The 144,179-nt window shown below is 40.7% G+C and overlaps 5 protein-coding genes across 5 annotated transcripts; 3 read left to right on the top strand and 2 right to left on the bottom strand.

Moving 5' to 3' along the window:
* The first annotated feature begins 78,014 nt into the window (after positions 1 to 78,014).
* On the top strand, positions 78,015 to 95,751 carry kpna6 (karyopherin alpha 6 (importin alpha 7)). The gene is made up of 14 exons (XM_084919335.1): positions 78,015 to 78,148; positions 84,661 to 84,794; positions 84,924 to 85,016; positions 85,207 to 85,306; positions 85,452 to 85,546; positions 86,172 to 86,303; positions 86,395 to 86,483; positions 86,596 to 86,695; positions 87,641 to 87,804; positions 87,896 to 87,974; positions 88,198 to 88,323; positions 89,129 to 89,256; positions 89,698 to 89,882; positions 90,642 to 95,751. Exons 1-14 carry the CDS (start codon positions 78,145 to 78,147, stop codon positions 90,827 to 90,829), a joined length of 1,617 nt encoding a protein of 538 aa, XP_084775461.1. The 5' UTR covers positions 78,015 to 78,144; the 3' UTR covers positions 90,830 to 95,751.
* Positions 95,752 to 101,459: 5,708 nt separating this feature from the next.
* Positions 101,460 to 114,090, top strand: txlna (taxilin alpha). Its single transcript, XM_084919646.1, has 11 exons — positions 101,460 to 101,548; positions 102,158 to 102,357; positions 105,385 to 105,642; positions 108,078 to 108,169; positions 108,480 to 108,650; positions 108,822 to 109,016; positions 109,118 to 109,237; positions 109,344 to 109,418; positions 109,506 to 109,598; positions 109,691 to 109,786; positions 110,826 to 114,090. The coding sequence occupies exons 2-11, from the start codon at positions 102,168 to 102,170 to the stop codon at positions 111,159 to 111,161; spliced, it is 1,626 nt and encodes a 541-aa protein (XP_084775772.1). The 5' UTR covers positions 101,460 to 101,548; positions 102,158 to 102,167; the 3' UTR covers positions 111,162 to 114,090.
* A 978-nt stretch (positions 114,091 to 115,068) lies between these two features.
* On the top strand, positions 115,069 to 119,022 carry eif3i (eukaryotic translation initiation factor 3, subunit I). Its single transcript, XM_084919404.1, has 11 exons — positions 115,069 to 115,202; positions 115,586 to 115,678; positions 115,765 to 115,852; positions 116,130 to 116,195; positions 116,701 to 116,850; positions 117,112 to 117,239; positions 117,770 to 117,880; positions 118,000 to 118,089; positions 118,178 to 118,251; positions 118,359 to 118,451; positions 118,553 to 119,022. Exons 1-11 carry the CDS (start codon positions 115,200 to 115,202, stop codon positions 118,632 to 118,634), a joined length of 978 nt encoding a protein of 325 aa, XP_084775530.1. The 5' UTR covers positions 115,069 to 115,199; the 3' UTR covers positions 118,635 to 119,022.
* A 1,759-nt stretch (positions 119,023 to 120,781) lies between these two features.
* Positions 120,782 to 127,439, bottom strand: hdac1 (histone deacetylase 1). Its single transcript, XM_084919403.1, has 12 exons — positions 127,327 to 127,439; positions 126,216 to 126,328; positions 124,722 to 124,839; positions 124,564 to 124,638; positions 124,166 to 124,304; positions 123,740 to 123,881; positions 123,557 to 123,649; positions 123,359 to 123,467; positions 122,892 to 123,272; positions 122,638 to 122,793; positions 122,509 to 122,554; positions 120,782 to 121,617 (listed from the first exon to the last, which is right to left on the bottom strand). The coding sequence occupies exons 1-12, from the start codon at positions 127,373 to 127,375 to the stop codon at positions 121,590 to 121,592; spliced, it is 1,449 nt and encodes a 482-aa protein (XP_084775529.1). The 5' UTR covers positions 127,376 to 127,439; the 3' UTR covers positions 120,782 to 121,589.
* An 8,287-nt stretch (positions 127,440 to 135,726) lies between these two features.
* Positions 135,727 to 138,455, bottom strand: marcksl1b (MARCKS-like 1b). The gene is made up of 2 exons (XM_084919752.1): positions 138,140 to 138,455; positions 135,727 to 137,150 (listed from the first exon to the last, which is right to left on the bottom strand). Exons 1-2 carry the CDS (start codon positions 138,224 to 138,226, stop codon positions 136,593 to 136,595), a joined length of 645 nt encoding a protein of 214 aa, XP_084775878.1. The 5' UTR covers positions 138,227 to 138,455; the 3' UTR covers positions 135,727 to 136,592.
* Between the last annotated feature and the right edge of the window lie 5,724 nt (positions 138,456 to 144,179).

Below are 144,179 nucleotides of genomic sequence, written 5' to 3'. Positions count from 1 at the left end.
TTGTTGGACATAAACCGGTCCGTGGCGCAAAAGAGGTTGGAGACCGCTGGTCTAATGCAATATAAGTTTGCATCAGTGCAGCTTTAACGTGCTGGTATCTTAGCTATGGAGTTTGCATTAACGTTGTGACTAGTTTATGAATTTCATATTGTCACCCAGTCCTACACTTTGTAAATACTATAAATTAATGTTGAGGAAACTGCTGGGCAACCTGGAAAAATGTTAATTTCAGAAAATCCATCAGGACAGGCATTTTTTTTTTTTTTTTTCTTTTTTGTGTCCCGTTTGGATCTTTATCCATCAGAATTGTTGTCTTAAGGCCAAGAAAGATGCCAAGCGGATTTATTTTACCAAGTGGATCATCATGGCCTTGCCATATTGGTCCATTTGATTGACCTTTATTATAATTATGTATTTATTTTATTTTCGGTTGCTACAAACGGGACAGACGTGACTGGGGGATAGGACAGGGAGAAAGAATGAAAGAAAGAGAGGGAGAGAAAGAAAACCAAAGGGGAGAAGAGATGGTGAGAAGGGGGGGGAAGAAAGGAAAAAACAAACAAACAAACAAACAAAACGCCTGGATCACCTGTATGGAGAAAAAAAAACAGAAGAGAAAGCAAACAACAAAGAGCAACATAATAAAAACAGCACCATCACAATAAACTAGCTAGCAGTAGATAACAGTAGATACTAAATAATAAACGATATTGTGCAGCACGCAAGATAGACAGCGCACAATGTGCTTTGAGGCAGCAGCCAAGAAAGGTGTAGTCCGCGTCTGTGAACACCCGTGTGGATCAGCATGCTTGTATTCCAAAGGTTTCTCCATGTAACGATCTGCTAGGGAGTGTGGGGAGCCATAGCCCCGTCCACCAGGGTATGAAGCAGGTATGGAGGAGATCCAGGCCCCAGATATCCAGAGGCCCCAGAGTACAAGGACCCGAGGAGGACCACCAAAGGGGGGGGGAACCGTGCCACCCTCCTGGGAAGAGCTGAGTAGAGCCCCAAACGAGAGGTCACCCCGCAGCTACGGAGCAGAGGCCAGAGGGGGTTGCAGTGGCGTGCCCGCGGGCTCCGCCGGCAGCCAGCTGTGCCAGAGAGGACCAAGCTTCAGGCCCAGAGGCCAGAGGCCTGAGGGCATCCCACCCCCTGGAAGGAGCCCAGCCGGGCCACAGGCGCCCGGCCCCGCCAATCGGCCACCAGGAGTGAGCCGGTACATGCATGAGCGCCCAGCCCCAGATGACAAGGACCACCAACACACCAACGTCTAAGGGCATCAGCCACCGGCAGGGAGTGTGGTGAGGGGAGATAGGCCTCCGTACTTTAGAGGGCCTGAGATGTACCCAGAGAGGTTGAGTCTAAGACCCAACCTGACATATAGACACAGACAAACAGGCACACACGGACACAAACGTGCATTCCCACCCCATATGCACAACCAAATACTCGGCACTCACCCAACGTGTAGACAGACACAAATAGACACTGCACAGACAGTCGCACTCCCCAAACATACTCTATATCCCAGGTCCAGGTACCCCCGCCCCCAGAGGGGCAAGCCGCACCTAGACCCAGGAGATGTAACCCTTCTCTCTGGGGTGGAGGCAAGCGGACCACCTCCTTATCTGCAGTAGCAGGGAGGCCCCGCATCCCAGACCCCAGTCTGACGGCCAGCACCTCCTCCCAGCCCCCCAGCCCTGACGGCTAACAGAACCGGGGTGAGTGAAGACCTCAAACCTCCCTACGCCCGCTCATATGTAATGTTGTTGTGTGCTGTTCTAAAGTGCATTTAAAACTCAGGAGAGCATGGTACTAGCTTCCTCTCAGAGAGCAGCACAGCTCCTCCCGAAAACCCTCAGTGTCTAAATGCATTTAAAATTGAGGGTAGGGCACCAGCGCCAGAGGTGGGTTGGAGTACAACGACCATCCTCTGGATGCTGTAAAACGTGCCCACCCCCAAGGCCCTATATGTATGTGTTATGTGAGAGTGTGAGTAATGTGGATGTCTAGGTTGCAGAATAAAATTGAGGCACAGGCGGCCAGAAGGGGACAGAGGGGGAGTGCCTCCCCTGCACCCTGGTGACATACCTGCACCCCAAGCCCTGCGTGTGTGGGTGGGTGTGGTAGAGCGGGAATAGGGAGGCAGCTGAGGATGGGGAGGGAAGAAAGGGAGGGGCAAGCGGCCCCTCCCTGGGGCCAGCTCCCCCGCTGACCCCAGTAGGCACCCCCACGCTCTGGAACCCACCAGGGCAAGGAGGCCCAGGCCCATCCGGACCGGGGCCCGGACAGGCATTTAAGCACCCCAGGCATCAGAGTGATGCCGAATTCACAGTGGTGCTATTTTCTGTCTGTCTAATGGTGTGAATAACACTGTGAGGAATGCTAACATAATGTAACTGAGGCTGATCGATATACCGTCAGCTGGAAAAACATGCACAGCTGCACTCTATATCTAAACGCTTGCATCTCCACTCAAACATTACTGATGTTCAGATCGAAGAACATTTAAGTGTGCACATCATGAACTTATTCCAAGAAGCGCGCTTCCACATGTTTGGCAAACTCTGTTGTGTTGAAGGTTAACGCCTACATTTTGCTCAGATTCACACTTCATACTTAAGCAGCTCGGTTTCAAGTTTCAGAGAGAAAAGTTTCACGCCTCCATCGTTGCTACAGGCTTTTTGAGGCAGCAGCGCGACACCCTCCTCTGTGATTAATGACTCTCTATGAATAGAACACACGGAGTTAAAACATTTGATTGATGCTTTGACGATTGCCGAGCATCCCTGCATACATCACTCCAGCTTTTCATTCTCTTCTTCAGACAGGTCGAACTGTGAAAGAGAAAAGCCACTGAGCAAAAATTACTTGAGGAGAGACTGTGCTGTTCTGATGGAAACAAAGGCTTTAAAACTGACAGCCAAGCATTGTTTTCAACCTCTGCAACCAACTGTTTTCCCAACTCCTCCCCCAAAGAGGAAATGTCTAATTCTAGCATAATGACGCATAAGAATTATGCCTTGGCTGTAAGCAGATTTCTTTCTACACGAGCAGTCAAAATGCTTTATGTAACATGCCTCATTCACCCAGCATTCATGGACATTTACACTCCGATGAACACATCACAGAGCATCGTGGGGTTCGGTGTCTTGCCCAAGGATACTTTGGCATGCAGAATGGAGCAGTCAGGGATTGAATCACCAATCTTTCAATTAGTAGATGACCTGCTCAACACCTCCTTAGCTTTACCCACGCAACTTGCCAGAATACTGAAAGTAAAAATGTTCCAGAAGACGCCAACACCACAAAAAAGTTCAATAGATCCATTTGAGTGTCTAAAATAAACAGATGTGAAGCCTGGAAGACAATAACAGCCTGTGTCTGCATCCACCTGAGAGATGGATCAGGTGAGAGGGTTCAGGGAGTGGGGGAGATGGCTGCCCCTCCCTGAGCCTGGTTCTGCCAGAGGTTTTTTCCTGCTAAAAGGGAGTTTTTCCTTCCTACTGTCGCCATGTGCTTGCTCATAGGGGATGATCTGATTGTTGGGGTTTTCTCCGTATTATTGTAAGAGCTTTACCAGTATAAAGCAGCAGCAAAGCAGCAAATTTAATTGAAATTTAATTGAATTGAATTCCAGTATAGGTTTTGTAAATGGTTAAATTTGCTATAGAGACTAAAAACCGTTTTTGTGCCAGGCTATGAAAATGTTATTTGCATTTTAGCACTGTCTTTAGTCTATGTAGACTTATCCATTTTTAGCTCTAGGATAAACTGGCCAATAGAGGAAGTGCAATGTTTAGCCCCAGACATTGCAACTTGGTTCCAGTTCATGTAAAAAAAAAAAATGCCCAGTTTAGAAGACATGCTAATCCATACTTTAAGATTTCTCCAGTGTTTGAAAGCTCATAGATGTTCCTGGTAAACGTAAATAAAATAAGAATCGAATCTGCTTTTTGTATGCCATTAACTGATAAAAATTATTTTGTTTCATTTGAATTTTCTTTTTCTGTTTGCAGTTTACCATTTGAAAACAGAATTTATGTGAAGATTGAAAATCACAAGTTTCAGCAAAAGAAAAAAACAAGTTACTTTTTATTCTTTCTAAATAAAATTAAAGCAGAAAAATAACAATAATCTGACTTAACATTATTACACTTTCAGCACACTATAATCTAACTCCCCATTTAACAACATTCTCATGTGAATACAGTTCAAATCGGATCCTTAAACCCTCATTCATAAAATCTAATTTAGGCCGGCAAAATCAATGGTTCCCAGCTAAAAGCCAGCAGACTGCATTTGTGTATCTAATGCAGCAGTCAATCCAGGGAAACAGCGGTTGGAGAATGTAGCACAACCACAATTATGTGCAGTGAACTTGGGATCTTGGTGACTTTGATATGGTTGCTTTGAAGTTAGGAACCAGATCTGGGACGATTTGCAGTCAGTTGCCATCCTTAAGGTGACTTTGAATTCAACTTTATTGTCATTGCACATGCACAGGTACAGGGCAACTTTACTTGGTTGCTGCAGGGTACTTTGGTGCAGCAACATGGCAACAAATCTGTTGACGACTACATACACAGAATACATCCAGGTCATTCTTAGACTACAATGACCTGGATGACTGAGAACCTTCACAGACATATAGGAATAGAACATCGGGTTACTTCATGTAATCCCTGGTTTTTAATAGCAGTGTCAGCGTCACAGGGTCAGTTCCCCTAATGCCACAAGATACAGCACAGATGAGTTCAGTGCAGAGTGATTCAGACTGATTGCAGTGTGCTAGCAATCTGAGTTTGAGTTTATAAATCAGAATTATCTGCAAACCTTTGTCATTGTGTGTGAGAGTGATGGCAATCAGTTCGACAGACCGTGGTCGTTTGTAGACCAGTTGCCCCCCTGTTGGGCGACCTGTGCACTCTTGTGATCGAAAGCAGTCACCCAGAGACTCAGATTGTTGTAGGCTCAACCCTCTGGATGACCAATTGGTTGCCCAGTAAGTCACTGAATATCAAAAAATTCCAGTGCAATGACTGGGCAGCCACTGAGATGTCAGTCACAAAGAGGCTGTTGTCTTATTTTTTAGTACAACTGAGCCGAAAACAGACAAGAAATTATTTCAAAAATGTGAATGTTTTTATAGTAAACTGGTGAGCTTTGTTGTAAACTGTCTGTGCTGTATGAGAAATGAAAGCTTGCCAGGTATTATTTACGGTGGGTGAGGCTTAGTGAGCTGTCATCCAGTTTGATTTGTTATCACCCAAAACTTCTTAAATATGTCCTCAGATAAGCTGACACGTTTCCTTTGTGCTTTGTTTTGTTTATTCAAGCATGTTTGTTTTCACCATGTGTGTGTGTGTGTGTGTGTGTGTGTGTGTGTGTGTGTGTGTGTGTGTGTGTGTGTGTGTGTTTAGAGTATCTGCTCTCTGGCACCTGGTTCCATCTATAATTGATGGGTAGGGCCAGAGGACATGTCGGAGCTACTCCACACCGTCAGAGTGTGACAAGGCCACACAGAGTGACAGGGCAACACTCGGCTTCTTCACTCCATCTACATTCGACACACACCTCACACACTCCCGCACGTCTGGGGGTGCGCAGTCATTGTGGGAGATGGAGGGAAAAATGAAGGAAGAGAGAAGAAGCAGAAAAAGTTGGGGAGGAAATTTATTGTCTTTCATATCCAGGCTCCTAATTAGAGGTGGGAATCACCATACATCCCACGATACGATATTATCACAATACTTAACGCACGATACGATATTATTGCAATTTTTTAAAATATTTTGCGATATTCAGATTCTGTACATAAAGGCAAACTTTATCAATATTCATTTTATCTAATATCAAAGTCTCACACTCAGTCTTTCTCTCATTTCAGTCAGTTTTATTGTTGACAAACTTGAACGGTTTGTATTACAGTCTAGTCCAACTTAACTGAACGCAACCATCTGGTACAATTATAGCTATTCTGAACTATGCAATTTATGAAAACTATGCAGCCCATTCAGCAACTGAAGAATTTGAAAGTAAATTAAAACAAAATATAATTTTACATTAAATAAAAAAGTTTTAAACTTAATTAAAATAAAACATGTCTTAAATGAAAATAAGTAAACAGTTATGTTTATTGCTGCCAAAAAAAAAGTTAAACACATTTGGACAGTGAAGGAATGTCAGGATTCTTGCTCAGAAAAAGGATCAACATGCTCTGAAGTCAGAGCACTAAAACCTTTTTTGTAACAAAATATCGATTTCTGCTGTCCCTGTATCGATACATTATTAGCAAACAAAGTATCACGATACTACACAGTATCGATTTTTTCCCCCACCCCTACTCCTAATATAACATGCATTATCATTGTGGTATTGTGTGTGTGTGTGTGTGTGTGTGTGTGTGTGTGTGTGTGTGTGTGTGTGTGTGTGTGTGTGTGTGTGTGTGTGTGTGTGTGTGTGTGTGTGTGTGTGAGAGAGAGGGAGAGAGAAAAGTGAAATGCAATAAAAAAAAATAATGTAGCGTTGAAATTGCTTTCATGCCAGGTGCACACACAAACACACACAGAATGTATGTGAATGAGAATGTATTGAAACACAAGCATACATATATACACACACACACATATAGTTGGGCTCTTAATAGACACACACTGACACTCACAAAATCACAAGCATCAGAGTGATCCTGATGATGGGGCTGTTTTCCAGCATCTCCCAGCTGTTATGTGTGTCATAATGACAACATGGCACCTGTTAGACATTAAGAAGCACATCACTCTGTCTGCCCTGTCTCCTGTTTACCTTCTCACAACGATTTGGATGATGCTTCATGATGGAGCCAAAGGACAGCGTCATTTAAGCTCACTGTTACTGACTGTTGCCTCACATCCTAAACGTGCTTGAGAGCAGTTAAGCACTTAGAGCCCTGGTCTTTAAAGCATAAGAAACATTATATAGAGAGTGAGTCTTCTATTTTTAAGGGATTTGGAGCACTGCTGGCATCCTCTCATCCATGTAAGGTGAAATCCCACAGCTTGCAGTCTTCCTACAGAAATATCTGCTGCATAGTAGACATTAACCAACAGAATTACCCCAGTCATAGTGGTATTGTTCTTTTTATTATCATTGATCACTATAGTAATCCTCCTTTTCTCACTTTCCTTATATTTCCAAATGTTTTATTTCTCCATTCTGTGCCTCTTTTCTTCATCTTACTATTTCTCATCAGCTTGTTATTTGCCCATCTTTCAGTTTAGTTACTTCTGCCACACAGCAGCTATTTTAGCTGAAAAATCAACAAAGAAATGTTAAGACTGCAGTTCCTCTGATGGCCAGCCACATTGGTCCACTGTCTAGGACTGATTGCAAATAGTTGCAGCAACTAAATGTAACCAGTTATTTGAAAGTGGTGCACACTCAACCACTTTTGGTCACAAGGTTGTCTGGTGAGAGACAGCCTGAGTTTGACTTGCACGGACAGCAGTCATCCTCAAATAGATCTCCCAAGGTTTGCAATTAATTGTACTCTAATTTAGTTCAACTGAATTTGTGGCAGGCAATTTACAGTAAATTGTGCTAAATTTAGCTCAAAAAAAGCATCTCTTATTTTTTGCCTAATATGTTTGTCAATCCTTGTTGTGGCAACTTATTTGGACTTAGAGGGAATGTTACCAGTGCAAGAGTGTAATTGGTATGGCTGGATGGCTCAGTGGTCTGTGCCAAAACCTTAGCTCTGCCTTGTTGCCCTTTACTCAGTCCTCACTCCGAGTGTTTAGAGCTGAAACCCACATATTCCTGCTCCACAGTAAAACTGGGATTTTACTGACACAAAACTAAACTGAACTTAGTGGAACATCGGAGGCATTGGGAGAATCCTGATACAAAACGCATACAAGGATGCATGTGGTTTTACTTTTTACAGAGTGTGTTCCAGTGTTTCATGCTTTCATTTCTACACAGAGATTTTTCTCAGCAGTGCAAATGCAAAAAACAGCATGTTACTGTCATATGTCTGTCAAAATGGTGATAGAAATGAGACAGTATTACTGTGTTATATTAACATCTGAATGTTAGGGTTAATTAAATTAGCGTACCAATATGCTTTCCTCTTCAGACACTTGCAATCAAAGGCAGCAATAGAAATGGTTTAACATGCCAGAATTAAATGAAACAACACAAAAGTCAGTTTACCAAACTTTTTATATTGAAATTTGTGAAAATGATTTTGCTCTGTAACATGTCTGTGAAGGTTCTCAGTCATCCAGGTCATCGTAGTCAAAGGAGCTTGCAAAGAAAAGCGTCTGGACTTCTTTAAGTTACTTGAAGACGTTTCACCTCTCATCCGAGAAGCTTCTTCAGTTCTAAGGTCAAATGGTGGAGAGTCCCAGATATAAACCTAGTGGGAGTATCCCCCCACAGAGGGACAAAAGGACCCCCTGATGATCCTCTAATCGCCTGAGCCAAGGTGTGAAAGCGGGTGTGGGTCCCAATCAGCCAGAGTTTCGGGTGTGTTCATTGTGAAACCTGGCCCCACCTTATCATGCGAATTCCTGAGGTCAGATGGCCCAGGATGTGAGTGGGCGTTAAGGCGTCTGGGAAGGGATCTCAAAACTGGATTATAGATGGCAGAGAGTTGGTGTCGTAAACCCCCGCCTCTGTTCAAAGATGGTCGCTCACAGTGGACATAGATGGCTTCTTTCACTCCTCTTTCAAACCATCTGTCCTCTCTGTCCAAAATGTGAACATTGGCATCCTCGAAAGAGTGTCCTTTATCCTTAAGATGCAGATGGACTGCTGAGTCTTGTCCTGTGGAGGTGGCTCTTCTGTGTTGTGCCATGCGCTTGTGAAGTGGCTGTTTGGTCTCTCCAATGTAGAGGTCTGGGCATTTCTCGCTGCACTGTACAGCATACACCACATTGTTAAGTCTGTGTTTTGGCGTTTTGTCTTTCGGGTGAACCAGTTTTTGTCTGAGCGTGTTGCTGGGTCTGAAATGCACCGGGATGTCATGCTTGGAGAAAACTCTCCTAAGTTTTTCTGATACACCGGCTACATAGGGGATGACAATGTTGTTGCGTCTGTCCTTCTTAACCTCCCTCGCTGGTGTCTGGTCTTCTTTTCTGTGCCTCTTTGCTGACTTTAAGAACGCCCATTTAGGATAGCCGCACGTTTTGAGTGCTTCCTTTACATGTGTGTGTTCCTTCTTTTTTCCTTCAGGCTTAGAGGGAACATGTTCTGCCCGGTGGTGTAGGGTCCTAATTACTCCAAGTTTGTGTTCCAAAGGGTGATGGGAGTCAAAGAGGAGGTACTGGTCCGTGTGTGTGGGCTTCCGGTAAACTTCGATGTTGAGTTTGCCGTTCTCTTCAATGTGCACAGCGCAGTCCAGGAAAGGCAAACAGTTGTCCTTTGTGTCTTCCCTGGTGAACTTGATGTTTTTATCCACAGCGTTAATGTGCGCAGTGAAGGATTCCACTTCTTGTGTCTTGATTTTGACCCAGGTGTCGTCCACATATCTGTACCAGTGGCTGGGTACTCTTCCTTTGAAAGAGCCAAGAGCCTTCCTTTCCACTTCCTCCATGTAAAGGTTGGCTACAATAGGTGACACGGGGGAGCCCATGGCACAGCCATGTTTTTGTCTGTAAAAGCCTTCGTTGTATTTGAAATATGTAGTGGTGGAGTGAAAGAAGCCATCTATGTCCACTGTGAGCGACCATCTTTGAACAGAGGCGGGGGTTTACGACACCAACTCTCTGCCATCTATAATCCAGTTTTGAGATCCCTTCCCAGACGCCTTAACGCCCACTCACATCCTGGGCCATCTGACCTCAGGAATTCGCATGATAAGGTGGGGCCAGGTTTCACAATGAACACACCCGAAACTCTGGCTGATTGGGACCCACACCCGCTTTCACACCTTGGCTCAGGCGATTAGAGGATCATCAGGGGGTCCTTTTGTCCCTCTGTGGGGGGATACTCCCACTAGGTTTATATCTGGGACTCTCCACCATTTGACCTTAGAACTGAAGAAGCTTCTCGGATGAGAGGTGAAACGTCTTCAAGTAACTTAAAGAAGTCCAGACGCTTTGCTCTGTAACGTTTTTACAGCAAGTTATAAACGTCTGTTAATGATTCAGTGAATGAAGATCAGGTTAGGGTTGATCTTTTCAGGAGTGTTCACATCACAGCAGATACACCATCAGCTACAAAGCCGACAAATCCTACACGTAACATTTCTTCAGAGATGCCCCTTTAACAAGGTACTCTAACTGGATGTATTGAAGGAGACCATGCAGAAGGTGTGTGTTACAGAGGAGGATGCTGAGACAGAGTGGGACGGATGCAAATTATCTGCTGTGGTGACCCCTAAAGGTAGCAGCACAAAGAAGAAGACACAAACTTTTATGTACGTAGAAGCTGATGACAGGATGGTGGTTTTAATAAGATCGCAGGTAATGTGACTGGTAGGGCAAAAGAGCCAAACCACAGTAAGAAAAATTACATGTACTGTAAACATGTTGGAATTAAATCATTCGTGTTTGGTCTGGGTTGGCATTCACAATATGAAAACACTAAAATAACAGATTAGTTACATTGCACACTCGAATATCTCAAATCCATGACAAGGGACTAGAAGTAACGGCAGACCTGTTTTTTGCTAAACCACTGTCAGCGGCGTCTGGTATTTTCTTTGCTGTGAAAGTGTGTGGTATTTTATGCCTATGACTAATAAATCATTCATTGCACTTGCTTTGATTTCCTACAACTGCCAATTAGACCAGAACTGACTAAATTCAGTCTCACAGCCGAGCATTTGATGAAAAAAGAAGTCTCCAAGAACAATCAAAGTTTCATCATAGCATAGGCAGGTAATGACTTCCAAGTGTCTTAGACTGCAGAAAGATACGCAAAATTCATCAGTGTGACACAGGATTGCTAGCTAGCAGAACTAATGTGCTTTGAGCAGATGAATTATAGATACAGATGTTTGACAATGAATGTGTTTGGTGCAGACAAAAACCAGCGTGTCAGTAGGAGAATTTTGCATAAAATGTGAGGTAAGGTGGTGGGAATGTTATGGTTTGGGGTTGTTTTGCTGCATTAGATACTGGGCAGCTTACAGCTATTGATTCAGGTAGTCATTTCTGCCAAAGGGAGAAATGCAGCTTTCTAAGAAGCCTATACTTGCTTTTTCCAAGAATACTATATATATTGTTTTGTTTATGATAAAGTGTCAGCCACTTTTTAAGATGATCAAATGTTTAGTTGTTTAAATATACTGAAAAAATGAATGATTTACAGCAAAGTGGTTACATTTTCAAGAGAAGCTTCATGTTTGAGGAGAAGGCACTGATTGTCTTTGGAGGACTGGAGAGTAAGCAGTGAGACTCCTGATGCAATAGCAATGCTGCTTTGCCATCATCTGCCTTCAGTTTTAGTTCAGTCAAGTTTTTATCTTCATTTGCCCTGATGAGCAATTATTTTCACGGCTTGAATGAAAAGCATGATTATTCACACAGGAAACAGCAGATAGTCAGCGTGTGATGCAAGGTGTCAATACATCATTTCTCTTAGGAAGCTTAATGCAAATCATCACCTTTACAAGTATCACAAACACGTTGTGTTGTTGACATGTTGTCATGACTGACAACCGATCAGAGTCTTACTTTTCCATTGGCAAACATTTCAAATGCCCAGAGGAGTAGAGGTAAAGATCTCATCTGACCTGTTTTTCTCAGCTCCTAAAAGGCAGAGGAGCAGATGGGAGAACTTTAAATACAGAATGCGAAGAAGGGCAGGCTCAGGGATGATGGCATTTGCTTTGTTTGCCACCTGTTTGTTGTGTAGGTCCAAATCACACAGCCTACAGAACTGAGAGCTGAAACTTGTTAGAATAGCTATAAATATATCTGATATATAGAAAAGTATTAAAACAGTGAAAAACTGAATTCACAGTATAAAAAGTGTTTTTGAAAAAACAGTAATAAAGTGCTAGCATTTTAACTTGTACAGCCTATTATCATTCTTGTTCAAGAAACCCAATTTGACATTATCTGGTTTTGGGTAAACTGTGGTGGGATGAGGGATGGACTTGGTCAGCAACAATACTGCTGTGGTGTTAAAACAATGCTCAGTTGGTACTTTGGAGCCAAACATCAGACAAGAAAAAATCCCCCACACGGTTGAACTACTACAACCATCTGAATGTTGCCACAGAAATTGAGACTCATCATTCAAGACAGCACTTTTACAATTTTCTGTTGCCCAGTTTTGGTGCATCAATTTGTAGCTTCAGTTTCCTGTTCCTATTGACAGGAGTGGCACCCAGTGTGGTCTGTTCAGGTATGCTCTTATGCACACCTTGATTATACTGGATCACTGTTCACTTCCTACAAGCTAAAAACACTCCTTATCTATCCTCTGACATCAATAAAACATTTTTCCCTAAAAGACTTGATATTTTCTCTGTTTTGGACCATTCTCTGTGAAGTCTACTAGAAAATCTAGAAGATCAGGGGTTTCTGAAATATTCAGACTAGTCCATCCGGTACCAACAGCCACATTCATAGTCACTTAAATCCTTTGCAGTCACTCAGGCTCTGCTAGCTGCTGCTAGATAATTAGTAAATCTCTCGATGTGTCTTCTGTGTTTTGTGTAAGCATCTTCTTGTGTAAAACAAGCTTTGCGTGTTAAATTTGACATTTCTAAAGGAATCTGAAGCACTGAATAATGTAATTTAATTATAATTTTTATTATATTATGTATGTCAATAACTGAGAACAATGCATAACCAACTGCTAACTTGGCTAACACTGGTCTGGATGGTGTTGTTCTTTTTACAATTTTAAAATGTTACAAAAAAACACATAACATCATGCACTGTGTCAGGCTATTCTGTTAACTAACTTTTCATTTTACCCTTGCAGAGACTGTGCTTTTCACATTATTTCATGCCATGTATTTTCTGTTGTTTTTGTTTCTTTTTATCCTTAACCCTTTAAAGCTGGTTGGAGCAGGCATGCTCCGTTTTGCCTAACTATTTTTAAATCCCTGTAGAACCTGAACGTGTAAGCTAGCGCAATAATTTTTTTTGCATATGAAACCAGAGCAGTTGTACTTACATCTTATGCCATCAGCTTGTCCTAGGTCACGGTTTGCTTCCACATATAGCTTTGCAAAAGCTGCATAAAAAGCGCTTGCAGGAACAAAAACATAATATTCCAGAAACATGCTTTGCCGATCCGATCAGCTGTTCCTAACACTTCCCACATTGAAACAGACATCAGCGCAAACGATAGCATGTCCGCCATGACCTGCCCAAAACCGGAAGTGACGTCATTTTCGTGGAAAAATGTAGTTTTTTACTTGTAGGCCTTAAAAGACTATACTGGTATTTTTATAAGTCATGTTTGACTTTATGCTTTTCTGAATAGTTTCTGGGATGCTTAGAACTCGAATTGCACTGCTGGAAATAGTTTAATTTGATGCACATGCTGTTTTTTTGCAAATTTGCATCATAGGATTGTTTTTCGTTTTTCCTACAGTATATAAAAATTGCTGTATCTCAAAAATAAAACTATGAAGACGCTCAAAATAAATTTCCTGTTGTTGTAAACTATTTTTTGCAACTTTTTTGTATTTAGCATGTAAAAGTATAATGTGAGCTCTGGCGGACTTGGTTCTATGGTAGGTCTTAAAGGATTAAAAAGAAAAAAAGACTCCCAAAATTGCTTTTATAAACATTATTGTTTTCCAGGAATTTCTCTTATCCCTTTCAATAGTGTTAAATGACAAATCCAGCATGACTGTCATTAGCAACAATTTCTAACATTAATACTAACTGTAGCAATTATGCTAATGCTAAAATTAAGAGAGAGACTTTAAGACAAGAACTTATGTCGCAACATGTTAATGTGCATATGTTAATTTTGTGTTTACCTATTAAGTAATAATAATCTTTTACCTTTTCATCTTAGGCACATAGATTAAAAATATCATTTAAATTAAACTTTATGGATACAGTATATATAATGCAACAAGAAAAAGGAGTTTTGACTCTATTGTTTCAAAGTGTTGCTAATTCTGCATAGAGGCTGCAAATATAAAGGATGCACAACACTTCTGGGAACCGGTGCTTAAGGCTTCTTTTCACCCTTAATGTTTCTCAACTGGTGTGCTTCTTCAAGTGTGTTTACAGGAGTCTAAAGAGTAATATGTTTAGCTGCTATGGTGGATAGCTCCTGTCAGCGAGAAGACGGGGAAGACTCGAAAAGTCAACAGTCTGAGAAAATGGTAAGTGCCAAAGAAAATCATTCAGACCACTTCCACAGCATGACAGGAGAGTGTGTGAATATCTGACTGATAAACAGAATTAATTAGCTGCACTTCAAAGAGTAGTTGGACAAGCTAAACAAGTATTGTATTTACCTTCTGCTTCAATGGATATTTTATTTTTTTTAGAGAAAAAAGCTTTTAGGCAGCGACGAGTTTAAGAAAATGTTGGTGTTGGGAGCAGAATCTCTTAGCTTTTCCTGAAAATGCCAATGAAAAACTGACTGGATGAAATTACAGTACAATGAAGTGACAGTAGAGGCCAATTGTCCTGACTCACATGGCACAATATACTGCTCCCCGTTTGTCTGTGAAATGTTTACATAATTTACTGTTGGAAAACTGTTTTACAAAATGTAAAAATATAGAATTAGAACATCGTACTGTGTCTCTGAGCCAGTGTTTTCAGTGATAGGTCTTTCAAGTTCTGCTCATTGTTAGTGTTGAGTTTGCTGTCTAGTAGATATTTGGTTGGTTTCATCCTTAGGTATTTTTAGTTTTGCTATCTTCTCTGTGTTAGGTGTTTTCATGTATTGCTTTTCCTGTTTTATTTTGAAAGTTATTCATTCCTTGTGCCTCACTGTTAGTTTTACTTCCTTTTTGTGGTGAGGTTTTCAAATGCCATTTTGCAAATCAAACCTAAGCTGTGCTGCCAAGTAAAAGGCTTTCTCCTGGCAACCTTTCCAAACAAGCCATACATTTTCAGTCTTTTTCAGTCTTTAAATTTCACATTTAACATGGTAACTAAGAAAGTCTGAGACTGACCTGTTGGCTCTTTTGCAGTCTCTCTGGGCATTGAACAGTCTGAATTAGGGATAAATTTGCTGTGACATCCGATTACTAAGGACTACACAGAGTGAAAACTTTGTCACATGACTGTATGTGTCTAAACAGTATTAACTATTGACAGAAAAATGCTAATCTACGTACATCTGCAGAAGCATTTCCTTGTCAGTTTCTCAGTGAAGCAATTATACAAGCCCGGCAAAACCAAAGAACGTGACTTTTTTACTCACTCGTTTTAGAAATTAGAACAAGGAAGTAGTTCTTCCTCATGTTTGTTGCTGGATTTACTGAACTAGACTGAGAGCTACAGTATTTCTGCTGTCTGAATAGTAATTCACTCAAATACTCAAAATGAAATATTGCAATCACTTGATATACTGGGTGTTAGTGGTGTCCTATAACAGTGCCACATTTAAGTTCAGTGAGCTTGTTAGAACAAATGTTGTTAAATGCAGACTGCATGGCTAGATGCTTGATTTTATACACCTGTGGAAATGAGACTGAAAACAACTTAATTCAAAAATTAACAGATGTAACTCAGTACTTATAGTCCATATAGTGTAGTGTATGCAGTGAACTACATGCAAATGCAGCTTTTTAAATTTAATACATTATTATTATTATTATTATTATTATTATTATTCATTATTATTATTATTATTAATATTAAATGCATTTTTAATTAAATGAACTTGTTCAGAATATCCTAAATGTTTGAGGTGACACAAGTTTTAAAGTTTGTAATTTGGTGCCAAATAATGTGCAGATGTGCAACATAATGTGTTTGTTTTTTGCTTTTTGGTCTAAAGTTTTAATTTCTTAATTTTTTTTCTTTTTTTCCCCTTTTTTGCTACATTGTGTCCCCACTTATCCCTATACTATATTAATATTAAACGAATAGGGCTCAAGAGCGACTATGCAGCGTAAAGTTGGATGCTTTTAGTGTATAACAGCAGAACAGAAGGAGTGACTTCCTCCAAACATAGCTGGCAACATCTGTGGGGAATGAAAGAGACAGCTAAAGTGTGACAAGTTGCTGCTAAAGGGAATTTACAGGACTCGTTCTTCAAACTTTTTTGCATATAGACATAAAGTCTTTTAGACACACATATTTTCTCAAGTGCTAAATGTGTGTTGTTATAGAAGTGTAAAGAGTGAAGTGTCTGTCTTTATTCTTGGAGCCCCAATAGACTTGTGATTTCCAGTGAATTTAAACAGAGCAAAGCAGTGGAATGACTTTTGTGCCAGAGGTGAGGCCGTACTCCGTTTTTTTGATTGGGAATGGAAATCTCCGAAACTGTAAGGATTTAGAGTATCATTGTGCCTTAGCACATCTAGGGAAATCAGAAGCATCAGCACACCTCACATTGTGCCTTGGCCTCAATCTACCACCTCTGGATAAAGCAGGAGTATTAAATCAGCAGGGGGGGCAGAAAACAGGCTTACGCAGCAGAACAACTCCCCCCATCGGCTAACAAGAGATCCCACAAAGCAATTAGGAAGTCACACTGTGAAAAATGAAGAGAGTGGAGGTTGTTTCCATGGAGAGGAAGACAGTTTGAAATAGGGGACACCACATGTTGATGTGTCTCAGCTTAGACACTGGAAAGGTGGCATCAGACTGAGACAGCAAGAGCCGGGCCCCATATTGAGCCACCTGAATACGTGTTCAGTGTAACAAGCTTAAAGATGTTGAATGAGCTTAAGCCAGAAACCAAGAGCAAATAAAGACAACAGGAGTCCATAAGTAGATAGATTTTCAAACAGTCCACCTGTACAGACAGCCTTTGCACTTCAAACAGCGCTGATGTGTGCTTCTTTTTTTTTTATCTCTGCATGATGCAAAGTGAAAGAAAAATGTGCATCACATCACACAATATAGCTGTTAAACCCCATACCAGGAGCTTCTTACGCAACAAGCGTGCAATGATATCAAGCCAGCCATGTAAACACAATAGGCCAAGAGAGGACAGAGGGTAGGGCTGTATAGTACGTGGACAGCCACAGCACCATGCTGTGCGGCAAACTCAGAGAACACAATCAGTCAGCGGGGGGCTTAATTACAAGAGTGGTGTGGCCCATAAATCCACTCCCACCTCGCTCACTTATTCTCTTCAGAAGTCCTCTCACCGGGGCTCTTATCTACTCAGAGGTAGCTGCTGACGGATTCTCTCGAGGAGATCGATCCTGTCATTTTAATATTTCAGTGTGATACAGTATGTTTGTGCAACATTTTTCAGTCTGCACAGTTACTGTTGAGAAGAGGCTAATTTTCTCCAAACCACTTTTTTTCCTTTACTAAACCTAAAGAAGTCATTTTTTTAGTGCATAAACCTCACCAGGGAGTGAAAGAAAACAAAGAATAGACCAATCAGCAAGTGAAAAAGTGCTAAACAAAAAGGTGAAAAAGAGTTTGCACCATGTTTGATCAACCTCCACACACAGACTGTGTCTCTGAAACACAGTTTCAGTCCTTTGCTAGAGAAGGTGCATTAACATCATACACAACAGAAGATGAAGAAGACATCTCAAAATAGCTATATAATATGCACAGTATGAAATGCCCTGAACATATTAAAGACATATACTGAAACTTCTGAGCTGTTTTTATACCTTGCAGTTATTTAGCACCAAGTTGACCTTCATACTTGCAGTTTACTGTATCATACCGTGAAAATATGGTGGCTCTGAGATGTGAAATGCACACCAAGTTAAGAAAGCGCAATCAAATGCACCATCTCTTAAAATATTTAATTGAAATTAAATATATTAATAGAAAAATGTGGCAAAAGGACACAAAACACAGTGGAAGCTGAATAAAACAGCACAATACAAAGCACAACAGAAGTGCTTTGGGGACACAATAACATGAAGGAACAGCTGAAAAACTGACAGAAACCCATCGCACCAGGACACGCTTAAAAGAAGCAAAGGATTCATCTGCGTTGGGACGGAGAAAAAGATGCAGGTAATGTTTGTTTTAATCACATGAGTCATAAATGCTGTAGATTCATATTTACTAACAGCCATTTACTGTTAGCTTGTCATTTCAAGCAGTTGTTCTGTCGTGTTTTTGACTCCCCAATTTTTCTTTTTTTTTGAACATTTTTCGATTTGTTGTTTTTTCAGGGCCGCTTAAAGCCAAGTTCTCAATGTATGCACGTATTTCGTATAAGTTTAGTTTGATTTTACTTCAGTCATCTGAACTGAGTCTGTCACGTTCACAGCATCTTCTGGCTGTTCAACACGTTCAAAAATCCCCTTCTAGGGAACATAGGAAACATGGAGCATGACAAACACAGCTATGAAGGCAGGACATGACAATGAACAGAGCCTAACATAGACAATAAATACTCAAAAAGGAAGGGAAACAGGGGGAAACACAGCTAACAACTATCAAGGGAGACAAAAAGACAAAAGAAGCAAAACTAAACAGCACACATGGGATGAAGACTAGCAAAATAAAACAGGAAGTTACAAAACATGGAAAACACACAGAAAAACTAGAAAAGGCAAGGGAATAAAGGGGAACATGTAACTAAAATGAAGGACAGTTGCAAACAACCTTAACAGAACAGAACCCAGATAAGTAAAGCTAAGGTGGCCTAAACTAGAAGCACTGATGCAGAGAAAACTAAGGCTAACAAGAACAAAGGGCTAAACAATGAGGATCTACAACTAACTTGATGAGGGGATGCAAGACAAACACAGACACTAGATCAGAGATGGGAACACAAGAGAGGCAAGACTACAACACAGACTCAAGGGATACTTGATAAGGGCATACTAAACTAAAACCCAAAACTGTCACATTCACTGGTGGGACTCAAGCATAGATCAGAGTTCAATACAAGGAATGATATTTATTTGCACAATCACCAAGTGCAGATATATACAGTGGGGGAATTGCGGGGTTCCAAGGGTCCATGGGAAAAAATCTGGGAAGGGAATCTCATTCACACTTGCTCTCCTCTTCACACACGTTCACACGGTGGGTAGGTCACGGGTCCAGGAAAACTATACACAGGGAAAGGTCGGTTACTCAGAGGCAAAAACACACAGGAGGTTCACAAAGCTAGAGATTCACAGAGCTACAGGTTCACTCTCGCACAATCATCCAGTGATGAGGCTGTCTGCGACACGGTCTTAAATGTCCAACACATAATTGCAGCCTGATGAAGAGCAGGTGTGTGAGCCAAGGGCAGGAGCCGCAATGAGCTTCGCCCCGGCGGGGAGGCGAGAGGAGAAAGTAAACAGAAACACATGTGGCCTTGTGGGGTTGGCCTGGCAGACACGGGGACCATGACAAAAACAGAACTAGATGTAAAACAAAACCTTAGACTCAATATACAGAGAAACCAGGAAATGCAGAAGTTAAATAAAACTCAAAAACAATGGGTCTTAAACCCAGCAATCATAAGGCTTTCTAGTAATTTCTTCTATTTATTTTCCATCCATCCATTCACTTCCGCTTATCCTTTTCAGGGTCGCGGGGGGCGCTGGAGCCTATCCCAGCTGTCATAGGGCGAGAGGCGGGGTACACCCTGGACAGGTCGCCAGTCTGTCGCAGGGCCAACACACAGAGACAGACAACCATTCGCACTCACATTCACACCTAGTGGCAATTTGGATTATCCAATTAACCTATCCCCACAAGCTGCATGTCTTTGGATGGTGGGAGGAAGCCGGAATACCCGGAGGGAACCCACGCAAACACGGGGAGAACATGCAAACTCCACACAGAAAGACCCCGGCCTGATGGTGGAATTGAACTCAGGGCCTTCTTGCTGTGTGGCAACAGTGCTAACCACCGTGCCACCGTGCTGCCCTATTTGTTTTATTTTTTTCAAATGTTTTTTTTAGCCTTTTGCTGGCTGATGTTGTGTTTCATTATATATTCTGATTTTGAAGTTCTCTGCTTTCCGTGTCATGCCTTGTCCTATGTACAAATCCAGAGGAAACACAAGCTACTACAATTTCTACAGTGTGCTATTACTTTAGTCTGGACATGAAGATTATTGAATTTTAACAGCAAAACATGCAGCTATGTTTATCAGTGATAACCACATAGAGTCTAAGTAAAATCTATCTCAGTATCTCAAACCCAAAATAGCCTTTCACTATGTCCCTTTTTGATGTTCCAAATGTCGATATATTTTTCATCTGTTCTTTTTGTTCTAGATTTTAAGATGAACTAAAATCAAATTTTAAAGTTTGATTGTTCGTTTGGATTAAGTGAAAAGCATTTAATACATTCTGACAAGTTTTGTTTTGTATCACTCATATGTATCAACAGCATGGAGGTGGTAGTGCAGAAGTTAACTGTTGCCTCATAGAAAGAAGGGCCTTTGTTCCTGTGCCTGGTGGGCTTCTTCTTCACAGTCTAAAGAGATCAGTGCTAGGTTGATTGGTGACTCGCAGGTGACAGTATGGACAGATGTGAGTTGAAGTTTCAAGTCGTCGGTATCTAGAATCTAGAATAGTATCTATCTCTTTGAAAGATCACATTTTGTACTGTTAGATTAAGGTACAGAATTATCACCAAAGGTCCATGACTGGTCCACATGAGACCATAAGGATAAAAATACGTACCCTTGGTCAAGCATACAATGGTGGTACCTTTAAAGCAAGCACCCCAGGTACTTTTCAGGTATAATAATGAAATAACTGGATCATTTAATTTCCTAAGTATTAAATACAGCCTACTGTCATGACTTGGCCCAAAAGACCCACTAGCAAGATGCACCGGGAAAAGTCCAACAACAGGTCAAGATTTTGCTAAATGACTTACAAAGAATAAATCACTGATCTCTCTCCTGTTTCTCTTTCTTAGGGTCATTTGAGTCCAGTTTTCCACAGGTCCATAAGCAGGCAAGTTTACCACACCTTTTCCTGAATATTGCAAGAGAAATGGAAAGGTTGTTGAAATATTAACACTGGTGATACTGTGAGCTCTCAGACAGTTGTCCTAATGTGTGGTGAGTTCACTGATCCACTTCTGCACTTTTTTTTGTGTCAGCTGGCTTGACAAAACTTAAAATCCCAGTCGGAAATAACATCCCAGTTGGAAACAGGTATCGCGACTGAAGTCAGATTTCTCTGTTAAGACCATCTGATCACCCTCAGATAAACGTGGATATTTTGCAAGTCATGAGTCTTTTTACACACAAAATGATCCCTATGAGTGCCACCTACTGTAATCAGAGATATTATCAGATAAAATAATAAAATGTTGATTAAAATTCTTTAAGGAATATAAAAAATATGCCAGTGAAATGCAGCATTTTTACAAGTAAGACAACAGATCAGTCCTGATGAAAACCATCACTCTTGGGATTTAGCGCTCAGAGCATTAACATAAACATTTTAACAGTGCATTAGAGCTGTGAAAATTTAAACCTGATACATTTAAATATCAAATTTGAGTGTCCCACAGTCTAATAAAAGGAAAAAAGGGAATATCTTCAGTTTGCCAGTGAAAAGTAAAAAAGATTTATTGATTGAACAGACATTCTTGGTGTTGTAATAGCTACAATTCTGCATCACAAAATTAATACATGGACAATCCTGTGACAATGCAATGCACAATTTGTTCATTTTCAATAGTTTTAGTAACACACAGGTTAACAACTTGAACACATAAAATGTATTTCTCCAGCATATAATCTATAATGCAGTTCAAACATGTTGTAGCTTCCAGCTAATTTTAAATCAAAACACTGACCACAACCTGACCAGATGTATTTGGCATCTGTTACCATGGTGATTTAAGCCAGGTAAAGGAGAGGAGTAAGAAAATGGCCAGTTTAACTCGCTTTATCTATCAGTGGTTTTAACTTTTAGGGTGATTGGGTGATGGCAAAATGAAATCCGCCATATATTATGTTAATTTTTGAATGAAAACAACCGTGATGACAACAATCTGTTGGCATCACATCCTTTAGTGTGTACAGAATGTTGTGGGAGCAACCTGGAGAATTGTTTTTGTTCAGTCAGTTGTGTGCTGAAGAAAGAGAGGGACAAGAAGCAGACAGTTGTCAAACCAAAGATAAGCGATATGCAGCGTCGTGAGAATCCAGCAATGACCGGCAGACCAAGGCCAAACAACATGCAACCTGCAGGGACTCATGGCAGGCCCAGTTTTCCACCAAGAGTAAGGCACAATCTGAAGCAGGATAATGCTGGACTCAGAGCCCAACTGGAAGAGACTCAGTGGCAGCTACACATGTGTAAATCCAGTCTTAGAGAAGCAAACACGAAGGCCTTGTATTTTGAGAGTCAGGTGGATGAGTATCGCAGAAAGTTCTACTATTTGGATATAGAAACTGAGAAGACAATCAACGATCTGAAAAAGCAGCTGGACCAAGCGCTCAGTAATGAAACCAAGTCTTACCTGCAGGACATTCACACGCTCAAATTTGAGCTTCGTGAAGCTAAAATTGAACGAATCAACAATGCAAATAGGTTGATTCTAGCAGATAAGATCATGCATAAGCTTACTTCTAACCTGAGCGATGCCAACAAGAAGCTGCAGCAGCCGAACAGAAACTCTATAGACACCCAAACGACGATCAGTGACGCTCCTTCAAAGAACCAGTGCTGCGAGATGCAACAGATGTGCATTGACCAACTCCAGCAGCAGCTTCAAAACGCTAAGGAAGAACTGAAGAAGCAAGCTGAGGAACATGAGGATGAGAAAGAGGCTTTACGCTCTGAAATTAAGCAACTTAAAGGCCTCAAAGAACAAAATGAGGAGAAGCTGATGAGTTTAGAGAAAGAGCTAAACGACACGAAAGCTTCCTACATCGCACTCCTGGAGGAGCAAAAGAAGGAGAATGCTAACTTCACACAGGCACTGCAAAAAGAAGAGGAGGAGAAGGCCTCACTTCTAAAGACTCTGAAGGAGCAAGAGGACATGGAGAAGAGATTGGAGGAACTCACGTCTATAATCAATGAGTTAGAACAAGAGTCGGAAGAGAGGAAGAGGAGTTGCTGGCCTTTTAGGTTCTTTTCTTAACTGGCATCTGTCAGTCTGTATTAAAAAATGAATAAATAAATGTATTTTATGAAATAGCCTTTCAGTCTTGTGCTTTTGTTTAGGTGACAACATGACTGCACAGTTTTGGGCAACATTTTGAATACGTTAGGGCAATAAAATGACTGGGTAACACCTTAAAATAAAAAAATTCAAATGAAACTTTACACAACTTAAAATTCACAACCATTGTTTGAATTTACTTACAGTACAATAAAACAAAATGAGAAACCTGACTTTCCCCCTCATTCTTATGTTCTTAGGTATTTGTAGGTAAATATAATTACATTTTAATTCAAATAAGATACACTGAAATTACATTTAATTACAAGGGAATTACATCCTTAGATGTGGGCTGTATTATAAAGTGTTACCAAGGACTTTAGTTAAGGTTAGCAGAAGATCACATTTTCCTTGATACATTTGAAGTTTGCATGAAATACTTCACATTATAAGTATAATTTTTTTCAAAGAAACAATGGAAATGACTATTTGAAAAGCTGTCAGAGCTGTTGCATTTAAATGTAGCCAATAGGGAGAAAATATTGTTTATATGTTAATATTGTTTCTTGCAGATACAGTATCAGGTAAAATATTATATATATATATATATATATATATATATATATATATATATATATATATATATATATATATATATATAAATAAAATACAGCCTGCGACTAAGGGCATAATTAAAGAGAATGTAAGTGTATTTTATTTAAAAGTAAATTGTTATTATACTTAGCTACAAATATTGGGTTAACAACTCAGGTTTTCAAGGGAAATAGTAGTAGTAGTAATTTTGCAGAAAAACAAAAAAATGTGTGGGTTGAGTGGGTTTTCTCCGGGTACTCCGGCTTCCTCCCACATAGAAAGATGTGCAGTTAGTGAGGATAGGTTAATTGGAAATTTCCCATAGGTGTGAATGCAGGAGTGAATGGTTGTCTGTGTCTATGTGTTAGCCCTGCGACAGACTGGCGACCTGTCCAGGTTGAACCCTGCCTCCCGCCCTAAGACAGCTGGGATAGGCTCCAGCCCCACCATGACCCTGAAAAAGGAGAAGTGGAAATGAATGGATGGATGGATGGAACAAAAGATAGATAGATGCATAGGAATAAGGGGGTAACAAGTGAAGTGGAGTGGCTTAACCTTGCCTAACTTCCAGGTCTTTTATGTTTTAAGTGAAAGAAATTAAATTAGACTTGGCTCCATCAGTTTAAGGTCACATAGGCCTGCACATTTATTTTATTCTGATAAGTTGGCAAGGGAATTTTAATGTTGATAAATAATAGAATATCCATCATAGAGATATATAGGGACATATAATGAATATTAAATAAACCTGTAAAAAAAGACGTAAAAAGGCAAGGCAGTTAATATGAATGTCAGTGAATGTGACATCTGTTATAGAGCGCTTTGAGTACTCTGAGAGAGTAGAAAAGCGCTATATAAGAATCAGTCCATTTACCATTTATATATTAATATTGTTTCTTGCAGATACAGTAAAATACAATTTTCCACATTTCACACTGTGTATTTCTGAAAAGTTTTTCTCACAGTTTTCTGTTATAAGTTTGGTTTGAGAAACAAAGTGAATATTTGATCACTGTACTAGCTGTTAGATTCAACATTTAAAATGCAGAAAGGACTCTTTATTGTTCGTCTGCTGTTAGGAGACTCCAGGCCATCTGTGCATGAGCAACCGTTTTCCCTTTTAACAATCAACATAATTAAAATGGTGCACTGAAATAAGGACATAATTTAGTGATATAGGGGGGGTGAGGCCAGCCCCTCCCACGTCACTATACTCAGGTCAGATTTAGGTCAGTATTATCAAGGGCCAACCCAAAATGGTATAATAGTATTTGTGCTTTTTACTCACTCTGTAAATTTTCATCCTTCTACTAATTTCACTGGACTCTACAGCAGCACCGAAAATCAGACGGTCAGTTATTTTTACATTTTCCACCCTACATGAAGACAGTCCCCTGATTCTTTTCATAAAGACTCATCTGTGCTATAGTCTAAGCCTCACCAAATCAGTCAATGTTGAAAGTGTGCTGATGCACCTTATTATGTTCCCAAAGGGGGAAGACTTTCAGGCTTTGTCCGTGCCACGTGCTTGCTCATAAGATAAGATAAGATAAGATAAGATAAGATAAGATAAGATAAGATAACCTTTATTAGTCCCACACGTGGGAAATTTGTTTTGTCACAGCAGGAAGTGGACAGTGCAAAAGTTATGAGGCAAAAATTAGGATACAATAAGAATAAATACAGTACACAACTGTACAGAATAGAATAAAATAAAATACTATATACAGTAGAATAAAATAAAATAGATATACAATAAGATAAAAATAGAGTACAAATGCTATATACAACTGAGTAAAAATACAACGATGACAGAAAAGATTATTGCACTTAGTGTTATTGCACATGTGTGGATGTGTGTGTTTGATCAGTTAAAGTCTTTATTGTGGAGTCTGACAGCAGTGGGGAGGAAAGACCTGCGAAATCTCTCCGTCCCACACCGTGGGTGCCGCAGTCTCCCACTGAAGGAGCTGCTCAGTGCTGTCACAGTCTGCTGCATGGGGTGGGAGATGTTGTCCAACAGTGATGACAGCTTAGCCACCATTCTCCTGTCACTCACCACCTCCACTGGGTCCAGAGGGCATCCTAGAACAGAGCTGGCCCTTCGGATCAGCCTGTTCAGTCTCTTCCTGTCCCCGGCAGAGATGCTGCCGCCCCAGCAGACCACACCATAAAAGATAGCAGAAGCCACCACAGAGTCATAGAAGGTCTTCAGGAGTGGGCCCTCCACTCCAAACGACCTGAGTCTCCGCAGCAGGTACAGCCTGTTCTGCCCTTTCCTGTAGAGGGCGTCTGAGTTATGAGTCCAGTCCAGTCATAGGGGGGTTGTGGATTTTCTGGTTGTCAGCCTACAATATAAAGTGCCTTGAGGTGACTGATGTTGTGTGTCAATGTCATATAAACAGAATTGAATTGAACTAAATTGTAAATACAACACAATCAAAAGAGCAACAGACAGGAGATAATAGAGGGAGACAACCAGCTAGGCTAAATGGAAGGCTTTGGGTGGGCCAAAGGAACCCCTTTGTTTCCAAAGGTGACCACTTGGCTTAGCAACCCTCCCTCTCTCCTTGTCAAATTTCCGCAGCTAGATACCTGATTACAGTCTTCCCACAAGCAGAGCATACATCATGCTTTTGATGACAACCAGAAAGACTAAATTGAGTTTGTTTAACTCATTGTGCTTTAGCTAGGTTGGCAAATTCCATCTTTTGGTAAAGCTGAAAGTAGTGCCTTTGGTCTTGCTACAGTATCACTTTCTATGAGATGGTTTAGTTTCGTTCACCTCTTTGTCCCCATGAATCACTTTCTCTTTTCACTTTGTCTTCTCAAAGGCAGATTCACCTTTCCTCCTCTGTCTACCTCTCCCCGTTCTTTCTTTCCTCTACTTTTCTTGTCTTGCGTTCCCTGCTTCTGTCTCTCCATTGCACCGCCATAATCTTCCCCCAGAAACCATTGCAGGCCTCTTTTGTAAAAGCAGCACAGTACATGAATTTTACATTGGCTGCACACAGTATTCTGTTAATACTCCCACTGACCACAGTGGGTTCACTCTTCCCATTCTGCCCAACACACACGCACATGCACACAGTCAGCCACATGGGTGCAAACACATACAACCCAGCATGACCCCAGAAGTCCATGAGAGCGCAAACACAGACTCTCACAATTCTCCTCACAGACAAATATCGAAGCATGCGGCGCATTCAGAACACAGATGAAATGCCTCAGATCAAAGACGTTCTGATGTCTGCCTGATGTTTTATTTAAGTATTTTCAAGGGGGGATATTAGCAGAAAATATTATTTATTTCTGGTGGAATTTGGAGTGTTTTTTTGCAGCACTGGTTCTGACAGCACACATGATGCTCCTAATGTGACACATTAAAAGGAAAAACTAACCCCAAAGCAGAACTCATACATGTTACTCTTATAATATTGGACAGTTGGATCTACATTTTGAGGGCGTAAACAAGTCTCCGTGAAAGGCACTAACAAGGAAGGCAAGAGAGTGGGAAACAAATGTGAGACCCTTTTACACTGCCTGTGAATAGGAGTGTGACAATTGTGACAGAATCCCGGCTGATTAAAATTTCAAGCACATTTTCTGCTTCATAACTGCTAACTTTGCTCCATAAATCGGAGTTAGATGTAAGAGTTTGGATGCATATTATGTGCTGCAGAAAGTCAGGCTTCCTACTGGGTCATTTCCGTGTGTTTAACATCACCATCTGCTACCTTGGGTTTCTGATTTCCAGCTGTACGAGAGAGCTGCTTAAAAACATTGAACTCTATGAGACCAGCGGCGAATCATACAACTAAAGCATGATGTTCAGTTCAGTTCAGGCAGGCCACAAAGTCAAGCTCAGCTGATGTTTATATAGCTCAGCCATGCCATCCAGTGCTTCTAATTAACTCACTATTTGAGGTCCTTTAGCAAGCCTACAGTCACGACATATCTGCGAGCTCCTTTGGAACACACAACAACACCAGCACCTCCTTTCATACCAAATCTCGCCACCTCTAACATTCCACATATGCACAAAGAAAGGGCGCGGAGGTCCCAGAACAAAGTCATGCTTGCGTAGCATAAATTAGAGCAGATGGAAATATCATTCTTTCTCCGACTATAGCTGTCCTGACTGAATAAGGGTTTGTGATTTAGCCCTAATATGGCAAACAAATAAGATTTGTCTAGCAGGATGGACTATTTTGCACCTGTTTGATCACACTAATGACAAACCAGCACAACATAAAGAGACACTTGGAAAGAATAGGAATGCACAATATGAGTTTCTGTTTCATATCAGCATGTCAATTAAAACACTGAGGGAAAAATAACTGAATAAAAAACGTAAATTAGAGAGGTGCCTGCCTTCTTGCTGAGGAGGAAGAAGCAATGACTCGAGCATGGAGAGGTCAGTATTGCTGACCTGGAAATTGTTACAGATTCATATTGTCTCGAGCCCTGCTAATGCCCCACAAATCCCAACCCTTCTCTTTTCCCACATTGACATATTCCATGGTGCAGCTAAAATGAAGACAAGTTCTTGGAGAATTAGGGCCCTCGGGAGATCGCCTGGAAATGCAGCGTGTCCAAAATGTGAAACACATCATTCGGAAAGGGATTCAGTAGCTAAAAAGTTACTGAAGCAAAAATATTCTCTGCCTAAAAACTGAACAGGGTTTAAGAAGGAGTTTCAATCCTTTGATCATTCTGCCGGAGTCAATACAGTTAATGAATGTTACTGTAAAGAACAGATGATGTTCATTTTCACAAAACAGATCAGGTGACCTATATTTGCTTATGTGTCAGGGTACAAATACACAGCTTCTCCAAAGCTTTTGTGCTTTATTGCATAATTTTTGTGACTTTCCACCTTTAAGCTGTTTTTAGCATCCACAGTGTGCACTGCACAGTCAATCCACTGCATTTCTCTCTCTGTTAAAGCAGCTGATGCTGTTTGAGGGAAAAAATAAGCTCTACACTCCAAAACAAAAAAAATCGCTCCATTCCATAAAGTAAATATATGAAATAAATATTTGCTTTCATCACTATAAGAAAACTCCCTTGAGTGCCAATACCAGAATGGGTGGTTTAAGAGCTTCCTCTTAAATAAAACTGTGCGACTGGTCTGTCGTTTAATTTAAAACTGAAGGGGTTTTTTTTCCCACAAAATGGTGTGTTTGAGGTTGTGACTAGGGAATCTGTTGCTAGTAACTTTAGCCAACACTTAGGGATCTTCTTAGATTTTAGTCAATTTTTCAGTTAACTAATGTGGCTCATCTAGTGCTTTAAATACAGATTTGAGAACCTTTTATTGTGAGTATATCCAGTTTAAAGACCCAATGTTTGAATTCATACTCTGGGTAAAAACAAATTTTCACACAAATTTGGGGGAAAGTGATGACACGATTTTATATTTGAAAGAGAAAGAGAGTGAAAGAGATGGTGATAATTACTTATAAATGTTTCAATACTTATACAGAGGGCAGGAGCCTCACATATGCACACATGCTCACACCTACAACAGAGAGAGACAGAACAACAAGAAGGAGAGAAAGATAAAATGTGGTGATGTTTTACAGATTTGCTGTAGGCATTGTACCTCTCCCCTGACCTCCTACATAATGTTATTATTACTGTTGTTATATAAGTGTATTTGGATCTTGTTGGAGCAAAAATCTTAGCAAAAATTTATTTTTGCTAAAAATGTACACACACTGATGCATTCTCAAAAAGTTATCATTAATTCATTCAAATGCATAGGTAGGAAACCCACCATGTTCCTCCACCATATTTGAATAAAGTGGCAGGAAAGGACACCCGACTAATCACATTTGACAAGTGTCCAAAGATAATCACACCTTCCATTTGATAACCCCTTTGATTATGTTCTCACATTGTATGACAGTTTATTCACAAAGTTTCAGTGTCCAATAAAATCCAATTCAATGACAGTTTTGTTAACAGCAGCTAACAATGGCTAACAGCAGCTAACAATGGCTAACAGGTGCTAACAATGGCTAACAGCAGCTAACAATGGCTAACAGGAGCTAACAATGGCTAACAGCAGCTAACAATGGCTAACAGCAGCTAACACCTCCAAAAAAGCAATCCTTCTGACTGAAAGGTTCAGCGTAACAACTCACCTCAGCATTGTTGTCACTGGTCGTAAGTGAGATGCTCTGCTCACTGACCCAAGTTGGACTCCTTTCACAAAGTTTTATAAACTCTTCCAGAATTAATAGATGTGGATACTTTTCACCTAGCATTGACTGCTGAGGTAAACTGTGGACTAGCGGCCTTGAATGGATAATGAAAAACTCCAGGGCAGATCTGGTCCAAACAGTAGCAAAAACACACCAGCCAACTACTGTTTTAATGTTTTTTATGTCCCTTGGCTAACTAAAACATCGGCCACCACAGCTAGGATTATTCACTTGAAATGCGAGGGGTAAGAAAGCAAAATCAGTTGACAGCATTCTTATATCCACTAATATCAAGCAGTGAAAACGCCACTGCAACTTTAAGATGAAAGCTCAGCTGATGTCCTAAATGGACATTTACCCATTCAACACGCATTTTGTGTGTAATACTGAACATAAGTGTAGTTCTGATTTTCAGAAACCGTTTTTCCTTACATAGCCAAAAATGTTGATTTAAAACTTTCCCCACAAAGTCAGGAATAAAGCTGTGGTAGGAGAACACTGTATTTACTGCTTTTTAAAATTCTACTCAGGACATAAGCATCCTTAATGTGTAGCTCGGTGACAGATTCAATATAAAAGTATTCTTGTTATGTTGATTTAAAAATGCATTACCTCGTTTTTTCTGAGACAGCTCGGCTTATTCACGGGCAATGGAAAAGGGTACTGGAATTAATTTGTCTCTCCTCTGTGACCAAAAGAGACTGTAGTAGCATAATTGATACAGTTTTCCCAGCACAGAAAGTGAAGGCCTGCAGCTAAAGTTGAAGAAAACATATGACACTGACAAAGCAACTGCCAGAGAACAGACTTTAAGCATTTTATCCTCTTTATTGTACAGATTCACCTTCTTCTTGAATTTGATTCAGTACAGCAGGAATTACCTTGACAGCTAGCCTCAATGGTTGTACTATTTTATGTGTCAATGTGAAGAAATCTGCTGACAATAAATAGGAGTCGCATTTCATCCTATACTTCTTCACTTCCTTTGGCTCTGAAGGATCCTGTGACATCCGCAGAGAGCAACCATGAGCCAGATGATCGTGTAAAAGCAACCGGCTTTCTCTGTTCATCGCTCATTATCTCAGCTTTTTCACTGCTTCCTTTCCTTCACTTCTGCCTCCCTGATTCTCCTTTTTAGAGAATTCCACAGCCTTTCCAAAAGATAGCAGCGATATTTATGAGAATAAATAGCTGTCCAGAACCATATCTCTACCTTTCATTCTCTGTCATTTCCTCAGATCGTCCTCCTTCATTTCTAACGCTCCCCCCATCCCTCTCCGCGTTGCTTCCTCCCACCCTGCATTCTCTTCTTCCTCCTCTATATTGCACCTGTCTCTCAAATGCTTCAGTTATCTCCGGAGTCCTCTTTATCCTCCACCCACACCCCAACACACACTACCCCCCCCCCCCCCCCCCCCCCCCAACTGTCTATCGCTATCTTGCCTCAGTCTCTTTTTTTTTCTTCTTTTTTTATGCCTGTCTTCTCTTGACAGAGGTGTATCACAGCAGAGGTGGCTCTCAATCTTGGAGAAGTCACTTTATCATTTGGAAGTCAGCTGGTGTGGCCTGGCATGGCAGGGGATTGCATTGTCTGATGCATACACACTCACACAGTCGCACACACAGGGGGAGACACGCCAAAAGTCCGTTAATGCCCAAACATGTGTCACCCCCCGCCTCCGAATCTCATCTCTCACCTTCCCCATCTCGCATCTTCCTACGTCGTGAAGACAGTGAGTGAGATTGCTGTACACACACAGCCCAGCACTACATCCCAAAGCTATTAGTTCCTGACAGCGTCCTCCATTCAGCCCTGTCTGCCCCCACCCGCTCACCTCTCTTCACGTGCGCGCACACACACACACACACACACACACACACATACACAGACCTCTCAGGGGTTGTCTCTTCGCATGCCGCACCGCACCCCTTTAATAGCTTTCCACGTTGCAATCTAGCCGCCCGCCCGTCGAGTCAATTGGGTGTATTATATTCGTAATTGGAGGTTATTGATTGACAGACTCTGAATGTGTTGCAGGACAAAGCGTGGGAGCTTCCAAACTATGTGTACAAAAAGCAAAGCACAAAGGATTTCTTTTCTTTTTTCTTTCTTTAAAAAAAAAAAAGAATCACAACAAGTTAGCTCACACAGACACCTACACCCAGATGCTGACAGTTGCCAAAATGAAGCTTAAAAAATAGCAGACTCCTCAGGTCAAGGTCATTCCATCAAGTTAGGATCAGAAATTGAGTGTGAGACAGGAGGGAGATGTGTCCCAGCGCACAGGACTCTACAGGAAAAATGGCTTAGTGGCTTATCTGTATTCTTGGTTTGTAGCCTATGTGCTGTGTAAAGGAATTTGTTGTTGAGCCAGATATGCCTGCATTTGTGTGTGTGAGAGAGTGAGAGAGTGAGAGAGAGAGAGTTTGTGTACTGTATTTGCCAATTTTCAAAGCAAGTCTCATAAAAATGTCATAACTTTACGTTAAACAAGTCTGACGTGTCGTCTTCCGCTCCCCACACTCCCTTCTTCCCCACACTTAATCAAGATCCATCGTTCCCAGGAGTCTCACTGCGTCTACGCCTGTGTGACACCGTCTGACTGCGTGTGTTTGCGAGAATTTCAGTTTGAATTAGTGCTCGTCACCTCATTAATACAGCAGCTTCTCTTTTCATCAGCGCTCAGTGGCACTTTTCTGTAATTCTTTTCACAAGGTCAGTGCCAGACTACAGGTCATGCAGATAGATGACTTGAGTCTGGGAAAGAGGAGGAAATATGACTCGCTGAATGCAAAATTGTTGCAGAAATAATCACCTTGGATTCGCAGAGCAGAAGGAAAAAAAGTGTAGGTCTGTTATTAATACACAGAATCAGATGTTCTGCTTTACAGCTTTACCTTGCACTGCTGACCTGAGGGACAGACAGTGCAGATGAGTCTAGACTGAAGGTAATTTTCAGAAATGGTTTAATTGCCCGCAAAGTTGACGGAAAGACATGAGAGAAAGTGAACAGACCTAAAATAACAGACAGAAATAATTTATTAAATAACAAAAATATGATGCTTTTCCAATAATGACCCGTTTAAAGATTTTTATTTTGAAATCTATCTATCTATCTATCTATATACACATATATATATTGCTCCATTCTGTATTACTGGTAGTTTCCCTCTTGATACTATCTATACATTGGTGGTAATTTGAAAAGAACTGTATGGCCCATATTTTCTGTGGTTTGACATTCACTGTGTCGTATGTCTCCAGTGAGTGGAAACCTGCCCATTTTACAAGCCATTTTCACACATGAATTGCAGACAATGTGCTCACAATTGTCAATGCATAACAGGAGAATCGGGAGGGGAGACTGTCTACCATTCCTCACACATGAGATGCAGCACTAGGTACTCTTTTTCACACACACTTCCCACTACTTGAAGTAGGCTTTTAGTTTAGGCAAGCACATGGGCTGGCATCATGACTTTATACTAGTAAGCTGCCAGGTAATCTCCTATGGCTAATATCTAGAAAGTTAGGTGCATCTTGACAATTCCACTACTTTGCACTGGCTAACCACATGTATTTTTGCTTAGCAGGATAACATCAAATTGTTAGAATAACACTAATTAAAAAAAAATAAAACTGAAATCAATATGTGACATCAGTGGTGCTTCATCAGGGCAAGCAAGGCAAGCAGTGCATGTCCAGTGAAATCTAAAGAACTGGACATCATTTAAAGCTGTTAGGGTGCCTGGGTCGTTGACCCAGAGTTTTGAGTTTATTATATTATTGAACTTGATATTGAAATTGATTTTGATATTATTTATTATTTCTAGTCTTTGGTTTCTTTGTTAGAGTTCTGTCTTATGGTTATGTCTCTGTGTTCTCTAGTTGCTCTGTCTCCCCTGTCAGCTGTATCCCCTTGTCAAGTCCACATCTCTGTGTGACTCTCTGCCTGCCTGCCTGCCTGCCTGCCTGCCTGCAGTTTGTTACTTTGAGTTCAGCATTAAAGCTGTTTTTTGAGTTCACGTCTGTTTCCGGAGTCTGCACTTTGGGTCCTTTTCCTGCCTGCACACAACCCTTTCATAACAGAAGATTGCGACCATACTATGGACCCAGCAGACATTGAACTTCAGGAACTCCGCTGGAAGCCATGGCTCACCCCTGACGTTGGGCGCATTTTCCACGGTACTCGGCTGGCTCTCAGCAGTCCCCGTAGCTGCCAAAAGTCTCCACCTGTTGCTCCGCTGGCACTCAAGATGCAGCTGCTTCAGTTGGGAGTCCTCCGTGTGGCTTCAGGCGCTCACGCTCCAGCCTCAGCGTCAGTTGCTCGCGCCTCCAGCTTCCTCTGCCCAAAGGAAGCAGCGCACATTCTGCCATAAACTGGACATTGCTGAGCAACTCACGGTGGTGAGCGACAATGACTTTTATTCTCACGTCCGATCTGACGTTAAGAGTAATAAACTCACCTCTGATCCGTGGGGAACTTCCCTTTTGGATGATGACGTAGACTGGGAAAAGTTTTTTCATTTTGCTCCCTCTGAGCAGGGAGGAATCAAGGACAATAATCCTCATGTTAACACTATGAACCCTGTTAAAACTGTGAGCAATGTTACTAGTACTAAGACATTCAGTTCGGGTTCTGTCAGTTCAGGTTTTGTCAAGTCTGGTTCAGTCATCCCCAAGTCAGCTCACTCTAAGACTGTTAAACCTAGGATTTTGAAAACTGTTAATCATGGTGAAAAGGGGTTAAAACCTATTTTTGCTGAGCCTGCTCCTCTGCCTTCCTGTGCTCCTCTGCCCAGGGCAGCTGCAGTCCAGCCATCTCCTGCACCCATATCAGGGTGAGGGTATGGGTGCATGAGGGGGGCTAGGGCCCAGTTTGTCCCTGCTCCAGTTTCCAGGCCAGCTGAGGCTCCGCTAGTCTCGACACCCATACCTACTCCGCAGGTGGGAGTGGCTACTGCCCAGCAGGCCCCTGCACCTGTTTCTGACCTCGCTGGAGGCTCAGGTGAGCCCGTCCAGTGGTTTTCTTCAGGTTCTAGAGGCTCAGGGGAACTAGCTCAGCTTACTACTAATGTACCATCCAACCCACCTTTGCTACCATCTTTAAAACAGTCGATACATATTAAACTTCTCTCCATAGCTCAGACTTTAGCTCACCTATCGGCTCAGTCACCTGCTCAGTTCTCACCTCAGTCATTTACTCTGCCGCCTGTTCCTGCTGGAGGGTCCGAGGGGCCCGTTCAGCCTTCGTCGCTTGCAGCGCCGCCGCCACCGATTCGGTCGCCTGCGGTTGCAATCTGGTCCCGCTTCGTCTCTGCCTGAGGCCTCGGCACCATCTGGTCCTGCCTCACCCCGTCTTGCTTCGTCTGCGCCTGAGGTCTCCACGCCATCTGGTTCTGCCTCACCTCGTCCTGTCCAGCCTGCATGTCCGGTCCGGCCACTTTCCAGGCCATTAGCTGGACATCATCACTGTTGCCGCCGGCCTCCAGATCTGCTCCGTCACGGTCGACCTCCTGAACTGTTTTTTGGACCCCTGAACCTTTTGGGAGTGTTTGTTTGGTTTTTTTCTGGGCTCCTGTGTTCCCTGTTTTGATCTCCGGCTCCATGTGTTTAGTTTGTTTCGGTATTTCAGATATTGAAATAGATTTTGATATTATTTCTAGTCTTTGGTTTCTTTGTTGGAGTTCTGTCTTATGGTTATGTCTCAAGTCAAGTCTGCACTTTGGGTCCTTTTCCTGCCTGCACATAGCCATTTCATAACAAAAGCATACCAAAGTAAAGCAAGCTCTCTCCTTTTATCTCAAACAACTTTGTGGCCACAGTCTGCTGTTGTCTCTGGAGGCACAATTAACACTTCCAGATAACAGTACCACTGCAATCTGTATGGGGTAGGCATTGTCATAAGCATGTCCCTGAGTGTGCCCAAACAAGAAGTTTGCAGCTGGATGTTTGCGCATGTGCACTGTAGATAAACCTCTAGTCTTTGATGGATGACTGATGGCAGATTAGCGTGCTAGATAAGCTGTCACTAGCTCCGCTTTCCCTGCTCCAACATCAGTTAAGAGTTGTGCTTGCTGTGGAAATCGTGCTTTAGAAAATAAATAAGCACTTGTATTTGTCATCATAAATACAACACATTAACCGCTTTGGCCAACGTGTGTGACGTAAGAAACTTTTAATAAAACTCGTTTAGCATGTAAGCAATGAAAGCTTTAATAATGGAGAGAGGAACTCCTGCCATGTCTGATTTAGTAAAATGAACAGGTGCAGATTCCACCAGCACTTTCAGATTAGCTTCTTTGAGGAACAATTTGGTTGACCAACTGTAAAAGCTCTAACCAGGTATTTTGCTAATACACCACATTCTTCTTTTGTCATTATTATTTAATTCAGTTGTAGCTTTTTTTTAGAAATAAATATATTTATTTAAACCAAAAATATAGGCCTAAGTTTGTGAGCTGATTAAAAGCTGTTGTGATCCTCACAGGACAGTTGTAACAAGATATGATTTTACAGAATACGATACATTATTATGAATTAAACAGATAGTAATTTTTTTATTTTTTTTTTAAACGCCTCCACCACCTGTAGATAACTATAGTAGTAATAAAACTTTAGAGTTATCCAGCCAGGAAGGAGTACACATAAGTGATGGCATCTAAGGAGAATGCAGGTAGCTTTATTTTTATTTTATTTTTATAATTTTTGTGTTTGTTTCTTTTTGAAGGGTGTGGGAGGGGTGTATTCTCCGCTTGCCCTTCTGTTAAAGTAACTTAACCCACTGTGACATAATATATAAAGGTCACAATCCTCCTGCCTGAAAAAGGGGGGGAAAGAAAGAAAGAAAACTGTACTGAAGAAAAAGACAGTCCAGGTAGGTAAAATGAAAAAAATTGCTGCCAACTGTCAACACAGCAACAGGGTTGGGGAGAGGTCAAGGGTGAAAAGGAGGAGCTGTGGGGTGTCTTTAGTGGTGGGGCCAAATTAGCGAGAGGTCCCTGAGCCTCACAGTTGTGGCATGGCTCCCTCTGGCCCCAATTGATCCCAGTCCCTCCTGGGCTTACACCTTGCCAGAAATTGCCTGTGTGAGCAATGCAGCCTCTGGGAAATGACTGCTAGTTAGCTGCTGCAGGTTAGCAAGAGGAAAACAAAAAGAGAGGCAAGCAAGTGGATCTGTTTACACAGCACACAACAGGATGAAATCTAAGTGAGAGCTTATTATATAGTAATTGCAAAATCTTATGAATGCCATAAAAGAGTACACAGAGTAATTCAGAAGACATCTACAGACTTTCCAAACTATTGAGCTATTTTAGCTTTAATTCTTAGTACATGCTGATGCTGACTGCTTTCCACAGTTTGGGTTAAGCATAGTTTTAGCTTATAGATATTAATATCTAAAACTCCATCTCACTAGCGGCAGTGAGACTTTGATCATATTATTTTACTAATACAGGATGGTTTTGAAGTTAAATATTTAAGATTAAACGCTGTCTTTGGTTGGATTTTTTCATTACACCTGTGTAGCAAGCCACACCAGTACACCAAGATGGTGTCATTGTTCTGAACTACACGATGAGGAATTCCTTTGGGAATGCCATGTTGAGACAGACTACATATAGCAGCTTTTAAACAAACAGATTTTTGGAGTCTGGCTTTGCTATTGCTTCAAACACAAATTCTTCCATCAGTGCTGCAATGCAAGAATGCACTTTAAATCAAGATCATGAGAGGCCAATCCTTTAATGTCCTCCACCACTTTATTCTTTTTCCATTTCCTTTTGTCTCGGCTCCATTTTCTTTTGTCTTGAAAATTGCTGACATCAGTTTAAAGCAAAAAGAAATTTTGAAGTGAAGAGTGAAGATCGTGGGTACAGTGGATCATTTACTTTACACGTCAAGGTATTTTTCACAATCACAGAAAGATTGGCTTCTAAATCGGCAGCAACATTCAGGTCGACAATGAAAAGGTAATTATGTACTTAAACGCTTCTGCGAACACTTTTAGACTACAGTGACATTTGTTGAATGGCAGTTAACTGGTGCTTGTTTAAGGCAATTATAATGTCTTTCAGTCACTGTCCAGTAGGAAAGCTGCCATCAGTGCATTATGTCATCAAGCTTTAGATGACACTGTGTGGAAAAAGTAAACTGAAAACGGTTAAATGTAGGCCTTACACTGATTTATAACCAAGGATGCTAGATCACTATCATTATCATTTTGGACTGATAATATATAATACAATCTGATAATATACACTTCCCTCTCTCCACCTCCAACAGCTTATCTGGGTAAACGTGAAGGCATTCGCAAGCTGACTGATCTTCTCTCCAGGGTCTACTCCAGCGACTCCTCCCGGTAGGACATGCCTAGTCGAAACACCTTCCACAGGAGGCTCCCGACTCAGCTTGCTCCTTTCGATGTGAAGGAGCACCGGTGTTGTGGCCTTCTCACCAATGATGCTCCATCTGGTGGCAGATGGCTGTATAACATTAGGACGCATTACAATATAAAACAATTAAATATAAATGATTAGTACATTTGATGCTGACAAGTGACTAGTAATGATTGTTTGACTAGTTCGACTAGGCGCGCACATCCTGTGTGAATACCATTGTCAAAATGATCAATGACTTAAAAGTCAGGTTTTGTGGTGGTTATTGATCCTGAAACACACCCAAAACCAGCCAACAATGCAGATATTTAGTACAACAAGTAAAAGAATATGATTTAGGTAATGTGTAGCTCCAATGCCAATTTTAATATATATATTTTTGTGACAGAAAATGCAAAGAATCACTTAACTGTGAGCGTGTAAGTTTGAGATGTCAAGTTAGTAGTGTTGTTATTATTATTGCTAAGATATGCATCGAGATTTCCCATGGTGTTTAGACAAAGCAATGAAAGTTCTTTAAACTTTCATGATTCCTGGCTTTTCTTCCAGTGCTTCCATGAACTTAATATTTGTGGAGTTTAATCTGTACGCATATATTGGCTGGATTGCCCGCGATCCCATGCCTCTTTACCTTGTACAACAATATCCCCTCCAGCCTCAGCTGCGCTTTATGTTTAACACTAATTAGCAAAGGTGAGCTTGCATCCATTAGTCCATTGATCCATCTGCCCGTCCACCCATTTTATTAGCCACTTATCCAATTTACGGTTGCTGGGCGGGAGAGTATAGGGCAAGCTGTGATGTACAGCCTGGTAAACTTACCTTACAATGCAGAAGAAGAGCTATATCAAATTCTATAACTTTCTTTTACTATAAAAAGCTCATGTATAGAAACAGCACTAGTTTCCTGACTTCTTCTTTTACTATAATCTTTCCTGAACAGAATTCTCCCACAAACTTCAAATCAGAATTCAGTGAGATCTTTCTTTCTCTCTCTTATCTGCCTTTATTCATTAATTAGCATCCTTGCTTTATTAATGTGAATATATTAGCACGCAAATGTTAGCATATTTTGCTAATTGCTCATCTAATGCTTATAACACCAGTAGAAGTAAAGAGTAAAGTACCTCGTTGATGAAATAAATTCTTATTCTCTCTCATTTTAACTTATTTTTCAGATTTAAAGTTTTAAGTTTGATACAATACCAGTAGTATATATTCTTAAAACCACATTCATCTATTACCTGTTTAACTGTTGTGAACTCATTTATTATTATTTTGACTTATTTTGATTATTATAAGCTGCGCTTGCACTTTCAAATAACCACTAAATTTTTATTTGCATATACCATGTCATTACAGACGTGATCCAAGGAAGTCTCTGTCCCCTTAATCCTAAATTCAGGCAGCATTCCAATGATGTGTCTTGCTATGGCCATTTGTGAAGCCAAGAACGTTTTTGGAATTACTAAAACATAATTCACAGGCCAAATTAATGTAATTGTCCTGTACCCAGCGCATGATGGAAAGACAGGCGAAAGACAGTCTGTTTCATCAACCTTTCACATGAAAGCTGTGGATGTAATGAGATGACAGCTGCTCTTTGAAACCTCCCAGCAGCAGATCTGCTTTGATCTGCTCTGGGCCGTCTGCAGGAGTGATGTATTTCATCGGTGATCGCTCACCGCACACTTCACCCGTTCCTATGAGCTCATCGAAAGAGGAAAAGAACCTGAAGAGTCTCACCTTTCCTCCTCTACCTATTCACCACTTAAGGAATGCATTACTCAAGCTACTCAAGCACCCTTCTTAAGAGCAGTTTAGCCAACTAATGCATACTGTACAAGTCAATTGCTATTACCCTAAACCAGCTTTTGAATATAAGTGATATGCTAGCATATCTTTTTACTGAAAGTGCATGTGGGTGGCACAGGAAATACTCAGCTGTATCACTCAGCCACTAAATGAGCACTCCTGGGGAAATCAAATCCCTTAACTTGAACAGTGTACTATCCATTAAGCAAGCAATACTCTGGAGTGTTTCCTGAACTCTGTGTTGAGCCGCTGGGATGTTAAATAACAAGGAGGTTAAGTTAGGAAAAGGTTTTCTGGCGCACTAACTTATCCTACATAATCTTTGTCTGTGTCCTTTCGGGTTCATCTTGGATAAGCCACACTCTGAATCTCATTGCTATTCGTGATTCAGACTTGACATTTCTACCTTTCGTTCCAATGTGACCGTATCTGATTCAACCGATCCGGTGAAGCTGTGGCTGTAATTTCCCGGGCAGGTTGGTCGTTCGTTGATGAAAAATCTCCCTTTCTCATCACAGCCAGGTGAAAAACTATTTGGTACATAAATGCATCCACTTTTTCATATAAAAAGGTCACACGAATCACTCGATAACCTTCAGTCTAGATCAGATCTGCGTCTAGCCTAAATCTATGAACATGGAAACAAGTTTAAGCAGCAGTTTTAAAGTGCAAGTTACCCTTTCTCTGCTCTGTGGTTCGGATTACAGAAAGCCTGATAGATCATCATGACCTTTAGATCTAGTTGAAATGACAACTAACACGAGATTGTCCAGATTGCTGGGCATGTGTTGGCATTTTAATAAACAAAAACACTATGTCAGAGACAAGACGCATACAACGCATACAGTGTCCAATCGAGGCTTAATCTATTGATTAGAAATTAACCAAAGTCTTCTGTTTCATACTTACTTATTGGATGATGAGCTAAATATTATAACAATACTTTGAATATTTGTCAGCAACAAGAAATTTGACTGTAAAAGAGAGGGATGCTGCACACTCATTATCTAACTACTTGTGTATCACAGGATACCCACCAGTGACTGAGGTCACAGGGTAGCAGGTAAGGGAAGGTATAGTTCCCCGTAGACTCATATGTAGCTGGATTTCATTTTGAAACCAGAGGAGTCACCTTCTACTGGCCATTAAAAATATATATTTGATCTACTTATATATTGCTGTCACCCCGCAGCTTCATGTATACCCTTTGATTGCACTGTACGTTATTTAAAAAACATTGGGATAGAATGTGTGTGTGCGTTGCTCTTCTTCTCTCCAGACATTGTTGGTGTATCATTTTTTATTTTTGCATCTTGACCAACACAAATTAAAAATAGAATCCTAGTGCTACCTCATGCCAAAGCTTCAAATTTTGCAGAAGCAACCAGTTTTGCAGAGATAAGAGGAAGGTGTTATTTGGTGTCTGTGGCATAACACACCTGGCACAAAAATATGTAAAATGTCAGTATTAGGATGATGGAATTATGGTGATGCTGGAGACCTAAATCGCAGAGATCAAGGCTCTTGTCCTGTTTGCAGCCTTTGTTTTAATGATTTTCATTTGCTTGGTTAATTTTTGTTAGTTAGGTTGGATATCATACCTCAAGAAGGTAGATGGGGTCAATAGAAAGATCTGTAGACTCATAATGCAACGTAAATGTGTGAAACGTAATCATATGTTGGGTGTCAGGTCTCTCATTGATGAGCCTACTTCTTAATAATTGTTAAAGGGTCATATGAGGTCAGTTTGTTCAATTCAATCATGATTCAGTAGCAGTACGCAATTGCTAGCATCAGAGCTAGCTTAGCATGAGCAAAGGGTCAGCAGTTTGGAGCTGTTTCAAAGCCTAATTGTGGTCTAGTAAGTTGATGTGCCTGACAAGCAACAAATCTTTTAGCATCACCCTCACATGTCCCCCGGAGGCTTTAAAATGATGTAACAGTGGCTACTTCCATCTTTTATATACAGTTTATGGTTATTGTTGTTTTTTAGGTAATTATGTGTCAGTACACAAGCCAATAGTACAAAGAAACAAATGATAACTAATGATTTGTAAAAAAAATATATATATATATTGATAATAATATTGATTAGTGATAGTGGTAGTTATAAAGTGTTATTTTTTCTTAATTCATGTGAAACTATTTGGACTGATCCAGAGCAAAATGTTAAAACAACAACAACAAAAGCAAAATGTGAAATGAACATCACTCTTTGCCTGTTTCACAGTATTACTGGGAGTGATTTGGTCCTTGCTGTTGGAGCTTCCAAAGCTCACACCACAAAGCACCCCAGGCTACATATACACCAAGCCGAGCACAGAATCTCCACAATCTCCACTGAAGCCCTACATTTCCTTTTAGTGAGCCAAGGAAATAGGAGAGAAGTTTCACAAAGCCATGTCATTGTTCAGTGAAAAAAACAATCTATCTTTTCTGGTCTTAGAAAAAAAAAGTTTATAGAAACAGCATCAGTTTTCTGGACTTTTTTTCTTGGAGCGGGAGGTTACACACGGTGTACAACATACACCGGAAAAGGTATTGGTTTTGAAAGGGAACACACGCATGAGGAGACTTTAATTTATTTTTCGCTCAGAGCGCGTGATGTGCTTTTGATTGACCATCAGTCTGGACGATTACTGCCAATTCACGATCAGGGTAAATTGATGTCTACTTGCAGGGCAAAATGCTGCGTTTGTTTTGTTTTTGTTGCTGCACAGACAGCCTGGATGTATGTTCATCTCAGAGCAGTGAGGGTGACTTTAACGGCTTACCAGAGGGAGGGAATAAATGAGAAAATGTGATGGAATTAAAAGAGAGGAAAGGCCAGAGATGTGGTAGAGGCCAAGAAATGCAGGGAAGTCTTTGAATAGCAAAAAATAAATAAATAAATAACTGTACGGCAGAGTAAATATATAAAAGCTTTCCTCTGAGGCACTTCATGCAATCGTTCCTGTCATATTCTGCAAAGTTTCCTCGCCTGTCACAAAAACAAGGTTAGCTGTTTTCCAGACTTAGCCCCACACACCCCACCCCACCCTTTTCTGTGACAGATACAGAATGTTTTATTGAAACCTGACTGTTTGGAAAATGTCACGCCTCGCTGCAAAAAAGAGGAACTAAAGATAGATGAAAAAATAACACCGGGGGCTGACAAGCCATGAGTGATGTGACGTTCCGGCAACAGGTTCCCACAGAAATGACCCGCGCTCATGTGACCGATCAGTCACCTCAATATTTTATACGATGAATGCACCGTGCTAAATTTCCCAGCGAGGTCTTGTCGGGTTTAGATCCAATCTGCCTGTCTGTTTATAGAAGAAAGCACCCGAGTTCCACAGAAGTCTAGTAATGATGTCAGGGAGAGCCAGGATCTTATAGCAGATAGGGAGAATGGTAGATGAAAAAGTGCAAAAGTCTCATTTGTCAAATGTCTTGTTTGGAGAGGCTTCTGGATTTGCTTGTTTTTTATAGCAGCAGTTGCTCACACACCAATTCTACAGGAATTTAATCCTCTCAATATATAAATTTGAATTCTGCGAGCACTTCGGATTGACCCAGTTAGGCACCAGAGTATGGATTCGACACCTGATGTCCCACTTTTCGAGAGTGCCAGATGTTTGGATGTTTTGCACCCAGGGGCATTTAGAGCAAGATGAAACTGAGAGGCTGTAAATTATTTGCACATAAGTCCTTTTTTCTTTTTCTTTTTTGAGAAAATAATCCATCTGTCAAGAATAAAAGTTTGCTTCTGGAATATAAAATGCATTTATGTAAGAAAATATTTAACATTTCAAAGTATCTGTTTCCCCGAGGCTATATTCCTGTAATAATTGCAATCCAGACCTCCTCTGGGGCCAAGAAATGACACATGCATATGTATGTGAAGGCCTCTTTGGTGCACACCCACCAGACCATCCACCGACACACACTGAAGAATCTCTCCAGAGAGAAGCAGCAGAGTGCACCCGAACGCCCACAGAGTTTGATCTAGCCGAGGCGCTGTCTATTTAGCCAGACGGAGCAGAAAGCTGAGACTTCCTCCAGCAGAGTCAACCTTGTTATCCAGTGGCCGAAAAAGTAAGATCCACTGCACGGCAACAGCAGCAGGCGTGTAACATTTAGTTATCCCCGAGAGAAATCGGACGCGCGCGCACACACACAATACAAAGGAGGCAGCACACAGGACCTAAGCTTCATCTCATTCACTGGGTCAATATATTGGGGACGAATATAACTCAGACAGACAGCCCAGGGAAAGCTGAGGACCAAAACGAAAAGCATGTGCCAGAGCTGGCGGTCCTGGTGCGAGGAAAAGTGGCTCAATATACACAAATTCACACACACACACACACACACTGCAGCAAAGGCTCACAAGCTGTGTAGAAGAATGACAGGCATGAGAGACAGAGGGAGCATATTATGAAAGCTTTGTGGAGTAATATCAGGAAAGGGCGACCTATTCAATCACAGAGATCCAGAGGCTAAGTCTGTCATGTAATTAGATGCTCTTTCATTCCTGCTTCCCCCGGTCTCATCTTTTTTTACCCTGCTCTTGCATACTCAATGAAACGCGCTCTGGGTGCGAAGCTGCAAATAAAGCGTTGTACATTAATGAGAGCCCCCCTCACCATTTGTACGAGCATTAGGCTCAGACATTAATGGGGCCCCTCACTTTCCTGGGTTGTGCATCGGAGGGCAGCGCCCCCCTTCTGCGTGACGTGACAGGCGTGACTGCGGAAATGTCACCCAGATCACAGAAGGGACGTGTGCAGACGTGGAGGGATGGGAAGAGATTTAGTGAAATCTGATGAGATGTTAAAGATACAGAGGGGAACCGTCGAGGGTCGTACTGAAAGGACGGGAAAGGCTGAGGAAGACGGAGAAAGGGTGTAAAGGGTCAGACAGTTGGATTACAAAGTGAGAGAAGGCGACGTGGAGGGGTGAGGCAGCTTTCTGTCAGGGAAGGCCAAAGGTCTGGAAGTAAGCGTGGTTGATATAATGATATGAGGAGAGGGATGGAAAAATGGCAAAGGGTGGATGCCGAACAGGAAAGGTAACACTTACTAATCCACATGCACAATAATTGCCCACGTAAGTCAATAAATTCACTGACTAATAGAAGCATGTCTTTATCTTATTGTGAGAAATGGTGGGGATATCTAAGCTCTGGGTGTAAAAAGGCTGACCTCCACTGGGGTGATAAAAGCTAGAAAACTGATCATTTCCCTCTGGGAAATAGCCAGCATTCTTTTACTGTAAGAGGTGAGAAAGAAACTGTGTGCTTCCCGGCTGCGTTCATGCATGGAGGCATTCACCAGCACTCTATTTCTGTGTGTGTGTGTGTGTGTGTGTGTGTGTGTGTGTGTGTGTGTGTGTGTGTGTGTGTGTGTGTGTCATAGGCAGAGAGTGTGGCCTCTGCAGTTGTCTGATTTACCATGGCAGACTTTTTAGGGGTTGGCTCCTCCATCCTCCCTGCGTGATCCTCCCCCACAGAAATGGACGTCTATTTCTGTGAAGATGCTGAGATGATAACGTCGAGTTTCTAGGGAAATTGCTTTGGGTTGTCTTTTTTTCTCATTTGTCTAAGTGCTTTCCAGCAAGAAGGGTTCCTGGAGGCTAGTAAGGCTTCTTTGTGTGCCACTCGGTAAACTCAGTGGTCGAGTTTACCCTGTTGCTCAAAGATCTACTGCTACTGGACATGTGTGAGGGGTTGTACAAGACTCTACTGGCAGTGTTGAGCATGCCTGAAAGCACAGTCAAGTACTATCAGGTCGCAATCAATTTACTAAGCAAACAGTTATTTACTCAAGATGTTACTTATTTGGTCTACTCTAATAATCAATAACTGTATGCCCCACATAGCATGTGACTCTGGCAAGAGCCCACCTGTAAGTTGGTTATCACTTACCATCAACAGCGAGCTTGACCTCAGCCTTATAGGATGAGACACTGTAAAAGACTGTATTAAAAAGATGGTTGCTGGAACTATTTTTTTTCCACAGTTTTTCTGTTTCCTTCTTTTTGTTTGATGTCTTCTTTACTAAAAGACAAAATTTGTAGATTGAACAAGGTCCTTAAGTATCTCTGCTTGGTGTTTGAGCTTTCCTGCATGATGTCACCATGGCTGTATCCCAATTCAGGATCTGCAGCCTTAAAGTACGCAGCCTCAACGATCCTCAAGGGCCGCGTACTTATAGACCGCTAAGGCCGGAAGTGCGAGGCTTGTGAAATGGGACGGTCTAGCCTCCGTTGCGCTGCCCAGGTTGCCTAGCAACCATGATACTAACAGCTGGAAACGTTTCATACAGCTTTGTTTGACAGAAATGAAGGAGAAAACCTTTTGTTCATTTGTTTGTTTGTTTCTACATGAGCTTTGATCATTCTCTGTAAGATTAAGGTCAGGTCAGCTATTGAACGGCGTGTATTTTAAAGTAAAGGCTTTAAAACCAAGTTAGTACAAACGTCACTAATGTCACATAACTTTGCCGACATGTGGCCAACAGTAATGTTTTAATGTTCTTCGTTATTAAACATTTGCACATAAATAAGTGACATAATATTCAGTACTTACTTAAAGTTTACTCTTCGGGCGCCCCTCATCCGCCGTTTTTTTTTTCCGGCAATATTATCCACACCCACCGCCACGCTATGCATTCTGGGATATGTTGGGCTACGAAGTCTACACCGCCACGTCCTTGAAATTCAGGGAAATGAAGGACGCATTTGAGGGCCGCATTTCGAGCAGCCTTCGAATTGGGACAGCCTTCGTCGCGTCGCTGTGACGTAATCGGCCTTAAAATGCAGCCTTTAAGGCTGCAGACCCTGAATTGGGATACAGCCCATGTCACACACCAGACAGGGCTGAGTCACATGACCCCACTCTTAGTGCGACGTTTCAAAGCAGTGTTTCCCAACCTTTTGGAGCCATGGCACTTTACACCCTTATACATTTTTTGTTTTCTTCTGATCACTGCTCATGCTAGGGCCTTCATCTGGCTCAGAATTTTCTTCAGGACCCAGGTCAGATTGACTATGTTGTCTTTTCAAATATTTATCTATTGCTGTTACGTGCTTTGTTGTGTCATTCACGGCATGACTATTACGTAAATTCTTTTTCATCTTCTTCGGTTTTACTGGCAGTTGGCAACTCATTTAATTAGAGCAGGTAGTTGTACTGCCCTCTAGTGGAAGAGAATGTAATTGTTCTGCCCGTTATTCATGCAGGTGGAACCAGATAACCTTTCACGTCACACCTGATCATATTTTGAGAAACACTGTTTTAAAGGGTAGAGTGTATACTGAAGGGAGTATTAACAGGATTTAAAACAGCAAAAAAAACCAACATAACCAACACAGGCATGATTACGAGTTTCTGAATGTCAGTTTGGATACATTTTTGACAAATTGTCCAGCCCTAGGTGTAACCATAATTTGACAGGAGGGTAGAGCTGGAGAGTTAACAGCTTATCAGGTAGTACTCACTAATTAGCCCATTTGGAAAGGTGTATCCCTAGCATCACCTTGATATAAAACTGTATTAAACCAATGTTAGCCTTTCCAATCAAAAAACTGGGGTAAAACAAAATGAGAAAAACCTGAGAACTTAAAGAGCCAATTACTCTGAGTGACAGCTGGATTGTGTTTCATCGTCATTGTCATTCAGCAAAAAGACACCAGCGAGAGAGACCGTTTACTGAGATTAGCAGAAACAGAAAAATGACACCAACACTAAATTACCAAAGCACTTTCTGTGACGTCCACTCAGAGACTTTTTTGCCCATCTTCAGCTATAAAATCAAAATGTTTCCGGTGTGGTAGAAAAAATGTTTTTGGTCATTATAAGTAATTCTTCCCTTTAAAAACACTTTTTCCCCCATTTGGATTTTCTGTGCTTAAAGTCCAAAGGAGACAAGAGATATTTCTGCTCAGCCTCACATTCACTAATTCAGGTCACTGAAATGGATCTTTCTACTATGTTTGCACTGGTGGAGGCTTTGGAGCAGTTTTAAAGTAAGCTTGTCCTGTACAAGAAGATTGTGTTTCAGTGTTACTGAGTGGAATTATTGGCCTCCTTACACTGGCTTGCAGTTTATTTCAGAATCCAGTTAAAATGGTTTTTTTTATATTTTTAAGAGTCACAATGGTTTGGCTCAAACTTACATAACTGAACTTTAGCAATCCTGCACTGCTATCAGAGCGCTGAGGTCTATGAACCAACTACTCTTGAATAGTCCTAGACCCACACGTAAAAGCAGAGGTAATACAGGGTTTTCAGTGGCGGCTCCTAATTTTTGGAATTACCTATCTTTCCATATAAGAGCCACACAGTCTCTCAATCGTTTTAAAACACTGTTAAAAACCTGCTTATTGTTGCTTCCTTTCAGTTCTACTTGCACAAACACAGTCTTGTGTATTTTTGTTGTTTTTAAATGATTTTAGTGTATATTTATTGCTGATTTAGATCTTTTCAGTACTCTGGTTAACTGAGCTTGCTTAAAATGTGCCATATGAATAAACATTGACTTGACTAGGGATGGGAATTAATAAGAATTTAGGGATTACGATTACAGTACCGATATCACTTATCGGGTCAATTTACCACTGTTGCTAAGCAGCATAACAAAGACATTACATTCGTGGAAATTAATTGCATACTTTGTGGTCAAATGTTTGTGCATGTTGGAGGTATCTCCCTTCTTTTTTGTGATCAGTGTTGGGTTGCTCAAAAAAAGTAATTATTACACATATTACCCAGAACACTTTTCTAAAGTAATGTGGTTCATTAGTTACTCCCAGGATAAAGTAATTCGTAATAATACTCATTACATTACTTTCCTGTTTCTCTACAAAATGGCCTGAAACACATTGTCTCTAAATTACCATTTAACAATATAAACCTACAGGCTACAGTACCACAACACAAATTCTAATGAGGACAAACACAGTGTTGTCAGCTTAGCAATTTTATCGCTATACTTAGCGAGTTTTCAGACCCCCTTAGTGACTTTTTTCCTAAAAAGCAACTAGCAACAAATCTGGCGACTTTTGCTGGTGTTATTGGAGACTTATGATGACTTTCTGATGTGAAAGCACACGTCAAAGCTTACTCTCAACAGGCAGCGGGTGCTGTCGTGGGCACCTCGCCCATGCCAAAGCGCTCACAGGCGGTGGATAGCCCCCACACAGCAGTCGCCCCCAGCTGCTGTTAGGAGTTGTTCACCCCTACGCATCAAAACTGCAACTGAATCGCGCATAATTGAAGTTGCTGCTCCCGCCCTGACTTCTTCTTTTACTGTTACTTTTTGTGGATCACAAGGTTTAAAACTACTTAAAAACACAAACATACAAAAAAGTAACTCCACCACAGTGCCTATTTCAGGTCACTTTTGCTGATCCCAAGCCCAGACAAAGGAGGAGAGTTGGAATTGTGACATTAAAAAAACGATAATTGCTAAAAGAAAATTTATTTGTAGTTATAAATACATTCTAAATGCATTTAAGGTGTTTTTTTTTACTCAATTTATGTCTCTTCCACAATGTTATTTCTCTCTGCTAAAGGGTAGGTTACAATTACATAAGCATGAACAATTATGCAAATTAGGTGATGATGTCTTTTAGCGACTTCTAGCGACTTTTTGGACAGCCAATAGCGATTTTGCTTACTGAGGCATTGGCAATGTATGATCTTTCTCTGGGAGTTTAGGCATGAACACAAAGTCAGTGGTTCAAAGAAAAGATAAAAACCACCTATTCAAGTTTAGGGTCTGGTTGTTGGGCTAGGGTCAGCTTTACTCAGCTTTCACTCAGCTTTAGCAACATTCTTGGTTCTTGGCTAGTTTAGCATTAGCATGCTAGCTGTGTAGGTGCTAATAAAAAGCTAAAGTTGTGTTAGCAGCATAGTGCAGTGGTCCTGGATCCAGTTTGGATTTTGCCATCACACTCTCGTTTTTGTGTACAATAAAATATAAATAAAATGCTCATATCTCCACTGTAGACTGTGCCGCTATTTTTGTCCTCCAGCACACAAACTGAAATTAGCTGATTGTAGCAGAAGTGCAAGTAGCGCCAATAAGCAGAATCGAGAGACAAGCTGGCTAACAATTCCAAGGAATTGGACTACTGGGAACCAGCTCTTGGCAAGAACTGCTGAAATAAGTACAACAACCCAGAGAAGAACCTTACCCAGCCGTCGCCTTAAGTAGTGGCGGGAGCAATCAAGAGCGATGAGTAGCAGGTGAGTAATCACGACAAGGTATGTAGGCCAAGGCAGGAACCCAGAACCGAATACCGTCCAGGCAGGGAGGTGTGAGGATGAGAGAGAACAAACAAAACCAAACAGTGAATCGGAGAGGACTGGAGGGCCATGACAGTGTTATCTGTAATGGATGTATACATGCTCATCATATATTACATCTTGTTTAAGCATCAACCTAATTTTTTCCTGAAAATTACTCCTGCCTGTTACATGTTTTTTTGTGCACGCACAAACAAGAACCACTGACACGCTGAGCGATTATGTTATTTGTTAACTGCGAAGCAGCACTAACAATTGCTCTCCATCACTTGGCTGCTAGACTCTGTCTTGCTCAGACTAACTAGAGGTGAGACCTCTTTGTGCACTGGTTTATCCAGGTTGTGGTCTGGGTCTGACAATCTCACTAATACTGCCACAGCACTGCTGGGGGAACCACAGAGGGCAAAGAAGCAGACACGCCTACGCTACATGCACACATACACATAAACAAAAGGCCTCACGGTAAAAAACTTTATCTCAACTTCCCTTGTTAAGGATTAGTATGATTCTGTCTCTCATCCTTCTTTTCTCTTTCTTTCCTTTTACTCCACTCTCACAGGGGGGAGCAGCATAGCTCTGAGGCAGCCTCTGCAGATAGTAAATTTTTTTTAAGTCTCTGTGGAGAGAAGTAAGAGAATTTTTCTAATACCTTGCTACCTTTCTCTGTGCTTTAAAACATGCCGAGTCAGCAGTTTTACAAATGTGCTGGGGAAGGCCTTGACGACGCTTGCCTGGAATAAGAACACTCCAGTGTTGAGGGATAGACTCAGACCTTGAGTTTTAAAAGGCAACACTAGTACCAAAATAAAAGAACAGGTTGCCTTGGAGAACGATGATGCTTTTGTGAAAATTTACGATATTAATGGCGATTTTTTTGCACTAAGTAGCTGATTTAAAATCTGCTCAAGGCAATAAATATCAAATCCCCAACCTGCGACTCCCAGAGAGCACATTACACATATTGAGCTTGGTTAAAAACCCACATAGATGAATTTTGTTAATTAAAATTGTATCATGGCAAGAATCGTAAGAATGTCTACAGAAGACACACCGGCTTGATTTCATTCAAAAATGTATTTTTAATGATGCTGAATGGAAAAGCAGACTTCCATTTGAAAGAATACATGAAATCAATGAAACATGGAAACAATCAGACAGAAAATAGATGGTGCCAAGTGGGAAAAGCTACTGAAGGAAAAATTGAAGACGCACACTGAGAACATTCGAGTTCAATTGGTTCAAGAGAACACAGTGAACCACGGGATTTATCCAGTTCAGTTCAATTTGATTGAGCCAGTTTGGGACTTTGTCATTTACTTCTTTTTGTCCAGTTGTGTCTCCACTTTTATATTTCTTTTTTTACTTGTTCTGGTTATCTTTGAGAAACAAGAAAACTGATATCAAACTGTAATAGAAGCTACTATTATAGCCACACAAACAAATCTTAGAAAGAAAAAACAACAGAATAAGTGTAACAGCTTTCAGCCTTTGATACTTTCTGCTGTGGAGGATCATCCATCCACCTAGACTGAGTCATACAAATGTATTAGTGATGTGTCGGTTGCGAACGAAATGGCTCTTAGAGGCGGATCTTTGACGTAAACGTTTTTTCCCTTCTCTCACCCTCTCTCTCGCACTTTTTTTCCGCTTCACTCCGCACATGAGCCTTGTGCTTTGCGCTGGGCAGAGGGGGGAGGGGCGGTAGTTACACTCGCAGTAGCACAGGAACAGAGCAGGAGGGAGAGACAGAGAAAGAAAGCCAGGGACAACAACGTCACATTAGAAAGGTATAGTAATCATCCACAACTATTTTCAGTTGCCGACGATAAAGGATTCAAAAGGTTTATTCATGCAGGCCCATATGACAGAGAATGTGCATCTTCTTTTTGTTTTCATATTTTAATTTATATTTAATTGTGTTGTGGTTTGTAGTGTTTTGTGTTGTTTCACTTTAAATTTGTTTAAAAGGACAAAGCTCAAAATTTAAATAGTTAAAAGTTGAACTGTGACTAGTTGGTTTTTGTATTATATGATTTATTTATTAAATTTTATGTGGAGTGAATAAATGAAAGTATATTTACGGTGGCCCCTACAGACAAAGCACGTACAAACTTCAAAACACGTAAAAACTCCAAAACACGTACAAAACACAACAGAAGTGCTCCAGGATGCTAGGCACAGTGTTGAGCTTTTGTTACCTAGAGGCTACACAAGCCAGCAAGTACCAACGACCGGATTTGGTATGTGGTAGTAACAGGTAAATGAACATTTTTTTAAAATTATTTGAATATATATGAGTGCTTGTGTATAAATACACAAACAATACACATATGCTTTCAATTGTGTAATTTAAGTGATCTAGGTAGCTCTGTTTTGAAGTTCAGTTAACGCTAGAAATTTGTTTTGGAGTTTGTACGTGTTTTGTCTCTAGGGGCCACTGTATATATTTATATATAAACATATATAAATAAAACCACTTTTTTTTACATTAGTAATTCCTTTTGTGCATAATTTTATATTATTGTTAATAAGAAATTAATTAACCCTCTGGGGTCCAGGGTATAATTGGCCGTTTTTGACTACTTTTGATTTTACCTCTATATTTCACCTTTAATATATGTTTTTCTTGCCTTGTTTGGCATCATTATTTTCAGCACAACCTCAAATATCTGAAATTTGAGCTATTTTTTCATTTTGGTATACTATATTAGCACAGTTGATCTAAATTCAGACAAAAAATTCAAAATCCGAGTAGAAAAAAGTTATATTTTTTACTGTAAAACCCACAAACATGTTTAATGAATCATTTTCATAACTTGAAATGCAAATAGAAATTGTACATTTCTAAAAATTATGCACAAGTTTTGCAAACAACAAAGTTATATGGTACTATTTACCTAAAAATGCAGCCAAGGCCTCAGTTGTTTTTTATATAACCATTTAAATCTATTTACAGAACAATCAAATAAGAAGGCACACAAATTATTTGTGCCAGTCCAAAAAATGTAGTTTGTGTTCAGTATAAGGCAGAGGAGAACACCACAGGCCTAAACCCTGCAGGTCTGACAGCAGGAGGTGTATCAGTCCAGTTTTCCATGTGGGAACAGCGTTTACACTGGAATCTGCCTTTGACAGCGTGTTTTTTTGGAGAAAATATGAAATTCAACAGTATAACTGACACACAATACAAAACAATAACTACACAACAAACTTATTATAGCCTCCAAACACGCTAAACGTCACTAATGTTTCACATATGAATACTCGCTCGCCCGCTTTCTGTCGCGGGTGTCACTCCTAAAAACTTACCCTTCTCCCTAAACAACCAAGCAGTGTTGCCAACTCCTCAGTAAGGAAAATCGCTATTGGCTGTCCTAAAAGTCGCTAGAAGTCGCCAAATGACGTCATCGCCTAATTTGCATAATTCGTCATGCTAATGTAATTGTAACCTACGCTGATGGAGAGAGAAATAACATCGTGGAAGAGACATAAAGTGAGTAAAAAACATCCTAAATGCAGTTAGGATTTATTTAGAACTACAAATTAAATTTCTTTTAGCAATTATTGTTTTTTAATGTCACAATTCCAACCCTGCTCCTTTACCCGGGCCTGGACCGGCAAAAGTGACCTGAAATTGGCACTCTGGTGGAGTTACTTTGTGTGTGAGAGTGTGTGTTTATAAGTAGTTTTAAACCTTGTGATCCACAAAACAGCATAACAGTAAAAGAAGAATTGACTGCGTTACAGTCAGTGCGGGAGCAGCGGCTTCGCTCATGCGCGATTCATTTGCCGTTTGGACGCACAGGTGTGAACGTCTCCTGCTCTGATAGCAGCTGGGGAGAGGACTATCCTCCGCCTGTGAGCGCTTTGGCACGGGTGAGGTGCCCAAGGCAGCACCGCTACTTGTTGAGAGTAAGAGCGATACGCGCTTTCACGTCAAAAAGTCGTCATAAATAAGTCTCCAATAATACCAGAAAAAGTCGCCAGATTTGTCGCTAGTCGCTTTTTAGAAAAAAAGTCGCTAAGGGGGTCTGAAAACTCGCTAAATATAGCGACAAAGTCACTAAGTTGGCAACACTGCAACCAAGTGCCACATGTTGCCATATCATTTTTTTTGATTGGCTGACATGGTAAAATCTAACACCAATAGGGAAGGGGTGTTTTTTCTTTTACTTTTTTCACCCACAAGCGGAGAGTGTTTGCTAGCGCTGTCTGTAGAAAACGCTGTTTTTACCGTTCTTCCCGCTGTAAACACCACTGCTTTGTTCAGAAAAAGACATCGCGTGTATTTTTTATCATAACTTACATGGCCCATCGACACAATTCAAAAACTGGTATATAGTTTGAATTCCGCACTTTCGACCCAAGTTGAAATGGAGACTAACTTGCTGCACCTTGTAGCTGTGTCGTCTTAAATTAGTCATGTGATATTGACGCGCCGGCGACCCCAAAGGGTTAAAGCAACAAAACAACCTGAAGAGCCGGTTCGGAGCCGAAAGAGACGGCTCTCTTTAGTGAGCCAAGCCGAAAGAGCCGGTTCTCTAAAAAGAGCCGGAAATCCCATCACTAAAATGTATTAAGCTGTCTGTAAGACAGAATGACTGCAACATTAATGGGACACAATGGATAGAGACTAACGGTAAACAAAGTAAACATTGATATTTGTTGTCGTATCCCTAAACAGAACTCTTTTTGCAGTCCGTTTGTGTTAAAGCAGGGGTGGACTATTCAATTTCCCAAAGAGCAACATAAGAAACTGGGACTGTTGTGGAGGGCCGCAGCAGTAAGTTTGAAAACAGATGTAATTAATACTGAACAGAACTGAGTTCAGCTTATTGGCACGAACCTTCACAACAGTCCCAGTTTCTCAACAACTAATACACTCAAGCATTCCCACTCTCTGGACTTTGGTTTCATTGGCATTGCTCGAGATATAGTGCAGAATGAATGTGGTTCTACGGGGCTTTAGCCCCCAAATTTTATGGGGTATGTTTTTTTTTGTCTGGCAACAGGTTTTTGATTGTAATGAAATACCTTTTTTGTAAATATTAGGGATGCCACAGGACCATGAGCCACTTTAGGGCATCCACCTTAGTAGTCCCTTTTAGTCACCATAACCAGCTGCTTCTTATTCACATAAGAGAGTTTCTGTTGTGATTTCACTGTATTTCCTACATTTAGTTACAATCTCACTAAACTGCAAATTAAGCTGTGTCCACAGGAAGCATTTTGGAGGGACATGCCGACCAGTGACCTAATTGACGTTTGACAACTTCAAGTTCAACTATGGGTAGAAAAAAAAACCCCACTGGTACAGCAGGTCTCAAAATAAATCTTTCTCAGCTTCAAGACAAGTGAAGTGACTACCAATGAGAACAGATATGAAAGGGTAGTTAATACATTAGACCAGTGGTTCCCAAACTTTTTTTGCTAAGCCCCCCTTTGTTTTACAAGAAAAATGTTCGCGCCCCCCCTCCCCGCACGCACACACACACACACACACACACACACAAACACATCCTCCAACCACACACACCATATTTTGCTCCATTGTGGTTTATTTCACACCTCAAACATTTAGTAAACAATTAAGCAAATACAAGTAAACTGCAATAAATTACAGGTAGTAATAAAATAAACTACTAACTCTGTTACGCAAGTCCACACCTACACGGGTATTTTTTCCTCGTCCACACGTAAACGCAAAAACTGAGTTTTCAAAAATCTCCACCCTGGCAGGAGTTTTTAAAAATCTCAGTTTTCAGTGACCGAAAACGCCATTTATGTGTGGACGGAAGGTGCAAATGCATAGAAAAATCTGCATTTTCAAAAATACCCGGGTACGTGTGGACGTAGCCTTAATCTGACTATCTTCAGTTTTTAAACGCTTACATACACGTAGTTACTGTCCCTCCATTTAGAAATGCAGAGGTCATGGTGTAATTATTTTATGTGTAGTTTTTTTTCTTCTGTGTAATAATATTCAACATTGCTATCAAAAAATGCCTCTCTGTGCAAAATGGGTTCAAAAACATAAACAGCTGTGGGATACTGTTTGTCCCTGATTTGAACAAATTGTGGCAGGATCAGCCTGATATTATTTGTATCCCACTGCAACTTTACTGTATAAAGAGCTAACATCTCCAAAATGTCAGGAGTAGTTAGTCATTACAACAAGTGTTTGTGAACTAAAAATCAAGAATGTGGGATACTGTTTGTCTGTGATTTGAACAGCCCAGCGTGGTGCAGGTGAAACCAAAGGGAAGATATGCTTCACCATATTTTCTAGTCTTTGGCTTAGAATGAAGTTGGTTTGGAAACATATTCAGCTATACTTCATCTCCTGCTTTGCGTTTGTGTGGGCGCCCTGTGCTAGCAGTGTCCAAGCATTTTTTTCCCCCCTTTTCAAATCGCGCCTCCCCTGCACTTTGGGAAGGTCTGATCTAGGATGACCTGTCTTGACTTACTTTGCACGGCAACCAATCAAATGTTAGAGAAGCTGCAGTGGCAGCGTTAACCCCGCCCCCTTAGTTTGATGGGTGAGGCTGACAGATAAAATGATTTCAAGGTGAGACATGAAGGGGACAATAGTGCCAAAATGAATTAAATAAATACATCACTAAATAATTAATTAAAACTGTCAATAATTATTTAAATGTGTTATTAATTAATTATGTAAATAATTAAATGCGTCAATAATTAATTTATTAAATGTGTTGTAAATATTTATTTAATTCATTATTTCCAATTTTATTTAATTATTGCCACATTTAATTAATTATTTAATGGTGTATTTAATTAATTCATTATGTCAGTCCTGACGTTCCATATGTAGCTAGCCGCCACGTAGCACATCCTAATATACACTCTAAGAAATGACACACTGATGTTGGTAGCATTATGTAAATGTTTTATGTTAAAACTAATGCCACCAATTGATTTTTAACTTTAAACACAAGTATGTTGTTTTTGAATTTAATTAACAACATAATATTTCAATACAACAAAATGCAGTAAATTAAATCCAACGTAAAAAGTTCATTTAAAATGAAGAGCACTTTAATTTAAAGAGGATTGTCCTAATAGGCTCTCCGTACTTCTGAGTTTGCACATGTGCAGTGTGGAAGTTTAATCATCGCCATTTTCAACTGAGACTTGCATATGCTTAGTATCCTGGATAGAATCCATTGCCATCTGAGGATTAGTAGGTAAGTACAACAATTTAAGGATGACAAATTTGATTAATGTATACTAACTGATAAACATCTGACACTTTCGGGAATACTTTTGCATTTTTTTTTAAACAAATGATGCCTGGTAAATTTTTTAACACTCTAGCTTGTATACCTCTCTCACGTGTTAGAAGTATGAAGACATTTAACAAATATTGTTGAACCTGCTTCGGTGTAATTTTCCAGAATCTTTTGCGATTCCTGTTAAGGTGAGACTTGCCTACTAAGACCAACAGTTTTAAAATTACTCCCAACATCTACCGCACCTGCTCCCTGACATCAATAATGACCACCGGGAGCGCCAGCGATCCTGTAGTTTGAAGAATGAAATGAATGTATAGTGTATTTTAGAAATGTGCCTCAATTAAGTTGCTACATTGTTTGAAAGAATTCGACTCCATGTTGATTTCTGGTTTAGTGTCAAATGCTGGGATTTAAGCGATTAACAGTTTGATTTGTAAAGTATAAGACATGCGTTCATCTGTTGTCATTGAAGTGCAGAATAATGTGTAATACTGTTATATATAATGCATTTAACTCCTTGTATCAGTTTCCATTGGCTATCATCGCTACCGAAGACAGGAAATCATCAAAGACATGCCATTCATTGCAGGGGTCAAAAACAGATGGCCTGCCCTGTTTTCAGAGACTGAGGTAATTCTTACTGACTTTGTTATTGCAAGTCATTTTCATAAGAACTTGTATTTAAAGAAGAACAAAGTACTGTAAATCATTAATTTTAAAAGATACAAAATGTTTGACTGAAAGTTGTAACATTCTTGCATGTGGCCTCTAATAAAATTAATAGAGAATACTCTCTAGTTGTAATTTTTAATATGTTTCAGGTTGTTGCAGAGTTCGCCCGCATCACCATGGTCCCTTTGTTGTCGACTTTCATGGCCAAGCTGGACCACTACGCTGACCACCTTCTTAGAGTGTTCAAAAAGAAGGGGGAACAGCTAAACGCAATATCAACTTAATCATGGCAGCCATGGATGGGGTATGTATTTTAGTTGACCTTGATTGAGCTCTGAAATTATTTGAATGCTTCTTCAACTTCTGTGTCTGTCATTAATCAGATTTTTTTTTCAACTGAATATGTGTATATTTGAATATTTTGTAGATACATGTGAATCAGTGACATGCAGTCAAGTGAGGCACCTTAATGAGAAGTAAAATACTAACAAAAGAGAAATTCAATTTGTACACTAGATTTAAAATTTGCTTTCTGTGTGATTTCAATATTTTTATGGTCAAAATTGCTGTCATTGCGGATTTTCTGTTCAAATGCAAGGTAAAATGCTGAGAGGAGGCAATGATGATGCTGTGTGTCACCGCGGACACACACATGCGCAATCCCATTGCTGTTTCTCTAAATCGCCAACGTACATGTTTGATTACACATATAATACAGATGATGACTTGATGCAGACTACCTAATTTATTTGACGAATGTGTGTTACATGTTTAATGTTATTGGTCATAAATGTGCTGCAAAAATGCATGGAGTGAGGCTGATGGAGGGCAGTGCTGAACCCTAAAGGCAACATGTATAAAAGGTACACGTATATGGATTCACAGTGTAATCACATTACACTGAGAGCGCCATTGACACAGTGGATAAAGCAGCGCACTTGGGGAACATCAGTAAATTTCACAAAGGACAACTTGACACCAAATCAGTCCTAAGCAATGAGACGCACCAATTTTATTTCATTGCATCTCCTATTTATAAATTAATAAATTGATGTAAAATGAATGATTTTTCTATAATTGTTTCCAGGTCATTTGACCAATTTATTTACTACACACAAAAAATGAGACACACCAAACCTAAATAAATTTTAATGCATCTTCTGTAGGGCTGGGCACTTATTGCATCGCTTATCAATATTGTGATAACACACGTCCTATGTGATTAAAATGATAGACTGCTTTCAAACCTCTAAAAAAATATATGATAATTTAGTTGAGACTATTACTTCCATTAATGTCAAACTTATCATCAATTCAACAAGATAAATAACTGCTGGTTTGTCTAAATAGCACATTTGCTAAATTTAATTTGCAGTATTTTATTTGTGAGGCTGCATTGATAGATTTATAGGCAAAAATACTATTATGATCTTTTATTGTAACTCTTATTGTTAAGAAGCTTGGAAAGAAAAGCGTCTGGACTTCTTTAAGTTGCTTGAAGACGTTTCATCTCTCATCTGAGAAGCTTCTTCACTGAAGAAGCTTCACTTTTCTTTCCAAGCGCCTTAGACTACGATGACCTGGATGACTGAGAACCTTCACAGACTTATTGTTATCGCAAAAAATACCACAAAATGTCATGATAGGATTTTAAGTCCATATTGCCCAGTTCTAATCTTCTATTTAATTTTAATATTTTTAGGGGCACAATTATTAAATGTATTGTTGAACAATCTAGAATTGATTAAAGCAAAAATGAAAGCTTTCACATAATGTCAAAATTGAAAAGCTTCGATTTTTGAGTTCATATATTTGTTTATCTGACTCAGAGGAGTCAGTGCCTTACCAATCATGAACCTCACTGCACGTCACTGATGTGAGTTATGAAACATTGCTTAATCACTTATCTGGATTATGTGTTAATATTTTTGACTTTGTTTTGTAAAGAGGTTGAAAGGAACCAAAATAGGAAACTTCTCTCATATTGAGTTCTTATCTCCACCAGAATCCCAGCGTTGACGTTCGACGGGAATGCGTTCTAAAAACTATCTGTGTCTACTTAAATGAAAAGCCAGATGACCTGTTCAAGGAATTCTTAGTAAGTTAAAAAAGGAAAACGATCAGTTATTTTCCTTTTTTTAATTTGGGATTGGAAATGGAAGGTGGACTTACTTGTCCATATGTATATGTATGCAATTATCTTATCTTTTTCTTTTATTTTTATTTAAAGGATGTGGATCTTGGAGCAAGCAGAGAAACGGAGCAGCTGACTTTGGGAGTCTATGTTGTCAGACATGAAGGAGACAACTCTGCAGATACACCTGAGGACATTGGTGTCATCATAGAAGGATGCACTGTGCTGCAATCTCTTAGTGATGTGGCAAAGGGTTGTGCCCTCCTGCTTGGACTAATCTACAGTCTAAATCTGAGCTACCCAAAGCAGCTGAAATACACATTTGAATTTCTTCAGAAGGTGCTGATGGAGTTGGATGGGAACAACCTATCCATGAAGGTGCAGGTTCTGAAAAACAAACTGCTTGAGTGAAACAGCCTGCAGTGAACTATAGAGAACACTGAACTTTAAGGTTCTCGAACCCTTCTCCTTGCACTTCATAAACTGTTCAGTTTGAATTGCCACAATTTCTGCAAGGCCTTTCACTTTTCTGCGTTCTTTGTTCTTGAACCTTTACCAACATCCAACTACACTGAAAAAGACTGCTCCTAACTTTGGACTTCAGTTTAAGTTTTGAAGCAAAGGTTATTTTTCTAAATATGGACAAAAATGACACTAAAGTAATTTCTACCTGCTGTTTGCAGGGCTGTATTGTAGGCTTTTCATTGTAGCCCAATCAAGTTTAAATTAAGTCATGTTAATGTTAAAAATGTTGGAATCACAACACTTTCCAGTTTTAATCATTTCAGTTTAACATGACATTCTGTATCTTGTCTTCCTGCACTTAAAATGCACTTGAATATATGTAAAGATTGTTTAGGAAAAAAGATCTAGAAGCATTTGAATTGCTCAAAGTGTGCTTCAACAAGTTTTACACAAAGTGTTATTAAAGTTAGGTTAACTGAATAAACTTGTGTTCGATTTTTTTTTTAATTTATAAACTTAAATAGAGTAAGTTGCAATTCTGTTAAAGTGATTTAATCCTATAGTTTCAGTAGAGCGTGTTTTGGGTGAGTAGATTTATCAGATTTACTTAAAATTTGTTGTTCAAATTAAATATATCATACATTTTATATTTCACTAACCCAGTTGTGTGGAACCGGTTGACATAACTGGGTGGAGTAAATACAACATTTTATTTCTTAGAGTGTACCAGCTAGCCCAACTTCAGTACCCTACAAACGTCAGTGCTGTTTGGTTTTCTGTCTTCATTTTTGTCTGAAGACTGGATAGTGCCTGTGGTGACTAACCGTCATGTTCAAAGAGATGTGCAATTTGCAAATCGCTCACTGTGTTAACTGACTAATTGGCATACATTAATTCAGTTTAGTTTTTTTTTGTATAACACCAAATCACAACAAGAAACAGTCCAAGGCTTTTTATTAAGACCCTATAGTAACAGAGAGAAAACCCCAACAATCACATGACCAATTATGAAAGGCACTTAGTGACAGTGGGAAGAAAAAACTTTCTTTTAACAGAAGGAAGCAGAATTAGGATCAGGGAAGAGCAGCCATCTGCTCCGGCCAGTTTCTATACAAATATAGGTTGATATTTAGTGGACTGGCTCACCTAAAGTACATGGAGTCTGCACAGAATATAGATAAGATGTTACTTTCTTGTCAGTCGGGTCATTTGGATAGTGCATTATGTTGTTAGTTTAGATTACCATAAGTTTTGTAAGTAGAAGGACAAATAAGATCAATGCTCAGCCTTTAAAACCAGATTTATTTTGTGGTTCTGGGAGATCTGAAAATTTGTTATTGGAGGACAATAACACATTACACTGGAAATCCTGCATTAGAAATTGGGGCCAAGATGTTTTGAAAACCTGGTCAGAAGTTTTCCAACCTTCAAATGCAATGAAAAAACGCTGAGGTATTCCTGTAAACAAAAGGAGAATAGCTTTAAGAAAAACAGACTTGCTCTTTTAAGAAAATACTTGTGGCAGGAAAAAAAATGTTCACGCAGAATGACAGTAATTGCTATTTGTTATTTTCGTCTCTGCTGACAGTGAAACACGTAAACATGTCTTGTCTCTTTCCTGCAATAAGTAAAATATTGTTTTTTGAATTTCCTCTCACCAGCACTTCATAAAAAATAGACCATGTAAAATTGGCGTCTGTTGAGTTACTTCATTGTTCTGACAGTGACAGATAGACAGGGAGTCATTTTTTTAAAGAGATGTTTGAAAGTGATTTTTTAAAGAATGCATATTTTAAATATCCATGTTCTTCTGTTGTAAATGTGTCTTTTGGCTGTCAGGAATTACTTTCATAGCTCTCTTATTTACGCTGAAATTTTAACTGACAAGCTTTTTTTTTTTTTTTTGTTCAGCTGTGGATACATCTTGTGAAACAAAGCAGACATTATTCTGGGCATTTTTATGAAATCATATCTCATTTTCTTTCCTTTAACACGCTTTGTTTGAAGTCCCTGACACCTGCAGGAGCAAATAAGTCAAAGACTGCCTTACTGATTATGTTCACATTGAACTGAGATAGTTTGTGGAGGATTTCGTTAGTTTTTTTCCTGGGGCAGATATAAAGCCTTTTTCATTTATCCCCAGGCAAGTTCAGGAGGAAAAGGACAATAGATCTTGCATTTTCTTTGTTTTTCCCTGAGTGTCCTGATAACACACTGCACCAGTACATCCTCTTAGGTGACAGTGTTATCACTGTGTTAGCCGAAGCAATATATAGTAGCAAATAAGAAGAAGAAGAGAAATACTTTCTTTATCCTATTGTTCTAATTATTTAATTAACCTAAAATTCATCCTAATTAATCAACAATTATTTTATTAGTGAATGTTCAGTTGTTTTTATAATAGATGTATATTGATGTTCATGGACAAACCTATTCATAGTCTGACTGTTGACTCTCAAATGGACTGATTAATAGTACTTTGTTTATGCACGAACATCCATCCAGCCGTTTTTTTGTTTTGTTTTTCAGTTATTAACTTCAGTGTCGCTGGTGGACCAAGACTAACATTTCATGTTGTACCGATTTGTACCACAAGATGGTGAAGAGAGTCAATGTAACCCTCACAGGGTTTTTTTTGTTCGCTGTCGCCCCCTGGTGTTGCATGATCATTTTGTGGCTTCGTTCCTGCACCTCTCAGTTTTTGTAACCTGGTGCATTACGATGCGGCCGCTCTTGCTTGAAGACGAGTGTTTTTACCGCCATTTTAATCATCATCCGCTACAGAAGCTTGGATATATCTTTGCTTCCACTTTTGACTTCTTCTAAATCAACGCTTATGTGGTGGTATTGTCTGAGTAGCGACACCTGACATGTGTATTTATTGTGTGAGTGTCACCTTCTCGTGTTTTTCAGGTTTCATGTATTTAGTTCTGCATAGTTTAGGTTTTATGTTCGTTTTCGTTTTGTTAGTTTTGTTTGTCACAAGCCACACCTCGCTTTCTGTTAAGGTCAGACCCACCTCTCGTTTGTCTGTATTTGGGTCCGCACAAAAACTATACTTGAAGTAGTAGTTACAAAAAGTACCTTAAAGGATGTGGCAGCTCTCTGGTGCAGGGGTTGGCATCTTTTGCCATCTTCTGTGGTAAACCCCGGAAAGTAAAGGAGCAGCAGAAAGCACCTTCCTTAAAGTGTGTCCCATCCGTCCATCGCCTTCAGCTCTCAAGTCAGGTCTTGGTGGGAAGTGGGTTAAATTTGCACTATAAAAAACATTAACAAATCCATCAGAAAACCTCTGATTCCTAAATAGAAAGTAAGTTTGTGTAAAAACTTCAAGGTAAAATCTGCCCAAATCCACCCTGTATTTCCTTGAGAAGCATCCTATCCGAAGCTTCAAACTCTTAAATTCTGGGTCAGTCCTTGATTAATTCAGCTCCTGTGATGTTATTGCTAGTGCATTAAATACAAAGCAATATGAATTTTCTACCACTCACTTACTGAACCTTGGATATTGTGGTATGTTTGAGCTGCCCAGCCAAAATGAAACAAAGTTATGGCTGTGATTACACTGACTATAAAATCTTTATATAATCTCGACAAGCTTTGTGTTTCTATATAATTTAACTTTGAGGATTGTTGGTTGCATGGAGGTTGTTAGGTTGTCATATTTAACAACCTAACAACTCTGGATTTAGACTCAAGACACTGTTGATGATTTTAAAAGAGTTATTAAAAGGAGCAAGTGTGAGTCTTGAGACTTTGTTGTGACAGCGGCAACACAACAAGGAGCTTTGGAGGTTTGAGTGACTGAGTCAAGTTTCAGGTAAGTCCTTCTTTACAGGTCGAAATTCCAGAGATGAGTGGTGGAGGAGCAGAACAGAACAGGTTAATGTGGCTTGGATGAGGCTGGCAACTCCATTAGTGGACAGAGTAACAGTGATAGTAAATGATTAGCAGAAGGATAAGTAGCAAATAAAAAGGGTCTGATTACCACAATCACAGCAAATATAGGCTGGAGGAGACCTGCTACACCAGCGGTCCCCAACCCCCGGGCCTCGGACCGGTACCGGTCCGTGAGTCGTTTGGTACCGGGCCGCGAGAGTAGAGGCTCAGGTGTGAAATGTATGGTTTTCAGGGTTTTTATTGGTTTTCAGCGTTATTTTGTTATCGTTTTTATCGTTAACTCGGTTTTCCTGGGTCTTTTCACGTGTGTTATGAATAAATCTTCTTTTTTTCGGTACCGGTACTAGTTTTATTTTGTTGTATTTATCCGCGACACCTTAAAGGCCGGTCCGTGAAAATATTGTCGGGCATAAACCGGTCCGTGGCGCAAAAAAGGTTGGGGACCGCTGTGCTACACCACCGAAATTCTCAGGTGTGCAAAGGACAATCCAAGCAGAGCATCTCCGCCCATAGGTGGACCCACAGAGCCCCCTATTCCAACAATAAAAGTCATCAAAGATACTTTTTCTAAATTAAGAGAGGAACAAAAAGTAAACATAAGCCCTGGAACCTGCAAGGATCATGACATGTAAGATGCTACACTCATAGAAACTAAAGTAATTAAGTAATTAATGTAAATATACAATTAAAATCTTTGTACCTTAGCAGTAAACACACAGAGAAAACCCACTATGTACAGGGAAAACAAATATTCAAGCTGAGAACATTGCCATGAGGAGATAGTGCTAACGCTGCACGTTTATCTACTCTACTTGAGCACTTAAAGTGCTTTATACAACATGCCTAGCTCACCCATTCACACTCATATTCATAAGAGCACTTTTGTCTATGTTTAAGTGCTTTCTTTCTAACATCCACACTCCAGTGAACACATCTGGAGCAACTCAGCGTTCAGTATCTTGCCCAAGGATACCACAGTCACCCCAAATAGGGAATTAATAAACTACTAATTTGACCATAGCTTTATAAATTAGGCACATTCATTTTTTATGTTCGAGATAGGGTGAGAAGTTCGGCCATTCGGGAGGGGCTCAGAGTAGAGCCGCTGCTGCTCCACATCGAAAGGAGCCAGCTGAGGTGGTTCGGGCATTTGACAAGGATGCCTCCTGGGTGAGGTGTTCCGGGCATGTCCCACCGGCAGACCCAGGACACGCTGGAGAGATTATATCTCTCGGCTGGCCTGGGAATGCCTTGGTGTTCCCCCGGATAAGCTGGAGGAGGTGGCTGGGGAGAGGGAGGTCTGGGCCTCTCTGCTTAGGCTGCTGCCCCCGCGACCCGGCCTCGGATAAAGTGGATGAAGATGGATGGATGGATGGATTTTTTATGTTCTTTTTTATACCAGCTGAAAACCCTGCTCCTTGGGGACATATATGTACCTTTGTGGTGCTTGAGAAAGTTATAATTATAATAGTTATAGTTATAATAATTGTCGAGACAGAAACAGGCTTTTTCTGTACTCTTATTTCAGAGACTGTGGGAATGCAAAGCAAAGAGCTTTGATTGCAGTCGATAACTGTGGTTACGGTTGGGCAGCAAAAGCTCTTAGCACTTTGCGTGTAGTGTTTCAAGCCATTACAGTCTTTTTCTGTTATCATATTAAAAAAAAAAACAGAATGCCATAATCACTGTGAGGTGACGTGCGACACTGAGTGGAAAGCAGATGAAAAATGTTATATTTTCTCCATATATTAATCAGCTATGCAAGAATTAAATGTCAAAATATGTTGGTGGTACACCATGTCAGGGTTTGGCAGGGCTATAGAATGAGGTATGAGATCTCTGGTATTTTCTGGCATTTGGTAAGATCCCCGTTCACATCCACTATCCTGCAGAGGTCGATCCGTAACCAGGCCGGCTTCGGCTAATCCCAGTGTCAGAGTGTTCCACCACTCAAACTCTTTATCTACAGGCTTTGATTACACACACTCTCCATACGCGTGTGATGCAATCTGTGCAGTCTCATGCAGCTATAATAATTGCTGACTCCAAGGTCAAACCAGTGTTGACTTCCTCACTATTTTAAAACCACACATTTCCAACTAATTTTGCAAATAATGTCGAAAGCCACCGCCCTGTCATGTATTTTTTTTTTAATTATTATTCATTTGTACCATGGGATGTATGCCATTTGAATTAGTTTTGCATGATTTGACCTTGAAGACATCATCAGAGCACATGCATATACATACACACACACACGCGCACATCATCATCATCTTGATCCAAGCCTCACAATGCCATATGGCTGTGAATGATCAAAGATCCTATATTTGACTTTGAGATTTCTCCAGAGGAAAGCAGTGCTGCATTTGAGAGAAATTCACATTAAAATGTCTCCAGCTGAATCTAATTGCTCCCCAGCTCCCCTCATTTCTTTAAGATGGAGCTCCTGCCATGCTGCTCGTGTGTGGGTATGTGAGTGTGGAAAAAAGAGAAAGAAGAAGATGGGGAAAGAGGAGCCCTGAGGAAAATTGGCCCTATGGTATGGCGGATATTACATTCCTTAATAAAAGGCTGATGCCAAAGGCACACAAGGACTGGGCAGAAGAAATGGAGGGAGAGGAAACAGAAGGAGAAAGAAAAAAATATCCTTCTTTTTTTTTTTAAGATGACCGCCTGCTATCATCTGGAAGATAGAAAAGTCTAATAAAATAATTAAATATAATCTGGTGCCAGCATCAGACACTGAACTAAAGTCTCTGATGGTGGAATGATTAATTAATTGATTACAGAGCAAACTGCTGCAAAGGAAAGTCAGTGTCTAATGAAAAGGAATGCAGTTATTTATCACACAAGGGGCATCTCAAAGATAATTTTCATCTTCAGAATCATGACAGGGACTGAGAAATGAAGATAATGCATTCAGCGATTTTGCAAATTAAATAATGCCTGCACCTACTTACTGCAAACTTTGGACCAAGTGATGGGGTCCTTTTATAAACCGGGGCACAGGAAAGTCTGAGGCAAAATGTTTTTATGTTGGGATGTGACGCTTTTCAATTTTAGAGGAGCAAAAAACTTCTTCGAAGCTGGTGTTACAGAAGTCTGATCAGTTTTTCGAATCAAATGTTTCGCATCTGTTTTTCACTTTAAACAATGAGACAGCGCAGGTTGTTTTATTTGTTTATTTTTTGCAGGGTTAGTTTAGCTGGAAAAGTCACAGGAGTGTTAAAAAAAAAGTTGCAGTATACGATCAATGCGTGTTTGATTATCTTCTACATTCAGTGCTCATAATTGTCTCTAGAAGGAGTGCACAAGCAAAAACATCTATGGCTCAATCAGTCATCAAACCGAGCAAGTCGATATTTTTAATGACTCCTGTATTACATTACTATGCAGCTACATTTAGCTCGAGATTTAGATCACTTTATGATCAGTTTTGTCTTTAACTGAATGCTTTAAGCACTGGTCGACAAATTTTCATGTTTTTCTAGTTAAGACAACTGTAGTATTTAGCACTCTTAATGTTTCCTCTAGCACCATCAGCAGACCTGAAACTAATAATGAAACCAGCATCAGGTGTTGCCTCTTAATTAGCTGATTTGCACATTGTTAGCTCAACCACGTGGTTAATTAAGTTGCGGACACATGTTAAACATCGCCTGGGCATGTTAGCATGCTGAAGGTATTTATATTTATCTCAACGAACCACTGTTTGCAGTGCTATGTTCACAGAGGCACTGTCAGTGAAAGTCGGTCATGTGAAGCAGTTATAGTTATTTTTTTAATTAATTACAGTGTAATTACATCTTCCATCAAATGGATGCATTGTCATAAACTTAAGAGTTAAAAATTAAAAACACTTGGGAGTGGGCTGGTTTGTGGAAGCCGCCATGTTGCCTGTCATTTTGCATATAGTGGCTGAAATGAGCATCACTGCTTCACCTAATCCTGCTTTATGCATGTGGCTAGAGGCTGACCACATATTTGCTACGTCAAAGGCGGAGGAGAAGAGATTTGCTGTGCCTGCATCTTTAGACTCAAGATATGAAGGATGATACCCTTGTTTTGTCATCTGAGAAGGGGTCTCCTTCACCAATGAAGTGAAAACGTGAAGGACAGGGACAATTCAACCGCATCTGGATCAAACGTCATCCTCTTCCTCCTCTCTGCAAGCCTCATCTCCTGAACTGAAGCCAGGGCTCTAACACATGAAATCATGCATAGATATAACTATTTATTCCTGATATTGTCGCAATTATTTATGGTCACCAGATTAAACATGCAACCCTCTCGTCTCCAGACAGCTGACAACGAGTCAGCTAAGCAACAACATTAGCTGGTTATAAGCTAACATTATGACAGCTAATCTTGAGTGCCCTAAAATTCCCACTTTGCCTCTGATGAACAGTTTTCTGTATGAGAGTTTATTTGCTAAGTTCAATAATGTTAGATCCACTAGTGTGGACGACACACCAACACCAGCTAACAGTGTCAAAAACAGCAGTGCTTATCAACAGAAAAGTTCAGCAATTCCACAACAACTCACCTCAGCATCTGTATTATCAGACGTAAGCTTCATCAAGTCTTATCAGACTCCATTCACAAAGTTTGACAGCCTCTTCCAGAGTAAATAAGCGTGGGCGCTTCTCATCCAGCTTATTAACAGCTGAGTTAAACAGCGGACTGACAGCGTACCCAGATAGAAAAGTGATTCCAGTCTGGAGTCACTTTGTTATCTGGGTACGCTCAGTAAAGATGAAAACCAGAGTTTTAACATAAAATATTTCATTCATATCCATTTTTTATTTCTTATTTATTGCTCTTTGTTTATATTGTTCAAATATGTTAAAATATATTTAACATATTTGAACAACATTAGGAGTACTAAAAAACAATGCTGCCTGGCTGCAACTGCACAGTCAGAATTTAATGTTTTTGATCTCTCTTTGCTGACTAAAGCAGCCACCAAAGCTATGATTATGCACTTGAATTTGGAGGGGTAAGAAAATAGAATTCAGTTAACCACGATCAGCAATTTACTGACATCTAGTGGTGAGATTTTACACACTGTACCTTTAATTAACAGTACAGTATGCTGGTCATCACTCACATATCTTTACAGATTAATGGAACCATACAATGCTAATAAGCACAAACCCCGTTTCATGTTGGTTTTCTGTTACAAAGCCCAACTGTTAGACAAAAAAAGTCTATATGTATATAATTATGTGACAAACAGAAAGTCCAAGAGGTCTGTGTGCCATTGTTGGCAGGTATTGGTGTCTGTGCAGCATTTTTCGACAGCTTTGAAAAGACTATTAAAAAAAAAGATGCACAGAGTTTCTAGATCTGAGTGAAGCCAGTGGTGTTGCTTTAAACATGCATTCTTTTTAATGGCCATCAGGAGTGACTCTGACTACAAAAACAAGTCCAATAGTGGAAAAGTCTGCAGGAAAACAGCACTCGACTCCAGAGACTGGTGTCAATACTGACCTTATTAAGTGAACTGGTTAGTTGCCATGACATGATCTATTGCCATTAAGCTGACAGCTGAGTTCTCACCCAGTGTAATTTGAAATTCAGTGTTTTTGCTCCTATTTACATTCATCAACACTAGCTTGCTACCTCAGAATATACCAATACTAAGTCAAGGTAAAATATCACTTTAAGCTCAACCCCTGGAGACTGAAAACCTGGCCTACTGTTGTCATTTCTAGAAACTACACAGTTTAAAGAGTGGACATAGTTTTTGGTTCTGAAAGTCTGTGGGGAAATGACATTTGGCTTCCTCCAACTATGACCTCAGTGAGCACTTTCCTCTAAATTTATGCTTTCAGTCACTATTTTGAGGCCTTGTTTAGCATAATACGATGTTCATTTTCTAAACTTGGCACAAAATGTAATGAAATTTGTGTTTGGTCAATTATTTCTTATTTGTAACAATACTTATTGGCAGTAAATCTTATACAATTGGAAAGCCTGTTTGTTTTCTCCTAAATGGAGCCAAATTTGTAAAGAACATATATTTGTGGGTTGAGCAGCAAAGCTGAGCATTCAGACTGCTCCCATAAAGAACTTTAAAGAGCAAATCTTTGCTACCAATGCTAACGTTTACTAGTGTCTTCTCTACCTATTGAGTCTTGTTTTGGACTTTTGGTGCCATGACCGCTCTTTTGTTTACATAATGAGCCCTATTTATGATCGGTCTACTTTGTGATTGACACGTCACTAAGGTACGAGGTGCAACATCCCTTGGTGTTGCAGTCAGATCCACACCATGCTTGCATCACCTGACTCAATAGAATCAACACAGCAACAGCCAAAGTTGAGGGTTCAGAACAGCAGTTCACAAACCAGTGGGTCAGATCATGGTGGCTACACGGCTAACTTTCAGTCAAAATTTGCCACCTTCTTTGCAGCACCTCGTTCATTTAAAAACAACCTCTGTCTAGTTTTGTCTGTGTGCCCTCAAAACACAAGGCTGAGCTTCCTTTTTTCATGCATTCGCCCACAGTGTTTAATCATACTCAGCGATGACCTTTTATACTTTAAATACATTTATTTGTAATAACTTAAAACCCCGGGACAAATGGGACTTGGATGTGTGAAGCGATGAATCTTATCCTTAAGCTCATCTACATTTCCACAACTTGAAAGTCTCGAAAGAAAAGCCTGCTCACACATTTCTCTGACGTTCTATAATTATTAGGTAATTAGATTTTGACAAACGATTCCAACCATCTGAAATATGTTACAAGAATGTTTTCCCTCGCTGTAATCAAAACCTATTGTTGGGAATGTAATGAGGCAAAAATGCAGGTAACACACACACACACAGACGTGCCACGGATAAAAGAAATAGCGCACCGATGAGGATCCTGTGTGTCGAGCCTGCCAAGTGTTCACCCATAATTAGGTGGTGATGTAGTGGCTTTTGTTCTCTCTGATTAATTATCAGCAGCTTTCAGAGTATATGGAAACAGCCAATTAACTCTATCCAGGTTTTTCATTCAATTACTCAGATGCAACACGCAAAAGGTCAGCAAAGGTTGGGTTTGGTTTGGTTGGAGTCAAAAGTAAAGAAGAAGAAAGGAACTTTTCAAGCCTCTGAAAGGGCACGGAGGCAATTTTCTAATCCACTTATCATCACTCTGTGCTGTTTTTCCCATTTTCCACTCAATCTGAGTGTTATATCAATAATAGACCGCTTGAAAAACAAGCCGAGGCAGCGCGCCGTTATGCACAGTACAGGAATACATCTAGTTAAGTGACACGCTGTCAAAGAAAATTCAGCCCTTGTTTTTTGACGTTAACTTAAAAGCCATTTGTCCGCCTTGAACTAAATTGTATTCTGCGGCCATCAATTCTACACGTCCAGCACTTTTGAAAACAACAATTAATATTGTGGAAGAAAGCGAGAACGCCACAGTCAAAAGACTTTTAATTTTATTCAGTTAATTTTGTGTCCTGTCAGAAACTGTTATGCCACAGAAACCTCTGATTGACTGGAGGAGAGACTCTTGGGCTTCAGCTGCAGAGTTAATTAGATAGATTTACTGCAGGAAGGTGATTGTGGCAGACCGAGATGATCAGACTGCTGTCAGGGTCAGTGGTGGTGTTATTTACGGAGAAATGTGTGTGCGCTCACAAGTCTGGCGGTGTGGCCAAGTAGTGCGCCAGGCCCCCTCATTACCTCCTCTCTCCAATCACGGGGTGAATTTATTGCCGCCGCAGGGAGGCTGTGAATCCCTGTAGATAGGCACTCCGGCACATCCACGGCCATACACATCAACTTTATGGTCAGTTCTTCCCTTCCCTACTTGTAGAGCCGGCCATAGTGGGAGTCGAAATGCTCAATTAAAGCATCCAAGCAGGACTGGAGACTGAATATTTTCAGAACTGGTTGCAGTAACACTTTAAAATACGACTCTGGGCGTAATTCCCCCATAATTTAATGAAATTATTTGATTTGTATTTATATTTACCTACAAATACTAGGCAGACCAGAATAAGAGGTAACAAGTCAGGTTTTTACAGGACACAATAAACAATTATACTGTAAGTAGTACTGCATAATTTCATGTTAATTTTTCAGAGTAACAAATATTTTCCAATCTTAAATTGTAAGTACAATTGAATTAATGGACTAAGTGGATTAATTTAGCCTTTTTAAATCTTTATTTAATATTCATTATGTAGATGTAAATGATGGATGTTCTATTATTCAGTTGTGCTTTTATTTTACCTGACCCGTTACCTTTTCATTCTAATGTACCCACCTTTAAGCATTTGTAGGTAACTATAATTACATTGTAATTTCAAATACAATGTAGTGAAATTCTATTTAGTTACAGCGGAATAATTAGTCCCTTAGTCGCTTTATTATAAAGCTGTTACATTTCCTGTAGAGGGTGTACAACAGGAAGGTACGTTGGAAGAGTTTGCATTTCAGGGATTATAAATTTAAAGTACTGAAAGTGTTGCATTGATGCAGTGGAATTTCCCTGGATAGTCAAAGTGTTTACAGCACCTCGCAGCAGAAGACCTAAAAATAAAGATAAGTCCTCCGATACCAATGGCAAGGTAAATAAAAGCACTTTGACTTAATAGACCGTATTGAGCCGATTCGATTGGGCTAAAATTGGCTTGTAAGGTTTAAAGAGTAGAAAGGAAGTCCTTCCAAGCCACGTGTTCATCAATTACAGTGAGTGTACAATAATTGTGCCATATTGATCTCGTTCCTTCATCTACTCCGCTGGCATCCCTAAGTCTTGTCCTGATGCAACACTATCTCGGCCCACCCCGCCCCACCACCCGCCTCTGTCTGTGTCTCTCTCTCTCTCTCACTCACTCTTTGGCATCAAGCTTGTATTACATGCAGCCACCTCAGCCCACGCTGTGACATTGCTGCGCCATTTCACAGGATCATTTATCTCTGATGATGAGCCATCCAGCAACCAAGCGCAACACAGTGACTGGGATGCAAATGAGGAAGGATGCAGTGAGGGATTTTGAGTCCCTGAAGAACATTTGTTGGGGTGCACATTAGGGATGCAAACTAATATTTGACTGGTATTTAAGATCAGTATTAATGTCAGTAAGAACCTTATTAAGTTAACTAGGAAGCTGGAGTTGATGTGACCTATTGCCGTTTAGATGAAGTTCTCAGTTCTTAGTCAGTGTCATTTGTCACTTTTTGATCAGTTACCTTCACTGACACTACATCGCTAACTTCAAAAACTGTGTGTAATTCGGAAATTATGCTCTAGTTACGTAGTGACTGCAACATAGACTGTATATTAAAGATGAACGTTGAGTCTCAAAAGTCAAGCCAATGTGGAAGTGCCTTAAACCTGGTTTGCAAAGAAAAGCGTCTGGACTTCTTTAAGTTACTTGAAGACGTTTCACCTCTCATCCGAGAAGCTTCTTCAGTTCTAAGGTCAAATGGTGGAGCGTCCCAGATATAAACCTAGTGGGAGTATCCCCCCACAGAGGGACAAAAGGACCCCCTGATGATCCTCTAATCGCCTGAGCCAAGGTGTGAAACTGGGTGTGGGTCCCAATCAGCCAGAGTTTCGGGTGTGTTCATTGTGAAACCTGGCCCCACCTTATCATGCGAATTCCTGAGGTCAGATGGCCCAGGATGTGAGTGGGCGTTAAGGCGTCTGGGAAGGGATCTCAAAACTGGATTATAGATGGCAGAGAGTTGGTGTCGTAAACCCCCGCCTCTGTTCAAAGATGGTCGCTCACAGTGGACATAGATGGCTTCTTTCACTCCTCTTTCAAACCATCTGTCCTCTCTGTCCAAAATGTGAACATTGGCATCCTCGAAAGAGTGTCCTTTATCCTTAAGATGCAGATGACCTGGATGACTGAGAACCTTCACAGACTTAAACCTGGTTCTTTGTATGTTTTGCGGCCTTTTTTTTTCCTGAGCCCATCTTCTGTGGAACTAGTTTCCTAGTTTGAATTCGAGATACAGACAATGTCCATACTTTTAGGATTATGCTTAAAACTTTACTTTTTGACCAAGCTTATAGTTAGAGCTGAATCTGGTGACCCTGAACCCTCCCTTAGTTACGCTCCAATAGGCAGTTTTTTCTTCGCTCACCTCTTTTCACTCTCTATACACCTCTCTGCATTTAATCATTAGTTATTATTAATCTCTGGCTTTGCTCCACAGTGTGTCTCTTGTCCCGTATTCCTCCTCTCATCCCCGACTGCTCAGAGCAGGTTGGTGCCACAACCTGATCCTGGTTCTGCCAAAGGTTCCTTCCTGTTAAAAGGACGTTTTTCCTTCCCACTGTTGCCAAGTGCTTGTTCAAAGGAGGGTACTGTGATTGTTGAGATTTTCTCTGTATTATTGTAGGGTCTTTACCTTACAATATAAAGCACTTAGAGATGACTGTTGTTGAGATTTGGCGTTACATAAATAAAACTGAATTGACTTGAATTAAACCACCACTGGCATATAATGTCCGTGTCCCTTATTATGCAATCCAGCATACAGAAACCCACAGAAAAACCTCCCCATATGATATGTTGACAGGTCTCATTGGATTGTAGCGTAAAACAATTAGATTAGAGCAGCAGGACATCTCAGGTAGTGACTTAGATGCAACGTGATTTCCCACCTAATCTATTTCTCTTAAATGAAAAATGCCATTGTTAGCTTCAGATGTGTCTCTGTGACTCTTTTATCCAGCGAGGTAAAAATTATATATCAGTGTTGAAATATTTCACACAAATCTCCCTCTCAGACACACGGGGAGTGATCGAATGATCCACAAGAATATTCAAAAATCATATAGTCAGCAACTTACTTATCGGCCCCCCCACCTGGTAGATGTCAGAAAGTGAGCAGAAGACAGGAGGACGGAGAGAGCGAGGGAGAAGGGCCCTTAGTCGTTAGATTAAAAAAAAGTATGGAATGTACGGCACTGAATGGATTTTCAACACTATATTATGAAGATATATCTCCTCTTTTCCATTCAGAGCCCACATGCACTGACACACCGCTCTCTCCGCACACTATCCTCCCCACGGCGTTATCTCTCTCAGCCTTTATTACTCTCGCACAAAGCGTTCAGCACCGAGCCTTGCAGATGCTCTCTTCCGCAGGCGGCCCGACCACATTCTCACATTTCAGCAAACTAGCCTTATTATCATATTTGCCATAATTGAATTAAGGAGCGGTTAAATTGGCCGTATTTGCACAATCAAATAAGCACAATCAAAACTAAACTGCTTTTGACGCCTCATAATTGAGTTTTTGCTCTGCCAACATGCTCCTTGATGTTATTAGCCTATTTGTGTGAGACATATTATTTTTGTCTGAGCGGACTAAATGCACAAAGGCATTTTTTTTCTGCGTGTCTCTTGTTGCAGTATCCACCTGCAGAGATCTGAGTCCTGCTTGATGTTTTATCATGGATAGACTGCCAGGAGCATGATGCAGAACAGAGCAGACATTTTTTTTTGCCTATGAAACCTCTCCACTGGATAAAGTACAATCCGCTCGCAAATGAAAAGGATTTCTGTCAGCATTCAGCATACAAAGAGGTGAAGATCTGTACACAGAGGTCTTTTAACTGTCACCAAAACAGCCTCAGTAAATGAAATGAACCAAACAGGAGAAAAAAAAAACATTTTAATTAAATCTACACTTAATCAACATCTTATTGTCGCACTCATTGAGCTGTTGCCCACATTCCTAATTTTCCTTGTGCATTTTCTCAATGTTGCTGACTCAGTCTGGATAGATAACGACCAATAATGAGGCTTGAAGGACGGGTCCTTCTGTTTGTTCATTTAGATGTTCCCCGCCTCACTTTAATTTAGAACATTTTGAATTTGGATGGGAAAAAAATTGTGTATTGATTACAGTGCTTATTATGTCTCCATTAGGAAGTGATAGTGAGTGGGAGACTCCAGCAAAATGTGACCGTTCCCCATGTACCGCCGTTTAAAATCCTTCAGTTATACGCCTTGCTTTGCTCTCATGATTCCATTACAGAAGCTCTCCTTACGCTGTGGCATTGACTAATGGATAGCCTTTGCTTCTGTGTGAAGTGTAGGCTGCTGTATGATGTGCTTCAGCAGGTCTAGAAATGAGAAAGGTAAAGAACTCATAAAAGAGACCCTGTAAAATCAGACTCGATGAGCCCTGGCTACAGCCCCGCGGACTGGATCTGAGAGCATTTCAGTGCTGACTCTGTAGCACAAATTGGTCCTGTGTGTTTGTGTTATTTGATACCAGTTGAGAGCTGCTATCCAGCCGGCAGTTGTTTCATCTCTGCGCCAGCACACCTGCTGAAGGCTGTGAATTCTCAGTCCTTATGGTTCGGCCGAGCGGAGTTCAATCCGGAGCCCGTGGATACACTGAGAAAGCATGGAATCTATGAACAATATTTGCTCACGGCTGCTAAGAAATTGTAATCATGGGAAAGTATCTCAGTTGTGCTACAGCTGACTTGACCTCCCCCGCCCTTTCTAATAGGGGAAAAGAGCAAGCCTGGCAGCAGCAATTACTTCTTTATTTGTACAACATTGCCCCCTAAAGTCTTTTTCTGGTGTATCTCCGCAGGCCCCCTCGGGGGCCGTGTCAGGAGGACACTGCATCACAATATAGTGCAGTAATTTACCACCACTTGCTCCCAGCAAATTGACCGTGGATGAACCTCACCTGTATTACTCTGTCACATTCAATTTAGGGAAAACACTGGGGAAGCACGGCGGGTCAAATAGCATTTCAAAACTAGAGAGGGATATGCAGATCCAAGAGAAATTGAGCTACCTGAAACATGCCAGTGGGTATGTAAAATAGATACAGATGTGAGTAACTGCTGGCTGGGAAGTAGGATGCACTGTAACCCTAAATCATGTCCTTCCCTACCAACCACGGTGGTGCTTTAATGACTGGCAAATCTACGAATAAACAGATGGTTCTCCATTTTGAAAATTTTAAGAATGAAATTAATCCTGTAGTAAATATTTTTTTTTTAACATTTTGAATATATTTTGGCTATAAGGCATTCGTTACTGAAGGTGCGTGAGTGTGACGTGTTTTGTGGGGCTGGGGCGTCCTCTAGTGGCAGGAAGTCGACGTTATATTTTGACGTTTCCGTCTCCGGCAGACATATTGCTTACCGGAGCAAATTCTGGAAAGCTAGAAGTGGGAAAGGATTTAAAATTGAATCACGTCTTCACAACTTAGCACAATAAACCCGCATAGGACACAATGGGTAAGCTGTTTGGCAAGTTCCTACTATAGGCATGTATTCAAAGTGGTTTTAAGATTCACTTTTGTCGTCGGACTTGACGGTTATGAAATCTTCATCCTGTTACTGTTGTTTAGCCAGTACGCTAACTCGTTAGCTAGGTGGCTAGTCGGCGTTGCTACGTAGTAAGGAAAGATGAGTTGCTATTTTACGTTAAGTCATTTGCTATGTCTCCAAATTATAAGGTCTTTGGACAGTGTTTCCCTTTTTACAGTATATCATGTTAGACACATTAAGGCAATTTTTTACCAGAGATAACAGCTAGTGCCGTTTTTAGCCAACTTGAAGAAACTTGGCTAACAGCTAACCACGTTAGCACCGCGTTGTACTATTTCAGAGAAGACGCTCGTATAGCTTAGAGCTTAAGTTAGTATTAGTCATGGCAATATAACGGCGTTATCGAATAAAATACGACTTTAGAGTTGTCAGTTTCTCTATTTGATTTGTTTTGCAACCGCCTGTAGCTTTACAGTTATCACATTACATAGGCGCTTTAAAGCGCTACTGCTGTTTATTTTATATTATGAACGTTTTCTATCTGTCTGGTCGCTGCTGTTTGGCGGATATGGCGACTGTAACTTGGTGAGAGACTTCCAGCGTCGTAAAAAAAGTTTTAAATCAAAGCCTCTGGGGTGACACATTTAATAGTGGTGTTCGAGAGGCAGTGATTTGACTTTTTCCAGTAGCTGGCGCTTTCATTAGCAAGTGAAGCTGCGTAATTTCACCATTGCTCTTCAAACTCGGTGAATTATATAATAAGGTAAAAATATTTATAATAATTTAATTCCTATGTTCAGTCAGTCGGCAGTGAAGTGGAAATGTGAGCTAACTGATTCCATGCGGCAAGTAGATGACAGACTGCTATCGTCACAGCCGACTGTGAGCTCATGAGACAGAGCGCTCATGTGACAACATGTTTTCCAGACTGTTCTTATACAGTCCTGTGATAAATACACTTTGCAGTGACGTTACTGGAGTATGTCGTGTTCAAAAAGCTATATCTAAAAGGGGTAAGGAGTACAGTTACTGTGCCTGCGCATATAAACTGTATATTAAAAGGTGAATGTAAGTTCTAGGTATGAAAAGCAAAACTGGTGGGGAAGTTCCTTAAATCCTGTCCGCAAGGCATTCTTTGTCTGTGATCTCAGCAAACACCTTGCTGATGAGCTTATCATTTCATTGAGTTGTTTCAGTGCTTATTGAATTAAACATGTAAATTTTGGGTCCTATTAGAGTTAAGCCTGAAAGTGAACGTATTGGAATGACAGGGTGAAGCTGGTGGCTACAGTCTGATTGGAGAAACATTCATCTTTTTAAGCTCTAATACCCACAAAATGGCAGCTATCAGGCAAAAGAGTTTCTATAGGGTGATCTTGTAGAACGGTCCAAGCAGCAGCTATTAAGCCTGTCACGTGGGGTGTAAGTAAGTAAAGTTTATTTATATAGCACCTTTCACAGACATGTCACAAAGTGCTTTACAAGGTAAAAACACAATACAGTCATAAATACCCTGGTCTAATTAAAAGCTTTTTGATATAAAAATGTCTTTAGCTGCTTTTTGAAGGTCTCCACCGAGTCCAAACACCGTAGAAATAGGGGAAGTGCATTCCACAGTCTGGGTGCAACAGCTTGGAAAGATCGGTCTCCTCGAGTTTTAAAACGAGTGTGGGGGACCACTAAAAGGTTTTGGTTTGATGACCTGAGGTTATGAGTGGAGGCATGTGTATGAATCAAATTGGCAAGGTGGTGGTGGTGGTGGTGGTGTGTGTGTGTGTGTGTGTGTGTGTGTGTGTGTGTGTGTGTGTGGTGGGGGGTGGGGGTCCATGTAATGCTCTAAAAGTTAAAACTAGACTTTTAAAATGGAACCTAAATCTGATTGGTAGCCAGTGCAGCGACTTTAACACAGGGGTCACATGAGCTCCCTTGTTCGAGCCGGTTAGTAGCCTTACTGCAGAGTTTTGAACAACCTGTAGTAGAGCTGCCACTAGGGCTGGGCCATATCATACCGTTCACGGTAATACCGGTGTAATTTTGGGCAACGATAGGAAAATGAAATATCGCGATAGAATATGGGTAAAACGCGCATGCGCAGTGCCTTTGTTTACATACGCACATGGCGGCGATGCAGAATGAGAAGGGTGAAAGCGGATCGTTAAATGAAACGGATGAACCAGAATTGGTTTGTAAAAATGCTGCAACTTCAGTGGTGTGGAACTGGTTTGGCTTTCGTCCGTCAAACAAAGCACTATTTTTGGTAGAACATGCTAGCGGGCCGTCGTTATTACCGTGTTTTTTGGAAAATACGGCACACTTAATATCAATCCTTTGATTTTTCTGAAAATCGACAGTGCCCCTTATAATCCCGTGTGCCTTATGTATGAATTCTGGTTGTGTTTACTGACCTCGAAACGATTTTATGTACATGGCGCTCGACAATCTGTCAAATGTTTTAGTACGACTTTGCTAAGCTACGAAGCCGCACCGCTTGATGGATTGTCGGAGCATTACGGCTGTCGTAGTCAGGAGCCTCGCGGAGTGATACGTACTGTGCTTCAACATAATATTACCGTATTGTGTGTGTAACACCTCTTTTTAAGTTTTGTAGATATTATACATGGTTATGCTGAGGGTATGTCCGCCAGTTTCCACTGGAAATGCCTTTTGGTTAAACTGTCAGCAAGGAATTTGCACTGTTACGTTTTTATATAACTTTAATGCACATAAAAAAAACAGCTGCTTGTTTAAGTGAAAATACATTGATGGATTTTTTGCACTAATAAAGTTGTGGAGTTGTAAAGTATTTTGACTAGTGTCAATTATATCGTCAGTTATATCGTTATCGCAAATTTTCAAATGTATATCGTGATAAATATTTTTGGTCATATCGCCCTGCTCTAGCTGCCACAAAGGATTATTTTGATAGTCGACTAGTCACCGATTATTTTTGCGATTAGTCGACTAATCAGATCATGCATTCATTGGACGTAAAACGTACAGCTTATTGCACCAGCATGCATCTGCTCTTATATATCTATCATTAGCTTACAGCTTTAAGTGTTTAAGGTATGTGCTAACTAAAAATAAAGACAAGATGATAGTTTATTAAATTTTAATGAAACTTGCTGATTGTTTCGGTGGAGTTTAATAAACTCAGACATTTGCTCCTTGCTATCTAAAATATAACAGGACACCGGAGTATATTCTCGAGCATCTCACACTTCTGATAATCAGTTGTCTGCTTGACGTTTGTTCAGCTGTGTAAAAACTATAACTTTAATCTCAGCCAAACCGATTTACTCAGGAACAAATAAAATACTGCAAAAAGCCGAACAATAACATTTTTAAGTTATCTAAGTGACTTATTTATCATGTTTAACCTGAGTAGCAAAAGCCGGCAGTGGGTTTGAAAACGATTTCCCCACCGGCTCTAGTGAGCCTTGCCCCCGGCTAGCTATCGAGCTGGTGGGTAACAGACGTCTCCGAAAATGTAGGAGCGCTTTTGAAAATATGTGGTGTCTTGATAAACTGAGCAGATATTTGAAGTTTACACAGTTACATTCTCGCCTGAAAATATGTTAAACGTTTATTTTGTGACCCAGAAAGAATAATAAGAGTAATATTAAAACTAACTAGCTGCCACCATTGTTGGAAACTGAGCAGGGACGCGCTATGAATTGTGGGATAGGTTGGGCCACAAAGTATACACCCGATCCATCCTTCAAATCTGGGGAAATGAAGGGCACATTTGTCGGAGTCTTCAAATTTGGACAGTGTTTGTTGTGTCGCTGTAATGTAATCGGCCTACAAATGCGGGCACAGGAGAATGCGGTTCCTGAATTTGGACACAGCTACGATACCGGACACTGTTTCTTCTTCTTCGGAGTTTAACGGCAGCTGGCATCCTCGTACATGCAGTGCTGCCATCTTCTGTTTCAGTTCGTTATTACACTCTTAAATCCTACTACTTATTCCTGCGTCTTTTGGGATCTTACAAAGCTTCAAACGACGCGTCGACTATTAAATTAGTCGTCAACGATTTTTATAGTCGACATAGTGACTAGTGACTAGTCGACTAATCGTGGCAGCCCTAACCTGTAGACGAGCTAGCCCTTTCTTGTTTAGACAAGTAAACAGGCTGTTACAGTAGTCGAGTCTTGTAGAGACAAAAGCATGTATTATCATCTCGAGTTCACTTGTTGACACGATGGATCTAAGTTTTGAAATGTTCCTCAAGTGAAAAAAAGCAGGTTCTTACTATTTGATTTAAATGTCCCTCCAAAGAAAAAGCTTCATCAAAAATAACACCCAGGTTTCTAAGGTTATGTTTCTGTGAGGAACCTAAGTCACCCAGTCGCTGTTAAATATCAGGTATTGCACTGTCTGGTGCAATAATCAAAGTTTCTGTTTTGGCTGGGTTTAGCTATAAGCAGTTATTGTTCAACCATTGTTTAATGTTGGTTAAACAGTCAATCAGATCGGAGAGCTTATGAGCTTTAGCAGGCTTAAATGAACAATATAGCTGAATATTGTCAGCAAAAAGATAAGACACTTCAGGAAACTGCTGTGTTATCTGGCTAAAAGGAAGAATGTATATTAAAAACAGAATAGGGTCCCAGTACAGAGCCCTGAGGAGCTCCACACAACAACTCTGTAGATTCCGACATGATCTGGTTTGGCAACACACTAGATATTGGAAGTGGGAGAAATTGGAAGTTTAATAGAAATCCAATGCAGCAGACTCGTGGGTTTCAGGACGTTCAGCCAACACCTCAGTCGTGCACCATCAGATGAGACTGGGTGAAAGACCCCGAGAGATCCAGAAACATGGGTAGCTGCAATTGCTGATCCTTCCATAGGTTCACCTACAGAAGCCTTACTCTGACTTTTACTTCTTCTAGATCAGGCGTCTGCAACCTTCAACATCAAAAGAGCCTTTTTAGCTCCTCCTACCAAATAACAGGAGAAAAAAGAGCAGCACATGTGGGTGATGAGGGGGGCAGACAGACAGGTGATGGTTGTAATTGGGAGATGATAAATTAATACATATAGTATATGTATTAATAGTGTTACGGTAACCCATGACTCACGAACCACAGGTGGGTTGCTGACCTCTGCTATAGCTGCGTCTCTCACACCAAAGGCTCACTTTGCGACATCTTCGTTCGAGCTGAGCTAAACTGCGTTTGACTTTTGGCACTGTTGTGACGCAGTTAATCTAACAAACACATTGCAGAAATGAGTGCATCCAGCTGCAACCTGTTCATGTGTGCCATCCATCCCTGTGGCTTTGCCATCTGCACACACGTGCTGAAGCATTTCAGGGGTTTGTGCTAATCCCCTGAAACCATAACATGACCTCAATTTCCGACATTTGTTCTGATATTTAACCTCAGAACCTCCCCACTGTTACAGTGGAGGGCTTTTGGCACACAAGGTTGGCATCGTTCTGTGGTGTCGACAGGTTTCGGTGCTGTCTCCCACCTCTCTTTCACTCCCCAATAGGCTCACATGTGACTCTGGGGTCTGCCTGGTGTCCCGTTCTGGTGGCATGACTGCACAAATGCTGAGAATGGGCAGTTTGGCCTGTGTGGGCACCGATTTACGCTAACTCTGCGATTTAACTGAATAAATAGGTTTGTTCTGGGCTGGCTGACTGGTACATGAATAGGTTGGCTGTGTGGGGGGTTTTGCGTCCGTGCATGTGTATTTTTAGGCTGTGTTGTCCGGTTTTCATGAGCTTGTTTATGCAAGGTCTTTTTATATTGAGGCATGTGTGACAGCTGTTTCATCATCATCATAGCTTATTATTAGTAGGAATGAACGGATCCAGCACCTTCCAGTTCCGATGCTATGTCAATACACTGCCTTCAGGTATCTGATGATACAAAGTACCGATCCAAGCCAGTATAATTTATAAGCCATCTAAAGACCTGTGAAATCAGTCTGTGTAAGGCAACATCAGGTTTGGCCCAGCTTTGTAAAATAAAATTAAATATTTTCAAGAATGCAATTTATATGTCTATTGAAATGGTACTTATGAATAAAATAATACAATTTTAACATCTGACATTTAACATCTCATTTCACCTCAGTGTGAGATTCTTTACTGCATGCTGTGATCATGAATGGTTACCTGGCGCCTTCTTTTCCTGCTCTTAGTGTCATAGACGTTCTCACACACACACAGAGGTCTCATGTGGAGCAGAGCTGGTGTTAGACAGGTGAAATGAAATAATAGTAGTCGTGTTGCTTTTTAAGGGCAATAAAAGGTTCCCAACAAGTGATACAGCGAATGTGACAAGAGTCAGAGTGAGAAGGGAAAGCCTTTCAGCTTTCTTGTTTCTGGTTAAACTAAAACATGTTGTAGACATATAACTAAAAGTTGTTGGTTTCTCAGCGATGGAAAAAAAGAAAAAGCCTCTGTAAGTGCAAACGTTGGTTTTTGATTTCATCGTGATGTGTCTTTGACCCACCAGAGCCGTCAGCCAGTCCGGCCAAGGATAACTACAGGATGAACCGATACAAGAACAAAGCACTCAATGCAGATGAGATGAGGCGCAGGAGAGAGGAGGAGGGCATCCAGCTCAGGAAACAGAAACGAGAACAGCAGGTATGAGACCAAATGTGACAAACTCCCAGTTCATCAGGTTGTTTGTCTCCTGGATGAGATTATGTCACTGTGTAGTCTGTGTTCAGCATGTGAGTGTTTAGGTCTCTTACCAGCTTTTTATAATCCCAGCTTTTCAAACGGAGGAATGTGGACATTCTCAATGAAGAAGAGGTCATGTTAGAGAGCCCACTGGTGGACTCTTACCTCAGCTCTCCAGTAACTGTGAGTAAATGATCATTATTTTTTTAACAAGTCTTGCATAGACAAAAAGATGATCACAGACTAGATGCATTTTTACATCACGTTTGTGTAAAGCAGTTTTTAGCCTGTTGTCCAGCTTGTGGATTGTAAACAAGGGAATCTGTGGTGAGTGGGTGAAGTGTTTAAAGTGCTTGTACATGGCCTCTTGCAGGAAGGAGTTATTACCAGGGACATGGTAGAGATGCTTTTCTCAGAGGACCCAGAGCTTCAGCTTGCTACAACACAGAAGTTCAGAAAATTACTTTCCAAAGGTACCCAGTCATTGTAGTGTACTGAGAGAGTGAAACACATAAGAGTGGTTTCACGAATGGTTTCACATAAGAGTGAAACCATTCGTGCTGTTCCCCATAGACCACAAAAAAGCCTACATGTAGTTTTGCCTCTTTGTTATTCCAGAGCCTAACCCACCAATTGATGAAGTTATAAACACTCCTGGTGTAGTGGAGAGGTTTGTTGAGTTCCTAAAGAAGAGCAGCAACTGCACACTACAGGTCAGTTATTTATTTATTTATTTGTTAAATATACAGTGTTAAACCTCCAGAACACGCAGAGACTTCTGAATTGAGTGCAAAAAATGTGATTTTTACCATGTTTTTGGTAGCAACAATGCTACTTTGCTTTTTAGGATGCCTTTAAAAGAAAATAGTGCTTGTTATGCTCGACCTTACTGCAGAGGTAGCCATTGCAGTGTTCTCCTAAATGATAGGTGTCACCACTCAGACAATATCGCCTCATCAGTGCGGAGGAGGAGAAGAAGTCAAAACTTCCTTAGTCTTATCTTTTCAAACTGTGGAAATATTTCCCTCTGTATAATCTGTGAGTCTCTATCATTGGAATGACTGTAAAAACAGACACAATTGTACACTCATGTCTTCAACCCAGCTGCAGCAGTACAACGTACCCGGTTCAAAATTTTCAAACAATATCAAGAGCAGTTCATCAGTCCTACATGACACTGTGTTAGATTATGTTGATGCAGCCAGCCAGCTGTAAGAAAGTAGAAACTTGAAAAGTGTTTTGAATTGCCATCATTCTTGCACATAGTAAGTGCTGTTATCTACAATTCATGAGAGTCTCACTATATGCTTGTTTCTCTGCTATGTCGTGTTGCTGCAGTTTGAAGCCGCCTGGGCGCTGACCAACATTGCATCAGGAACATCCTTGCAGACAAAGACGGTGATTGAGGCTGGAGCAGTGCCCATCTTCATAGAACTGCTGAACTCTGATTTTGAGGATGTTCAAGAACAAGTAATGCACCGGTTCATAGATTGTTCGCTGTAATAAATATCTTTCCATACTCTGCGATACCCAAGATTTTTATGTCTCACTGTTTCTTCAGGCTGTGTGGGCCCTCGGTAATATTGCAGGGGACAGTGCAGTGTGCAGGGACTATGTGCTGAACTGCAACATCCTTCCACCACTATTAATGTAAGTTCTTTTATTTCTGCTTTTGAGTCAAACCTTCCTACAGCTTTTCTCCCTGCGACAAATTTCTAATATGACTTCCTGTATGGGCTTTTGATTTTCTTTGGTATTTCAGGCTTCTGACAAAGTCCACTAGACTGACTATGACTAGGAATGCAGTATGGGCTCTGTCTAATCTGTGCAGAGGAAAAAACCCACCACCTGCTTTTGACAAGGTACCACTCATCGAGTCAACACAAAGGATGCTTTAGGGTCAGAAAGTTCTAGGAACCCCTCTGAGTGCCTATAGGGGTGTTCCCAGGAGACTCTCATGGCCTTAGGGTCATTCATGTCAATATAGTTTCAATTTGCTGCTTTTTCTATGCAGACAAAGCTGAACATTCAAGTACGGATAAAGGCTCTTTGTTATATCAGCCGATCACTCCGTACTATTACGAGTTTTCTGGCTAAACCATAAAAAAACTTATCTACAAGAAGTTAATTTAATACCAGTGAAATGTATATCAGATTAAATCGAATGTTGAGTGGGAAGAGAATTGTAATTTTCCATTATGCATTGTCTTCCTATGGTCAGTATATGAAAGATGCATTTAACTTCTAATAAGTTCAAAAGTTTCAGAGATTTGGACTTCAGAAAAGCAACATTTCTGTTGAATATGACAGGAAGTTGCTGCTAATATTTACTTGTGATAAAAGTTAAACACATTCTAAAGTAAACAGAAGTCTGTAAAAGCCAGCCTGTGTGAGGAACACATGGCTGTGTCCCACAACCAGTCAGGTTGCCTGTATTTACCAATTCAGATCAACACTAGATGCTGGATTGTCCCAGGTCACAGCTGCAGCATGTGAATGGTTTTGCTCTTGAATCCTTCTACAATAACATTTCTCAGGCGGCACCATTGGTTTCTGCAGCTCTGTGTACTAGCTGACATTTTGTGGGAATTTTTCTTGCAGCATTCTTCTAAAACAGTGACTCTTTTGTTGTTACATTTCTTGCTTTGTGTGACCATTTCAGCCACCTTAAAGAGTCTGGTGGCTCTGCTTCGCTCAAATACCCTTTGTGTGGAAAATTTTGACATGTTGTCTCTCAGTGATTTATGTTTGATGCTGAATTCACATTGTTTGTCATGATACATATGCATTATGTTTGTGTTGTCTAGGTGTCACCCTGCCTGCCAGTGTTGTCCAGGCTATTATTTAGCAGTGACCCAGACTTGCTGGCAGATGCCTGCTGGGCTCTGTCCTACCTCTCAGACGGCCCCAATGATAAGATCCAAGCCGTCATTGACTCTGGTGTCTGCAGGCGCCTTGTAGAACTACTCATGTAAGATCAGGCTTTACTGTGCGTCATTTCTGAACCTGTAAATTTGACCTGTACATTTATTAAAATATTTCCCAACCCCATCTTTCTGCAGGCACACTGACTATAAGGTGGCTTCACCCGCCTTGAGAGCTGTAGGAAACATTGTCACAGGAGATGATATCCAAACACAGGTGAGACGATAATAAACTGAAGTTGGTTTGATGACTCCAAAGCTTGTTGCATGTTGAAGAGGCGTTTGTGTCATCTTAATTTTTCTCTCAGCTTACCAAATGTTTCAAATGCTATTTGCTTTGTTAATAATTGCTGCTACAGCTGCAAAGTGATACAGTTCAAAGATGTGAGGTATGTTATAAAGAGCGTGTGAAGTTTTACCCTCTGCTTTGCTGTTTTTAGGTGGTGTTGAACTGCTCAGCCCTGCCCTGTCTGCTTCACCTCCTCAGCAGTGCTAAAGAGTCCATTCGCAAAGAGGCATGCTGGACCATCTCAAACATTACAGCAGGAAACAGAGCACAAATACAGGTATCACACCCTGAGTTCATTTCTCAGTTTACCTGAGGAAAAGCTCTGTGGAAGCACTTCAGTGTTTGCCAAACTATCTGTGACGTTTGTATTTTGAAACTTTTTATTTTATTCTTTTAGACACAAACTACAACTATTAATCCAAATTAAACAACCTGCAAGAGTCAAAACTGAAACTGATTTTTAAAAAGCACTTGTTTACTGTCAGTAGTTCAGCTAATATTAGTCTACTTAAATCATATAGGTTGGTGTTGTTAGACTCACACTGTGATCATGACTGTCACATTATTCTGGTGCAAATTTAGTTCTCCTGCTGCTTGAATGTTGTAGGATTTAATTGTCAGCATTACACAGTGTTTAATTTTTTGTAATCACAGCTGTAATACAGTGTCAACTGTGTTTTATATATTTAGTAGTAGAAAACAAGTGTCTTGTGTGTCACAGCTTTTCGGCTCCGTTTTAATCTGTGTGTCTGGCTGCACTGGGTGGCTGTTTAGTGGAGATGCTGTACCTTATTTGTAATTCAAACGTATTTTAACTAAACTTGTACTGACTGCAACCTTAGCCAGTAACTGTATTCAAGGTGCAAAGATTGGATTATATTGAAGAATTATTTTTATGTTGGTCAGTTTCTGTATTTTGGTCATATTGTAACATTCATATTAAAGATTCCTAAAACTCTAACGCCCTGTCAAATAACATTAGTTTTTGTTAGTTTTATCTAGTGTATCAAGTTGATGATTGCAAGTCAGTTTTGAATGTCTTTTGCATTTCTCCTGTACTGATCTCTCATCCTCCTCCACAGACGGTAATCGATGCAAACATCTTTCCAGTACTGATTGACATTCTGCAGAAAGCTGAATTCAGGACCAGGAAAGAGGCAGCCTGGGCCATCACCAATGCCACGTCTGGAGGAACACCAGAGCAGATCAGGTTAGCTTCGCAAGATTCATTTAGTTGACAGTCCCTCCATTGTCATTTAATCACATCAGCAGATCAGATGAGTAGCTTAAGTCAATTGCTGGTTTTAATGATAAGACTTTTAGAGATGATTTAAAGTAGGACTTCAGTAGTACTGCATTGATTCAAAAAGTATTCTGCAGCAAAATGTTTTCTCAAGGAACAAAAAAGGTTTCAGCTGGTTGATGAGTCTAATGGGGTTTTCTGTTTGAGGAGAAAATCAATTAACAGCTTGTTAGAAATGAAAATCCCCATGCAGAATTTGGGTGATTAGAAAAATAAGGAGGTATAATAAGTGCATGAAAGTGAGGCGATAATGTGAAAGAGCTGTGAAGAATAACTCAGACTTAATTGTAAAGTAAATAAATGAATCACCTGCATTCATCTGCCTTATCCATGTCTGTTTGCATAAAGATATCTGGTGAACCTGGGCTGTATTAAGCCCCTGTGTGACCTGCTCACTGTGATGGACTCAAAGATTGTTCAGGTTGCTCTTAATGGACTAGAAAACATCCTGAGACTGGGCGAACAGGAAGCCAAACAGGAGAACAACGGCACCGGAGTTAATCCTTACTGCAGCCTCATCGAAGAAGCCTATGGTACGCTGCAGGAAATGCACACAAACATGCATGCTGAAAAAACATTTGATTTGGATTTGATGCAGTTTACATATAATACAGCATTATTGGAACACTTTCAGTGTCACAGACAGAGATGATCAGTGCTGATAGGCTCGTAGCTTTATCACTTTGGCAGACACTGAGGCCATATTTCCCTAAATGAACCTCATAGGCATAAAAGACATAAAGGCATAAAACTAATGATTGAGGCCATAAAGTTAACAGGAAAGTTTCTTGAGGTCACAAAGTACGGAAGCTACCGGTCTTTTTGACGCCATACTAGTTGCCCTCTGCTGGCCATTTGAAGGAATGCATGTTTAAGGCCTGGATTAGCTGCAGCCACGGACGCTACATCTGTCTTCTGTATATGATCTGTAGCTGGTAGTAGTACTCATTCTTTTGTTCTGGAGATCGCCTGTGAGCTGGAGGGCAACAAACCACACAACCTGAAATTGGTTCACATGCAAGACCGAATACTGATTACTGTGGTGAGCTGCAGTCCAGCCCAGAGTTTGATTTTTACCACAGGATTAGACTCTCTGGAGAGGCAGCTACTTAAATTCCTCCATTAGGGCAAATAAAATGTCAAGCTTCTGCTTTTTTCTAAGGCTACCATACATACTACACCACCAGAGGCAGAACGTAGGACAGCTGAATTTAAAAAAAAATCAGTTTGGGGTTTTTTGTTTTTTTTTTAGTTTAACAGCCATTCTGATATTCCATTCCTTGTTTTTTTAGGTCTTGACAAAATAGAGTTCCTCCAGAGTCACGACAACCAGGAGATCTACCAGAAGGCCTTTGACCTAATTGAGCACTACTTTGGTGTGGAGGACGAGGACAGCAGTCTTGCCCCTCAGGTGGACCAGGCCAACCAGCAGTTTCTCTTCCCTCAGCAGGAGGCCCCCATGGAAGGTTTTCAGCTATAAGTCAGCCACCCTTTCCTCTTCATACCTCCTCTCATAGATGGCTCCTTTTTACCACCGTGCCATCCTCCCTGAACCTCCACTAAATCACCATGAGGCCACGCCCCCTACCCTTTGGAGGAATGCTAAAATTGTTCCACTCTCCAGCCTGAAAATGCCTCGCCCCCTTTCATCGTTTCCAACCGGTGTACTGACCTCCTGCAGGGCAGACTCTCATGTTTCCTGGCTGAGGGGAGTTTGTGTGGCGCCCTCCCATTACAGCTAGAAGAGGAAGTAATCACCAGTAATCATCAAAACGCACACCCAGACATCTTCCTGTCATTTGACAGCGCTTAGATTCTCTCATTGGCAGCAGTGGTGATTTGTTAGTGTCTTTAATATACACTTTCATTTCTTTTCCAAACGGAAATCTTTTGTTTTCAGGATTATCCATACAGAGCGTGCAAACTGGGGTGCATGAGCAGAATCTGCCCAACTCTTCGTGTCACTATGACTCAGTGCAATTCAAAAAATACTTAACATGATCCCTTTTCTTTTTTTTTTTCCTCCTCACCCTTTATTTATCTGCCTCCGCCCCTTTCTATTTTTAAATTATTTAAATTTTTTTGTTTTATTTTTAGTGCTTGTGATATTTTCTTTTGCTTTGCCTGCTCCCAGTCAGTAGGCTTAGGCCTGCTCTCTGCATATCTGCTCAAGGTGAGAAGAAAAAATAGTCTTTATGGGGTTTAGAGCCACAGATGTCAACCCCAAAGTTTGTCGCCCTGAGTTGGATGCCCAAGCTAGGAAGCATGATTTGTTTTGGGGGTTTTTTGTTTGTTTTTTTAAGCGGGTGGCAAGAAGGGTGAAACTTTATCAAACAGAAGGGCTGTGAATGTTTTTTCGAAAAGGTTATGTTAAAACGTCTAGAAAAAATATCCAGGTTTTGAGGGTTAAATAGTTAAAGACCCAATGTTCGTAGTGTGCCGTGTTATTAATAACATTTGAATTATGAAGTGATCTAACTATTAAAAAAGGCATAGTTGGGGATTTAGGAGGAGAAGAGCTGTTGGCAGCAAACGCAGCAAGAATTAAGAGCCTGGGGACGATGTCTTGAACCCCAGTGTTAACTGGTTGCTGCTGGCCTGCAAGCCCCCTCCACTTCCCCTGGTGTATGTGGTAGGGTTTTTGCATGGTGTTATATTACCCTGCCTACAGCCCTGAGCATCCCTGGCCAAACACTACGAGGAGTCGTTGCTTCTTTGTAAACAGCATTTGGAGTCGAAAGCAGGAACCGGGCCGGATTCGGTGATGTTAACAGTGATTGTGTATTGACGGTGGTGGTGTCGTGTATAGTGGTAGAGTTTATCTATAATATATGGCATTCTATATCACTATATATTTTTGAGGAATGGCAGTGACATAATGATTTTGCATGGGTTCATTGTAATATGTGTCGATGTAAATTGCCTGTTCTCTGCCTGGCAGGGACGGTCTGCACCGCTTCCTCGTGTGTCTTACGACAAATGGTGTTTAGCCGGGGATGGAGCTCAGAGAAATAACAAGCCTAACTGCAACAGAAATTCAAGTATAAGTGTATATTTGAATTTTGGTGTATTTTCATTATATATATATATATATATATATATATATATATATTTGCGCACACTTCATGCACACTTGCATACACCAGCAGACACACTGTACACACACCTCACACAGATGAGTGGCTAGTAGTAACTAAAATGGTTTCCATAATCTTTGGATTTAAAAAGAACTAAATTTAAAAGGGTTTGTTTTGAAGTTTTGATTCTCCTCAGTGTGAACATATTGGATGTTTTTTGTTTTTTACTTATTATTTTATATTTTTAAAAAAATCCTGCTTTCTGGAGCAGATGAAGGATTATTTCCCAAAATCCTAAGGATTGCTTTGAAACTGTTTTAGTTGTTTCTAGCCTCGTGATTTTTGATGGTTAAAGTGAGTCCTGTAAACTCTGACCTGAGGGCAGTTTGACCTCTAACAGAAGCTGTTCTCAGGTCAGCGCTCAGGTTTTGTGGATGGAGCTGAACTGTGGTTGTGTGATGTTCGACTTACGGGGGCACTCTGTGAGGGAGGGATCGATTGACTGAGTGACTAGGTCCTAATCAGAGTCTGGGAGCCCTCTGTTCTGTGGATTACTGAAGCATCTCCAACTTAAGACCATGAACCTCTACATTAAGTCTTTATCACCGAGATTAGGAATGGATCAGTCTGCTTAATAGCAAATATTTTTTGACAAAGGCAGTTCTTTCTTAATTGGTAAAAAAACACTAAATTCACAGGCATATTTTTCCATTTTGACATGCGTGTTAATCTTCTGTCTCAGTGGATGACACCGTCATGGGAGACTTCTATTGGTTCATAGCTTGGGAGGGGTGTTAGGCACTGTTGGGTGTTGTGAAGTGCAGTGAGAGTTAAAACCTGTCCTCCTATGAGACAGACATTTGCAGTCGGTCATTACTTTTAGGGGAATTAATCCTTGTTGGAAAATTTTTGTTGCAGGCTGACGAGCTGTAATCGACTCCACCTGCGCTGTTATCTCTCTTGCTACTGTGCTACATTTTGTACTCCAGACCTTCACCCTCACGCACGACTACAGACTGAACTCTGGTAACAGAGAAAATCATGAGAGAGAATTTTTCAAGGCAAAAAATGCCACACACACAAAAAATTATTCACGACTTATCGTGATTGGATTCTGAACAAATAAAATCTGTTGTTGTGATGCACAACCTTTCACCAGACCAGCACATTTTAACTGGGTGTCGCTGCACAGGTAGATCGGCGATTTCACGTTCAGGATTGTTCCACTCTTACTTCCAGCGTAGATCAGCAGTAGAGCACGTGATAGTGACAAGATTTTTGTGTTTTCACGTTGGGTTTGCAATGTTGTCCACTGAACGCGTGTCCTCCCAGTAGATGTAAAAGGCTGAATCAAGAGTTATATGAGGATCAAGAACTTGCCTCTACACTCCTCATGTGTAGGGGCAGCATTTATGACTGAAGTCTCTGATTTGATGCCCAAGTCTGTGCTTGGCCAACAGATGATAACAGAATTTGCAGTTTTTAAAAATATTCATAAATAAATCAGTGAATCAACCAGGGGGGGAATAAAGTGTAAAATAAAAATGCACTCCTATTCACAAAAGTGCCAATCCGACCAACAAAGACTTGAGGTTCTTATGTATCTGTCTTTGACTTAAAGATTTGTTTTTCTTTATATCTTTTATTTACTTGAATGTTGCACACGTTTTTTTGTGCAAAAACATTGCTGCTCTATTTTTCTTATCTTTAAAGTTACACGATTTGCCATGGTTTCTGTGGATAAGTGGCATTCTTTACTGTGGGCGCCTATAAAAAGGGAGGAAAAAAAGGAATTTAATTAAAGAAAGCCAATTGTCGGGGGGGGGGGCGTAAAGGACTCAACGAACGAATCAAACTGGTCTTTTCCAGCTGCTGTCCATTGGTGTGATGGTCCCCTCTGTAACAGTCTTCTAATAGTTTTCACTGTGCATAGATGAGCAGTGGGTTCATGTTCATGATGTCACGACCTGCAGCCAGTCGCCCTCTGCAAAAAAAAAAAACGTCTGCACTGATACAAACTTTGTAATCATGTGGCACATAATGCAAATAATGGAAACCTAAGCAGCTGTCAGGGCAGACAGATGCAGGTACTGACCTAACTGTCCACGTTAGTTTACCAAAGTTTTGTCCTCTTGAAGGCTGAAAAATTTCCTTGATGGTTAGTTTGTATGACTTTTATGTGATTGGCTTGTGTCGACCCGGTCAGAATGACTGACAGATCCCTTCAGGCCATTTAAACCTTGCTTCTCTTCATTAGAAGCCGCACTAGATGGCATGCTCACTCCTGAGTTTTCTTTTCTCTTAAATTCAGGCGCTGTTTAAGGAGTTGGAAAAATGTGCAGATTAATCCAGAAGACTGCAATAAAACATTGTCCAAAAGAAAGAAAGAAAATCAGCCACACCCCGAGAGGCAAAGGCCCACCTACAGAAAGAGCCGCTCTCGCAGGTGACACTCCTTCCACTGGGTGGAGCGAACACAGGCTACTACTTGACATTTTTCTAAGATAAAAACAAAAGAAGTTTAAATAAATCTGGGATTCAGAAATAGTACAATGATTTACATTAAAAGTATTATAATTTAAACTATATGTATGTTCTGATACATTGACAGGGATTCAGATGTAATTCTAATCACTTCTAAGAAGTGGAGAAAAAGCCTCATTAGAACATGTCACACGAAAAAAAACAAAAAAAAAATAGGTGGTGAGGATACAAGCTTCTCTTTTTTGTTTTTGCTTTTCTTGATCTTTTTCCTGATCAGGATATTCTGGGCTATATTTTTGGATAAATGTGTTTAAAGTTCCTCGTCAGGCTGCGTGATCAGGAATCTTGTAATCTATCGGGGATTGAACAGAAATCACTAAAAATCACAAATCCGACGTGTCTTCCGTCCTAGGAGCTATTGGTGTCTTTATCCAAATCTAAAGTAACGTCTACGCTACAAATGTTTACAATGCTACGTGTTTGTAAAAATACTTTTCATATGCCATCACTGACCAGTCGTGACGTATCTTCTGCCCTGGTCCTCTCATTTCTTTTACACGTATTTATTTTCTCTATTCTTGTTTATGGTTTTTCATTTGCTCCAAACGACCCATCTTTAAACTGTGACTCGACTTGACTTTTACCGACGGTATGAATGAGCGATGAAAAACTAGTACACTTCAAAACTGAACATGACACACAAACATGAACATGAAGAAAAAGATGCATACAGGAAACGGCAACAATATAAGTGTAAAGAAAGCATATTGAGATTTAAGAAAAAAACTGTTCAGTGGAAATATTGTGCAAATCAAATAAAGTTATGTTGCAACCCCTTTAATGAGTTTTTCTTCCTCAATGTTCTTTCATGTTGGGGTGTTGATGGTGATATTTAATGTGAAAGAAGACAAACAGTACTGTTTAAAAGTCTTGAGCCAACATCATCTGTTTAGATTCATAACGATTTATTGAAATGTGGAAACATTAATGTAAATATGTTGTAGAAGGCAAAAACAGTTGGTATAATTCTTACAAGCCTGATATTCAGTATTTGGTATGACCAGTTTTATTAAACACAGTCTGAACTCTCGTAGGCAAACTTTCTTTCAATGTCTCTAAGGAATTTTTTTTTTTTTTTTTTTTTATCAGGAGTAGTTCTCCAGACTTACTGACGGACATTCAAAGCTATTGTTCTATTACCTGTCAAGCTGATCGCACAATGACAGGCCAGTCATGACTGATCGTGTTCAAAGTGTTTTGACTCTTTTCCTCTCTGCTATGCTCGTATGCCTTTACTGCATTGGTGGTGTGTTTGGCATTATTCTCGTGCTGAGAAATAAAGCTGTTGCCAGTCAGACACTTTCCAGATGGAGACTGCACTGTGGATCAAAATCATATTTTCGGCATTTAGAATTTCACTAGTTTTTCCCTCCTCAACCATGTTTTATAAATGGCTGTAGGCACTTACTGTTGTGCTCTGTTAATATGACATAAATTTAAATTTGGATTAATCGCACCAGCACACCTGTTGCCACTGACTTTACAGTCCAGTTCTTGTGTAATTTGGCATATCTCAGCCTCCTTAAGACTGGTCTTTTGGAAGCCATCCAGCAGATGGATCCCTCAGGTCCTGTGTAAGGTATACATGACTTTCAGACACTCTTCACTTATTGTAGGTGGTTTTTTAGGCCTTAAGATGCTACAACCCATGGGTTGACAGTTTGTCAAATACTAAATATTTGAAGTCTTCAGGAAAGACTCACTCCGAGGCTGTTCTTTATTAACATTCGGTCCATTTTCATCATCCTTTTCCTGCCGTTACATTTGTCTGCCCATCAGGGACTCTCAACCATTAAATGTGCTGTGTTTATATTGCTCTGTTAACCATGGCAGTGGGACTAGAGCTCTGTAGTAGCCACCAGGTAGTCCAGCTTTCATGCAAACATTGCAGCTGTTTAGTTTTTCATCTAAAGTGAAAGCAGAGCTGTATGTTTTAGGTTTTTAGAAATCCTAAAGTCAGAGCATGGTACAACATCTTTAGATGGAAAGTAGCGAGCTAACTTCAAACTCAGTTGAACTCGGTTTGGACACAAAAGTGGCTAACAAGATCATACTAAGGATCCAAATATAGATTTTTTTAATATATATATGCAGTCTGTCTTTCTTTTTATTTGAATAAAAAATACTTGGAATCCTGTAGATCCCAACAACTCATGAAGTAGGAATTTCAGGAAGAAGCTACTGTATCAACGCCACACGTGCTGATGGAGGAAGGAGAAAAGAGAATGAAAATGAACAAGATTGATAGGGCAGTGTGACAGAAAGCAGCAGAAATGGAAACGGATCAGAAACAGATCAAACGCATCATTAGCATTAAAAGGATTTGAACACAGCACGGGCATGAACATACTTTTACCGCAGTTATATATTTATACAAATGATTCAGAGCGTGGTCAGTAAAAAATCCAGAATTTCTCATTGGAGGATTATCGCTTCATACAGGAGAAATGGTGCAATATGACGGGGCTTTCAGTCATTTATGTGTACCAGTCCATTATGATATAAAAAGGAAAAAAAATGTCAGACAAGGTTTTCAAACAGAGAAACAAAAAGCATTTTAATTGATTAACCAATTAGCTGCAGCGGGAGACAGAAACAAGGAGCAAAAACTGAAGGAAAGGCTGCAAAATCAGCAGGAGGAAAAGATGACCATACAGAACTCAAAGCAAGGTGAGATAAATAAATTTAGCAGGATGGAACCAGTTGTGCCAAAAAGTGATTTGTGGTAAAAAATAAATAAATAAATAAATCCATATTTAAACTGCTCTAAAGGAGTTTTTTTTTTTTTTTTTTTCAGAAAAAAGAACATTAATTTAATTCAGTTGTATTTATGTAGCAACAAATCACAACAGTAATCTCAAAGTGAGAGAAAACCCAAACAGTCAGACAACGTGGTGACAGTGGGAAGTAAAAACTCGCTTTTAACAGGAAGAAACCTTCAGCAGATCCAAGCTCAGGGAGGGGAAGCCAGTTTTTGGTGACCGGCTGGGGCAGGGGTCAGCAACCTTTAACACCCAAAGAGCCATTTGGACCTGGTTTCCACGCAAAAGAAAACACTGGGAGCCGCAAATACTTTTTGACATCTAAAATGAAGATAACACTGTATATATTGTTTTTTACCTTTATGCTTTGTGTGAACAACTAAAGTGTGTTGCTTATGAAATTCATGAATTGCTACAGAGAAAATTACATTTTATTTATGCAATTAACACATTTTGAACTCTTAAAGAAATATAACAAAAGGAAAGACACCAACCTGAACTAAAATGATCCATGTAGCAAACAAAAACTGTTGTGAGCCGCCACCCTTCTATCACCTTTGGGCTTTTGGAGCCTTGACCTTGAATTGGAAAAAAAGCACTATGCTGCTAAAAAAATAAAAATAGATATTTGCAAAATTCTGCCTAAATATGTATTTTACCTGGTTAATGCGTGCGGCGGGGCGTGGTCTGCAGCGCAGCTGCAGGGGAGGCGGACGCACCTGAGCGGCACCCGCAATCACGCCTCGCGGCCTTAACGTCTGTGCTGTCTATGCTGTTGTTGGTATGTGTCGGGCTGTGAGCTGAAAAGCTACAGCCGGCTGTATGCATACAGCAACTGTGTGTAAAAAGTGGTCAATAAAGAGATGCTAAAAAGCAGTGGGTCTGCCGTGGTATGTTTACAATGGGACTTCTGCTTGTACATTAACATAAAGCTGTTGTACACACACACACATATGAAGAGAGAGAGAGTATGCATAGTATGCAAACGGCTACCAAACAGCCATCATAATTCGTCATACAATGAGAACAGGACAAATCGACAATTGACAATGACTAATTAATATTAAAATCTGTAACATAATGTATTGTTTGGAGTTTAGTCTGTTACTGTTACTATTTTTACCATTTCTTCTTGGAGCAACTGTAACGCACATAATTTCCTTAGGGATTGATAAAGTATTCTGATTCTGATTCTGATTGTTTCAGGATGACCTGCCATTATCCAATGACACATCTGCTTACCTGTATCTTTTGCTCGTTTCTCTTCCTCTTCTTTTCTCTTTTTTCTAAACTGAGGACCTGATGGCTTTGAACTTTTCTTGTCCATCTTCCATTGGTTTTAATTTTGCACTCCAGTATGAACACCCATCCCTCAACCCGAGGATCACCACAACATAATCTAACACACCTACACCTTAGTTCACAGATTCACTTTGTCTAGGGTGCATTTCTGAGATTCCACACAACCCAGGATTCAAATCATGAACACATAATGGACTTGGATTTACAACATTATAAATGAAATGCGCTCTATTTGGAAGCAGCCCCCCCCCCCCTCCCCTTTCGACGGCTTGTGTGTGAGACTTTAAATCATCAAACTGTAAATTTTAAATTGTTATTGATCCCTTTATCCCTAGTCCTAAAGTGTATATTTATTTTCTTACTCTTCTTATATATATTGTTTGTTTACTTGCACTGCTGTAACTGGAGCCTCGTCGTCTCGTCTCTCTATATACTGGACTGTAGCGGAGATGACAATAAAGTTTACTTTGACTTCAGCAGCGAGCAGGCGCACCGCGGGCTCTCGCGCTCACTTTTCGTGTATAGAATTTCGAAAAAACATCGGTGCAAATTATAAGTCTGTATTATAATGTCTGGTGTTTTCGTGTTTGTTGGTTTGTTTTTGTTTTGTTTTATTTTGCGAGTTGGTTATTAGATGCTGCTCCAGCCGGTCAGAGAATCCCCCGCCGCCCCGCCCTCTCCTCTCTGCGCCGCAAGCAGCAGGCGCACCTCGCAAACGAAGGGCGCCCTTACTCCCAGGAAATGGGCGATAGAAAACCGATCGGTGCCTATGCCATTCCCAATATGCGCTGGCTGACGTCGGGGCAGCATGAATACGAGCATTTTATTTTATTTTTTTTGCCGATGCCCGTGATGCCGCCCCCCACCACGATGCTGCCCCGGTCAACCGCCCGTGTCGCCCGTATCTAAAACCGCTACTGTCTGTGAGGCGTGAGCGGTGTTTGTTTTTAACATAGTTCACGGTGGAGCTGCTGACATAATGTGGATCCGAAGATCCATAATTGGCCTACCTGGGGTTGAGTCTCGATAAATGCACGGCGTTCGGCGGGTACACCGGCTTCCGCGAGTGTGATGCTTATTTTGAGCGATGACAAAAATAATAGAATATAATTTTATTTTTATATTTCAATATCAAAATAATCTTCCAATTTAGAACTACAAGTTAAAAAAGAACTAACATAAATAAAATACACTTCAGCTAAATACTTATAATTTATTTTCCCAAACCACGCGGAGCCGCACTATACGGACTAAAGAGCCGCAGGTTGCCGACCCCAGCCGCTGGGGTTTTATTATAAAAACTGGGTGGGAAATGATTAAACAAATCTATTAATATATGGTGAATTTTGATCTAAGTTCAGTCTGTCTGTTACTCACAAATAGTACACAGTGGTGTTTGATCCCCAAGCAACTTTCAATAAAGTTGGTTTACAATGATATGCTGGCTTATGACATCAAGTCATTTTGAGCCCGATAGGACATTCCTATCGGCAGGTAGAAGCTGCAATTAGTTTTTGGCAAAGTTACATTAAAATGTATTTTCCAAAGAGAGTGGCAAACACTGGGACCAAAAAAGGCTGGATTGGTTATAATGAATTTAAAGATACTTTTAAAACAGTTCATTTCTTTATTTTATATATAAAACTACTATTTAGTGTGTAGTGTTTACTATTTAGTTTTTCTGCAATAAAGAGATGCTACTGTAACCAATCTTTCAGTATGACTCTTTGGGCTTAAATTATAAGAGGTAAATGTATAAAATTACAAAAACATCAGTTGTAGCTCAGATGGTCCAGAAAGTTGGTAATTCACAGAATATTTCCTTTTTTGTGGACCCTTTGTAAAAATAAAATAAAATAATACATTCTATAGTCAATAGTGAGAACAACAACGAACTTTTCTGTTATGTAATTGTTTACCTGTTATTTAACTAATTTGCTGTAGTTGGAATAGCCATGGGGAAGATCTTTATCAGTAAGAAAAGCTGCGAAACATCTTAATTTATATTTATAAGTCCAAAAATTCATGTCTTTTGTCACATTTTCCAAATGCACCCAGTGGGTCTTTGTCTGGCTAATCCTGCACCTTATGTTTGACACCCCTGACGTGCACTGTTTAAAATAGGGAAACATAAAACGGCAAGAGTTACAACTGTGGATAGGAGAAAACAATAGAACACATGCTATGCTATAAGTAATAGGAAGAAATAACTCAATTTATTGAAAAGCTCAAAAAGATACAATTAAAAAGTTATCAGTAAGAGTTTTATCACGCCATATTTAAGCATTAATTTCAGCATTAGTTAATTTGACTGAGGGGCTGCTTTGTAACGTTGTAATTCACCTCCCGATCAGCGTGTGGCGGTAAAGCACCAACAAGTTGTTTGCCAAGCGCCAATAAACCTCAAAGAAGAAGAAGACCCCAAAGTTATTACCGGAAGTGAGTTTTTTTTTCTGTCTCACGCTGTTAAGGAAACCTACAGACACATTAGCAATTTCCTCCTTGACTCTAAAGGTAAACAGTTGTATACTACCTACAAACAACATGTATCATTTATAAGCAAGTAGCCGTGTAGTGTGTCTTTTTGTTTTAGTAGTTTGTGCCCGATATATACGAGCTCACAGCGGCTACCTGGCAGTCGTGTAAGCTAGTTTAGCTGCTTCTGGCGGCTTGTGCTAGCTAACGCAAAGTGAAAGCTAATGGGGACAGGGCACGGTAGAAAAGAAAGCAGCTAGAAAAAGTTACTCCTTAATGTTTGGAGGATAGAAATGTATATGAATTTCCAGGCTAAAGTTCAGGTTTCACCAAACCAATCGTGCGGAGCCTGTCTTAAAACCAAAACTTAAAAACAAGTCCATCAGGAAACGTTACTGCACTGCGAAGGAGCACAGCTAGCAGGAGTAACTATAGGTTTATTTCGCTCGTGGTTCAGCTGCTGCCACTTTGTTTGTGTCCCCATACAGCCGAGGCTTTATTAGGCTAGGGAAGAGAAACTTTATTACGTTTAATGTTCTATGACTCATTTGCGCTGACGGTTAAGTGTTGTTCAATAAATAAGTCTACTTGCTGTTATTATTTCCATCCCTCTGAGCTAACCATGGCAGGTTTTTCTCCTTGTAACAGGTAACGAGAGATGAAAAAACAAGATACCGAAGAGTCCACCACTCAGGCTGCGGAGAATGCTCCACCCACAGCAGCAGCAGCAGGGACAGAGTCACCTGCAGCTGCAAAGGACAGCTTGGAAAGCAACAGCCCCAAAGAGTCTGAACCACAGACACCACAGACGGATACACCTCCACAGGGCGAGGAGGGGGCGGGGGGAGGTAAACTGTGAATTCATGTCAATCCCAGCTGTACTAGATTATATAGTAGGCTAAAACCTTCCTATCATCAGTCTTTGTGACTCAAGTTTATCATCTTGTTTCCCAGTTGTGCATGCGTATGTCTACCAAGCAACCAAGATGTAGGAGTAGAGCTTTTTTCTCTATTTCATTGATTAACCTGCCAACCCGAAGGGTGCATGTACCTGTTTATTTCCTGTGAAAGGAGGAGGCAGGAGGACACACTTTTTTTTTCAGTTGTCCGGTATAGTTTATAAATTCCTGCGCTAAAATCTTTCTCTTTTTGCAAATTACTCATCTGCTGTCTACCTAATTGGCCTGGCAGTTGGCTGTGATGGTTCTTATTCTGATTTGAAGCAAGGAAGCTTGCTAATAGCAACATGTGATCCAGTGCTTTAGTTAGTGTGTCCTTCCCACTACAAGCTGTGGGGGGGTTGCACTCTACAGCCTGCTGTAGACTTCTGTGGGGAAACTTTGTAGAGCCCAAGATGCAACCTATGTAAGTGCATTTATGCTGGTGCTGATGCATCATTTGTTAATTAACATAGGGCCTTGTCCCAGTGTTTCACATGCAGTGCCTCCTGGGTCCTCGCTTGTTGCTGTGGTCAATTTTTTTTTTTTTTCAGGGAAGTTTTCCCTCTTCTTTGTACATTCCTTCATGTCCATTCCAATAGTTTCAGCAGTCTTATATTGTCCTTATATTGATGCTAGGATAATTATTTTTTATACTGAGAGAAAGTTATCCCCTCACTGATAAATTAAAATACTGCTGCGAAAAACAACAGTCTCCTCAAGGTACTTTATATTGTAAAGTAGGGCTGGGCCATATTATACCGTTCACGGTAATACCGGTATAATGTTAGGCAACGATAGGAAAATGAAATATCGCGATAGACTGAGTAAAGCGCGCATGCGCAGTGCCTTTGTTTTCATACGCACATGGCCGATTGTTGAGTGAAACAGATGAACCAGAATTGGTTTGTAAAAATGGTGCAACTTCAGTGATGTGGAACTGGTTTGGTGTTTGTCCGTCAGATACACGACAAAGCACATTTTTTTGCAGAACATGCAAGCGGCCGTCGTTATTGTCGTATTTGTCGGACTAAGATGCTCTGCTGGGTCCTAAACTCTGAAATCTTCAGGTCAAACGAACACTGCAGCATCACTGAGAGTTAAAAACTGTCTCAATTCTTTCATCTTTAATAAAACGATCAGCATTGCTGCTTTACCAGGTGTAACTATGTAGTTTAACTTCCAGGCATCCATGAAAACAATATTTATTACATTTAACGGAGTTAGAAGTTAGCAGGAAGCTAGCGGAAGTTAGCTCGCTAGTTTCGCTAGTTACCTAAGCATGATATTGCATGTTCTGACTGAGAGATTTCTGAAAAAATTCAAACGTACAGCTCTGCTGTCACGTCCAACATAAATGAAGACAGGAAACTAAACAGCAGTGACGTTTGTAGGGTTACTGAAGTTGGGCTAGCTGGTATTTAATGATGTGCTACCTGATCGCTAGCGACACAGCTATGTTAGCATAACATAAACAGTGAAGCTGGAGGACGAACACTAACACTTTTCCACTTATAAAAGTTAACGTTAAGGTTCCTGATAGTTAGAGACAAATGCAATCGCATGGCAGGATGCTGTAAACGGACCAAACTTCAGTCAGGAGAACAACTGAGATAATCCATCCACAATACAAGGTTAGTCATTAATATACTGCAACAACATGGGAATAGAGCAGCTGCCAGAGAATTCAACATTAATGAATCAATGGTACAGAAGTGGAGGAAGCAAGAAGAATGAGTTTAATAAAGTTTGATTTATCTGACTGCTTTGTTTCGCTTAATGTGCCTTATAATCCCGTGCACCTTATGGTCCGAAAAATACGTACTGCACACTGCAGTTTAATGTTGCAAAGCACCTCTTTTTAACTTCAGTGGATATTATACATGGTTATGCTCAGGATATGTCAGCCCATTTCTACTGGAAATGCCTTTTGGTTAAACTTTAAGCAAGGAATTTGCATTTGCACTGTTACATTTTTATAAAGCTTTAATGTACATAAAAAACAGCTTCTTGTTTAAGTGAAAATAAATGGAAGGTTGCCTTTTTGCGCTAGTAATGTTGTGGAGTTGTATTTTGTCTCGCATCAATTATATCGTCAGTTATATCGTTATCGCAAATTTTCAAATATATATCGTGATAAATATTTTTGGCCATATCGCCCTGCTCTATTGTAAAGTACCCTACAATAGACCCTCTGCAGACAAACAGCATTCAGCATTTAACAGCAGTATGATAAAGTATACAATCAAAAAGCTCAGTGCCTCTTTCATTTTCTGCATCTCAGTTGTCAAACTCCAGCTATGAAGTGTCTGCATCAGTTTCAGTGCCATGCAAGCATCATAAGCAGTGTTAGCAGAATTTACTAATAGCAGGTTCCAGCTCCATATTATAATGCTGGCACCATGTTTGACTCTACACTGCTTAGAATAGTTTGCTCTCTGTTGTTGTTTCATTTTTCTTATTCTTAAGCCTTTAATTTGCTAAGTGAGATCCAGCACGGCCAAAGTGACAGTTAGGAAGTAGAAATGCTGACCATGTGATCATCTGTGGTGATGATAACGCCAGTCACAGGCCTTCAGATGTGCATCATGGTTGAGGACGGTGCCTAAAAGCATCTCAAAATCACAAATCAATTAAAGATTCTCATTTATTTTCAAGATATTGTAAATAAAACTTCTAAACTGTTGCTGAGCTGATAATCTGGGTGGGTTTGTTTTTTGTTTTTTTGTTTTTTTTTAAGGAGTATCATTTCCAACACGGTCTTGTAGGGAGTGAGCTTCATATTTCTCTCGCTGTAACTGTTTAATTCTACATTGTATTATTTATTTGTTTTTTTTAATTATTATGAACTGAAAACCCAAAATGCAACATATTTGACTTTAGAAGAAGAAAAGCAGCTAGAGTAATTTTTTTTCCCTCCATTCTGTATAATTGCAGAGGCTCCGTTGTCTCAGTGTGACATGGCAGAGGAGCTGAGCCGGCAGCTGGAGGACATCCTTAGCACCTACTGTCGGGAAAGCATTTCAGACGATGCCAGCGACTTAGCTAACGGCCAGTCACACAGCCCAGAGCTCAATGGCCTGACCAATGAGAGGGAAGATGACAAGCCAGAGGAAAGCAAAGTCAACGGTGGTGACAGCGGTGTGGGAAAGCAGCAGAAGAAAACTCACGAGAAGAAAAAAGTGAAGGGTCTAGGTAAGAGGGGGAAGTGTGTTCAGTGTTTTGGCCAGATTTATAGGAATAAGTGGGAGAAATTAGTGTGAGCGTGCTGCACAAGTGGAAAGATTGTGAGTAATCTACTAAAAATGCAAATTTATGACTGCACACAAAACCATTTTGTTTCGGTAATCACCAGCACAGTCCAGAAATGCAAATCAGGCGATATAAAACGAGTAGATTTTGTGTATCTTTTCAATAACGGCATAGCATTTCAGGTCAAAGAGAAGCAGACTCAACATGATCTGAAATACGGGCCCTTGATCAGAAATCAGTGAGGACTGTGTTGGATGTTACAGGCTGAGGCAGCTGTTCTCTGAGAGCGCTAATGGAGTGCAGCAGTATTCATCCAGAGAAGGGCTGCTGTTGTCTGCTCGACAAACCTGAAGTTTGTATATGGCAGCTCATCTGTGATATGTTTAGAAGGACACAAAACATTAGATACCATATTGTTAATGTCTTGTTGGACTTAATGTAATGTTTGTGTAAACTTGTGCATGACTCTTGTTTGTTTTTCCTGCATTTGTGTCTGCAGGTGTTTATTAAAGATAAAAGAAAATAATGTGACTCTCAGACAGCTGCGAGTAGCAGAATCTCGAGTTGCACTTAGTAGTACCTGAACGACATAACGTGGGAGTCAGACATTCTTGTTTGTCACGTTTGCGTCAGGTCTGTCTGAGTCACATTAAAAGATTAATTTTTAAAGATGCTTCAGTGTGTTAAGTGAAAGATTCTATATCTAAGGAAAGTTAGAAAAATAAGTGGATTTGTGGCACAGAGCTCTGTGTGTGTTCACTGCTGAGCTTGTGCTCTCTGCGGTTTTTTGAAATGTGACTAAAACCATGAAACACCGCAAACTGCTCGGCTCACTGTAAAAGTGCTGCCTGTAATACATCTGTGGCCTTTTATTCCCATCTACTCTTTTAAAATAGCAGTGCTGCAGACTAGGGCTGGGCGATATGGCCTAAAATTCATATCGCGATATAATTTGAAGCACGTGCGGTAACGATATATATCACGATATATTCTTTTCTTCTGTATAACGCATTTTCCACACTATAAGGCACACTTAAAATCTTTTAATTTTCTCAAAAATCGAGAGTGTGCCTTATGTATGAATTCTGGTTGTGCTTACTGACCTCAAACCGATTTCTGCGTGCAGAAATCTGTTAAAAAATGTTTTAGTACAACTTTGGTAAGCCGCACTTGATGGATTGTCAGAGCATTACGGCTGCCGTAGTGAAAAGCTTCGCGGAGTAATCTGGGTCCAAAACTCCGTCCACTTCAGGTCCCAAAGTCAAACGAACACTAAGAGTTAAAAACGGTTTAAATTCTTTCATCTTTAATTAAATCATCAGCGTTGCTGCTTTATCGGGTGTAACAATTAAGTTTTACATCCATGCATCCATGAAAACAGAATTTATTAAATTTAACGGAGTTAGAAGTTAACAGGAAGTTAGCTCACTAGTTTACACCTAAACATTTCATACCATGTTCTGACTGAGAGATTTTTGAAACTAATTAAAACGTACAGCTCTGCTACCACTTCCAACATAAATGAAGACAGAAAACTAAACAGCAGTGGCGTTTGCAGGGTTACTGAAGTTGGACTATCTGGTATATAATGTTGTGCTACGTGATTGCTAGCGACACAGCTATGTTAGCATAACATTAGCACAGTGAAACTGGAGGATGAACACCAACTTTTTTTTCCACTCGATAAAAGTTAACGTGAGGGATTCTGGTGGTTAGGGACGAATGCAATCGCATAGCAGGATGCTATATACGGGCCAAACTTCAGTCAGGAGAACAACTGAGATTATTCATCCACAATACGAGGTTAGTTATTAACATACTGCAACAACATGGGAACAGAACAGCTGCGAGAGAATTCAACATTAATGAATCAATGTTATGGAAGTGGAGGAAGCGCAGTTTTTGGCTTTCCCCATATTTCAAAAGTGCTTCATCTCTTTGCTATGACTGTCGCCCGGCATAATTTGCAGATGATAATGGTTTTAGCCACTGCGATGCTTTCGACCAAAACAGTCGCAGCTTGATGACATCATCAACATGCGCTATCGCGATAGAGCGATATAGTCAAAATCTCTATCGTTGGCCAAATTTATATCGTTTCTATCGTATATCGTTTATCGCCCACCTCTACTGCAGACCAAACGTATGCAGGATTTGCTGCTGCTTCTTCATTCATGCATGTGTGCACATGTGCATTCCGCCTCACTACTGCTACCTCTACAAATAAGTATCTTACACTGCCTTCTGTAAATTGGCCTATCTCTTGAAAATGTCCATCCAAAATCCATCAGTTTGTAGTAGTTTAAAAAGCTGCTAACATTTGTGTGAGGTGGGCGAGGTTCCATCCTGATGTTTTTATTTGCCTTTGTTGTGAGCAGGGAAGGAGATCACACTTCTCATGCAGACTCTAAACACACTGAGCACCCCCGAGGAGAAGCTCGCAGGCCTCTGTAAGAAGTATGCTGAACTGGTGAGTAGTTCTTCTGAAGTTTGTAGCTTTGGCTGTAAACGTCTTTGTTATTATGTTAACGATCACAAATACTTAAAAACATATTAACAGCAACATTTTAACTGCTGTAAAATTTCCAGTCTGCCTCTAAGGACAAAAAAAACAACCCAAGCATCATATTGTTTGCGTGCACTATTCTTACATTTGAAAGTGTGTAAGGCAAGTTTGTCCTGTCGAGTCTTATAGGAAAGCAAGGCAGCATCCTGCATAAAAAGATATAAATGTTAGTTTGGCGGTGTCACACCTGAAAGAGTGTGTGTGTGTTTTACAGTTGGAAGAGCACCGAAACACCCAGAAGCAGATGAGGGCACTGCAGAAGAAGCAGAACCAGCTGGTCCAGGAGAAAGACAACCTGAGGAACGAACACAGCAAGGCCATCCTGGCTCGCAGCAAGCTGGAGAGTCTGTGCAGGGAACTGCAGAGACACAACCGCACACTCAAGGTACAAAAACAGACCCTGTCCTCTATCTGTTACATGTATACACAACGCACATGCACAGACTCCTTAACTTTAGTCTTATTTTACTGATGAAGCGAAAACAGTTTGGAGGGTAAAGCTGACGATCACATAAAAAAAGCACTCGTTGTCATTATCATCATCGTGTCTCCGCAGGACGAAGGAATGCAAAGAACCCGGCTGGAGGAGGAGAAAAGGAAGGAGGTGACTTCTCATTTCCAGGTGACGCTGAACGACATCCAGGCTCAGATGCAGCAGCATGACGAGAGGAACGCCAGCCTTCGACAGGAGAACGCAGAGCTCGCCGAGAAGCTGAAGAAACTGTATGAACAGTACAAACTCCGCGAAGAAGTGAGTAGGCAGTGTTTTCCTTCACCCGCTTGGTTAAAGCGCCACCAGTGAGTCCTCAGTTATTTGAAACTCTCGCCTGTCTGACCTTGTAATCCCAAAAGCACATAGAGAAAGTGGTGAAGCACAAAGACCTGCAGCAGCAGCTGGTGGATGCAAAACTGCACCAGGCCCAGGAGCTGCTCAAGGAGTCTGAGGACCGCCACGAAAGAGAGAAAGACTTTGTAATTATCCTTTTCTTTTTAAAATAAATACACACAGTCCAAGCACAAGACTGAATCTACACATGCAACAATCAATCTCTAACGGCTTTGTTTTCTCCCTCCACAGCTGTTAAAAGAAGCAGTAGAATCCCAGAGGATGTGTGAGCTCATGAAGCAGCAGGAAGTTCACCTCAAGCAGCAGGTTTCCCATCAGCCTTTCAGATTTTCCAGCTGAACTCGGGAATGACTTTAACATTTAAATAATGTTGTTGTTGTTTTCCCTCACTAGTTATCACTGTACACGGAGAAGTTTGAAGAGTTTCAGACCACCTTGTCCAAGAGCAATGAGGTCTTCACCACTTTCAAGCAGGAGATGGAGAAGGTGAGGCGACTCCACTAACTTGAAGGTGTAAGAATGAAACGTCTCCGTGGTTATTGGCTGCGGTGACAGTCTTGTTCGCTTTGTGCTTACAGATGACTAAAAAGATCAAAAAGCTCGAGAAGGAGACGGCCATGTATCGCTCCAGGTGGGAGAGCAGCAACAAGGCCTTGCTGGAGATGGCCGAGGAGGTAAAGCTGGTTTGTGCTTATTGTGTCCACGTCTGCTGTTAAAAAGCTGTGAACCAGTGTTTGAATAGTGTAGCTATTTAAAAATCTGTATATCTTTTCAGCTGTCTTAGAGAACAGCCCCACCTGCAGCTAGTATACAAGTGGACAACATCCTTGCTTTTATTTTGAAGGGTCAGTCGCTGCTAACTGTCTAGCAAGATGAAGGGCAATCCCCAAATTAACCTGCAGCTAGTTTATTTTAGGATGCCACATAAATAGTGGAGTATGTGCCACTATTTTGAGCTGCAGAGCAGAACAAGGATTATTGGCCCTTCTATGCTCAACCTGTTTACCTTTGTGAACAGAGGCGTGTGCTAAAAGTGATGCTACAATAGCTGAGCTGAGCTTTGTTGTCGATTCACCTCCTTTATTTGTATTCTAGTGGGTTTTTTTATACTTTATGATAAGACTGCAGTGAAATTGGCATGAAGCTGCAGTATAAATGGTTACAGGCTGCGATGACATCACATTTGCTTCACAGACTATCACATTTGTAACCTAACCTTAAAATTTCAACCCACGGTTCTAGACAGTAGAATCTTACGTAGACAGTTTATTATGGCTGCAGTGTTTATTTTCATTTATGATTCTATTAATTTTTTTTAAGCAAGTGTGGGTGTAGGAAGTGGATGCATCAAATCTCCAGTCAAACCAAAAGTTTGGTGACTTTGTACATGAACAGTAGAATAACCTGCAAGTCTTGTTTTGCAGCAAGGTTACGACATCACAGTTTCATAGGTGGCTCAGTCCAGAGTCCTAACGATGTCACCGCCTTTGGGTCTCTCTTAGGGTGTTAAACAGATCCATGCTTACTCGTTTTATGGATACAAGAAGCCAAAAACCTCACTAATGGGAATCTTTTCTGTGACAACATGACAATGTTTCAGCTTCCTTACAGCTGAAGTGGAATCTTCTGTTTTTCAATGCACAGATGGCTAAAAAGCTGACAGCACAGTTGCTGTAATTTTGTGTGTGTGTGTGTGTGTGTGTTTATTCACAGAAAGCCGTTCGGGATCGTGAGTTTGAGGCACTTCAGGGAAAAGTCCAGCGGCTGGAGAAGCTCCGGCGGGCGCTCAAAGTCGAACGGAATGAGCTGAACAAGAAGGTCCAGAGCCTCAGCGGCGGCACAGAAGGAGCCCCCACCTCCAACCCAGGGACTGACTCCCCCTCTCCACCACCTACAGACTCTCTGCTGGAGCCTGGCACCTGCCCTGCCCCTGACACCACCACCGCCTCCACCTCTTCTTGCTCCCACTCCTGCCCCTGTGAGCCACAGCTGGACACAGACACCCTGCTGGAAGAGGCAAACACTCAGCCTGTCCAGGCACAGGAATGAAGCAGCACTGCTCACACGTTCTTCAAACCACCCACAGATAAGCCACCAGCCTGCAAGCCACTACTCCTCTGCTGGATGGAGCCCATGTTAAACACTGGGACGGAAGCAAACTGCAAAGTCACACCTTTATGTACGAGGCCAGAATACCAGATCAGCGTTTGACAGAAGGATTTAGTTGTAATCTCCCAGAATCTTCTGCAAAACAGTCTGCTGGTGTAATTACATGCACACTATCACACAGTTACTGTGAATGTATAATGCAATTTTCTGCAATAATTTGGTTTTCATGGTTTTTATTAGCATCTATTGAGTGTGATCATCTACAGGAAGCAACTAATCAGCCACGCAAGTTAATACTATTACAATACTTTCAGAAATAACTATAGTGAAAGGATAGTGATCATATTTACAAGTTATTATCTACATATTAATGTCAACATGTGTAAAAATGATCAAAGAACAGAAACCAAGGATGACATAAAGGACCACCATAACAACATAAACTATGCCATGTAGTCATATTAACACATCTAAATTTGTATATACAAATTATCAAAGCATTTTTAGCAAATTAAAAGTATATATAAAGCTCGTATGAATAAATTTACATTAACTACATCACTTTGTTCATTCTATTTCCTAAGATCCAGAGCCAGTGTTTATTATTCTGACTCTTCATTTCTAACTCTCGAGTTTGTTCCCCTTGTTTTGAGGTTTGCCATATTCTTCCTTTCTGTTTCTGAACTCACACATGTACTCCTGTACTCAATACTCTGAGTAAATTTATTTCCTGCTTTAAATCACACCATGAGAGTTGCAGAAACATCTCTTTTAAAAGCATTATCCATATTTAACATATTGATTATAATAACGTATTTGAAATAACCTCCAGGGCCTTAATATTGCTCTTAGACTGTATGTAAACGGCCACAGTGGCATCACCCTTTGGTTTCTAAGTCACATTTAAAAGCCTCAAATTTAGTGTTTTTGCCACGACTGTGTTGGATTTTCAAAGTCAGAAATGACTTTTCATCTTTGTACAAGCAGGTGGAAATATTAAATTAACAGCTAATGCTAATTAGCTTGGTTAGCGAGACGCATTCATAAATTGTAGGGGTGCGAAGCAAAGGCACACATGCCTGCAACAGAATAAAATAGTAGAATTTCAAGCTAGATTACAAACTAATTTCATTTAATAAAATCTTCCAGAAGGTCCCAGCAGCACAGACATGGTGGAGCTGTCCAGCTCAGTGACTTGAATTAGCTGACCTAGCAAACAGCAATTAACTACTCTAGCATCGGTCAGGTCAGGCATTGATTCACATGGATAACAGGTTATCATGGTGGTGTTATGAAGGGATTTGTTTTCCCGGGCTGGAAACGTTTTTATTAAAGTTTAAGGCTTTGGGGATCGACTTTTGAAGCAGGCCTCAAGTGGCCACTGGAGGAATTGCAGTTTCTGGCACTTTGTGTGTTCACATTTTTCAGGCCCAGAGGTTTTTGTCGCATCATCTTCAGATCTCATCATGTTTTTTTGACAATTAATAAATATTATTTTATTAGCTGACAACCCCAAAATATATGTCCGTATTAACATCATTACTAGTGTGCATGTAATTCCACCGACCACCTCTGTGTTGTGGTGTTTTCCTACCCCTCCGGTCCAATCGGCCCGGCAACAACAGCAACACTGCTGTGTAAGGTGAAGCCAACCTGCTTTATGGTGTAAAGAGTCAGAGGCTGCGTGTGTGTGTCCAGTTAGTCTGCTTCAGTTTGCCCGCTGATTGTCAGTGTTTATCCTAAAGCTCACATTATGTGTTTCTTTCAAGTGAAGTCTTAACAGCAGCATCAGGCACAATATTTTTAGCAGGTTCAATTCATGAAAACAGAAAATCATTTTTAGGCCTGTCCTGAAATTTGAGTCCCACTTATTAAAGCGTCGTACTGATGTTTAAAATGACAATTTTATGGCACTTAAGCATGTTATTTTTGAAAATTAAGGCAGCACCTTACTGATGTGACATCAGATAAATATCAGCCGCTGATCGACCAATCATTTTACTTGTCAATATTCCAATATCTTGCATTCCTGAACTTTTGGTCCGTCTGCATTGTTGGAAGATGAATCTGTCATTGAAATGTGGAAATCTGGCAGAGCACGCTATACTCGCCATTAAGTTAGAGCATTGCTAAAGAGTTTTAGTTTTATGACTTCAGTTTCTTTTTGCTAATTTTGTTCGGGTTTGTCACTCTGCAGTAATGACCTCCTTTAAACTCCATGGTTGTCTGGTGTGTGTATGGTGAGTGTGTGTGATAGAAGTACTTTCAGTTTTTCCCAGTTGAATGTTCAAAGACCTCTATGCAACGCTCGTGTCTTGGTTTTATTCTATGGCAGTCTGATCTGACAAGCACTCAGCTGAGAATGTATTTTTATTATATCCACTGTCCTGCATGGATGTGCTGTACCACACATGACATCTCACAGAGGAACACACACACATATAGATTTGTTTTTCCTTTTGGCCCACACTTGAGCTACACCGGATTGTTTCGATGTTGAGTGTAATGTTGTGAATCTCTTGAAAGATGCACCGACTGAGCCGATGTGAATACAGATGGAAAAGTTAGACCGCCTCTTAATGGACCATTGAACACGTGTCTTCTGACATTCTTGTGTACTACATAATATGTAGCACTGGGAACAGAGTGACGACTCATTTTCATCTGATATCGCAATGACAAACCTAATCTCTTCCATTGTCCCGTAGGACAGATTCATTCCTGTCCCACAGTGGACCGGGAGGTTCACTCACCATAAGAAGGAACCAAAGATCTTTCTGTTTTTGTTGTTTTTTGGTCTTTTGCAGTACTTTTCTCTGGCTCTGTATATTTTGTTTCTTGTTAAATAAAAGAACTGACTTAGCTTTGACCTTCTAGACTCAAGCTTTTATCTGATGCTTCTATAAATATTTGGTCAGTGATGCTTGTGTTTTGAGTATGTGTGTAATTTTGCCTCAGTTACAGCACCACGGTGGATTTTAAGTCGAGGTGTTTTTCCAAAAATGCCGCATTAACTGTTCAGGAATTCCAGACATTTTTCGACACTGTGCTGAATTTTCAGAGTGTCAGAAGTTCCTGGACTTTCAGACCTTTAAGATCAGGGATGTCAAAGATGTTTTACGTCATTGACCATGTATGGCCCAATTTGAGCTTTAAGGGGCCAGCCCAGTAAAGCTCCCCATACTATAAGCGGGAAAAGAAGTTGAATTAAATGTTTAATCCCAGAGTTATCTAATTATAAGGAAATGATGTGCAATTTAAATAGTACATCTCAGGTCTTGCATGATAGACAAATGTTACTGTAGTAAAGTAATCTGTCAACAAAACCACACCTACACTTTTTTGCTAAGTCCCTGATAGGTTTATTTATTTATTTATTTATGTATTATTTTTCACCTAATGATCATTTTCCCCGCCTGCATCTACAAATTATTGGACTTGGTATTGAATTATTATTCAAGATTCTTTATTTGTCACGTGCATGGTTATACAGGTATAACACGCAGTGAAATGTGACCTGATACATATATATGATACTGGTTTTATGTGTTTTTATATTCAACAAAGGCAAAGGGAAAATTATACATGTGGAAATAAGTTAAAATGATATACTGTTATAAATTACAGCTATCTGTAGCAATATATACGCTGTTTATAGTATGGGTGAAAACGAATTTAATCAGACTGGAGCCTCAACAAATATGTTGGAATAATTGGGTTCAAAAAAGATAAACAGACTAGAGATTTTGGGGGATTTTCTTTTTAACTACTATAATAACTATTAAGCGTTACTCTACTCTCCTGATCAGAAGGTGGCGGTAATGCGCTCGAATGCGATTTCCCCACCCGCCAAGAGAAGAAGAACATTTCCTCTTCCGCCGCGGCTCCGGCGCCTGAAACACGAGTGTTCATCATTTCTCTTTCAACTGGAGGAACGGCGACAATACTGGACTTGCTGCCGACACTTAGCTGACAAAAATGGTTAGTGTGCTTCTTGGTAAATGGTTCCTGATGCTAATATTTGTTTTCGAATGAAGCGGTTTGTTGATACCAGGATCGCCTCCAGCTTAGCTAGCGTAACTGCTGGTGCTACCGTTAGCTTAGCTCGAAAATTAGTCAGCGACAGCTTATATTTGAGCTAGTTTTAGCTGGGTGTAGCTAAAAGAGGTTTCGCCGGCCTGTGGTGGTTGCTACAAGTGGAAAGCTGCTTCCCCCTTTTCTTCTTTGCCCTTTTCTCTCGTTCGCTGTTTTGCCAAGCATTTCAACGTTAATAGTTGTTTCGTCATCGTAGAGCCCTGCGCATTGTTTCCCCTTTGAAACAGGGCGACCTGCTGATTTAAAATCAATGCTGGTGTTGTTCACAGAAACCGATCCTGCTCCAGGGCCACGAGAGGTCCATCACTCAGATCAAGTACAACAGAGAAGGAGACTTGCTGTTCTCTGTAGCTAAAGACACGGTAGGTTCATAATAGCCAAGCTCACTCATCCATTGTTTGTTAGTTTGTTTGCAGCTGGCTAACTCGTTGATCATCTCTCTCTACAGGTAACTAACGTATGGTACTCGGTCAATGGCGAGAGGCTTGGTACCTACAACGGACACACAGGAGCTGTGTGGTGTGTGGACTGTGACTGTATCCTTATTTTTCTGGAAAAAATGCTTGGAAATGTTTTTTTGTAGCAAACGGATGTAGTTTGAGATTGTAATGTATCGATCGTGCATGCTCAATCATCCAGGTAAGGAAATTCAACTAAAGTAATTCTGTTCATCGTAAAAACATGAGCTGAGGTGGTCTTAGATATGTGACATCGAGATGAACAGAGCAAACTTTCTGGGATGAGTTTGTAATCCTGTGATAGTGTCTGTGCTGAGGATACGCATGTTTGGATCCTCAACTTGTCTTCTCTCAGGGGACACTAAAAATGTGCTAACAGGATCAGCAGATAACAGCTGTCGGTTGTGGGACTGTGAGACCGGTAGGTTGAAAACAAGTTAATCATTTTTCTTTCACTAGCTTTGCATGATTTCAAACTAATCCTCATGTGTGGTATACTTGGCTTTGCTCTGCTCCCTCAGTTGATCTTCTGTCTCAGACTGGCTGTTTTAGCTCCTTTCATGTTAAGTGTAACTATATTCTGATTGGCTGCTTCTTGTAAACAAAGGATTTGAACAAGGGGTGGGTGGGGCTTCTGTGCTCACAGCCTAAGATGGCCATATTAAAAATTTCTGTTTTCAATGACATAGAGAGTAGGAAAAAAAAACTGAGGATTTTGTGGGGATTACTTGTCATTTTAAATTTTGTCTGAGTTTAATAAAAGCATCGACCATTTTAACAGTGTATAAGAGAAAAAGGAAAAACATAATGTATCCACTTTAATGCCATTTTTGCAGCATCGTCTGAACCACTCAGGTATGAGACAATCTCTAACCGGAAGTAGCTTGTTCTACAGTGTCATAAAGCCCACAGTGTGTCGTCCACAGGTAAACAGCTGGCTCTGCTCAACACCAACTCTGCTGTCCGAACGTGCGGCTTCGACTTCAGCGGCAACATCATCATGTTCTCCACAGACAAGCAGATGGGTTACCAGTGTTTCCTGAACTTCTTTGACCTGCGGGATCCACAGCAGATAGGTGCATATACACAGTGTTAGCAGTCATGTTGATCTTTAAAGAAAAAGGGCTACGAGACTAAAGAGTCACACATCAGAAGAGGTGATTTGAAGCCACCACTGGGCACATTTTCCTCCATAGACCAGTGTGAAGTAACTCATCTTTGTCTCAGTTTTATATGTATTTAGAGAGAGTTTTACTGTATCGGTGGAATTATTGTCATATATGCAGATTATGGCTCATGTCAGTGGTATAAAATTTCTCTCTCTCTTCTCTCTGCAGAGGACAACCAGCCCTACCTGACTGTACCTTGCAGTGACCACAAGATCACCAGTGCTGTGTGGGGACCTCTGGGAGAATTTGTCATTGCCGGCCATGAGAACGGAGAGATCAACCAGTTTAGTGCCAAGGTTTGTCACACACACACTGGGAACATGTGGGAATGTATTAAACAGGCAATATAGAAAGCAACGTGCTATCTACACACAGCTCACAGTGCTACGAAAATGGAGCCTCTTCACCTTTCCCTTGATTTCTGTATATGCTGTTACCATGGTGATTGCTCATATTAAACATGACCAGAATTTCATATGACGCCAGAGTATGTACAAGGAATCATTGTAAGCCAGACTGCTCCAAACAGTTTCACACCATCTTTTTTTTCCTACCCTGGCCCTGTGTGATGTCAGAGAGGGTGTCCTTCTATGGTTATCTCAGACATGCAAGAGGCAGCTTATCGGGACAGAAATGGCTTAAAGGGAGCGGAGCCAAAACGGCTTGTTTCAGTCAGGATGAACTGATGAGGTCCACTGTAACATGAAAGGAACAAGGCTTATTTTGAATTGTTGAGTGCATGAATAAAAATGCGGAGCTTGAAACAAGAAAAAAATGAATCCCGCTTCAAAGCATCATGTTGAAACATGCTTCATGTTTTGGACAGTCTGGAGAGATCCTGAAGAAGGCCAAGGAGCACACCAAGCAGATCAACGACATCCAGACATCTGTGGATCTGACGATGTTCATCTCTGCCTCCAAGGACAACACTGCTAAGGTAAGCCTTTAAACACAACCTCTGAGATCAGGTCACTGATGTACGTTCGCTTTAATGTCACATGCAGATGTCTGTGATGCTGTTACTGAGTGTTGGTCATGTTCCTCATGTTCTTGTAGTTGTTTGACTCGACTTCTCTGGATCACATCAAGACATTTAAGACAGAGAGACCTGTTAACTCTGCTGCCATCTCCCCGATAATGGACCATGTAAGAGAAGCCCCTCACAGGTGCTGCATGTCCTTTGCACAGAGGATCAGTCTGACATTTAATATTTACTCAATGCTGTGTCACTCAGGTGGTGATGGGAGGTGGACAGGAGGCCATGGAGGTCACTACGACCTCCACCAGGATCGGGAAGTTTGAGGCCAGGTAAGCTAACGTGACAGATGTGGATTCCCCTTTTAATGCTTGATTTTAGTCCTTTCAGGAACCTGACATAGTGTTGTGGTGGTAACCACCTTCTTTGCTGTACTCAGGTTCTTCCATGCTGCCTATGAAGAGGAGTTTGGCAGGGTCAAAGGTCACTTCGGCCCAATCAACTGTGTGGCATTCCACCCTGACGGCAAGAGGTAAAAGACGACAGTCTTCCTGACCATCATCTTCAAATATACAGACAGCGTGGTTGAAGCAGTTGTTAACACTTTTCTCCTGCTGTTGTCGTTTTGTGCAGTTACAGCAGTGGAGGAGAAGACGGATACGTAAGGATTCATTACTTTGACCCACAGTACTTTGACTTTGAATTGGAGGCGTAAACTGCCAGCCCGCCTGACCCCACAGCTTCAGCTGACATCAGACTCAGTCCAGTCAGGAAAGAGGAATAACGGACAGTCGGCACTTTGTCTCCTCCCCTTCATCTGAACTGATCTGGAGTCAGGGTACAACAAAGGTCTACGCTGTACACTTCTCCCAGATTACTTCACAATAAAGGAATAGAGCCGACGAGAGTGTGGTGTTTATTGTAAGGCTTTTTATCTAACATCACTTTTGACACTCCTGTGGCATCAGGGGCGTCTGGATCTCTACATATTTTGTGACTGGACTTTAACCCATTCTCCTGAAGTGTATTGAATTTGACTTATCAATCATTTTTCTGTTGTGAAGCCATTCTGCCAAAAATCGCTATAAAATACCTTAAGTTGTTCCAGTTTGTCATCTCTCATTTTGATAGCACTTGATAGTAAAAATAAGCCTGAACAGTGTGGAGTGATACAACTTTATAGTGGTGATTGTGTTTCTTATACTCTCATGTGGGACATACCTCTACTAAGCTCAATGATCTGCTAACGAATTGATCGCTCTTTATAAAACCTTAAACAGTTTTTACCAAGTCAGACATGGTTTGCAGCTCTGACACTTGATCCAAGGAGCAGAGCAGGGTGAGAAAACGTTTACACATTGAAGCACAGTTTATTGGTATTGGTACCTTTATTGTCCCTAACGGGAAATTGATTTGCAGTATGTCCGTACAGACAACCAACACATCACATACACACTCCAAAATAATATAATATAATATAAGCCTGAGAAAACAACCTAGATTTTTCATCAAAAAAGTACAATGTGCAATGGCAACAACACTTATGGTTTAGTGTTATTAACTATGATAATAGCAGCAGGTACAAAAAACAATCTATGTCTCTTTGTTTTCACTGCAGGCACTTTATAACAGTGACCTGATGGAAGCGGTTGAAAATCATTAAAGAGAGGATGATCCGAACACAACAGGACAGAGGTGGCCTTCCTCAGCACCTGCCTGTTATAAAAGTCCACAAGCTGGACCTGAGACCTCCCTGAAATCTTACCAGCCACTTTAACCAGGTTGCTAAGTCTGGTCTTATTATTCAGGGACATATCACCGTACCAAGCAATGATACAGAAAGTTAAAACAGATTCAATAAAACTTTTATAAAAGAGTCATCATTTCAGATGAAACATTGAAACCTCTCAACCTCCTTAAAAAGTAGTCTTTGTTGAACCTTTTTCACTGTAGCAGCAAGATGTGACTCAAAGGACAGAGTCTTATCAAGAACAACCCCCAAATACTTATAACTGTCCACCAGTTCAATGGCTGCACCATTTACCACTGTTAGCGCAGGATGGGGGGATGTCTTCCTGAAGTCAATAACCATGTCCTTGGTTTTCAAGGTGTTAATCATTAAGAAGGACTGATCACACCACGAAACAAACTCATCCACAACAGGCCCATGGGAATCCTCTTCACCATGAAGGAGGCTTACAATGACTGTGTCATCTGCATATTTAATGAAATGCCTGTTGGCCTGTGTACTCAGTGTTTTTGCATTAATGCTTGATTCACATATTGGGTGAGAAAAAATGGGAACTTTTATTAGTAAGTTGCAGTTTTTAGTTTGAAAGATTTATTTTTGTACAATTGCACGATATCCACGAGGTCTGAAATTTTCAAGTGGTTACAAGCAGTTGACCAATACTGTAGGACGGGGATGTCAAACTTTGATCTTAAGTGGGCTGGACCAGAAAAAGTTGATAGTTCAGACCGTCCTGTGATTATACAATAGAAAACCTCACCTCAAGTTCTGCAAGAAGCTGGCTGACACCAAACAACTCCCTACTCTGAGCCCTTAATCTCCACAGGCACCAAGACTGTCTGGGTGTGATAAGGAAATTGTCTCTAATAACTTCATCAGAACTGAATGTACTTGTAGCCATTTTCTTCTCTGAGCATTCAAAGCCACGTGCACGGACAATTTGGCGTTCAGTACACTGCATGTGGAAGTGTGATCGAGCAAACTTGGGGAGCTGGGTCTTCTTAAAACACTCTTGATGACAAGTTAGGTGGCACTGTACTGTAAATTCTGGCTTGCCTTTGTATCTTTAATTTACAGTGTCAGTACGAATAACAAGTCAGGACAATATAAGGTTCTGTTTTATCTTTTATTTATTTTTTTATAACAAAGTTCTGATAATGCACATTTCACAAGGATAGAACTCCAAACAAGCACGTGTAGAGGCTCACTCCACCTTCATGTATAATGGTACAAAATATCTAAAATAAGTCACTCATACCCCAACAGTAACCCCAGAAGAGGTTCACACTCATACTTACATAAACACACAATGGAGGAAGAAAATAAAAAAACAGAGCAGATATTCATAGGAAAATGGGCTGAGGGGACTGTACTCGTGATTTTAAATAAGTTACTGAGCAGAGATCAGGGACTGTTTGGGCAAAGGCAGTAATACGTACATGCTAAAGGCGAGACCAATCTAAACATGCATTCACTAGTGAAGCAACACAGAGGCAAACAGTGCCTCATGCTGGTTATTCAGTATCACAGTATCATAAATAGATGTCTGAAAACTAACGAAGCCTTTTTGCATGTGAGCACTTGGAAATCATCTACATCTCTGCAGGGACTTCCGAGTGAAATACCAGGATAGGAACAGTAACACTCTGGGTGGCTTTCAAATATTATTAGAGCAAACCTGGTTTACACACCAGCTCACAGGGATTCATTTTATTCTACATGGAGCACCAGGCGGGTGCGGTTTATACTGGCGCATCACTGGGCTTGTAAACAGGTGACAGTGTAAATCAGGCTTGCCTCTAAGAGCACATAATAAAAACAGGAATAGAAAAAGGCCCTATCACTGGAGTGGGAGAATACAGGAATCAAGAGGGGCTTGAGGATAACAATAAAACCATCCATTCCTCTGTGTGCCGGTCTTCAGGTCGTCTTCACCTCTTCTTTTGGTCTGAAACAGGTTAGAAGTTGCTACAGTTACTACACTGAGTTTACTCAGAAAACATCATCTAAACAGCTAACACAAAGACAAAGAGGGTTCCCTTTCTTTTAGCAGTTTCAGTAACTTATCTGCTGTTACCAGCCCTTTTCTCAAACACTATGAACGTCATGTAGTGAAGCACAGTATTACACCCACACTGTAGTCTTGTATCTCTTTATCAAAACAACTGTCCAATCAGATGAAGCTTTGGTCATATCACTGATTAACTGATTAGCCAGCAGTGTGCCAGGACACACCAATAACCTCGTGCTTTACAACAACTAACTATAGCAAGTTACCAACAGCACTGAATAATCATTAGTACTTTCATACAGCAACATTACCAGCTGCAGAACAGATTAGGGAGGTGATGGACGGTGATCATTTGCTTGTTCATGCCTCACACCTCTTTCTATAAATGAATGTGTGTGGTACGCAGCTCCTCTGATTGGAGCTTAATACACCTGTCTGTATGCATGAGGCCATTTTTTTAAACACTTAAAAACCGACTGAACGACTTCAACTACAAGTCTAAAGAACAACTAAAAAGTAGGTCAAATCATGCAATGCAACTCCACTATATGCCTCTTGTTGTCTCATTAGCTGCTTTGTTGTTGTGTGTGAGCCACACAGTATGCAGAGAGGTAGACAGCATTGCCTTACTACACACACGGCCTTAACTGAAAACCCTAAATGATAAATGTAAGAAACCACTACACCAACCAGTTACAAACCACAATGTCATGAATCTGAAATTGCTTCAAGCTGGGAACCTGGTGTCAAAATTCTCTACTCCATATCCAGTGAACAACCGAGACAAGTAAAAGTGAACCACTCTGTCCCAGTCTGAATGTTTCTTACCCTGATGTGTCCATTTTCTCCTCCTCCTTCTCTTCCTCTTTGACTTCTAGGAAGCAAAGACACATGGGTAAATACTGTTCCTGTTATCTTTAATCATGTTCTACGATAGGTTTGTCTCACTAGCCTCACCTTTCTTTTCCTCTCCTCCCTTCTCATCCTCCTTCTTCACTCGTTTAGCCTTCTTGTGGTTAGCTGCGTTCCGGCGTCCCCCGCCTTGTCCCTCCGCCTCATCTTCAGAATCAGAAAACTCCTCCTCGCAGGCTATCCTCTTGTCGTGGGCTCGGACTGAAAAACAGAACACACACAAAAAGGCATCAGTACAAATCCTCATGCCACTGTTTCCTTTAATCCTAAAAAAAATAATTCCTCCTGAAGTCCCTTACTAGAGATGCGTTTGTCTGGGTCTTCCTCCTCCTCGTCTCCGCTGTCTGGGTGAGGGGCATCCTCTGGGATCGCTTGCATCTGGACACCGGGGGCGTGAGGCAGCATACGCAGGTTCTCAAACAGGCGCTGTTTGATCTTCTCCAGGTACTCGTTGGTGTTCTGGTTGGTCATGTTGGAGGGGCTGATGTGCAGCTTAAAATCAGGCCCAAAATACTCAAAGTAATCATTATACGGCAGCTCATTGGGGATGGAGCAGTCCAAGGCGACAGCGGTTTCGTAGGTCCAGCAACGGGCCACATTGCGGATGGTGTAGCCTCCGCCGCCCAGCATCAGCAGAGGAAGGTTGAAAGTTTTGATGTACTCGACACACTTGGCGTGACCTGTAGGAGTCAGCACATATTGGCGTGAAATTCCTGATGGTACAAAGGCAGATCTGAGCATTATCTTTTGGACTGTGTGGTTATACCTTTGATGGTGAGGTTAAAGCAGCCCAGTCTGTCTCCAGACAGAGAATCAGCTCCACACTGCAGCACCACAGCACTGGGCTGGTACATCTCCATGACTTTAGCCATGACCTAACACACACACAGTAATAATAAAGTCAGAACATGAACAGTGAACATGCTCTCTGCTGGCTACAGAAACATTATCAAAGAAAACTTACAGGCTTGAAGATGGCTTCATAGGACTCATCATCAATACCGTCTCTGAGGGGGTAGTTCACTGCATAGTACTTGCCCTTTCCTGCTCCAATGTCCTGCACACATTGGGAATATTGTTGAATTCATGGTCACACATGTTCAAGTTGCACTGGTCACGTGTCAGACGTAAGAGTAAGAAAACTAACCCTCAGGTCTCCAGTGCCAGGAAAGTATTCCCCATACTTGTGGAAAGACACGGTCATGACCCTGTCTGTGGTGTAGAAGGCCTCCTCTACTCCATCACCGTGGTGGATGTCAATGTCAATGTATAACACCCTCTGATGGTATCTGAAACATGGCATAGAACTCAGTTAATAAACTTATACAGTTCTACTACTGTATAATAACATAAACAAAACAAAAAAACACTCCAAAAGTGGTCAAAAGTGCACCCAGTGTGTGTTTCTACTTAAAAGCAAATAAATGCTGATGCAAATCAACCACTCAGAAAGACACAGGACAAAGACAGTGAGCCTAACAGAGCATTTCTGGATGCTTTCATAAATGCGCTCTGCTGACAGAGGACAAGGATATACAGTCATGTAAAAACAGAGCACAGCTGTGCTGCTTACTTAAGCAGCTCCAGGATCGCCAGCACGATGTCATTGACATAGCAGAAACCAGAGGCCTCTGACTTCTTGGCGTGATGGAGCCCACCGGCCCAGTTGATGGCGATGTCTGTCTGCTGCTTGTTCAGCTTCACTGCTCCAGCTACAGGAATGAAAAGGAATAATCAACATTAAACAATCTGATGGAGCTTTTAAGGGGAGTTTTAACTGTATTTTGATTCTTGTAAGTTTGCATTTGAACAGTCAAAATATTCCTCATGTATGTTATTCTGGGCCTCTCAGTTCACCCTGTCTGAAACAAGTCATTTTAGCATCCACCTTCCTTTTTAAATTTCTTCTGATTAGCTGCTCTTTGTAAACAAAAGGACTGAGATTATGTGAAGTGTGTTTGGAAAACATACCCACAGAGCCACCTGTTGAGAGCTGACAAAACTCGAACAGACCATCAAAGACTGGACAGTCCTCTCCAACATTGACTGTAAGAAAGAGAAAAACAGTTTTTATACGCCTGAACAGAAGGAAAAGCCGAGGATTAATGAGAAGAAAACAGCGCACTCACATCTCTGCATTTGTTTGCTGTACTCAGACATGTTGTCCGGTCGGATGGACCTCAGGAACTTAATGTAATCATCACTGTGGTACTTTGTCATCTCTTCACCACTGGCTTTGTGTGGTCTCTGAAATAACACATTGTCAATAATTGTTAGTTGCAACTAACATTTTGTGCCGTTTGGTACAGGTGTGTGAATACAGACAGGGCTAACCCATCATTCAAGCCCTATTTACCTGTCTTATATAACTGACAGTCCTATATAACGCAGCTTGAGATATATTTCAAAATTCATTTTTATTTAATTTTCTGAGATAAAACAAATATGGAAACCTTCCATAGTCAAACTATCCATTTATCTATCAATCGTCTATCACTTATTGACGTCAAAGTCACATGACCAGTCTAGAAGGGATATTGAGGGATTCGGCAACAGAGAGCCACGATCTTTCCAGCATGTTCCGAGTCTCCTCTGGGTTCACCATACCTCAAATATGTCATCTAAGTTGCACCCAAGAGGCATCCCAGTAAGACACCTGTACCACCTCAACTGGCTCGTTTTGATGCTGAGGAGTAGCAGCTCTGCTCTGAGCTCTACTGAATGTATCAGAGACCATATTCTTTACATAATTTCCTTAGGGATTATTAAAGGATTCTGGTCACTATTCCAAGTTTGTGGCCTTAAATCAGATTAGGAACAAAAACAAACGACCTTACGACTTCACGCTCACAAACAAGAACCTGATGAGTCTGAACTTCCAGCTAAAACCCATTTGACAGCCCAGTTCCCCCAGTTTGAGCCAGACACTATCACTCAATTAAAACCAGTAGAGGTAGGGGTCAGAAAAAAAAAAGATTCAGCACAGCGTCATGATATTTTGGGTGGCGATATACAGGGACACCAAATACTCTGGGAATACTGCAAACAAGAAGGTTCGTCTCACCTGATAGGTTTTTCCCTCTGGACCACATCATTGGCAAAAAGCAAAGATGTGAAGCTGAGCTCACCAAACCTAGAGCTTTTCACCTGCTGCCTACAAATTCTGTCCATAAAAGTTAGAAAGGGACTCAGTAACAAAGGGGATCCCTGGTTGAGTCCAATGCCAATTTGGAATGAGTTTAACTTACTGCTGGAGACCAAACCCTCACTGTGGCTGCACAGGAACAAGTCACAGACTCATAAACCACAATTACAGCTGCATGGAGCTCTATAAATGTTACTCAACATGGACATCGTTCAAAGCTTAACACAGTTAAAACAGCAACTGATGACCATTATTTTTAATTTTTTTTATAAAACCTCATCGCAGTTCTGCAGTAAACAGCAAATAACTACCCATTTTTATGTGTGTAAAAAAGCGCTATACAAATACAGGCCATTTACCATTTAAAAACTGTTGCAAGGTACAGTTGCATTAACAGTTTGCCTCTGAGTACTATCAGTCCTGGCAGAAATCCTGTGTGTGTGTGTCTCTGTCTGATGTGTCTGGTGGTATGACTCACATAGATCTCCATTTTTCTGTACAGTCCATAGTTGAGGAGGAGGTTGTGCGTCATACGGATCCTGTGTGGTTTCATGGGATGGCCCTGGCCATAGTAGTAATTCCCCACATCACCTGTGGGCAAAAACATCATCCAGACAAGTTTATTTTAGATATTGCAAAAAAAAAAAAAAGAAAGAAAAAAAAGAAAGAAAAGCCACATTGCCTTAGGCATTTAAGTTCTTCTAAAAATGCCAAATTCAAGCTCAGCTCAACCCAAAACCTGCTCATCTGCATTTCAAATACACCTTTAAGTTAAAAAGTCTACGAGGCTTCGTGTAAGGATGACTTTTTTGTGAACTTGGCCAACTCTAAACCTCTTTTATAAATTAAAACTTGTAACACATATTCACTAAACGACTACTGCAGAATACACTGTGGACGTCTTGGGCTGACTTGTGGGAGTTTTTATCGGAATTATTTTGCCAGACAAACATTTTAAAAAGCACACAAGAAGGCTTGAGAGAAGGACCACGCTCAATACACCCGTTAATGTAGCCAAATCATTCGGCTGGGAATTTATAAGCTCAGTGTTATAGAAGTTTCTTATGTATGCGATTCTGCACATTATTTTTTTTTTTTAAATGGAGTCAAACGCATTCTAACTTCTATGAAACCACTGGGCTAGATAGCGCCAATCTAGAGGAAGCCGGTACATCGTTCACACTTCTCGGAAGTTGTTAGCAATTCCCGAGTAACACTGATGTGATTAGCGTCAGATCGCTTCACGACTCCTTCACGCTGCAGGGAAGACCTTATTAGCCACACGCATCTAAAACCCACTAAAATGCTTTAACAATTTCACGAAACTGGTCCCTTTACTAAAGCACTTGGAAGTTCGGTGAAGATCCCCCAGTGTGCTGCGTGCAGGCTTAAGCTAACAGCCAACTATGCTTTCCGTGTGGCTAAAGCAGGCTAGTTAGTCAAGCTAACATTAGCTCACCACACCGGCTAGCTAGCCTGGTGGTATAACAACCTTTTTCGATTCTTTATGAAATACATGTAATATTTCCTACTCTTCCAATGCCACTTCGATATCAAGGCAAACCAAGATGCATACGTTCGATATTTACCGTCATAGTAATAGCAAACTTTCTTCTTTGTTCCTTGAGACAGCGCCATTTTACCCCCCTGTTCCGTGCTCACCGGTTCCTCTGTGGCTCCAGGGAGCACTCGTTGAGGTCCTGTCAACCAATCACAGAGGCTGAACCGCCCTACAGGGAGGCGCCGGTATTACAAACCGAAGAGCGCCCTAGTGCGCTCCGTAGGCCGTTTGCCTTCAGGGCTTTCTATGGCAAAGATTTCTTTTCGTTTTCAGTTGCACTTGGTATTTGGGTTCAAGCTGCAAGAAGCAATGAAGGCAAGTTTCTGCACGTACAGTAGCCCGTGTCAGTTCTACAATGTGAGGGTGGTCACTGTAATCTCCAGCAACAACCAGTCCGTGAGCTGATAAAATAAGAATGAGCTTTTCTTCTTCCCCTGTGTCGAGAATCCTTTTACTTCAAGGTTTTGCCCAAGGAAAAACAGCTTTACTGTAGATTCGAGAAGGGATTGAAATGACCCCCCCGATATTTAAAATCCACGGACTCCCCCCCAATCCCCCTAGCCTGCCTAAATGAGGTCACCAGAACAAACGGGAAAAAAATATACTGAAGGCAGATGAGTAAACATGTAAGAGTGTTGATACACAGGGAACGATATTAAATGGTTTCAGTTGAGAATAATTATTTGAAAAGCCAAAAACGGAAAATGCCAAATGCATGGGAACCTCACTGCATTGATTTGTGTACTTTTCTATGCATAAATAATTGCATATCGACCATAAATTGAAACAGAAAGCTACAAATAGTTACATAAAAATCTACGTGAAGGCAGGAAATGAGGTGATGCCTAAAATTTCCTAGGAGATGATGGCTCTCCTCTGATATTCACGGAAGAAATACCTGAATAGGAACGGTAGTGTCTGTGCTCAGCTCTCACTTCCACAGTATGATCCACCCTTTAACATAAACACACCAGTTACACCAACATTTTATTGATCTCTTTAAATAATCTCTTTTATCTTATTGCAAGGTTGTTGCAAGGTTCTGTTTAATACTTTTTGTAATACATTAAATGTGTTGTCTAGGGACTCTCAGAGGTCCATGACCATAAACCATGCTGTCTTCAAAATAATTGGCAATAATCATAAAATTGGCCTGCATCATTTTCCTTTCCTTCCCCTTTTGCTAAAGCATATAGTTAGAGCTGGATCAGGTGACCCTGAATCCTCACTTAGTTATGCTGCAATAGGTGTAGGCTGCTGGGGGACTCCCATGATGCATTGAGTGTTTCTTCTTCTTCCTGAATAAAGAAAAGTAAAAACACTACAGTTTTTTCTGATGGCTTTAACCCTAACTGTGATTCTTAGAGCACAATTCCTAAAACTATTAATACTTATAGCAAAACCACTCACTGAGTTTGCAAAACTAAAAGCACAAACACTGCTTTGCACTCAGTTTGCCATTTTGTAATACACACTTTGCAAACCTGTAGCTACAATCCACTGCACAGCACTCTTTTTGCAGAACTTTAAACACAACTCACTGCTTACACTCAATTACCAAATTTCCAACACACTCCTAGCAAAATTATACACATGTATGGCTATCATCAACACTATTTTGCCAACTGTCTGGCACACTTTCACATGTGAAAACTGTTTTAGATAATTAGTCCACTTTGCAATCAGCCTAAGCACTATAAACAGGCCACAGGTAAGCTGTCTATGTGGAGTACAATGGAAGGAGCAGTAAGAGTGAGAAGAGTGAGAATCAGAGGAGGCCGAGGGAGAGGACGTGGAGGTGAAGAAGTTGGAGGAAGAGGACGTGGAGGTGAAGAAGCAAGAGGGTTAGAGGAAGTTAGAGGAAGAGGACAAGGAGGAGCAAGAAGAGGACGAGGAGGGGAAAGAGGAAGGGTAAGAAGAGTAAGAAACAGAATAACTGATGACATCAGAGCTACAATAGTGGACCATGTCATCAACCATGGGATGACCCTGAGGGAAGCTGGCCAACGGGTTCAGCCTAAACTGAGCCGCTACACTGTGGCAAGCATCATTAGGACATTTCGAAATGAGAATCGGTAAGTACTTTGTAGCACTGCCATACTCTAATGAGAAACACAACAGTACCATACATGCAAAAATACTGAAATTGTTACTTTACAGAATTGCTAGACGTCCAGATGTTGGGGGCAGAGGCAGAATGTTCACTCCAGAGCAAGAGACCCATATAGTGAACATGGTGATTGCCAATAATGCAATAAGACTGCGTGAAATACAGCAGCGCATAATTGATAATGACACCATCTTTCAAAATATACACAGTGCAAGCATTTCTGCACTAAGTCGTGTACTTGCGCACCACAGAATAAGAATGAAGCAAATTTACAGAGTTCCTTTCGAGAGGAACACAGAACGTGTAGAGCAACTGCGATATGACTATGTGCAGGTAAGCTAGTGTCATTGGTTCTGAATTTGGAAGTGCATACTGTAGTGCTGTGCATGGGCCTGATGTGTTGCATTTGTTTTGTCTTGTCCAGAGAGTGATGGAACTAGAAGCAGATGCAATGGGACATGAGCTACTTTTTGTAGATGAGGCCGGTTTTAACCTCAGTAAAACCAGGAGACGTGGCAGGAACATTATTGGACACCGTGCCATCATCAATGTCCCAGGACAACGTGGTGGTAACATAACCATGTGTGCAGCTATAAGCCAAAATGGTGTTGTTCACCATCATGCAACCATAGGCCCATACAACACTGCACACATTATTGCATTCCTGGACACCTTGCATGACATGCTCACTGTTGAGAGACCAGAGCAGACCCGGTATGTCATCATATGGGACAATGTTAGTTTCCATAGGGTTGCTTTGGTCCGCAACTGGTTTACAGACCACCCATCCTTCATGGCACTCAACCTTCCTCCATACTCTCCATTCTTAAATCCCATCGAGGAGTTCTTCTCTGCCTGGCGCTGGAAAGTGTACGACTGTCATCCTCATCAACAGGTAGCCCTTTTACAGGCAATGGAGGAGGCATGTGGAGATATTGACCAGGCATCATGTCAGGCCTGGATACGGCATTCAAGGAGATATTTTCCCTTGGACTGGAGGATATCGCATGCGATGTGGACGAAATTTTGTGGCCGGACCCAGAAAGACGACATGATGTAGGCTGATTGTCTTTTTTTTTCCCTTTTTTTTGTGAAATTCCTATTTTGTGTTCTGACTTTGTCTTGGTTTTGATGAGTGTGAATAAACACCAATACTTGAAGTTTGGATCCTTGTATGTTTACATGACACTATGACAAAAGTGTGACCTCAAATTGACATCTGTACACAGAGAAAGCAAAAGCCAGATGTGTTTTGTATTCATACCATCAGTGTGCAGTTGGCGCATTGTGTGCTTAGTAGGCGATGGCTTGTGTGTACTGTTTGATACGAAAACACCATTTTTACGAAGGTGTGAAGAGTTAATCTAGCTGTGTTCGCTTTTGCAAGAGAACTACAATGTTTTCATAATTGGGTGACAAGTTTTCTTATTTGTGTGTAGAGTTTTGCAAAAATAGCCAATAGTTACAAAAAATGTGCTTAAGCAATCAGAAAAAACTGTAATAACAAACTCAATGACGAAACCTGAAACAGATTAGGATTTGAGACTGGCCACCAGATGGCGGTGTGCGCTCATTTGTGTTTGGCTTGAACTTCCCAAATCTCTGCATAGCCTGTCAGTGCTGAATGAAAAATGCAGCAGCTCTGACGTGATCAGTCACAGTATCTCACCTACATCACGCAGTGCAAACAGAACAACGATGTACAGAACAAACCAAACAATGGAGAGGTGAACTCCGTGTGGAGCAGCCATCAATAATTTGTAGCTCACTGTATCTTCCGTGCCCGTGCACAGTGTAGGCAGATGTGGATGGTTTACACAATTAAGTGCGCTTCTTCTGCCATTATTTTATGCACACTTCTGTCTATTAGTAAGAAAATGTCTGCTGTCGAAGTTTAATAAGTGAAATCTACAAGACGCATGGCGCCTCGTCAGCTGGGAGTTTCGGCTTTTTTTCAATAACTCAGAATTGTTTGAAGGCTGGAACCAAATGTAGCTCAGATCTCAACTCATCAAATCAGCATGTGAACTAGGTCAGATCACCCAGAGCAGGGCTGATGTGTTCAGCTTGCCATTTTCAGGAGGGTGGTTGCCTTGTTGCCTTCCTTCTAATGGAAGGAACACTGTGAATGTGAAGGGGACGGGGGGTGGATGTAGCTGTAGTGATCTCAGGGCCACGGGACTAATTGAGGAGCCAGGGGTCAGCGGACTCCCACTAGAATGTCAAGAGTGCTCAATTATCGTAGAACCTTGGGCCATGTGGGATTTCCTTATCAATGAGAATAGAAATAGTGGGCTTTGGTTTTTTAATGAGCTGTGGACCATCAATACTATGATGAGACACATGTGTTTTGGGTTTTTTTTCTTTGTTTTTTTTAACCCACTGAGATGTCTCCAGTCGTTTTCCATTAGTGGAAAACACAAAGTCAATACAGCCTCGGGCTGCAAGTTATATGTAACCAGACATTGTTAAAATTTATATTACATTTTACATTTTTAGCTATTTATAAATAATTTGGCATGATAGTTGGATGTATTAAGCCAAATATAATGCAAGTAAACCAGTCCTGTTTTATATGTTTGTTTTTTTTAATATTACAGGTTTCCTATAATACAGGGTGGGCCATTTATATGGATACACCGGAATAAAATGGGAATGGTTGGTGATATTAAAGTCCTGTTTGTGGCACATTAGTATATGTGAGGGGGCAAACTCCTCAAGATGGGTGGTGACCATGGTGGCCATTTAGAAGTCGGCCATCTTGGATCCAACTTTTGTTTTTTCAATAGGAAGAGGGCCATGTGACACATCAAACTTATTGGTAATGTCACAAGAAAAACAATGGTGTGCTTGGTGTCAACGTAACTTTATTCTTTCATGAGTTATTTACAAGTTTCTCTTTGTTCACAGCCATTGACATGTCGAAGAGGTTAACACGTGAGGAGCGGATCGAAATTGTGTTGATATCTGGTGAACGCAGTAACCGGGTCATTGCAGCAGATTTCAATGCAAGACACCCTACGAGACCACCCATCTCCCATAAACTGCTTGCTAAGTTTCGTGAAACTGGTTCAGTGTTGGATTTGCCAAAATGTGGACGCAAGAAAACTGTCACTAATGAAGAAACATCAGTGTCTGTCTTAGCTTCATTCAGCAAGAGCCCACAGCGTAGCACTCACTGCATGTCACTGGAGAGTGGCATCAGTCGAACATCCCTTCGGCAGATATTAGCTACTCACAAATGGCACCCTTACAAACTCCAGCTACTGCAGCATCTCAACAAGGATGACCCAGATCGTGCACAGAATTTGCAGAATGGGCAAAACAAAAATTGGAACAGGACCCTCAGTTCACGAAGAAGATTTTATTCAGTGATGAGGCAAACTTTTATGTGAACGGTGAAGTTAACAAACAAAACCACCGCTATTGGTCTGACACTAACCCACATTGGATGGATCCCTCCAAGACTGTTGGAACAATAAAAGTGATGGTTTGGTGTGGTATATGGGGTACAACGATAGTGGGTCCATTCTTCATCAATGGAAACCTCAAGGCCACTGGATATTTGAAATTGCTACATGATGATGTGTTTCCCTCTTTATGCACTGAAGCTGGCACGTTCCCTGAGTTTTTCCAGCAAGATGGTGCACCACCACATTATGGGTGCCAGGTCCGAGCATTCCTAGATGAACAGTTTCCTGGAAAGTGGATTGGTCGTCGTGGGCCAGTTGGATGGCCCCCAAGGTCTCCCGATCTGACCCCCTTAGACTTTTATCTTTGGGGTCATCTGAAGGCAATTGTCTATGGTGTGAAGATACGAGATGTGCAGCACCTGAAACTACGGATACTGGATGCCTGTGCTGGCATTTCTCCTGCGGTGTTGCTATCAGTGTGTGAAGAGTGGGAGAAGAGGGTTGCATTGACAATCCAACACAATGGGCAGCACATTGAACACATTTTATAAGTGTTCAGAAACTTGTAAATAACTCATGAAAGAATAAAGTTACGTTGAAACCAAGCACACCATTGTTTTTCTTGTGACATTACCAATAAGTTTGATGAGTAACATGGCCCTCTTCCTATTGAAAAAACAAAAGTTGGATCCAAGATGGCCGACTTCTAAATGGCCACCATGGTCACCACCCATCTTGAGGAGTTTGCCCCCTCACATATACTAATGTGCCACAAACAGTACTTTAATATCACCAACCATTCCCATTTTATTACGGTGTATCCATATAAATGGCCCACCCTGTAGTTCATACTTGTGTATTAATTCAATTTAATTCAATTTTATTTATACAACAACAAATCACAACAACAGTTGCCTTAAGGTGCTTTATATTGTAAGGTAATATTTCTCTCTACAATATCTGATAGAAAATCCCAACAATCAGATGACCCTCTATGAGAAACCACTTGGCGACAGTGGGAAGGAAAAACTCCCTTTTGATCATTATTACTTAATTATGTATTGGTAGAATAAAACTTTACCTGTTCAGATTTACTGGGTTGTATCTGATTACAAGTATACATCTAGAAAAAAAAAAACATTCCCAATGGAATAACAACAGCAAAGTTCTCCCTGGAAAGCCATCTTGTAATGCCTCCTAGCACTTTTGAAATGTTAACCTTTGTTCAGATGGTTGCCATGATATAAACAGGGGTGCACATAAGTGGTCCGCAGGTACGCATTCGCTGTCAAAATAAAAGACGCGCACCAGATAAGAAGTTGGAATGCGCGTTTGCGCACATAAGATGTTCTGGAGGAGGACAGACATTTGTTCAGAACTCTTAAAGATGTCGAAGAAGCAAGCTCCGTAAGCAATTACTTTGGTGTTCCTCCACCGCAAAAGAAGCGCGTATTCCAGGAGGAATATAAACACAATGCACACACAGTGTCAGCGTATAAATGTTATTATAAAAATTAACAGAAAGTTTGCAGACTTTACCCTGTAAGAAAGCTTTTAAAGACTTAGTTTTACCTTTTTAACATCTTCAATTTTGTGAAATTTCATGGAAATCTGGAATTCTGCAAAAGCAAGAGTTCTTCCATAGATTTAGATGAGAAGGCTGAATCTATAAATAGCATGAAGTCCTTCATGTGGTCAGAGTAGTAAAGTAGTAGTAAATTAACCTCCTAGGACCTGGCGTCCACATATGTGGACGTCACATTTTGGGTTATTTAGACCAAAATAGTCAATTTTGCTCTACAAGGGCCTGATATCCACTTACGAGAACATTATAATGCTACTGTTCTATCGAAATTTTAAATGAATATCCTCATATATGGCTCTCATTTTTCTTAGAAACAAAAATTAGGTAAAAAAAAAAATCTGGTAATTCTTTGTTTTTACATTCATCAGGTCCCAATCAGCCCAAATATCAAAGAGAAATTAAAAATGCATGCTGTGGATGAGTTTGGGTCTCAGGAGGTTAAATCTGTCACTAGAGCCACCTGACGTTAACCCATTAATTACTTTGTATTTATACAAACACACAAAACAAGTATAAATTGCTGACTAAAGCTTGATTCAGACTTCTGCAGGAAATCTACATCCTTACTTACAACATAACTGGAAACCCCTCTTAACCCTGCCATGCCACTGAAGTCGTTGCGGGCTGCATCGACGTGATCTTTAGTTACATTTTACATTACAGGAGGTGCACATTAGGTTATGTCAAAGGTTACAGTGTAGCGTTAAAAGCTATTTCCAGTTACAAAGTAAGTCCCATTCAAGCATAATTCAGGCATAAGAGATAATGTTACAGTGGTGACTAATGAAAGTGGTTATACCAAACCACAGACCGTGTAGTAACACTGCTCTACGTGTGGAAGAGTGGGTACATTATTTCTAGATTCTAAAACTTGAGATACTATCACTTTAATATATTTTGAGGTCAAACCTGGAGGGAACAGCACAGCGGCTGCATTTATTTATTCTTGGTGCTTTCGTAGAGAAATTTGGTACTCGAAGAACTCTGAACGAAATCTTTGCAACAAAGTTACAGTTTTCTATACATTACTGACCAAAGAAGATTTGTAATAACTTTCCTTCGGGATTAATAAAGTATTCTGATTCTGATTAACTGCCCAGAGATTACGTCCAAGTGGAAAGGTTTGCTTCTTTAAGGACTTATTTGTGTAATGGCGTTTATGTGTGTTGCTCAAATTCCTGTTGCTTGACTACTGCGAGTGGACGCCTGTTTACTCGTTAAAAATGTGATAATGTGATAGACACGCTCAAGAGATTCTAAGTCAACTGTACCGTGGCAAGAGCAGTGCATGATGGAAATAAGCATGAAGACACGTAAACAGGCAGGTAACCAACATTTATTTACCATTATCAACTTTACAATAAAACCAGTAACATCTGTCAACATTAGCAAAATAAAGAACAGAAATCAATCCAATTTATTTACAGAGACAAAGCAGATTCAGGCTCACACACGACAGATAAACAACTCTGCTTCATATCAAACCGCAACAGTGAACATAGCAAGCTTAAGTGTTCTTTTTTTTTCATAGTAAGGTAAAAATCAAAGTCGTCTATCTTTTTTTTTTCTTTGAACAAACAAGACATAGCTTCTCTGAATCTTTAAGATGGTTCTCTATAATACACCACAAAATACTTCAAATTTGGGTTAAAATATAGGAATGTAAAAAGTTGGCAAGTCTTTTCTGATTTCTTTTTCTTCTATTTAACAGTCATTTCAAGTGGTTGTGGTGTCCTAGTATCTTATCTAGCGTCGTTCCTTCGGCAGGAGGCATCTTGAGCTGTGGATTTTTAAGGGAAAAGATGCTTCGACCTCCAATCGTCATCCATCGTTACTTCATGGTGTCATTTGCCGGCCAGCTAGCCATTAAAAATCCCCCCAACCCCCCCTCCCCACGCACAGCGACCAAACCCGCAGCCTAAAACTCAGTCCAGGTTCAGATGTCGAGCAGTAACCAGGAAAGTGATCTAGTGAATCTAGTCTGTCGTCTTGTTATCATGACGAAAAAAGTGGCACGTCGAAGGAGTCTCTCACATACATGTGTATATATTTACATATACATATATCCATATACATATGTATACATATACACATATATATAAATATATATATATATATATACTCTTAATTTTCTCTCTCTCTCTTGAAAAACAGTTCACCCAGTTCATTGTGAGCTAAACGTACAATCACTCTTTCTTTTCAGACGGAGCGGGGGTCGAGCTGCTCTCCTCTGTCGGTTTCGTGGCCTCGGGGGCAGGAGCAGCTGCCTCTTTGGCCTCCTCCTTGGGGGCCTCCTCCTTAGCTGGCCCCTCCTCCACCTTCGGAGCCTCGGCGGCAGAGGCAGCGGCGGCGTCGGCGTCAGCAGCCTCCTCCTTCACCTCCTCCTTCTTCTCCTCGGCAGGAGCAGCGGCTCCATTCTCAGCAGGCTTCTCCTCAGAGGGGGCAGCGGCAGCCGCTTCCTCTTTCACAGCCTCGCTCTTCTTGCTCTTCTTGATGTTCAGTTTGAAGTTGAAGGGCTTCTTCAGGGAGAACTTCTTCTTCTTCTTCTCTTTGGTGCTTTCTTTGGCCGCAGCCTCGCCCTCCGGTTTCGCAGCCTCTCCGTCTGCAGCAGGCGCTGGTTCGATAGTGTCACCTCCCGCACTGGCTTCAGGCTCCTTGGCGGCCTCCGCGGAGCCATTGGTAGCTGCAGCATCCCCATCGGGCTTTGTAGAGACATCGCCATTGGTCTTCACGTGACCGTTCTCCTGTAGAAAGGGTTACAAAAAAAAAGAAGAAAAAAAGACACAAAATAAGTCAGCTTTCTATCAAGTCTTGTGTTTTTTAATTAAAAAACAAACATAAAATACAAACAAGAACAACTGCTGTTGGGGAGGTCTCGTATCTTTGCCGAGCATCGTTGCGCTCATCAATTAACCACCATGTCGTCTGGCTCAAGAGGCGACGCCTTGCAGTACCCTAATCAGGCGATAGGCGGCGGCAGCGCCTCACAGACCGCCCGGGTTGCCAGACAGACGGGCTCAACAAAGACGAGGCTGAAGCTCATCGATGGACGAATGAAAACACCTTCATTTGTTATTTTTTGTTTACCCAAGAAAAATGTGATAATTTTCCAGGGGAAAAACATTTAAAACTCCGAAGAAAAACATTTATTTATGAAATTACCCCCCCCCCCCAAAAAAAAGACTATTTGGTAAGAGTGACGGAAAATCCTTTAATGATGATCTAATCGTTTTGAATATTAGTGACATTTGACATCTCATTAATGATTAATTTTACTTACATTACGTTTCGGAAAGTACCAATTTGCAAGATTTGCGGTGAGACGGCAACAGGGCTCTTTTCAGGGAGGAGTAGTAGACTGCCTACGTGCGAGCAAGCCGCCCCCTCCCCCTTTTGTGACTGGCACTGTCAAAAAGCGTTCTCGGTTCGACCTCAGTGACAAATAAACACATACTTACTTGAAACTGGGAAAACCGTGACAAATAACAGCCCCCCTCCCCGCGGACTGATATGTTTTTGGGGGGAGCTCTGTGAACACCGTCTGAGCACAAGATGCTACAAAGCCCCACCTGACTTGCCCCAAAATGTCCTCACATTCAAGTTTAATCGATTCATCGTTAGCCAAATCCGCTATATGCGAGGTTTTCGTGTGAGAAACTCAACTTTTATCAATTTATTATGCCATCCTTCTGTGATAAAGTAGTCATACGGAGCCACTAGATGGTATATTTACCTGTCCGTTGGTTTTGGCAGCTGCAGCATCAGCGGCAGCAGCGTTTGCCTCCGCGGCCACCTCTCCCTTGGATGCCTGGGATCCCATTGTCTTCGGTGAGTAGCGGTCTTCTAAAGCAAATTAAAAAGAAAAACTAAAAAAGGCGCGTTTTAAGTTAATCCAACTCCAGAGCGAGTTACGTATCCAGCGGTGAAACCGTGAAAAGTGTGTGTTTTTTAAATTTTTTTCTTCAAACAGCAGCTACTCCCCTTCGGTTGTTCCCGTTGTCTGACTTGCCACCCCGATAGAGAGAGACCCTCTAAACTCGAAGCTCGCTGAACGCAACGCTTCAACATACAGCAGGTTCAGGGCACCACCCGTGGGCGGGTCCTGTTCATGAACGGCCAATCATCGTCTGCTCCAGCCCGGCTTTGTCCAATCACCTCTGACTCCCTAATTGTCCCCGCCCCTCTAGTGGACCCCCAGCAATGAAATCAATTCAGCCTTACTAAATGCAGTGTTTTATAGGCATGAAACTAAAAAAACAATGCTGACATAGCATAAAGATAAGAGAAAAGTCTCCCACACAAAAGTAGTTTCCTTCTTTGTAGTGAGTATTACTGTATGAGTGTGTTTGCTTACCTCAATTCACATGATGGCTGATAATTCAGAGGGAAGATATGGAGCACATAGCTTCATAGAACATCTAGGTGATTACCAGATGAGAGTGAGGTATATTTATAGTAAACATTAAACCACTTGTTTGGATGTGTGTGCGGGCTTTAATAGCATTGCACCTGATACACTCAGTCATAGCATAAATTGAACTTAAAGTTGCTTTGATCAAGAAATCAGCAGTGAGAAATAATGAACACGGTATAACAACTCTATTCACTGTAGCAGTTTATTTACACAGGATGCACAAGTACCCTTAGGGCTGCAACTAGTTCTTTTGAGTTATTAATTGACTGTTAGATCCTTTCCTCAAAGTGCCAAAAAAAGAAGAAGTGAAAACTGCTCTAAAAAGTAGAAAGACAACCCTTTTTTTACCTAGATTTATTTTCCTTTCACCTCCAATTCCCACTGTCTTATTTCATGGCATTTAGTAATGCACTGCACCATTATTGTTTCACTTTTGCTTCCTGGCGTAAGTGGGGGAATTCTGACTGGACATCTTTTGGTTTCAGTCTCAGTACAGATGGTAGACGAAAACATATCTCAAATTACAGTCTGATTCAGCAATTAGTCAGACTGTCAGTAAAATCCAACACGTTTCCAGAAGTCATCTTATGGTATGAAAAAGCCTCCATATAGAGTAAATCACAGGCACAGTCTCCCCTGGGCAGTCAAATTACTCGAGAAAATAGTAGTTCCATCAGGTAGCTGTATTATGCTTTACTAGCACAACACAGCTCATGAAATACAGTTTAAGACGAGAAGAAGTAATTCTTGCAACACTATAGCCATCTTAAAATTCCTCTATTTTTGAAGCACGGCTAAATTAGCCTTAATTTCAGAGGTCACTTGACTATTGATTTTGCATGTACGGAAGAACAAGTCAAACCATATAAATGACTATGCCCTAAAATAAGCCTTTAAACAGCTTTTCTTTTTGCTCTAAAAAGTTATACTTCTACCACAATCTGTACTGTTGTGGAAATCTAGTAATTTTGGATTGTCATGGGTTTGATTCACTGCATCCCACTAATTGACAGAGCAGTTATCTGAAATAGGCACACTGGAAGAGCAATTAGATCAAAATCTTGGTTACATATAAATAAACGCAACCTAAATGGGCATTCAGGGAGCGCATGCTCCGCCAAGGCCAGCGTGCTCTTTTGCAGTTAAAAAAAAACAGTAACCCACTCGTTTCCCCATAGATCACCTCTCCGCTGTCTTGGAGTTCAGCACTTTTTAATGTTGCTTTTACCGTATGTCCATTAAGTCCCTCACTGTGATGGAAGAAATTTTATGACAGTTTTCATTTATACAGAGGACTTAACTGTGACAAAATCAACAGGTGGAAACTAAAACAGAAAAAGACTGGGAATGGGAATGTTTTTACCTCCAGGTACACTATTTCCCATCTAGATCTGTTCCCACCAGGAGGAGCAGCTGAATGGTAAAGTGGATTCACTTCTGTCATTCAATACAAATGAACAAAAACAACTGAATGAGAGTTTACTCTATTGTTCGATGTAGATTTAGAGGACACATTTCTGGCCATCAGATTGGAGAACAGGATTCTTGTTGAGGCTAGTAGCATGTCACGCTGTCTCCTCATGTCTATGTGACTAGAATTGTTGTTCACTTCCGCTTGTCAACAACATACCAGTGCTTAAATATGCCAACGGGATGATCATGCACATTCCACCTGATCGTTCGCCTCCACAAACATTCTTCACAACAGCTGCTGATGTTAAAAACCTCAGTTACGCGAGCCAAAGACTCCAGTGTTCAGTGGCGCAAATTGTTCTTTACTGCAACCAATCTGTCTAATTGATTTTGCAAGACTCGGGACCAGTGAAATGTGTGTCCTATTAGAAACCCACCTGCTCATCTCTTTGCAGGTACAGATCAGCGATCAACAGAAATGAGTTTGAGATACTGGCTGAACTGTGTAATCATGAATGCATTTACAATGGGCTCAAAGCACAGTTTTGCATTGTCCACGCAAACATTTCATCAATGTGGTTAATACAAAGTTATTCATGTGACTGTATCAGCTGAAGACTTTCACTGTAGAATGCAGAGTGCTCCTTACTGATGTTGCTCACATGAACAGGCCAGTATAGCTGTGGCTATAAATGATGTTTCTATAAATGCCAAAAATATTCACTCACTCGTCCAAATCATTGAATTCAGGTCTTCCAGTCACTTCCATGACCACGGGTGTATGAAATCAAGTACTTAGACATGCAGACTGCATGCAGACCTCAACAAAAAGTGCAGTTGTGAAATTTTCTCACTCCTAAATTGTCCATAGTCAGCTGTTAGTGGCATTGTAACAATGTGTGTGTCATTGTGGGGGGATTGCTGTCATGCCAGCAAATGCTGAAGCGTGGAGTGCGCAGAGTCAATTGATACATACTCTCAAATTTCATGTGGCCGTCAGATTAGCTCAAGAACATTGTGCAGAGAGCTTCAAGGAATTGGTTTCCATGGCTGAGCAGCTGCATCCAAGCCTTACATCACCAAACACAATGCAAAGAGTCGGATGTAGTGGCGTAAAGGACGCCGCCATTGGAGTCTAGAGCAGCGGAGATGTGCTGGAGCGACGATTCCACTGTCTTCATCTTTTAATTCGATCAACGTGTCTGGGTTTTGCTGTATAAAGTCTGTTGGAGGTGTAGGTTGCATTTTAGGAGTTGGGCTAAGCCCCTCAGTTGCCCTCAGTTCCAGTGAAAGGAACTTTTAATGTTTCAGCATACCAAGACATTTTGGACAATTTAACTTTGTGGGAACAGTTTGGGTATAGCCCCTTCCTTTTCCAGCGTGACTGTGCACCGGTGCATAAAGCAAGGTCCATAAAGACATGGATGAGCAGGTTTGGTGTGGTAGAACTTGACTGGCCTGACCTCAACCTGACAGACGACCTTTGGGATAAATTAAAGCAGAGACTGCGAGCCAGTCCAACATCAGCGTCTGACCTCACAAATGTGGGTCTGGAAGAATGGTCATAAATTCCCATAAACAAACTCCTAAACCATGTGGAAAGCCTTACACAAAAAGTTGAAGCTGTTATAGCTGCAAAAAATGGGCTGACTTCATATTAAACCTTGTGGATTACGAAGAATGGGATGCTACTCACATTTGTATGTGTGAAGGAAGGCAAGCAAATATTTCTGACGATATAGTGTAAGTAATTGCTAATATAATGACATTAAATAAGTAATCTTTAGTTAATTAAATTCTTGCTAAGAGATAAAGGAGAACCAAGACTAATAGTTGTTCACAGCTGGGATCTACTGAGTTGATCTTATAGCATGAGGGCTTGAAGGAGGATGGAAACACTATACATTGTTGCTCGTATGTTCATCAGTTAGTTTTATCGACACTTTTCACACACATGAGAGCAACTTGTTACTCCCTGAGTTTTGTTTTTGTTTTTTTTAGAAGAAAGTAACCAAAGCACACAAGAATTACAAAAAAATCTCACTTTATTTTGCAACACATTAATTAATAAGTAGCAACAGGCTGCACAGTGCACCAAAGTAGACATTACGTGAGATAACACTCTCTTTAATAGATAGTAAACAAAGAGAGCCGTCACCTAGTTCTTGCTTTTAAAATATGGTCAAATTAAGGTATATTTGGTGGATATATAGTGCCATAAAATCCAAGCTAGATTATACTTAGAGTGTAATGTTGCTCACATATTATGCACATCTTAGTCTTTATAATAGATAGAAAAAACACTGAGCTCACAGGGCAAAACATTTGATCAGCCTTTGTTTAATGTACTTTATTACAGGCTCACTAGAAGAAGAAGAAGGGCCTCTTAGCCTGAGTGTTGTTTAGGCTCCTGTGGAGTTTGCAGGCCTTACTTCCTCAACAATCTGCTTCCCGCAAAGGTTAAGAGTCTAAGTTGTGTCGCTGTCTGACATCAGTAGCCTAGCATAACAAAACCATGTGAAATAAAGGTTACATTTATTGGGAGATATTAACTATAAAAAAACAGTGTTATCATTCTTATGTGATCAGGGAAGAAGGCTATAATGCATGACCAAATTACCATGGTGGTCAGAAAAGATGGATCATTTAATTAGTAATGAAACCAAGAAATTATTACCAGAATAAATATTGATTTAATATAGATGCATCAAATAAAAGTAGACAGAACAGATTCAAAGAAACAGAAAAGGCAAATGAGATCAGTAGGAGGTAATAGGACAAGAAAAACATGAACAAAATCAAAATGATGCTTGCTGATTAGCATTGTGGTTTTATGGTGTTATTGTGTGGTATTTCCTGCAGTGACATCCATGTGCTGGTTGCCTGGCAAACTCACTAAGGACAAGACTCCAGGAAGTCACCGCCAAGTGCTTTTAGGAAAATATATTTACGAAGCTCTTCCTGCTTGCATGTGCAGGTCTTTCTGCTAAGTTAAGCTAACTGTCTCCTGTTTGTATCCTCATCAAGCGTCAACCTCCTGAGCGAAAGAAAATTCCTGTAATGGCCATTGAGGCTGTCTCCAAGAGTCAGCCACCATAGAGTCCCATGTTAAAATAGTCAGCTTTACAGGATTAAAAAACATGTTTACAGCTAAAAAAAAAACAAAAACGTGTTTAGCAACTACTGATAGCTTCCTTATGGTGGATGAATTGTATTTATCAGTCATCTATCTAGATAGTATCAAAGGGCATGGGCTTCTTTGATAGAACAGAGTGAAATTCTAGTTTATTACAAGCTTGTTGCTTAGCAATGATGAGTAGATGTCTTATAAATTTAGCTTGCTAACCAGGCTTGCAAGCAATAACTGAAAATGTAACTCTCAAACCTCTCATTTAAATATAATCACATTACACACATAACCTCTCAACACTGATGGTCACTGGTTTCAATATAATTACATCCATCTTTCATATATATATATATCTTCTTATAGTGACAGTCTACACTTCTGACAACTCAGTCCACAACAAACTTAACAAAAGACATTTGTCTTAGTCTCATTTTTGGACTCGAGGCATGAACGCATTGTCCTGTTAAAACAGGACAGGGCCTTCTCCAAAATGTTGCCACAAAGTTGGAAGCACATTATTCTCTGAAATAGCATTGTATGGTGAAGCAACGAGACTTCCCCTGAATTGGAACAAATGGCTCCAGCCCAAACCAGAGGAATGCAAGAGAATCCCGAATGGGGTTTACTTTTGGCCATGTTGTTGTTACCTTTGTCTCATTTACGGAATTGCCTTCATATTCTCAATGTCAATATCAAAGCAAAGAAGCATCTTTATGGGTGGCTGTTTGGAAAACAGAAAATGTTATACTGGCAGGATAAAAAAACAAGTTATTCAAAAAGTCTATGAGTCTGCCTTTGTAAATGGATTTGTAAATG

Source organism: Perissodus microlepis, chromosome 22 (assembly GCF_051167445.1).
Source record: "Perissodus microlepis isolate ML-2025 ecotype Zambia chromosome 22, ASM5116744v1, whole genome shotgun sequence".
NCBI classification, from domain to species: Eukaryota; Metazoa; Chordata; class Actinopteri; order Cichliformes; family Cichlidae; genus Perissodus; species Perissodus microlepis.
Note: the sequence above shows the minus strand (reverse complement) of the source record. Positions and strands in the feature narration are given on the sequence as shown.

Coding starts and splice junctions, on each gene's coding strand:
- kpna6 (XM_084919335.1), top strand. Junction 85,017..85,206: donor ACCTCAGCTCTCCAGTAACT/GTGAGTAAATGA, acceptor GGCCTCTTGCAG/GAAGGAGTTATTACCAGGGA. Junction 88,324..89,128: donor GAAACAGAGCACAAATACAG/GTATCACACCCT, acceptor CCTCCTCCACAG/ACGGTAATCGATGCAAACAT.
- marcksl1b (XM_084919752.1), bottom strand. CDS start 138,226: ATGGGATCCCAGGCATCCAAGGGAGAGGTGGCCGCGGAGGCAAACGCT. Junction 137,151..138,139: donor CTGCCAAAACCAACGGACAG/GTAAATATACCA, acceptor CCCTTTCTACAG/GAGAACGGTCACGTGAAGAC.
- hdac1 (XM_084919403.1), bottom strand. CDS start 127,375: ATGGCGCTGTCTCAAGGAACAAAGAAGAAAGTTTGCTATTACTATGAC. Junction 122,794..122,891: donor CCCAGACAAACGCATCTCTA/GTAAGGGACTTC, acceptor TCTGTTTTTCAG/TCCGAGCCCACGACAAGAGG. Junction 122,555..122,637: donor GGGAGGAGAGGAAAAGAAAG/GTGAGGCTAGTG, acceptor TTTGCTTCCTAG/AAGTCAAAGAGGAAGAGAAG.
- eif3i (XM_084919404.1), top strand. Junction 115,853..116,129: donor GTGGTGTGTGGACTGTGACT/GTATCCTTATTT, acceptor GTCTTCTCTCAG/GGGACACTAAAAATGTGCTA. Junction 117,240..117,769: donor TCAACCAGTTTAGTGCCAAG/GTTTGTCACACA, acceptor TGTTTTGGACAG/TCTGGAGAGATCCTGAAGAA.
- txlna (XM_084919646.1), top strand. CDS start 102,168: ATGAAAAAACAAGATACCGAAGAGTCCACCACTCAGGCTGCGGAGAAT. Junction 102,358..105,384: donor CGAGGAGGGGGCGGGGGGAG/GTAAACTGTGAA, acceptor GTATAATTGCAG/AGGCTCCGTTGTCTCAGTGT. Junction 109,238..109,343: donor ACGAAAGAGAGAAAGACTTT/GTAATTATCCTT, acceptor CTCCCTCCACAG/CTGTTAAAAGAAGCAGTAGA.